Source organism: Dermacentor albipictus, unplaced genomic scaffold, assembly GCF_038994185.2.
Source record: "Dermacentor albipictus isolate Rhodes 1998 colony unplaced genomic scaffold, USDA_Dalb.pri_finalv2 scaffold_14, whole genome shotgun sequence".
Lineage (NCBI taxonomy): Eukaryota > Metazoa > Arthropoda > Arachnida > Ixodida > Ixodidae > Dermacentor > Dermacentor albipictus.
In genome coordinates, this window is record NW_027225568.1 from 5,773,595 (window position 1) to 5,917,773 (window position 144,179).

General features: G+C 46.1%; 1 protein-coding gene and 1 pseudogene across 3 annotated transcripts; both read right to left on the bottom strand.

The window, feature by feature from the left end:
• Positions 1-17,564: 17,564 nt before the first annotated feature.
• LOC135917711 (uncharacterized) lies at positions 17,565-19,320 on the bottom strand (annotated as a pseudogene).
• Positions 19,321-36,380: 17,060 nt separating this feature from the next.
• LOC139051736 (phosphatidylinositol-3,5-bisphosphate 3-phosphatase MTMR14-like) lies at positions 36,381-115,924 on the bottom strand. Of its 3 annotated transcripts, XM_070528721.1 has the most exons (21): positions 115,767-115,924; positions 82,185-82,250; positions 79,027-79,106; positions 76,117-76,225; positions 75,789-75,861; positions 75,502-75,549; positions 74,355-74,423; positions 63,170-63,269; positions 62,575-62,691; positions 62,204-62,277; positions 54,687-54,757; positions 53,644-53,721; positions 43,673-43,736; positions 42,013-42,175; positions 41,889-41,925; positions 41,281-41,345; positions 40,790-40,836; positions 40,475-40,655; positions 38,394-38,546; positions 37,709-37,813; positions 36,381-36,861 (listed from the first exon to the last, which is right to left on the bottom strand). In XM_070528721.1, the coding sequence occupies exons 1-21, from the start codon at positions 115,881-115,883 to the stop codon at positions 36,645-36,647; spliced, it is 2,034 nt and encodes a 677-aa protein (XP_070384822.1). In that variant the 5' UTR covers positions 115,884-115,924; the 3' UTR covers positions 36,381-36,644. The 3 variants fall into 3 exon arrangements, with proteins under 3 accessions (XP_070384822.1, XP_070384823.1, XP_070384824.1); XM_070528722.1 differs by lacking the exon at positions 82,185-82,250; XM_070528723.1 differs by lacking the exon at positions 38,394-38,546.
• Positions 115,925-144,179: the final 28,255 nt, after the last annotated feature.

The window sequence follows — 144,179 nt, forward strand, 5'->3', positions numbered from 1 at the left end:
AAACAGTCTCAAACGAAAATTCAGACGTGTGAAAGTTACATCAACGCTACGAATAAATTACTTTCGCGCGTGACCGAGAAAGCAAATGAAGATAGGGGACGTCCAAACAACGTTGCTATGTTTGGGCTAGAGGTAGAGGGAAGCGAAACTACCACTCAGCTTGGATAAAAAGTCGCCAACGATATTTTCAAGGGTATGGTCGGTGTCTAGGTAAAAACAGTTGAGCGTATTCACCGCGATCGCCGAAAAAATAACAACCGGGTGCGTGCCTTCATATTGCGCTGCTTTTATTTCGCAGAAAAAAATTCGTAGTACTTTGCAGCTGCCACAAAGATAAGGATAAAAGTCTCTGTTTCAAAAGATTTCTCGACGATTGTTAGGGACACACGGTGCAAACTGTGGCATTCATCTAAGTTTGACCGTGAAAATGGAAAAAAAAGGTTAGTCGCGTTTATGATAAACCTAAAATAAATAATGACGCGTAGTTGTGACATTCTGCTGGAAGGAGGAGGGTGGTTTCAAAGCAAAGCAGAAGCCCGGTTACCTAACTGGCGGAGGGATCTTCGTCATAGTATGTTGGGGCAGCAAAGACAACCGTCGACAATGCTTAGTTGTGTGAAAAGTTACGCAAATGAAATTGATAATGTAGAGGAACTGATTTTGCTCTACCCTTCCTCCTGATATTCTGGTGATCAGAGAAACGTGGCTCTATACATTGATGCATGATTTTGACATGTTTCCCATTTTTTTACTCAGTCTTTCGTTCGCATCGTCATAGTCGGGGTGGCGGTGTCGCTGTCGAGCAGAGGTTATATTCTGGCGCTCAAAGACAACCTGGGGCCCCTTAGCAATATTTATTACACCTGGATGACTACCTTAATGTCAATGTAAACGAGCACACTAAATTATTAAAGGGAAAGCCTTAGGGGTCCACGTTGGCGGTGCCCTTGGCGAAACTGCACTGTGACGAAAAGGCCGACGCCGCAAGGAGTTAAAACACGCCGGAAAATGTTCGGCCTGACTTCAAATTTCTCAGCGAGGTTCCTGTAAACAAAGTAAATTAGTGGCCTCGAAAAAAAAGATCGGTACGTATCGGTCTGAGTGGGAAACGAATTTTAAGTTTAGTACAGCTTTCGCGCCAGGTGTTGCTGCGCAGAAAAGCGGGTGAGCGCGCTCTGCGCATTGACGCCAGAGTCGGAGCGGCGGTTGTCGGCGTAGAACGATGGAGGAGCGTGGCCGCTCTTGCGGCTCGCGAGGACGCCCGCGCAAGTACACTCGCCCACAAAATATTGCGGGGTGCGCGAGTGCGTGCGTGGCGAAGCGACCCTCTTCTGGCGGTGAACCCCTGGGGTCGAGACCGACGCCTGCACGCATGCGCGTCCCTCCGAGACTGCAAGCGTGCATGTTTCCGCGCTTCCTCCTTGCGCGCCGGCGATATCTGAATGTTGTCGCGATGTGCCCCTCTTGCGATATGCGCCATGGGCGTTTTGCGCTGGAGTTTGAGGAATAGTAGCGGCGCCTGGTGGCGGCGCGGGAAACGACATCTGGGTCGTACCGGCTTGGGTCGTATTGAACTCTGGCTGTGGCGAAGCACGTTTCTAGGCCGAGTTTTGCGTCGATTCGCACTTTTTTCTGCCCTGTGCGAGTGCGAAAAGGCTCGTCACTTCTCACAGACCACGCCTACCACGCTGCGAGCTCGCCGCAGCCTATAGTTTAACGAAAACGGACTCTCCATGAGACGACGTAATGCTGGAAGCAGAAGGAATCGGTGACGGCGATCCGGAGAGACCTAGCCCAGCCTCGAAAAGGCGTCACCGTCATTACTTCTGCGTCGTGGGCTGCCATAAACAAGAAGGCCTGAATCCCAACATCAGATTCTACCGTTTTCCTTCAAGGCCTCACGAAGTGGAGCGTCGGGCGCACTGCATAACTGCAGTTCGTCGCGCTGAGTAAGCGAACCTTCGCGCCATGCTGACTGCTTCGCCTGTCTTGAAGCTTGCTTGATTATCTGCGTTCTAAAGTTCGGTCTTTTTGCACCTACAGTCCCGACAGGCAGACCGACATATCAGCAGGCATGGCTGGTAATTCACGATTCGAGACCCGGCCACAGCGACAATTAACAATTCGACCGATGCGAAGTGGTGAAGTGACCAGGTGTGTGCAAATGAGCACAAATGGTCGGGCTTATTCGATGACCATTCACTACTCCACTACGAGCAGCACATGTTAAGAGAGTTAAATGCGCTCATCCTTGATCTCAAGCCAGCACGTTGAGGTAGCACAGCAAGGCAGTATTGATTGCAGCACATCGATGTTCGAGCGCTGTCATCAAAACCTACATCAAGCGAGCAGCGCACGAGCTCGCGCTGCAGCTCGATTCGCACGTACGTGGGAGCTCATATGCATTGCATCAGTTATTACCAGTTACTAAAAGGGACAGATGGCCGCTACTACAACGCAGGCATAACTACTTGTTTAGCGGCATGCAGTCAACAAAGATTGCAGGAGGCCCGCCATTTCGCGGCATGTCGAAAGACCGCTGCCATCGCGGCGCGTACGATCGTGCGCTCGAGCAGTTCGTACATCGCGGCGCGTACCGTCGTGTGCCCGAGCGATTCCGTACACATGATGCCTGCTTATTGCTGCTGTGGATTCATTTATAGCAAGCATTTCCTCGCGTTTGTGCGCCGGAATCTAGCAGCTAGCGTGCAAACCTTACCTGAAGTTCCACTTCGTACGCGACTCGCTTCACTTGCGATTGACACGGTGTTAAAACTTCGCCGCCTAATTCTTGAACGGCGTACACGTATTCGGCACTGCATAATGCCTTTACGCAGCGTGCCACCCCTGAAAAAATCTTCGGCACCAGATATTCGTTGCAGGCCGTGAAACAACACAACTGAAAGTGGCGGGTCCATATTGTAAACGTGCTTTCCGAAGCAGACGACCGAACTTTGTACGACCCATTTTCGCACAGAGGGCGCTTTTTAGCACCTTTTTCACAGCGCCCCCTGGGCAATGCAAGAGCCCCATGGCGGCTTCGACGGGCAGAACTTCGTTTATACAACGGAAATTAATTGCTCATTTTCGTCTTGCCTGTCTCCCACAGAATGCGTTATATGCCACGCTCTTCTGCGGGAGAACGCCCCGTTCGTAAGAAGAAAGACAAAACGATGATTGGCCACGATAAGGTGCAGCCCAGAAAAAAAAAATGACTCGTTACGTTCGCCACCGGGCCGGCCCTATGCGCCAGCGCTCGTTACTCGGAAAACAGCGGCCGCAGTGGCCCGCCCCACAACTCTAAACACGCTTCAGACAGTTTCGCCCGTCGAAGCCGCCACAGGGCCACAGCATGGCCACAGCGCATATCTCAAGAGGGCTACCTCGCCGCTACATTCGAATATTGCCGGCGCGCACGGAGGAACTCAGGAGAGGCCCTGACGTCACTCTATGTGAAGCGACAGTGAAGCCGGAAGTTGGCGTTGCTCATGGCGTAGCTTCGCCTATCGGGCCAGCTCTCCTCTCTTGTTTACATTTCTCACGAAACCACGCCGCGCTGCGCGCAACTGTGCTGCTCGGACCCGCGCGCTCCACAGCAAAACAATCGTTAGCACGTTAGCATGATTCCGCCAAAGAGGGCAAAATTTCCCGCGGATATTCCTTCGTCCGTTACCACTGCCGTGGCGCGGTACATTGCGTACAGCGTTGCATGCGCGTTCATTTCACGAACTTTAGTTCCTCCTGTCCCATCTGGCCACAGCAAGATCCGGCAGAGCACGGTCCAGATAACGCAGCGCAACAAAACACGGAGACCAACGCAAACCTGCCCGCACGGCGCATTTGCCACGGTACGAAACCTACGGAGCAACACGTGTGAGCGCACAGAACAATAACAAAGCCGCCAATAACAAAGCCGCCACTACAGCAAAGAAATAAAACAAAGCCAAACAAAGGAGAACCTACTACGTAATTTCCTCCACACTTTTCTCCTAGCGCGCGGAGGGGGTAGGGCCTCTCCTCAGTTTCCTTCCTCCATGCCGGCGCGCGAGGACGACGCGCGGAAGCATGCACGCTTGCAGTCTCCGAGGGACGCGCATGCGTGCAGGCATCGGTTTCGACACCGGGAGTTCACCGCCAGAAGGGGAAGAGGGTCGCTTCGCCAGTGAGGGGAAACTCCCCGGTTTCGATGGCAGAGGTAATTGGCGCCACCTCTGTATTGGGCGAACCCGAAAATCCGTTTTCCTTGCATGGCCTCGTAGATCGTCGCGCGCATGCGCGCCGATCCAGGTGGCCGAGCCCTTCCCCGTCCCCAACTCCTCTCCAATCGCCCTGCCTCGTTACTACCCTCGCAACTTCCTCACCTTCGACTGTCTCCGCGCGCACGCCATGCGGCCCCGCCGGCCAGCCAGCTCAGCCCGCTGCATGACGCAGGCACGTACCCAGGATTTTTTTTTCGGGGGGGGGGCCCACCACCTCCATCATCATCATCATCATCATCATAATCATCATCATCATGTTTTCTGTCCACTGAAGGACGAAGGCCTCTCCCTGCGATCTCCAATTACCCCTGTCCTGCCGCCAACCGATTCCAACTAGCACCCGCGAATTTCCTAATTTCATCGCACCATCTATAGTTTTCTGCCGTCTTCTACTGCGCTTCCCTTCTCTTGGTACCCATTCTGTAACCCTAATCGCCAAACGGTTATCTTACCGGCGCATTACATGACCTGCCCAGCTACATTTCTTTCTCTTGATGTCAATTAGAATATCGTCTATACCCGTTCGCTCTCTGATCCAAACCGCTCTCTTTCTCTCTCTTAACGTTATGCCTAGCAATCTTCGTTCGATCGCTCTTTGCGCTGTTCTTAACTTGATCTCAAGTCTCTGCCCCATATGTCAGCACTGGCAAAATGCGCTGAGTGCACACCTTACTTTTCAATAATAATGGTAAGCTTCCAGTCAGGAGCTGGCAATGTCTGCCGTATGCGATCCAACCTATTTTTATTCTTATGTGAATTTCCTTCTCATGATCAGGGTTCCCTGTGATTAATTGACCTAGGTAAACGAACTCCTTCACAGTCTCTAGTGGGCAACTGGCGATCCTGATGCCTTGTTCCTTTGCCCGACTATTTATCATTATCTTCGCCTTCTGCATATTAATATTCAACCCCACTCTTACACTCTCTCAGTTAAGGTCTCCAATCATTGGTTGTAACTCGTCTGCATTTTTGTTGAATAGAACAATGTCATCGGCAAACCGAAGGTTGCTGAGATATTTGCCGTCGATCTTTACTCCTAAGCCTTCCCAGTTTAATAGCTTAAATACTTCTAAGCACGCGTTGAATAGCATTGACTCCCTGTCTGACCCCTTTCTCTATAGGTATCTCCTTGCTTTTCTTGTGTAGAATTAAGGTAGCTGTAGAACCTCTGTAGATATTCTTACGCGAAGAACGAGTCAGTAAGACGAGAAACTATTTACAGAATATATTTAGAACAGCGGTTGCAGCGATGACCGGTTAGATTCACAGCGCGAGCCCAGTTCGTTCTTCCTCCTCTTTTTTGGAGTGATGGCGCCTACGCGCCTCGTTAAAACAAATACCACACGCATGTAGCAATATTTTCAAAGCTTTTTACGTGAGCGTTCTGTACTCCTTGATTACGTAGTGCCTCTATGACTGCTGGTATCTCTACTGAATCAAATGCCTTTTTGTAATCTATATAAGCCACGTAGAGAGGCTTATTGTACTCTCTGGATTTCGCAATAACTTGAGTTATGACATGAATGTGATCCATTGTAGAGTATCTCTTCCTGAAGCTAGCCTGTTCCCTTGGTTGACAAATTCAGTGTTGCCCTATTCTATTGGAGATTATTTTGGTAAATATTTTATATAATACTGGGAGCAAGCTAATGGTCCTATAATTTTTCAATTCGTTAACGACTCTTTTCTTGTGGATTAGTATGATATCTGCATTCTTCCAGTTTTCTGGGACCCTTGCAGTCGATAGACACTTCGTATAAAGAGCCGCCAGTTTTCCAAGCATGATGTCTCCTCCATCTTTGATTAAATCGACTGTTATTCCACCTTCTCGTCCTGCTCTTCATCGCTTCATTTCTTGCAGGGCCCTTCTGACGTCATCGCTAGTTATAGGAGAGTTTCTGTATGCTGTTCATTACAGTTTCTAAGTGAGGTATCGTGTCTCCTCTGAGTACTGTATACAGGTCAGCTTAGAATTTTTCCGCTGTTTTTACTATATCTTCGAGATTGCTGATGATATTATATTTTAGTGTATACATCATGGTTTGTCCCAAGCCAGGTTTCTTTTTTACTGATTTCAGGCTGCGTTTATTTTTTACAACTTCTTCAGCCTTTCTCGTGTTATAGTTTCGAATATCAGTTATTTTCGCCTTGTTGATCAGTTTTGACAGTTCCGCGAATTACGTAACGCTGTGCGGCCGCCAGTCGCACACAACCGCGTAGAGCACAGGACTCTGCGATTCTAGATGTACTGCGCTCACCGCGAAAGGTTAGATGAACACCCACATAAGCACAGCAGAGAAGTGGCTACGTGAGGGGGTTCGACTGATAACTGTAGAAGCATCATTCAAAGCAAGTAATTATTCTCCACTTCCGGCAGCGTTTTCTCTACTTCCTCTTTAAATAAAAAGATGTTGATCCATAAATATTCTCATAAATAACGGTTAACGTTTTTATTATTCGATTTTCCTTGCAGTTTGGTTGTCGCCCTGGCTCTCTCCCTTAGTAGATCGCTTAATTTCTCAACTCCTTGCGATTTTTCTTTCCAGTTGCCAGTTTTGCACGAAAAGTGCTATACAATTAAGGAAAAAACAGACGAGGTAACGGGCGACAGTCATCTTGCTTAAGGGTTTAAGGGTTATTGCAGGGTTTCATGATGGACGCACTTTCACATTATTTTATTTCCCATCTTATCTAACCCATATCACGTGTATATGGTTGCGGGCATCTGCCAGCCTCGCGGCGAGCCGTAACTCAAGGAAATAATGAAGCAAAGGGAAACGTTAAACGCAATTGGCGTTTACTCCGGCCGGAACTCGTTCCACGAGAGTACAGACCAGCTCAGTAACAGCCGCATCCCTTTCCTGGTCCCAGGATCAGCCTAAACAAAGAAGGTTGAACTAACAAAAGCAACAGCTATGCGCGTGACGGTTGAATAGATGGTGACAACTGAACGCATATCGAGTTAATCGCACGGGTGCGGAATCTATGAGAAAACTGTCCTTCACATAACAAGAGATGCCGAGAACTACCGCCATCTAAAAGGAGTGAAAAAGGCAGCATAATGCTGACCGATTAGTAGCTGCCGAGTCTCAACAGTGATCTGGCGGCGCTGTAGGAATGTGTGAGGAATGGTGGCGTGGGTGGGGAGGGGGGGGGGGTATGCCACTTGATTTCGGGGGGGGGGGGCCGGGCCCTCCCGGGCCCCCCCCTGGGTACGTGCCTGACGCAAGTGCAATACCGTCATTTCTTTAAAGGTGGCTGTTTACCATATCTGTTCCCAATTTGCGTTACCTTATGTGTGTTCTTTTTTTTTCTCCATGCATTCACCAAAACATTAACTGCAGTCAAAACTACAGACAGTCTTCGTTATGTGTGGTTGAGGCTAGTATGCCTGGCTTAAAACATGTTAGAAACAGCTATAGTCACAGTATATTACGAAGCATTGTGTGTCATCACAAACTCTTGAGTTCATCATTTAAAGTTCCAAAGTCGTTCATTACATTGTGCATATGAACAGCTCCTACAAATGACCAACAAATACTGTGCATAGAAAGACTTGATTCATGGTGTTTGAGGTTCCTAAGCGACAAATGTTTGACGTAGTAGTTCTGCGGAAACGCGCAAGGTGCAGAGAAGTAATTAATAAAGGGAAAATCAGACATCCACCCATTCGTAGCAATTGCTGCAAAGAAAACCCATACGGGTACGTTCCTCGAACGAAAAACCTGAAAGCTGAAGAAAAATTCGTCCTGGTCCGGGACTCGAACCCGGGACCACCGCCTTTCCGGGACAGCTGCTCTACCATCTGAGCTAAGCAGGCGGCTAGCAGATGTCAGGGCGAAGTTGAATTTGTCGACAACACAAAGCAACGGCAAGTGTTTGACGTAGTAGTTCTGCGGAAACCCACAAGTTGGAGAGAAGTAATTAATCAAGGAAAAATCTTTTTAGCAATTGCTACGAAAGGGTGGATGTCTGATTTTCCTTTTATTAATTAATTATCTCCGCCTTGCGGGTTTCCGCAGAGCTACTACTTCAAACACTTGCCTTTGTTTCGTGTTGTCGACAAATTCGACTTCGCCCTGCCATCTGCTAGCTACCTGGTTAGCTCCGATGGCAGAGCGGCTGCCCCCGAAAGGCGATGGTGCCGGGTTCGAGTAACGGGCCAGGACGAATTTTTCTTCAACTTTGAGGCTTTTCCTTCGAGGAACCCGTACGGGTTTCCTTTGTAGCAATTGCTACGAACGGGTGGATATCTGATTTTCCCTTTATTAATTTTCTCTTTATTCCTAAGTGACAAGTATTGACCGTTTTTTCGTAGGCGCCGCCATATTGTGAACGCAGTGGCGCCGCCTATGAGCAGCGCCATACTGGCTTGGGTGAAAGCGGTCTTTTGCATGGCAGGTATACGCTCGGCGGTAGGTTCTGGCGTTTGTTTTCGCGGTCGTGCGGTCTGTTTAGTATGACGTGCGTCTTCTACGTGGTAAACGGTTCTGTGAGACTTGCTGAGGTGGTTTAAGGCGTCATGGCTGGAATTACTGCTGGCGTTGAGGTGGACGGAACACGCAGCGCGATGTGTGCGCGCATGTTTGAGCCTACAATCAGCCTCGGAGATCAATCGTGTATTTCTGAATGTTCCAGTCACTAATATCACCTTATTGCAGTATTATCCTCTGTTTCTAAGCTGCGGTTTAGGAGCCATGAAACATACGCGACGATCGTAACAGCGTGGGTACCGTTCTGCTACGATAGGAGCTGTGCTGTTATACTTTGACAAGCGTTTAAACTGTTCGCTGCATGTTACATTGCGTGACTACTTAGTTCGATTGATGAGGTTTCCGCCCCTGAATAAATATTTTTGGCAAGTAATAGCCGCATGCCTTACAATATGAATTAAGCTTGCCCAGCAAAGGGACTGTTTACGAACTGTGCGAGCGTCCTAAGCAGTGGTAGGTGCTGGATTACATATATATTTGTTCTATATACCGCGTGATCCAAGCATACGGCATCAGTGGTTATATATTTATAAACCTTGTGCGGCGTGACTATGCGAGGTCCTATTGCGGCGTTAGCCCGTTTCCTCTTGCTTTTTCGAGAAAGCGGATGATAACCGAAATTTTTTTCGGTTATGTTCGTTCCGTTCTCTACGACGCACTCACACGAATTACGGAAATTTTTCCTGAAAAATAGGCATCGCATCCTTTTTATGCTATCCCTCTCATATATTATGGCTATATGCAGGCCAAAAAAGCAATGCCGAAGCGCACAGCTTACATATGTATCGTGCTGGTTCACCAACCGCAGTGATCGCTGTGTTGAGCAGCGCCATCGGCCTCATGCAAAAAGGCTACCGTTGGCATATGGTAATTTGAAGCCTACTAGACTTGATATGCGCAAGAACGATGCCGGTGCATCACAAATATTTGATAGCACCTGCCGCTTAGATGTTTCGTGGTTGCCTTAGGTTGGCCGTGCACGAGCGTTCGCTCTTATGATTTGTTTCACTCCATACGCCAAGCTATCAGATAGTGAGCAGATTTACCATTTCATGCTGCTAATACAGAGACACCGGTTTTCTTTGTTGAATTAAAACCGATATAAGCAAAATAGTTCCCAACACATACACACACCACGACTGATAATGTGCGTACACCGCGGCTGATAAAGCGCGTATCATTCTTGCGCCCCCAAAAGATATTTCCGCCTACTGTAATTACCGATGCACCGAAAGGCTTCCCTGACGACCTTATATGAACGGATACGGCGTACATTTCACAAAGTACCATCTAAAACAACTCGAAATCGTTCCGCAGCACGCGACAGCAATACTTTCAAGCAGCGCCGTGCCGGATCGCCCAAGCCAGAGAGGAGGAAAGGCTCTCGGCTCGCCCTATCCTCCTCGCCCGATGAAACGGTCTATACAGCTGTAGAAGATGTAATGAAAGAACTCGGGTCCCTTTTGGCCACCTGGGAGTCCACAACATGCAGCCAAAGCACATTGTACACAAGCATTATTTTGCATTTTACCGACATTCATTGTACTGTGTTCACAACTGGTAGGATCGAGCCAAACCCTCAGCCTTACCAGCGAAGTAGCATAGTCACAAACACCACGTCTGGTGAATAGAGAATATAAGTGCTTAAAGGGTTGTTCACACTGGAAGGCAATGTATACACTTCCATGGCAGCTCTTAAGCCTTTTTGTTCAATGTTGCCCCATCTGACACATACATCTCCAAAAATATAAACCCTCAAAGCACTTTTCTCATGTCTATCCTTACTTTCGTGCTGTTTTTTATCACTCTGAAATCCTGTCATATATGCACCTAGGCACCATAATTGTCCTATTATGTGAATTGATGTTTATTGAAAAAGTTTGTTGTTTCTGCTTTTTGTGTTCGTCTTTAGCACTCCTAATGGAATAAAATTTGCATAACTAATTACAGCTGGAAAGTTGGCACGCCAACATAATGAAATAGCACTAACTTTTCTAATAAACTTCATTTGATAATCATGTGCACTTTCTGTTTCTCCTTTTGTGTTCTTCTACAGTGCTACTTCATTGCATTCCCACACCAATTCCTCAGGTGTCCTTACCTATGCATACATTCTAAGCTGTTTACAGCATAGAAGTTATTATGTGCGAGAATACTGCTACCATGAACTTGCATGAAAGAAGTGCAGTTGGTGCTTGCAAGTAACATACACTTTGTGGTAGCAAGTAAAAACATTTAAATGTATAGTTTTGAACTGATTGCAGTATTTTGGAACCGGAAAGTAGCAATGCACAAGCCTGGTTAGTTGACAACACTTCATGGCCATGCACGCTGCTAGTGGCACTTATTAACGCAGACATGTAGTTAGAAGATACAAGGACAGATGAAATCAGTTCCAAACTCACATCTGCTCATTTTTCCATACCGTTTCCTTTTCTGTCAAAACAATGAAGATGTCATTTTTATTCGTACACATGTGCAGTCTCTCTCTTTGGCACATGATATACTTATTTCTTCAGTAGAGCGGCCAATAGTACGCTTTTACATTTATCATTTCAATGCATTCTAGTTGCGTCACTGAGCTTTGATATGTAGGTACACATCACACAATGTATGGTCAGCTTCCCTTGGGTGTGTTGTCAGTTTTTTTGCGTGTACAATGTTCTTCTTTGAGCCTTTCAGTGACGTGCATTAAAGTTTAGCCTGCCTACGTATAGCATCAGAAAAGTGTAATGATGGAGTGAATGTTCTTGCATTTAAGAAACTTGTTTACGTACTCCAGGTTGCACGAGTTCTCTAGAAACTAAGCGCTGCTGGCGCTGTCGCAAGGAGATTTCACGTTTGGAACATTTGTGAGAACTACACGAACATGCGGTTTTCAATTATTTCATATGGGTGACATGTGACGTTTACATTGTTTAAAAAATGAGCATTTCCAGGTGTCCTTAGGCCTTTCTTTCCGTGCTTAAGTTATTGATGCAATGAGGCTTTCTCCAGGTAACACACTAAATCTGATGATGAGAAACTTTCTTTTAGCAAATACATATTCCAAACAGTGATTTTCCAGGAAAGCTCAAACTGGCAGGGTGCATACGTATGGGGAAAAAAGAACATGGAGACAGTTACCACAGCCCCATAGGCACGTGCCATACTACATGATGAAGTGGTTGTCCAGTGCAAGTTCCAAGTCATAATCCTGTCAGACAATAAAATATTAGCTTACAAATTTTACGCTGCTATAAACAAGTAATGCTTCATTAAAAAAAGGGCAGTGTTGCTAGAAACAGCTCCAGCCATTTCAAGAGCTGGAGGCAGAATTTTCTGTATGGACAAGGCTATATAGGAGAAACACGAAGTTGCATTGATGTAACATTGCTTCATATTTGATTCAGTCGAAACCTCAGCAGTCATGGAGGCATTACGGAATCAAGATGTAGATGAGTCGTATGTAAAGGTACTGAAAGATATCAATAGCGGCTCCACAGCCACCGTAGTCTTCCATAAAGAAAGCAACAAAATCCCAATAAAGAAAGGTGTCAAGCAGGGAGATACGATCTCTGCGAAGATATTCACAGCGTGTTTTCAGGGGGTATTCAGAGACCTGGATTGGGAAGAATTGGGGATAAGAGTTAATGGAGAATACCTTAGTAACTAGCGATTCGCTGATTATATTGTCTTGCTTAGTAACTCAGGGGACCAACTACAATGCATGCTCACTGACCTGGAGAGGCAAAGCAGAAGGGTGGGTCTAAAAATTAATCTGCAGAAAACTAAATAATGTTGAACAGTCTCCGAAGAGAACGGCAGTTTACGATAGGTAGCGAAGTACTGGAAGTAATAAGGGAATATATCTACTTAGGACAGGTAGTCATCGCGGATCCGGATCATGAGACTGAAATAAACAGACGAATAAGAATGGGCGGGGGTGCGTTTGGCAGGCATCCTCAGATCGTGAACAGCAGGTTGCCATTATCTCTCAACAGAAAAGTGTATAACAGCTGTATCTTACCAGTACTCACGGTACGGGGCAGAAACCGGGAGGCTTACGAAACGGTTTCTACTTAACTTTAGGACGACGCAACAGCTATGGAAAGAAGAATGATAGGTGGAACGTTAAGGGATAGAAAAATAGCACATTGGGTGGGGGAACAAATGCTAGTTAATGACAACTTAGTTCAAATCAAGAAAAAGAAATGGGCATGGGCAGGACATATAATGAGGAGGGAAGATAACCAATGGTCATTAAGGGTCACGGACTGGATTCCAAGAGAAGGGAAGCGTAGCAGGGGGCGGCAGAAAATTAGGTGGGCGGATGAGATTAAGAAGGTTGCTGAGACACCATGGCCACAATTAGTACATGACCAGTAGTTGTAGAAGTATGGGAGAGGCCTTTGCCCTGCAGTGGGCGCAGTTAGGCTGATGATGAACATTGCAGGAGCATAAAAGCCAGCAAACAACCACATTGTGGTCAGTTATCAACAGTGCAGCCGCATACTTGTTTCAAGAATAATCTATCACAGCAATACGCAGCTTGACCATGCAGAATATTGCACAAATGTACAACACCAGAATCTATGGAACACAGCATTTATCCTTCCATTTCCCTGAATTATAAAGACGTTCTTTAGTACATAGATAGTCGTACTTTTTATTTTCAAGTTAGTAGTATGTTATGTTTTAGTTTTGTTATATATCTCGCTGCACACAGCATCTATAAATCCTCAGTTGCGAGTCGGTACTTCCCCTTGCTTCTATGTCAGTCTCCTTTGTTTGCATGCTGTTTCCTCAATACTAAACAAATACTTGCATGTCTCTAATCTGTCCCTCTATATAGGGCATATAAAATGGTGCTAAGCTTCAAGAAGTCACATGTACACAAAATTTGTATGTTGTTTATTGTTTCTACATGCTCCTACAAGGAAGCCTGTCTTAATGCACTGCTGCTAACATAGTATACCATAGATTATATAACACGACCTGAGAAGCAGAGTATGTTTAGCATGACACAATTCTAGCCTGAGTGGCTAGTGCTTTCACTCAAACCAAATTGTCATTATGTCCCATGGCATTCCGCAAACAAAAATTCTCACGGTGCGTGTATCTGTTTTCATAACAGCGCGGTCACCTCAAGTTAGGCACAATTGTAACAGCAATGTTACATTTTACGTTAAAAATGTGCTAGACAGGGTTGCCAATTTATGCTGTATTAGTAAATTATGCACTGCAATAGCAAAAGGGCCACTGTTAGGAGGCAGCTTAGAAGTCAGACACAAGTGAAAGATGAGTGGTGGTGCTGCAGTAAAGTTCCGGCACCAGCTCAATGCGACGTTTTGAATTTTGACAAGATCTAAATGGGTATGCTGGTTTACCTGGTAAAAATGACTTCATTCTAAAGGAGCCAAAGAATAACCTTAGAAACCTTTTTGTACTTCCCCTCTCTTAACAGATCTCGAATATGAGAGAACACTGATATCTTTCATACATATCGATGTGCCAGTACAACATTAAAAAAAAGAAGAAAAAAACATTTGGTCTTTACATTTTGAAGTAAAACTCAATCTGTTCCTGGCAAATGAATGAAAAAAGTACGAAAGGATAGTTTATGAGTGTAAGATTATTTATTCTTGCTTTTTAGTGTACCTTTGATGTGGTGGGAGGCAGTGGTTAAACTTATAAGCTTTATTCGTAATTGGCATCATGTCGAAAATAACACGTGCATGACAAATATAAGAACATGTCACAAGGAATCATGGATACAGTAATGGTGCCGTGTCTCGGCTTCCACGGCACAGCTGAAGATAATGTAAAATTGAGTGTGGAATAAAGTCTTGCTTCCATTATGCTAGCAGCACACCAAAAGGCTGCCGCAGTGATGATGTGCATGCTGCATGCATAGATGCAGATGTATATACTGTGTTGGTGCTATCTTTTTGCATGTGTGGAAGCAGCTAGAACCGCTGAAGTCAAAGTGGAAGGATTAGATAGGTGAGGTGCTGAAAATCACTAACCTGCTCTGTTGCTTGCGCTAAGCACTTATAGGGGCTGCACATCTTGCAATCTAGGCAAGCTTTAGTAAACTCAGTTGCTGCGCCTTGTTGCAGTTCACTTTTGTAGTGTTTGGCATGTTGATAGTGATTAACGCTTGTAAAGAGTGCTGCAATCTTTCAAATGAATTGAGCGGTCAGTAAGAAATTTGTTGCCTGGAAGCTGATGAGCATCAGTGGGGCAACTGCTGTGGTGTCACAGGGAACGTAAAAGAAATGAGATAGGCAGCAATATACCTAACAAGGTGATCATGAAAGAGCGGAGACTAAACAGCAAATTATCTCATGTTTGCGCATTTTCACATAAGAAAGTAGAAAAGGGGCGTAATGTGAATCTGCTGTTTTCTGCACACAGCATGCTTGATGGCTTCTGTAGCCATTCGGTAACCAATTCAAGGGTGTCTGCATGTGAAAATATGCCACAGAGTTTACATGCCACAAAAATCATTTGCAGGACCCTTCGACATATGGCAGGGTTCAGATCCTCTAGATTGGTAAGCGTATCAATGATAGAATGCGTGAACATTGCTCTTTGCTGCCGATGGGCACACAGGTGACCACTTACCTCTATTCTTTATTTATTGTTAATGTGGCTCTACCTCAAGTTGTAAGTGTGTATATGATATAGCAAAAGCATGCACAACTCTTGAAATTGAGCTTTGGGAAACATACTTCAGAAACACCACTCTAGATGTGCAAGCATTCCATCACTTATGCTCACTGAGAAAGACTGCAGACATTTAGAATAACGTTTGAATCATGAGTAGGTGAGTGCAGCTACATCCTATTTACAACTTAGTAATTATTATTGGTTATATGAGCTACCCACAATGCAACCTTAGGTTCGACGTGTCGAAGACACCAGAGTGAATTTCACAAAATTTCCCACCCTTAAATTGGCATTTTCAGGTACCAAACTCGGCGTATGAAAAATTATATGCTGGGCATTGTGAAGATAAACTAACACTTGTAAGTCCAGCTTCTGTTCTGTCACTTACTTTGCTTGTGTCTTCCTGAATTTTATGGTGGTTTCTTTTCTAAAAGAAGGCGGCTGTATTTAAGACATGCTGGTTGCAGAAATTCATCCCAGAGTTTTGAGAGTATAAGCTCGCAAGAACAGGGCGCCTAGCACTATAAAGCTAAACCTGACTGCGGCAGCATTTAAAAAACACTCAACACTTGCACAGAGAAGTCTGGAATGGCGTTACATTGCCATTTTGCTCTATTCCTGTTATGGTCACATAAATCTGGAAACCTTTGGTTTCTTGTTCACTTAACGTTGCCTAGTTATGTTTTTTTTATTTCCTATCATTCCATAGCAGCATTACCTGTGATTACTAAAGAGATAGTTTGTTTATTCTCTCGCTCTTTCCTTCTTTTTATTCAAGAAAAGAAACACTGTTCTATATATTTTTGAAGCACTTCTCAAGATTCCAAATGATATTCTATTCGCACACACACATAGATAGCTACATGCTAATTTTCTAGAGGGTAAGTGAGAGAAGAGTAGGAGCTGCCACGTCCCCACCACTCATATAGTTTGGGGGGCCCTGAAAATGGCCGTTTAGTGTTCCGTGCTGCAGCTTGTTCCAAATGAAATGCACTTCAACACCTAGAAACTGGAGGTATCAAAGGCACAAGTACAGTTTCAGCAAGTTAGGTGCAGGCTCAGCTGTATCCTGTGTTGCAAAACTGGGTGGCTCAGATGCTCTGCTTTGTCAATGAAAACCTTAGTCGTGGAGGTTGTGATGGTCCCGAGTGAGAGCGGTGACTGCTCAAGAGACATGGCAGTATGAGCCTGATGTGATGAAAACATATCAGAAGCAAAAATGAAAGCTGGGGTTGAACCTTGGAGGACTGAAATGCAATTTGTCCGGGTAGTACAGTTATCAGCTTGCTTAAGTGCTTGAACGGCATGCTTAAGCCTGCTTGGGCGACATCTACTGATAACACGTGGCTCTAGATACCTTACGTCTGAGAACACGCTGCTGCACTGATCTGATAGCTTTTCTGATCGTCTGCTGCTTCCCGGCTTCAGAGGCAAAAGTGGTGCTATGCAAGTGCAGTCCTCAAAAGGGGAGCTTGCAGCTCTGTCATTGGACAGGGACTTGGACTGCTTTACTGATCACTGCTGCCTTAATCTTTTTCAGTTTACTCGCCACTGTGGCTTCGGTAACTGTAGTATGTGAAGGTGCCATGGAACAAAAGTCAAGATAACACATCCTGGCATGGGCTCATGAAAGATTTGCAATGCGTTATCTCGACTTTTGCTCTGTAGCAATGCAGTGCCTTCAGGAAATCGCAGCTGCGGAAGACGCGAAGGCCTGTGAGGAGAAAGATTTGGGAAGTACCATCAGTACAGCAGTTCATACACAGATGTAAGCTACCCCAAATCCGGTGTTACCACCAAATGCAACCTGTGCAGGCCAAAGGATGACATTCAAGCACTCTGGGCAATAGTGGTAATGACTGTATTAGTGACAAGATGCTTGAAATAGATAGCTTGAACATGGCTTGAATAGGTGATTTGGGACAATGAGAATACAATAGACAAGGACATGTTCCAGCGCATAAAAAAAATGAAAAGAGGTACAGAGACAAAAGGATAATTTTTCTTTGAAAATGTTTTTGCATTTGAATTCCAACTAGCCCAACTGTCGGCCTCACATAGAACAGACATTGTGGCCATTGGATGCATAGCAATATGGCAGTCAGATGACTGACTATGGCAGTTTGGGTTAATATATGTCTATCGACTACTGACAGCTTCAGTGAAAGCGCAAAAGAGGAACAACAACATGTCCTTGCTTGTAGCTAAGCCTCAGGCACTGAGCAGTATTCCGGAGGTCATCAAGAGGCCAGACCTTACTTCTATTACTTAAGGTGTCGCAGCGCCAAATACTCAACTGAGACGACTTGAGTGGAAGTCTGAAGCAAAGTCCCTCGCATTTGGTAAAATGTAACCCTCGAAGTGGTCTCCCATTATTTCCAGAAAAACTGCAGGAGCACTGTCAATCAGGAAGCAGTCTCCAGGCTTCACATGTTGCAGTTTCTGCTCCACTTGGTTCTTGGACGAGTGCCTCCGTTCGGAGAATCTCCTACTTAGCTGTGAAAGTGGCTTGTTGGAGGATCGCAGCAACTTCTCCATTTGTCCAAGGTAGCTTTCAAAAGGGAATGCACGAAACTGATCCAATGGGCCATGGTCCCGGCACTGGTCAGCAAGATGAATAAGTGAGTGCGCATTGTACACAAGCTGGGTTTTTCCGTATAGCTCGCTAAACTCTTGAACAAAGTACCTCAGCACATCTTTGGCAAAGTCATTGTATTCACAGTAGTGTTGAGGTGATGCTAAAATTCTGATAGCTACGTAAAATATTACAAATTGCTTGTTGTGTGATGGAGGCAGAAGAGGCTTTAGGACAACAGTCCCCAAATAAAGGAGGAATGTCCCAAACTCGGTTGCCTTCCAATGATCATGTTCCTCTGTACCCATTGGCTTTCGCTGGAAATATGTTGGAAATGCTTTGGATGCCTCTCGCAGGCTTTCATTTAGTTGGCACCGATACACTCTGCTCAATCTATTATTGTGGCCTTGGCATACCCAATTCTTTAACAGTCGTCGCATGACTCCCAGGCAAACGAGGTGCATGTATTCTGATGGGAAAAAATACAATCACTTTGACGTCAAGCGATAGGAATGGTGAAAAACCAGAATGGTGGCGCTTGTTTTCTTGAGATCGAAATGATACATTCGTTCGTGTTGGTGCGTAAAGTTTGGGAAATGTCACCCTGTTTTCAATGTGCCGTCCTTTTTGGTTGCATCGCTCACACGAATGATAGCCAGTGTGACCAACAATACATTTCACGTAGCTCCTTGCCGGAGCATCGCACACCATGGCTTCAACGCTCACCTGAACTTGAACATCTGCCATGCTTAACCCCTCAGACGTAAGCTCCGAGACCTCTCGCACAAATGGCTCTAGATAATCCTGCAGACATTGTGGCTTCCCTCCACTACAATACACACTTACAACAAATGGTGGTGATGCCTCTACATTTGTAATGCGGCACAAAATAGGCCAAAAGGCCAGCTGGCTATTTCTGTAAGTAGGGACTCCATCGATGTTGCCCGTTAGCTTCAGTTCACTTGGAACTACTTGCCCCGGCCGCAACACTTGACAAATTCCTGCTGCAAGGCGAAAGTGCACAAAGAACCCATTTTGCTCCACCTGAGCTTTGCGCTCAGTTCTCAAAACTGTCCTAGCATCCTTTGGAAGGTTATAGATGCCTCTTCGACGGCACAAATCGAGGACATCATTAATGCATGCATGAGTCATATTATGTTTGGAAGTGATGACAGCAAACTCTTGCTGACATTTGTTCAGGAGATATATGAAATAGCGCTGCGCTACAAGTGGGCGCTATTCCCTCATCTGGCCCCGTAAAGCTGTCCGAAGCAAAAGTCATTAGACTCATCGCAGGATTTGCTACGTTGAAGGATACCTTTGTCACTTGAGCTAGCATCAGAGTCGCTGTGCTCACGGGAAGACAAATTCGCAATTTCTGAATGGACTTTTTCAACGAAGTGTGCACCTTGTCCGCAGAGGCTGTTGACTAAGGCTTCGCTTCCCGATTGCTCGTTCAACAGTTTCAGTGGAGGCTCACCCCCGTCGTCCGTCGAAATTGAATTTTCCAATTTCCTGCTGCTTCCCAGCTTCAGGGGCGAAAGTGGCACTGCGCGAGCGCTGTCCGCAAAGGTGGTGCTTCCAGCTCTGTCCTTGGACAGGGAAACCGATGAAGGCCCATCAACAAGCCGCGCTTGTCTTAGTTCATTAAATATATTGTCGTATTCCTTTCTAACGACTCTACGTTTTGTCCACTTGGAAGAAATGGTGTGTGAAAGAGATGAGTCAGAAGCCCAAGCCGCAACGCTGCTACCCGTGCCGAAAAACGCAAAACTACAGCGAGGAGAAGGCGTGGACAGCAGTAGCGCAGTGGGGCACTCAGTCAGTCACAGCAAGGAGCAGCCGAGCAGCGTGGACATGAGCTGAACAGAATCGAACGGACCTTCGTCGTTCGTGCTAAAGGTCCATTTTATTCGCCCGCACCACTGTGAACTAGTTTGCATCGATTCACGAGAAGTTTGGAGCTCCATTTCAGTGGTGCTGGCACAGCGCGACATTCGAAACGAATGACAAGGTGCCGACGTGGTGCAAGCGTTCCTTCCGACTAATGCGCATGGAGAGCGTGAGTTTGAAAGGTACTGAGCTTCTGGTATGACCAGCTTCTGAGATGTTCATGCACCCGCGCTTGTATAGACGCGGCAGAGGCCCGTGAGTTGGCTGTTAACAGCGCTTACGCATATGCGCTATGTCGCCTGCTGCGCCGCTGCTTCGCACCTGTACGTCAGCGCGAAGCCAGCGCCTACAATACAGAGCGTAGAGAGGGCGCAACATAATTGCGAATCAACTCTGCGCCTTTTCTGCACATTTTGTAATGAATGGCGAGGTGCAGCACTTCGAGAACTGGTGCAGTTGAATCGAACGTACCTTAGGTGAGTTCGATACACTTACACCACCTACGAACTGTAGCGAAGCCGCAACGGAAAGCTGGATTGTGGATCGGATTAACACAACTATTATTACACTTCTTTGTTTTTGTCATTCTCTGATTCTGGTGCGACCCGCGCGACTAGAACGCACTTCCCGGTGCGCTTGTTTTCATAGCGTATGACGAGCCGTAATTCATCAAGTAATAATGTACTTTTGCACTGGTGATTCGAAAGGTGGCGCATAGTGAAGCCAAGAAATTTCGGGGCTATAAAAGAACGTCTGTTCCTCAGTATCCTCTCTTATCGTCTATCGTCCCGGACATCGTCGCACCATTGCCATTGACAGCTTTCGCAAGCCTTGCCTTGTGCCCAACGAGCACTTGAGTACGCATTTCTTTTTTTTCTTTTTTTCATACGAGGTTTTTCTTGTCGGGATTGCACCTTATATTCATTCTCATCTATGGGTCACCGTCGCATGCGAGTATTTGCGTAGTTAATGGCATGTGCCCAATATGCAGCGAGTGCACGTGTCGCCAGGTGATCGGTCGCGTAATACGTGATATCGAGATGAGCTCGATCATGCGCACATGTCCTATACTCCGCAATGGCATTGAGTAGAGCGCTCTTGTGAAGCGCAGAAAGACTCTAAGAGTATAATTCATGTACAACTTGCGCAAAATAGCTACATCAGATCTTGAATGAGGTCTGTCAGGGATCTGCGAGTGTCACCCGGCCACATGGCATCTCTGGCATCGTTTAGGGCAGCAGAATCCACACGCGAGCGTGCCGGTAAGGAAATAAATGAGTCGTATTACGAGGGATTCCAACGCTGCTCTTGCGGTGGTGGTAAACAAAGGTACGTGAATTCTATGCGATGTGCAATGCATATGAAAAATAATCTAAAACTTCTTTAGTGGTCCCTGTTCGTCCCGTACGAGTGGATCAGTTTAGTGCCACAAAATGGGGTCACAATGTGCCATTTCGCTTCAGACACATGTTTCAGCCACGCCTTGTTCAAAACTTGGAGCAAACATGTTCAGCAGCTTCCGCTAGCTTTATTCTTCATGGGAGACGAGAATATACATCGTGCAAAAGGATACGTGCCTTATAAAACGGCCGATTTTGCATCCTTGCACTGAAAGCTCTAGCCTTATACCGTGGATCGATGATATTAATCAAACGGTGCTTGAAAATAACGGACGGCTTGCGGAATCCAATGGACCCGTTATCAAAAACTCAAAGCCAGATTCTCTGCATAGAAAAAAAAAACTTCTCAATTGATGCGTGCCCTGCACTCAACACGGAGACTAGGCGTAGATTGGCTCCTTGTTTGCGAACACTGGCACGCTAGACGAGGTGCTGATGTCTTGCCAGCATCCTTAGCGAGAAATTGTGAGATAATTTGCAGCAGTGCCGACCCGCTTCGCGGCAAGTTTATAAGGCGGCTTACATCAGAAGTAGTTTTGTACTTAACATGCACACCAATTTCTTCTTCGTGACAGTCGCGCTTCCACCCAGGCGATTTGGTCCTTTGCAAATCCTACATTTCTTTTCATTGCATTCACTGTTGCATTTCACTGCAAGTACGGGACATACAATGAAAATTCATTTGAAAGACCAGTTTGCGGAATGTGGATAGTACACCGTGAACACTTTGCAAAACTGGCAACTTGGCTTTCCTGCACAACAAACATTTTCACCACCAAAAGCTCATTTGCAAAACATATTTCTGCATCAAATGTTTGGGGTGTTCAAATTAGGTGCTGGCCAATGTTCTGTAATTACAGCCTGACTTCCGGATTTATTTTACTTTTTCCCCAAAGTCTAATTCAGAAATTCGATTCTGTTCCAGACCTATAGCTTGGCTGTACTTGTCTGTCAGAGCGACAATGATTATCTGTCGTACAATAACAAAGCATTTAAGATCTTGAATAAGTCACAATTCAATAGAGGGATCTGCTTATGGACAGAATGGTTAACAAGTTAACAAAGTTAACAAGTTAACAAAAGTTAACAAGTTAATTTTGTTCTGAGAACAGCATTTTAGTGTAGCTGCCTTCCGATTCAAATTGCCTATTGTGTTCAGGATAAGGTGTTGCACGATCTTCTAGCCAGAGGCAAGCCTGGTTTGCATTCTATAGTTGCCCAGTAGTTTTCTGCTGCTGTGATGGTGCTTATTATAAACTTCAATGTATATGAACTTGGGAGTGTGTTATGCCTGCTTTAAGGACTCGCTCGGGGTAAGGGGTCTGCAGTACAGGGAATTTTTCTAGGGATTCGTGGGTTGATATATAGGGATACCAATTCACTATTTCTCCAGCAACGTATTACGAAGCTCCTCTTTTACAAATATTGCTCCCATGACTGATAACTACGTGGTCTGTTTTCTCGCAGAACATAATGAAGCCAGCCGACAAATGGCTGTGGTTTTAATTTAGATGAATAAGTATAATGAGAAATTAATGTTGAAAAAAAGGCAACTCGCTGCTGATGGGAGCAGAAACCACATCTTCTGTATTACCAGGTGCCTGCTCCTAAGTTTATTTTACTAAATGGCTCCTGTGGTTAAAATAGCATATGCTTCGCCTGCTTCCATGACCTGAAATGGTGCTGGCCAAAACTTTCCAGTGCCAGATTTCCTACACAAGAACAAATACCAAAATAAGTGGATCGGAGGATAATTGCCACAGCACAAATGTTACAGCAGTGTATGTGGGAGCTGGTGGGTTTGTTTTCAACATTGGCAAGTTGCCTTCTTGTCCACACTTATTTCTCTTTTCCTCATAATTTCTACATTTTAATTAAAATTCACAATTTCTTTTATGCTTTCTTCCTTTTTTTCCCTTTTTCGCTTTATTGCCTGTTGGCTTCACATATTTTAACAAAAGATTGGTCCCCTCAGTTCCCCATCTCATTATATGAAGATATTGAACTCTTGCTGAAAATTGCTAGCCCGATAGTTATTACAGCACGATTGTCAGCCTGTATTTTGACTCGCACAGTGCTTTATGAGTGAACGAAATCGGTACAACCTTCTGGCCACCTGCTCATCGGCCTTGTCTATGCAGGATGCCGAAACCATTTAGGGTTGTAAGTTTCCCCAAGAAAACGACTGTTTAGCAGTTGTACCAACATCTTGGCTGAGGGAAGGTGAAGAGCTTTGCTTCTGGTCCCTATATGCTAGTATGCAAGGGGTTCAGAAGTAATGAGCATGGTAAACAACCAAGTTCCTCCAGAAAAAAATTGGGGAAGGTGTCCCGTTGTGGTGGCGAGGTGCAGTAAGTGACTACATTGACAACATAATCTGCCTTTTGCTTGCTTTAGTGTTTTCTGTTATTGCTTTGGACACGCGAGATTAATTATAAGATTGAAATGATATTGTAATAGGTGACACAGTTCTAAATTTTTGATATACTGGAATTACACATTATTAAGTGTAAATTTGTGTTTGTCTAGATCTACTAACACAATGCCTGGTTACCTTCTAAATAACATATTATGGGAACATGCATCTTCGTATAAACATCTTGGCGCACGCATCACCGCTAACCTAACTTGGAATGTGCACATAGCATACCTTATAAATGACAAACCATTTGCTTGGATATATTCGTTGCAGTTTTTCCATGTCATTGTTCATTGAAGCATCTCTTATGTAACTAATTAATTTGATCAAAGATTGAATGTGCTGCACCAGTATGAGGTTCATTTCAGGAAATTTCATGGCATGCAATTAAAATGGCATAGAACAATACTGTTTGTGCTCTACCGTCTCTTGCTGGTCATGGCAAAATATATCACTTGGTCCTTTTTTATCATTTACATTGCAATTCACACCTGTTTCACAAGTTAACTCTTCCTCCCCACTTAGTTTCCAACCAACTGAACTACATTCATAAAGTTGGTAAGCTCTCGTGCAGAACTTGTACCTTCCTGGTATTCGTATATACAACATATACTGAAAAAGGGAAATTGTCTTCCCTTCCAAACGCCTCAAATTCGAGATTAGGAGTTGTCTATGACTGCAATAACTGCAATATCGTAAACCCTCGTGTGCTAACTGTATCAATTACTGTATCACATTTTCCTTTTGTTTTTACCTAATATTGTGTATTGTATTAAAGAGAAGCTGAAAGCTTTTCCAGAAAAAATGAGTGAAGAGCCATACGTCATGGTTTTCAACACTCTGAATTCGAATATCGCATCGAAATTGAGCGAAAGAAAGCGCAAACAGCTATTATTTAGACGAAAAGTGCAGCAGCAGACTCGGGGCAGCTCGCGCGCTTCGCTTCCGCCTGTGATTGGTCGGGCGCCTCGTGACGTTAACAATGGTGTTCGTCCGGACCGACTGCTGCCGCTACACATGAAGCACGCTGCAAGGTTGTTTGGTGCTGTTTTGCTGAGATGGTCATGGAAAATTTCGAGGGCTTGCGTTCTTTTGAGGAGTTCGGCGTTAAGTTCAAACCTCACGAGATGTTTGAAGTCTACCCTATTCATACGCCGACGCTTGCAACATAGTTAAGATATTCGCCCACCCTTAGCGGAAATGTGCCATATTAGGATAGCAGTGAAGACAAATACAGCAGTTTCTGCAGCATGCCCGCCATGTGTTTCAATGTCCATGGCAGCTACGCGTGCCCATCTCTGTTTCTGTCTCCTCAAAGTGGACACGGCTACGTTACTGTCGCAAACTTGCAGATATTACCGATGTTATTCATTACTGATACGGAAGAAACTGTTTCAATGCGCGTAATATACTCACAAGAAGAACAAAAATCGCATTCGGTGCGTTTGGCTTGTTCCGCCGGGCACCATGTATAGTTTGGTGTCCCGCACTGTTACAGCGGCAGCCGCCTGCTTGTTGACCTGTCATCATCCTGCAGCAAACACGGCATGAAAAGTAAATTATTTTCGCAAGAAATTTAACCCGCCTAATGATCGCACCTCTGAATATGCGTCAATTTTTTTGACAAGAAAGTGCAATATATATTCGAGTAAATGCGGTAGTTGGCTTGGCAAGTCTATCAACAAAATAACGACAAACGGATGCCAGGCAGCCATGACGTAGGTGTAACGTCTGGCAATGTGAACTTACTGTACCAGCTTTTTATTTTGCAAAGTGGTTGACAAGGTCAAAATGTAGATGATTAATCACAGCAGCGCTCACTCCTGTGAAAGTAGAATGAGGGGCTGCTTTCATAATTTGCGAATTGAGCTATCTGTATTGCTCTCACTTCTCCGTGTTGCTAGAGGGGAGACTCATTTTTTAGGTGCTGCTGAAATAGAAATATTCTTTACAAAATATCTACACGCTTTTTACAAAATATCCACAGTAACATTGCTGAGGTGAGCTTTTCGTTACAGTTTAAAGGAAGTAAGTCCTTAAAAATAGATTGTCAGTCCATTTAACAAACAATGTAAAAATCCGAAAATATCATGTTGGTATGTCAGTAGCTGTTTTGTGCCACAAATGTGTGTGTCTTTGTCTTTCCTGCACACTGTGATATTGCATCTCCTAATTATGCATTGCAAATTTGCGTGTGAATAGAATTGGTTCGCTTATAGTCATTTTAATGATGGTGAAAGCTTGGCGAGGTAGTTACTATGAAACATGGTTGCAGTACTAAGGATGATCAAACACAAACATGAAATGTACAGAACAGACAGACCTGATACACTTCGTGTTTGTCTTCCAGTAACACAGGTGTTGTGGAGCACATTTACAAGTAAAGAGCACTGCCTCGCAAACCACTTGTAGCACAAATGTATTGCTTTGCACTCTGCTAAAAGTTATATTCTAGCAGTATTGGGCAGATTTTTCAGCATGTGTACACTGCCGCATAAGTGCTCATTTCCACATTTCTGCCCATTTTTTTCCAGCGCAAGCACTTCCTACAGGTAGGAGGGAAGTCGCTGCGCGAGGTGGCGTCTAACGCCATGAAGGCAGTAATGGCACATCCGGTGCAAGTACTTTACAGCCTTCATGTGAAAAAGGGAAAACAAGCCTTCATTAATTTGAAGCTGTGCCGTATAGTCATAGGTAAGGTTTCCTTCGTCATCTTGTTGCATTGTTGAAGTCTTGTATATGCAGCCGAACTTTACAATGAATGCCTCTGCAGCGAAATGACTTGCATAGCAAAAGATCATATCCTGGCCAAAATGATATGTTTCATATGAATTTGTGAACCTCTACAATGAACGAATTTAGGCGTCCCTGTCAGCTGGTTTCATCATTTACTATGAAATCCACATAGCGCACCCACCACTGCCATCGCAGATGTCAACAAGATGTGCTTTGGCGTTAGCGCCAATGGCAGCGTAGGTAAATTGCTTGACAAGCATGCCGATTGATTGCAAAACTAGTACGCTCTCTGTTGAGATACATCGACGAGCGAGATGGTTGATGAACATGTCTCAGTTGACAAAAACATGGTGTAATCATCACTGATGACAACAGTGCTATTTGGGGCGGAAAAGCAAGAATGTCAACGAAGGCAACAGGGTTGAATATACCGTAAATGGATCAAGAATTTCGACGGCCGGTGAGGAAGGCGCTAGCAGCATTTGATGGTCCGCAGCTTTACTTTGCATAGCTCCTGGATTCTGCCGCAGAACATGCTGTAAACCTCGATTCAATAAGGTTGGCTGAAGTTGCTCATCTTCTCAGATGCAGTGTGCTCTAAAGACTTAACAACGTATCACTATGTCCCTTGAGTTCATGGTAAAGGTTTTAGTTTGTTGAATACGCCTGCCCTGCCCCATTCTGGGTGATCATTATGGTGCATGATATCTGCAATGAAGTTACCTAGGATGAAGGACTTTGGACGTCCCAAGCACAGTGTATGTTGTATGTATTTTTTGTGGTCTTTATGTTTGTGTGCAGATGTCTGTGAGAAGGGCCATGTTGACATCACGGAAGCCCAGAGCTTCATAAAGAAGTGGTTGCCGAGGTCTGTGGACAGGGGTGGGGGCAGAAAGAGGCGTTTCGCCGAAACATTCGCAGCAGAGGAGCCCAATGACCCCTGCCCTCAGGACAGGAATCATTGTTTGCCCACTGCTGCCCTCTCCCTACCTCACCCATGCCCTGAGAGCCCTGGCAAGTCCACCATCAACCTCTTCTGTCCAGCTGCCTCTCCTGCCCCTGCAGGTGTAAAGAATTGTATATGGCCTGCCAGCTAGTTGCAGCTATCTGGGATTTATAAATAAATAAGTTATTTTCGTTTACGATTTGCGTGTATCTGCAGGACTTTCTTACTGAACTCATTTCAATCATGTTTTAGCTAATAGTATAGGCAGCAAGCCAGCATAGAAGCAAAAAATTGGCTAAGCACTGGCTATGATTGGCACACATTGGATACAAAATGGCTAACCACCGGCTATGCTGAAAACACATTGGCTACAAAATGGCGGAGCACCGGCTATGCTGGAAATGCGTTGGATAAATAGTGGCTGGGCACTGGCTCTATGCTTGAAACACAGCAGATACTACAATGGCAAAATGTGGGGCCAATGTTGGCTTGAACACTGGGTGGACCTTGAATCGGGTTGCACTTTGTAAAAATGCCAGGATTGGGCCAACATTGACACCAATTTTTGCCAGCATTGGGCCATGCTCGGTCCAATGCTGTTGTGCTGCCTGGGGTGATATCCATTGAAATGGAGCACCATATTTTCCTTCCTACTGAGCATCATGTTTGCAGATATGATTCTCAAGTTAGGGTTGAGCAGTGGCACAACCAGAGATGGTGCGGGGGGCACACTGGGAACGTGCTTAGGATGTATAACAAGTGGTGTTTGCGACACACCCGACTAATGACAGCCTTATGGCATCTGACAATGACCAATATTCTATCTATTAGTAGGAGTATTGTAACATTGGTGCTAAACGAGGATGAACTGTCGGTTATTCGTTTTTTTCTTTAAATCTAGAAATTCAAGTTAGTTTAGCAGCTGACTGTGGAGTCATTATGTTTCGCATGCATTCCAGTAGGAAAACTAAAAGCTAAGACTTTTTTTTTAGTGCCGGGATCATGCTTCTTTACTGTCTTGATGTCGTTTTACACCATGTCTTCGTGTTGACTTTTGAACACAGTATTTTTCAGGCACCCGCTTTATATAACGTAATGCAGCTGCAAGGACACAAGGATGTCCAACAGCCAGCCCGGCGCGGCTCTGCATAGTGCAGAGGAGCACAATGCAGTTTCGGTGAGAAAATTAGAATGTGAGTATATTGGATGTACCATTTGACTAAATGTCAACAAAACCTAAAAAAAACAGTTTGTCACACCCAGATGAAAATTCTCACGTGCTCTAGGCAGTCATCTTAACATAGTACATTTATGTAATGTCTATGGTGGAGGAAATCAAGATCAAGTATGCTCTCGGGAGACAAACACATAAGAGCAAATCTCATTTAAAGATTAGAAATATGTTCAAAAAAGCTCAATAGTTTCGTAAGAAGTGACTGCAATTTGTTTTGTCTCTCAACAGATATATCCATGTGATAAAAATAATGCTACAATGAAATTGCATATTAGTGTAGTGACATAATACATACCTGCAATGAACACGGGGCCTCTGGTCACTATAAAAAGCAACAGCTCATTCTTGGTTAGGTGCTTACATAATTTAACAGCACGTGAATGCAAGGGTGCAAATACAAACCACCGTCATTCTGTATTTTCCCTTTCATTCTGTTTTCCCTTTCAGCAATTTTTACACCGAATTTTAGAAGTATGGCTTCCTCTTAGGTTCCAAAAAGGCGAAGTATTCTATGTTCAAGAAGACATTATCGTTTACGTGCATACTCACGAAACCAGTGCATTAGAACCGCTTGTGCCCCCTGAAGCGAAAGCAAGGAGCAATTGAGGCCTTCAACTGTTAACACCGTTGTGCGCATCTCACGTCTTAGAAGTCACAGAGTCACTTGCAATTGAAAATTATTTTAAAAATGTAAAATTGTGGTTTCTCCTTCTGTGAAATAGTCATGTGATAGTTTCTGGCAGGTATTTGATATTTTGATTAGGGTGACTCAATCTACTTGCCATCAAAATATGCTAGTGGAGGCAGAGATGTGTTCAATACAAAGAACTGAGAGCAATTGAGTGGAACACTTGTACATCGATTGGCAGATATGAACATATAGTGTTAATCAAGCAAAAGCCCCTTAGCTTGATGGTTTCTGCAAACATAATTTTTATATGGCGAAATAAAATTAAAGCATTTTTGCACATGGTAAATTTCTGGACTTAAGATAGAGTGCACAGTGAGGCAACGTATTATTCTTCCAAGGCATATATGTAGTTGTTTTGAGACGAAGATTCTGTGAAGCGCAATAATTTTTCTTAATTTAGGGCTCCTTAACTACTTCAGTAGGAAAAAAGCTTTGGATTCAGGTAGTTCTTTCATAGTGCAAGTATATGCATAGCCGCTCGTAAAATGCACGTGCATGGAAGGGCTGTGTGAAACAGAATGGTGCCTGTCCGAATTTATTAGTTGCTTATTTATTTGTCCTTTCCGTGCACTTCCCTGCTTGTACTTATGCTTATGTCACCTTTGATGCATAATATTCATCACATCTGATTTTAGGTTCACATATGAAACCATGCCATATTTTAGTTAGATTGCATATTCAAATATTGACAATAATTTTTCATGTAATTATGCAAGCTGCTTCTCAGACGTATAGTATTTTTGCCGTAATGGGAATGAAAAACTACCATATATGAAAAAAAAATTTGGTGCGCAATATTTTAATGCCAATGCTCCTTGCAGTTATACACTCATTTGGTACACGCTAGCTAATACTGTAAATTTTATTTTGTTTATTTGTGAGAAAGTGTAACGGATAAATCCCAACAGCGCCAGGAAACTACTTTCGTTAGGAGGCCAACCGAATTGGTAAGATTATACGCCTGTGTACTGCTTTGAGAACGGGCAGGACATTGCTGCGGAACCACGACAAGACACGCTTAGAAACCATTGGGTGCAGCCCATGCATGAAGAACTTCATGTGAAATATATGCGAAGCTAACTAGACCTGCGGCCTCGCATGAAAATATACAACACATTTCTAAATACACTGCACTCTCAGTCAAGAACATCCATACACTGTACAGGACGTTATCAGATGAGCTGCTGTCTTAAAATATCGCACACAAAAGAAAGTTTGTTGCACAATTTATCTACGTTACCAGTCCCATGCTGAGCAGCTCATCTGGTAACCTCTGCCAAATAAATGCCTGCGTCTTGTGCCAGAAATGCGCTTGCTGTCCAGTAATGTGGAACATATTTCTCTTCGATCGTAGTGTCAATACTTTGCGAGTTTGCACACGTTTGTTCTGTTTACTTTCCATTGTATAGTTTATTTTTGAGAAGGTAGAGCCAACTAAAAATAAAGGATATTTCTATACGGTAATACTCATTAAACTTTTGAGAATATGCTTACGTTCTATTGCAAAATGTGTTGCAAAGTTCACGAGAGTCAATGAAATCTGATTTTATGTGTTTGTCATTATGTTTCTCAAATTATTCAGTTTGTCTCGTGACCGATCAATAAAGACTGACGTTTAAGAGAAAAAATATTTCATTTGAGTAACTCGGTGACCACAGATTACATTCAATTGACCAAGCATATTTGCAGGAGCTGCTTATGAAGGAATCAAATACTCCCCGCATGTAAGTATTGTGAGTCCCTTCTAAGGTGACCGGGGCGCTACATCGTGCTTTCACACTATTGGGAAGAATACTAGCACTCAGTTCTGAAGGGGTACAAGCACTCTGTTTGGGGGAGTAGAAACTGCCGCCATGGTGGAGCAGAAGTACGCGGTTTGGAGGAGTAGAAGCACTTGATCTGGGGGAGTACTATTACCCTTGTGGGGAGAGTATTAGAACTCTGCGGAAGAGTACTAGCACTCCCTTGCGGTTTAGTAATAAAACTCTGTCAGGAGGAGTTATTCTACTCTCAAAGAGGGTCTGTCTACTCTCGAAAAGAGAGTGAAATATGGGGCAAGCAGATACAGCCTCGAAGAGAGTGCCCGGAACTCTCTGGTTTTAGAGTGTATATTTCCAGCAATTAAGCAAAGGTAATTAGGAAAGGTTCAAAGGAGAATAACGTAAGAGTAATCGAACACGTTAGAGCGATTCAACAATTACATTCATGGGGCCGTATATAGTCAATCGAATCAGTAACAGGTCGAATGAAAGAATTTTAATCGATACCTTTTTCGTATAACGTTTAGAAAGAAGTCTGGTGACAGCTGCCGGTACGTACTTGGAGTGACATTGACAACGTGTTTTGTAGAGAGGGCGAGATCTGTCAGACCGTCACCAGTTCATTTGAGGTTTCCGTGGCAGCTAGGGCATGCTGTCCAAGGAGAAATAGGATATACGATTGCTCGGGTGCGACCGCAGCGTTCCGGAGCTGGCTTCGTTCTCTCCGCGCGTCTCCCTAGCTCCCCGAGCTAGGGGCCGTGGTACTGCCACAGTTCTTTACACCTCCAGATTGATAACAATAAACACCAAAGTCATCTTGCATGCTGCACCGAATGGTCCCGTGCGGATTTCCCGATTCACACATCATGCCACATGAAGTTGCCACTGCACTTCGAAAAATGTAGTCTAAACTACATGTAACGCGAGCGACGCTACAGAAAACCTCGAGACATCGTTCTTACGATGGGTTAGAATAATCAGTAGGAGAATTGGTAAAGCGAAATAAATTAGAAGGTATTAACTGCAAGAACCCTGATTTGATTAGAAGGTATGCCGTAGAAGGGGAAGTTATTGCATTTCGCCTTCATGGAAATATGGCTTCCGTGGCCTGGATGTGATCCCGCGATAAAGTGCTTAACACCGTAATGCCATAAGCATTATTCCACCATGGTCAGGTGCACGAAAAATTGTTTAATTGCGATGAACGTTGAAGCATACGTCAAGTAATCGACCGATTACAAACGTACACAAAACTTAACGAATTACACGTAACCAAGGACATGTAAATTCTTACGCACAGCCTCCGTCACGCATCTCCGAAGCACTGTGCAACCTAGTGCTGCAGAAAAAAAACCAATGTTAGCATTCTGTGTTTTCAAGGTGCGGTACTAGGACCGCGTGATTTTGCTTGAACTCGGACTCTAGCACTGTTTCACCTTACTGTGCCGTCAATAAGAATCTGTTGCGAAGGAGCTTGGACTGGTGGCGCCATCACCCGGCGGCACCGCAAACGTAATGACATGTGACTGCCGGGCCGGGAGGCACAGCAGAAACCAGCTACGTTTTCTATGTCCCGCGGCTTCTGTTTTCTTGCGATAGCATTTTATTTATTTATTTATTTATTTCCTGAAAGGTCTTTTGTTGATACATTACATGAGGGAGGGGGGGGGCGTTAATGACAAAAAGGGATACTACAAATTACAAAGAGATATTTTTGACGAGCCGCTTGAATGCAAGTGGGTGATGATAGTTGCAACTTGGGTGGTGGGCAGGCCATTCCAGTCTCGTATTATGCGCAGAAAAAATCGTTGCTGAAAAGTCACGGTATGAACTTTTGGGGGACTACTGCGCTAGAGTGACTGGTGCGGGCAATGAGATGTACCCTTTTTGTGCACAGTTCTCAAAAGGCAAAGAAGAGGAAATTTCCCGGAAAAGGTTAAGACATCCTATTCTACGGCGTGAGCCTAGAGAGGATAAGTTTATTTGAGCCTTTAGTGCTGACATGCTCGAATTGCACGAATAAGTTGACAAAATAAATCAGTTCGAGCGGTTCTGCACCGACTTGAGGGCGTTAATAAGGTTATTGTGGTCGGGGTCAAAAATAGTATCGGCATATTCCAGCTTGGACCGCACAAAAGTTAGAAAAACAAGTTGTTTAATAAAGAAGGAGTGAGAAAAAGGCTACGGTGTTTATTACGGTTCATAAAGGTTACGGCGTTAAGGCGTTTATTGCTATTCTAAGGAATAGCAATAAACAGGACACTCCAGGCGCATTTCTTTCATCGTCGTCGCTGTGATGTTCCGTATAAAATCCAAGCGCGATAGCATCGTCGACGCGCGCCGTTTGCCGTACGACTCCAAGGATGTGCTGCAATTATTACTGCACGGATTGCCCTTTCACAAATGGATTCAGCGTGCATTTACAAGCTGTTAAAGAATTACAGAACATGGGACTTAGCATCGTGTTCACGTGGATACCATCCTGTACCGACGAAGCGGGCAAAGAGGCCACTGACACTAGCGCACAAGGCTATGTAGTTCAAGGCAACGAAGACTGCTCCGCAGGTGGCAAAAAATAGAGACATGACGGCAGTCTTATGCTGCTACCGTCTGTTGTGGCCTCCACCGCATCAGCCTTGTGTGATTAGGGACTTAAGTAAACTCATGCCACTCTCCTATATTGCATTGATACAGAGTCAGAAAAACTGGAGCTTGTCGGTGCGAGACAGGACTCGTCCCGTCATTGTGTGTGCGTTGTCAGGCTCTTGGCGACACTGAACATTACATACTAAAGTGCCCAGAATTTCAAGTAGAACGTAAGACATAATAGATGGACTGAAGCGCAAGACGGCACCACACTCAAATGCAAAACATCTTGTTTCAGCGACGACATTGGATATCTAGAGATACTGCGGCTCCTCTTCAAGTTTCTCTGTGATACAAGGTTGGAAAGTAAATAGTGAGCCGTGTGGGTCGTTATGGTTTGAAAAAAGTCGCAGTGTCGCCCCCAAAGACGAAGTGTCGATAGCGATAGTGAATTAAGAGATTGCTCTTCTACAAAGTAAGGCTATTAGTTTTATTGGCCATGTAAGCTTCCAAACATTCGCTTGCTAACTAAATTAACAAGCGCGGTGTTACGTGCGCACAAAAAAACATTAACACGTCTCGCTGTCAAAACGCTCGCTGTCAGAAACTCGCTGTCAAAACGCTGAAGTCAGAGAACGCGGCAGCAGAGGCGAGCGAATTCAACTTCACGCTGTCTCTTACTTCAACGTGAACTAAATGTCGAAAGCACAGCGCATAGGATGCTACCGGCACTCGGCGGGGCATACTTTGTCCGCATCGCATATCTTTGAAGATAAGGCTCACGCGGGTGCGCACTTTGTCCACGCCGCAGATCGCTTACACGATACGGTGCCCGCTTGACCGCGCCGCATGCAACAGCGGGTGCCGGAAAAGAGCACTCGCCTCTCCCCCCATACCTCGCATGCCACAGAAAACTGCGTATTCGCGCCCTCCCTCTCTACCTACCTCCCCCCCCTGCGCGAGATTGAGCCACGGTCGCAGGCTGACCCTCGCGAGCTTTCACTCGCACATACAGCGTACGGCAATGATGTTACAGTCTTTGGACTTTACACGGAACATCACGGCGACGGTGTCAACGACGGCAGAAAGAAAAAAAAAGGAGGCATAGAAAGGCAGGGACATTAACCAGCGGTAGTTCCAGTTGGCTTCCTTTAACAGGGGAAGGAGTAGGGGGCCGAAAGATAAAACTTGTTGGAGGGGAGGTAAAGATAGAAAGACAAGCACAAACAAACCACGTACACTATAAAGTGGTAGGGGCAGCGTTTTCAAAGTATATCGTGAAGGCCCATAGACAGCAGGCACCTCAGTAACGAGGCTAAGGCCTTCAGCAGGGATGTTCTTTGGAAGCACTGACCTAAAGCTTGGAAATAATGCGCTTGGACTATCCATTTAATTGCTATCGCAATAAAATGCGCAACGTATTGGACTTCGCCTCAAATTGTGCGATGCCTGGTGTTGTTAGCTGGACTGAAGCTTTTCAGACAGTCTCGCGTTTGGTAAGTGGCGTTGAGGACGAGCGATTGCGGGAAACTTTGGCAACGCAAAACAGGCGGAAAAGGCTTGCTAAATACCCCCTAAAACTAAACCCAAACGTTCTTGAATTTTTAGGTGTGCGGACAGTTGTAGAAACTTCACTGAGGCTGCTGAAAAGATTCAGTTTCATTAGTTTTCATCATGGCCTCATCAGATGAAACCACGGAAAACAGCAGATATGAGCAGTCTATAGGCAACGGTGTGTACACTTCTGACGATGCCCTGCTTTGGCTAATAAACGAAAGCCGTTCATTCCCAATAGCTTTATGTTGCAATTAAATTGTGTGCATTCGTCTCGAAAGATGAGACAGCTTCGGCCGGAGCTCGCATGGGCATTGGAGACGAACACCTGCATTAGTCATATTGATGTGCTCTTAGTGGCTCAGTTTCTTTTATCTGGTATATTATAGTGAAGCTGTATACCTCTACCAACCAAGAAAATTTTCGTGCCATTGTTGGAGTGGTAAGCAAGAAACTCCCCATGCGTGGACCGATCCCGGAGATGGTACAATACCGGCCCAATCCACCGCGGAGGTGAAGCAGGTGTTAAACGCTCCCCATATGTAGGCCGATCCCGAAGACAGTGCAATGCCGGGCCGACTCGCGGCGGAGGTGCAGTTCGCCATTGAGGGGTCCACATACACAGCTTCGCTAGTCATCCTTCTTCACAGGGTGGAAGGGCACAGAGTTTTTTTTTTCTTCCCTCGCGTTCCCAACCATGGCTGTGGCTGCGACACGGTGCAGTGCATGCGATTGTGTGCACTGTATTGACGGCGAACGCCACCTAACAGAGTTTCGCGTTTACATTCACCGTCAACGCCAGGCAGTGGTTCCCATCATGCCAAGCTGTGTCAGACCTTAAGACTGGGCAATTTTCAAAGCTCTTTTTTGGGGGGGAGGGGGGGGGGTGAAAGCCACGATTGATTTACCAACCACGCCATAGTTAGGGACTCCGGATTTATCTTGACAACCTACGATTCCTTTACATGGATCTAAATTTAAGTACGCGAGCGTTCTTGCAACTTTGCCGACGGAATCGGCTAGGATAGAATGACAGATTAAAGATGTTTGGTTTACTGGACCGGACTTCTCTTCCTTATACCCACTCAAACATAACCTCTACATGTTCATTGTTGTATCCTACACCATCTTCAAACCTAAAATAAGAACATCTAGGTATGGAGCGAATTCCGCGGGCACATGAAAAGTATGCATGCATTTATTGAAGCAGTGGGAAATACACAAAAGGCACAACGAAGCCAGGAAATGGCAAATCTGACAGAAGTATATCTACATTGTGAACGATTTGTCTGTCGTAGCTGTAGCGCTGTCCGCTTTAAATGCTGAAAGGAATTTAAGCACAATATTAGAGGGTCACGAGCCTTCAAGCGGTAAAAGTAAGAGCTACAAACAATCTTGCCAAAAACTTCGATAGTTCACTCCATGTACACGTGTCGGACTGCAGCTATGACCGGGCATGTTCAAGTGCAGGAAATAGACACTGTTCTAGTGATGGTGAACATGGCGGGCTCAGAAGCAGATGTGGTAGGCGGAGTTTGCCTCGTGCTTTATTATAGAGCTTTGTCACGATACGGCGGATCTCCCTTAGTCGCTCGGCGCGACGTTGCAGCACGAACTCCATGTTCCGTTTCTCGTTGTTCAAGCCACTGTCGGCGGCTTCACTGAAAAAAGTGATGTGGTTATGAAGAGTTGTACACAGTGCTGCGAAGCTTGGCATATGCATATACGAGGAACCCAAAAGGTTTTACGAGCACTAGATGCTGGCAAGGGTACAGTTTTCAGTGATCGGCGGGTTCATTGGTCGTGCATTCGCATTAAACCAAAGTTGCTAGTCTGCGCTCGCGTCGTGTTTCTCGTTGCTTGTGAATCAGACTATGAATTTCTCGCATCAAGAGGACTACACTGGGGGGAATCGGGGTTAAAAATGTAAACACTGCCGAAACATGTCCGACTGCGAAGTTAAGGTATGTCGACGAAATCGTCCTAAACAAATTAATGAACTTGACGAGACGGTATACCGAAATAATGACCACCGTTACGCAGTCGAAGACTGCACACATTTAATGAAAAGATGGGCTATATTAGTGTGACGAGTGGCAACGTGTGTAGAATGAGAATATTAAACGTTTGCTTAGTACAGCTATGAAGGAAAGTGCACTGCACAGCCTTCTGCAAGGCTGTGTTGTAGCTTTTGAAGAAGGTCTGGCATAAAGACCACAGCTGAAGGGTTCATGGTTGAAAATGTGAAGTTTAACTGAAAGCATGAATTTGGTAAGTTAAGGTGTCTGCGAGAGAGAGCACTTGACGTTTCGAGTTCCTCGCGGTAAACGAAACAGGCCAGGACGAAAAATTCAGCTGCTCACCGATACTCCTCGACACATGTAAATGCAAATTGTGTCGGTGAGGAAACAGATTATTAGCATTCGCAAAGAAATAGAGCAGCACAAATAATGCACGACTAAATTGCGCAGTAATGCACAATCTGCGAATGGCACAGAATAAGCTTACATGCTTGAGCAGCTTTGGCTAGATAAAGAACGCTGGTGAGTTGCGCTTTCAGGAGATGAAGCAGAATCTGTGGATTGAACACACTCGACCACGGCACAGGATCGGCTGAAATAAGTAGAGCAGCAGGTGAGAATACTGAATGAAGGTTCTCTTCAACGCAGTGCTCCACTGGCTACTAATCTGAAAAGACCACACTGTTGGCCAATGGCCCGGTATGGTGCGCCAATCTAGACCATCTAAACTGGAGCTACAGCACTTCGATACACCACTTATTCCATGGAGTAGGAGAAACAGCTGACGTCAGTGCTCACATACTTCACGAAAATATAGAGAAGGCTGCACATTAGGAAACGAGGAAGAAGCCGCGGCCAAATTTCATCCACAGCAAGTAAAAACCATTGTGAGCGCATGGCTGAATATTCTAACACAGACACAAAAAGGTCAGCTGCACTGGAATTTCAATTGTACATTGTACCTTAAAAATAGGTTCCTGTCTCACCCACTCCCCACCCTCTACCATCCCTTCATCCTTCAGTTTTAAAACTTAGAAACTTTGTCAAGCAAACGCTTGAGAAATCCTAAGGGAGGCATCGAAAGGCTCTGGACTGTGTGGCAGTTGAGGATATAATTTCCATCCCTCTCTTTAGGCCGAGTGGCGAACGTTAAACGCCATGCAGCAGCTCACTCTGAGTGATCGCTTGGAGATCCGTTTGGAGGGGATAGCGAGGCCTGCGTAGAGGCCGGACTTCCTACTGTCAGATGTGCGTCATTAGAAATTTCCAGATGGGATGGGCTGTTAGCGCCGATGGGGGAAGAGGCTCTGATGACGGGCTGCTTCCTGCGCAAAAGGTCATTAAAATTAAATTATGGGGTTTGAAGAGTCAAAGCTACGATCTAATTAGGAGGCACTGTGTAGTGAGTGACTCCGCAATAATTTAGACCACCTGGGCTTTCTTAACGTGCACCTAGATGAGAGTACACGAGTGTATTCGCATTTCGCCCCCATTTAAGTGCGGCCGCCGTGATCGGGATTTTACCCTGCGGCCTCGAGCTGGGCAGCCCAATACCATAGCCACTAAGCAACCACAACGGCCGAGAAAAGTAATGCGAAAGAAGCTACAGTGATGTTCAGCAGCGGAGACCTAAATTACTCTATTACCGAAAGCTGAGAAGAGTACTAGATGCAAACGATGGTGTTTGGCGAGACGTGGCTATGAAGGCTCGAAGCGATATTACAGCAGCAGTTGGTAAAAACAGTAAGGACAGGAACCGTGACCCGATGATCCTAAAAAGTTTTACCGATTTGCTTCCGGTATGAGAATGATGTGAAAAGGCGACATTTTGCCGATAGCACATTAGGTAATATTAAGATGCAATATCGTCGTAAATTGCTGGCGCGAACGTGGTGTTGAAGGCGAATGCATGAAACAGAGGCAACCCTTCTGCGCTAAATTGAGTCACCGCACGTGTAACCTGTGCTAGGCTAACACTAGCAAATTACGTGGTACCAGTGCTTGACAGCATGAAATAAAGTAACGCGAACGCCACGACAAAGCAGGCACATCTCATCAAGAGCAGTAGGAACTGGTGACATGTGGAGCCTGCAGGAGGACCTGTAATAGCTAAGCTTTAGGTTATGAGCACTGAACAGTGAACGACCGGTTGCTATAGTGGAGGATAGCGGCACAATCCAGCGCTCTTCATCCAGTTACTTGTTTCCCGAATGGCACAGCACAGAGGGAGCATTTATTTTGTCGATTCTAAGAGCAAATCACGCCTTCTCATTAAACGGGGCAGTTTGTTCCCTATCACGGGCCAAGTCAAAGTGCCACAGCGTCTGCGTTTGTACTCGGTGCGTTACCAGGAATCGAAAAGTCTGCAGTGATGGTGTAGCATCAAATTTCTCAAGTACGGAAGAGTGAATGCGCGCATATAGTTCCGCGGAACCCTGGGGGTGTGCCACGCGAGGCACAGTTACGCTGCGCCAGCTAGGAGACTATGTCCCCGCTCCGTTGCGAACGTGATGCTAAGCAGCAGCAGCAGCAGGGAAAAGTGTACGCTCTACAGCTTAGTGCCATGGCGCAGCCAGCATGACCCGCGGGTTCGGCAGGCGCTGACCTGGCACGGGAAGGGAACATGTCAGAATAGTCTACAGTGCGTCGCATGCACGCGCGCTAGTAAAACGGTCGGCAGCATGCTGACCAGTTTGGGTGCACTGAAGAGATTGCGCCGACTTCAACAAATAAGTGCAAGCTCGCCACACACTTGTGCGCATGCGCTGCGGCATCAGCTGATCGACGCGATGCAGCCGGACACATTCAATGCACCTAACTCTATATGGCGGTGAACGTTATGTGATCTTGGCGTCGCCTGCTTGACGTGTCAGACTTTGCCGGCTGATGCCTAGCAAGTTTGGCCTAGATCCGCAGCTGATACGGCGTAAGACGGCAGCTGATTTCGCAAACAACCATTAGAGGTGTTATACACATTTAGTAAGGACAATATAATTTCTTTTGAGAACACGCACATGGTAGAAAATGGAAAGCGGGGAGCAGGCTGGCAACTGCCTACACAACTTCTGCCTACTATTTAGAAAGGAGGGGGCATACAAACAGTGTTCGAAAATAAAGCAGACAGCCAATTGGAGGCTAAGAGTGACAGAGGTCAAATTTAACACTATGCGAAAAGCAGTGGCTCGCGCAGGCAGCAAAGCCAGCCGAAATGCGTCGTCTCACAAGCGTATCACGAGGGAAGGAAGCAACTCACCTGGCAACTTGCCTGGTACATGGAACCTCGTATTCAGAGAAGCCGAGCTGAATTAAATTGCTTGAGGCGCTGCTGCCACTGGTGTCTATTTCTGTCGCTTCCGCTTCAGGAGGGCATGAGGTAAATACAGGAATAGGGAGTCCTGCACAACTGCTGGCACTGGTTTCGACAGTATCCACCCCTGAAATTCCAAAGTTGACAAATCCTGCAAATCGCGCTCAAACAAATCACAGAATTCAACAGAAGTGCCCGGCGTAATTTTCTTCTATTGGAGTTCGCACGACGTGCCGCACGCGGCGCTATTCTTTTACTGACCTCGAAATCGTATTTCGGTGCTTTGCATGTTCACTTTTGGCTTCTTGCTGAAAAAATAAGGTGGGGTATAACAGCCTTCAGGAGTTTGGCTTACTATACTCGTGGACAACATTATGTGGCAATGAAGGGAAAGCTGCGGGCGCGTGGCTGCTGTACATGTGTTACGGCGCCATGTAGCCCGCCAACGATTGACAGTGCTTTTGGTTGCGTGGAACAGACGCCGAATCAACGCAGCTTCACGTGCGACAGTTTCGCGTTTGCCCAGCTGCAGAAGGGAAAAGCCGCAAAATAAGTAAGCTTTTACATTTAGTGGTGTGTTTTATCTTATTTATACTGTTGCTAATAACATGTTTGTTTTCTTTTTTCCAGCTTAAACTAGTGTGGATGAAAACATGGGAGTCTTTTCAGAAGCGCTCCCACTTGTGCGCGCTCTGCCTCCGTAGCTTTCCCTAATTGCCACAGAAAGTTGTCCGCTAGTGTAGATGACTTACAGTGTTGCCACTGAAAACGCCTTGTTGCCTATGTGCTTGAGTATATCGAAGCAGAAGTAGAATATCTGCATGAGAAAAAAAAAGGCAGTGAACATAGTTGATGTGACAATGCAGTTGAATTTCCTGTGCCAGCACTGAGTGAAGTATCAGCCGACTTCAATGATCCCTCTAGCTACGGACTTTAAACAGTGCGTTCTAGTGGTAATAGGACTTGTGGCCTCCATTACAGACAGACTTCAGTGTCACCTGTTTATGCGGTGTAACACCTAGCACAAATCACTCGGCACGTATGTTGAGGCATAGCGCTGTGCTTGGGGCGTACCTCGACTAAGTGCACATTACCAGAAGCATATATGGAATATATGGGTGGAAAAGTTGTGCCCGAAGAGAGCAAGTGCTCATTTGGCTTCCTTCTGCACGATACCGCAGCACGTGTGTAGCAATTACGAAGGACACGCACAATGGCATAAGCAGAAACAACGGCCAGACAGGAAACATAGCTTCAATGTTTTAGACAACTGTAGCAATGGCGTAGCACTGTCTCACTGCAACATGCACGCTTTTAACTTGATGAAACTAACTTTGTGTGAGAGGAAAAGAGAACTCGCCTCTTCGTTCTTCTGTATCCGAATAGGTAAATTGTGACTGGAAAGGAAAAGAAGGCAATGAAGGGCAATAAATACACATTTCTGAGGGAAAGCATTGTATTCCTGTCAAATAAGATGAACTTGCCTGAAGAGAAACCAGTCATAAGCGATTGTAAGGTAGGCCATCTCCAACGGTGATAGGCTCTGGTGAATTTCATTGTCGGCCCACAGGGATAGACGAAGCAGCGATATGAACAGTGGTGTGCGGTCCCAGCCAGAGATGCAGTGGACCAGTAGGCCGGAATTACCTAACTTACACCAAATAAATACGTACGGATCAGTTTCCCATGCAATACATCATATGAAGCGTAACGTGAACCTCTCCGTACGTTGCTGATATTCGGAGGTGCAAAAGCGCGCTTATTATTCGGCAAGAAAAGTTTTAAAATGACGTGTCAGATGGCACATAGGAAGCGTTATTAAGGAAGAGCAGCGGTGGAACTATGTGATCCATAGTTTACATGGTAAGGAAGTATGCATTAAATGCGTCGGTCTCGCTTTTATCTGCGCTTCTTTGCCGTGTTAAGAGATCAGTAGAGGTCCAGTAAGAGAATAGGTATTTCGACAAGTCCTTTTGTCGATAACTTCACTGAGGCCTTGTTCAACCAATCACTGTTGATATCTTTGTATATCTTGCGTACTGGCGTCTTTATTTTGGTACGTGAACGACTATCGCACTACACCCGGCATGTCTGCATTGACCTACGACCACAAATTACGGAGGAAGGATACACACCTCTAAAGACAAAGAAATATATGTGGAAAATAAAGCGATTAGGATGGATGCAGAGAATAGCTAACGAGAAGTATCGGCCGAACCTATCTTTCGAGGACTGCCAACGTTAATGCGATTACGATTGAAGCGACACACCCTATTGCTGAAGACCTATATTTAGAATTTGTAGTCATTCGGTTCTGTGCGAAATACACTAAGGTATTGGTCCACATTCATATAGCAGTCACTCGCCAGGGTACCAACCATGATGGTGCGACGACAACTGTATGGCGCTGACACCATGACAACGAATGTATGACGGCGACGCAACGACGACAGCATGGTCACGATATCATTACTAAGAATTAACGACGTCGACGGAACGAGGAAAACAGTAAAACAGTTTGATGGCATTTCTGAAATGATGGTACGCCGACACCATGGGGGCAATGTGATGTCGGCGACTGTATGACGAGACTCAGACGACGAAACTGAAACGACCATGAAGGCATCACGACGATGGTGAGGCAACGAATGCATGACAGGGGCATGATCTCGATGGAAGGATGGCAGTTGATCACGTTTGAATGACTGAAGTATGACGTCGATGCAACGACGAATGACAACGGCATTTTGATGACTGTACGAGGACTGTGAACGATGGCGTGACCTTACGATGAAGTTGTAATGACTACTACGGTATCAGGAAGACATAGTGGCCTGAGCTAGCAGACAACTTAGGTCACTGGGTCCGTGTAAGAGGCTAGATGAACTCGAAATTTGCAATTTAAAGGCAATGATGGTTATTGGTGACTACGATGGCATATACACGTGCAGCGCAGCCAATTACGTGCGATGTCAAATCGTTGGGTTTTCTTCACATTACACGTTTTGAACTTTCATTTGCAATCGCGTCGCAATTTGTTGCCTAAGTAAGAAATCATAGCTCGGAAAACGTGAAATTAGGACATGCATAAGCCACATGCAATGAGCTGCGAGTGGCATTTGACAGCGTAATAGTTGATCTTACCGTTTGCGACCACCGTCAGTAACAACTTCACGTAGTTTCCGGTCAGAGTTTGCAGGTCCCATTCCTGGAAGAGGTAGGTGGTACTTTTGCATGTACGTGCATGTTATTTGAGAAATACTGTTAGCCTTGCATAGGCAGTTACAGGAAGTGGGTTACGAAGTGCACACAGACGCACATATGGTACACATTTGCATAACAATAACAAACAGGCACAAAAAACGGATCATTAAATCGTGTTAACAGAAAAATGCACGCCAGATGGCGACAGAGTAGTTTTCCGTTATGCTGAACAAGCACACAAATAAAAGATATTAGTTGCTACTGTGTGAGGGATTAAGATTTCACTTTTGCCACAAAATTTTCTATAGAGTGTTTCTACCACTTCCCGCGGCAACGCGCCGCAGATCTATAAATCTCGGAAAAAAAAAATTTCAAGGTCCGGCATCGTGTAACGTATTACCTCAGGTGCTTATGGAAATTTCCACTGGAGTAACGAGGGAGTGGTGTCAAGTGCGCGCGTTGATCTATATTGACTCATTTGTTTTAAAGCATGAAAAGGATTTTCATTGCTGCCACTCGTCGCCGACAAGCCCGCGTAAGTATTCCTGCTACATTTCGAAGAGCACTCATGCTATCGTGGCCAGAATACTTGGAATGAAGCAATCGTAGTGCCTTACATTGTGGATGCTTTCATACCTATCTACCAAGTGTACTTGATGAGGGTGCCAAGCTATTCTATCGTACTCGAGGATTGGTCGCAATAATGTTTCGTAGGCTGTTAGCTTGGCTGGAACAGGTGCTGCAACCAACTTCCTTCGTAGAGTTCCGAACGCTTTATCGCGTATATTCTAAATGGGAACATCCCACTTAAGCGTGCGTGTAATAGTTAAACCTGAATATGTTATAGCATCTGTTCGTTTGATATCAAAGCCGATCAACTTTTCATCAAATGCATTCAACAAATTCGTATGGCGCGTACTCGTTCACTTTGTTATATCAGGGATAATTTCCATACACCACGTATTGCACCATCGAGCAATTTTATCTAGTGGCGAGTTCAGTTGCTTCTGGCCATCTGTACCGCACACACAGGTGCACACCACGAGATTGTCAGCAAATATTCACACTTTTCCGCTGTTTTCCACCCAAATGACAATATCATTACCATAAGAAGCAATAATGGTTCTAACAGTTCCCCTGCGGTACACCGGAATACAACTCAAGTAAATCTGATGTAATATTATTTGTGACAAATTGCGTTGGATTCGACGGGTAGGTAGTAATCCATGCTAATAATTATGAGCCTATGTAAATGGGCCTAAGCTTCTCCGTTTTGAATGTACAACGCCATCGTGCGCCTTCTGTAAATCAGTGAATAGATGATCAGTTTGAAATTGGCAATTACTGAAGCGAAGTCGTCTTCTCTAAAAGCTGGGCTACTGTCGATAGTCATGTTCTGAGGCCGTCTTGCATTAGATAGAACAAAAGCTTTTTGCTCTACATACGTCACGATTGCTGTGGTAATGGTGTACTCCATCAGTTTGCAACAGTAACTTGTTTTTGATATGGGGGCCGGCATGTATTGTAGAAGCGTTTTCTTTACGGATAGGGGAAACTTTTGCGTATAGCAAATCGCCTCGAAGCGTAGCTGTTCCGATGCAATGCGCTGATTTGGGCTTGTTGGTATCACATCGTGAGGCTTATAGCGCGTGAAAAGAGAAGGACGAAAGGAAGTCCAGACACACACAGGCCGCTAGCTTGAAACAACCTGTATTTCAAGCAAAGGACCCACACATATCTACAACTTTTTGCGGATACATCATCATACATGCGCTGCTTGCAAAAAAAAATCCCTTAAACACAATTACGCAGGTAAACTAACTCTTTGAGGGAAAGGACAATAGATGGTTTTGAAACGCAGTTATCCCCTAGCCTGCGAATCATTTCTGCTTCGATAATTTCGCGAGTTAATCTTCCTTGTACTCTTCCCACGATGGAGCAGTCTGTATCCTGGAGCACACGGCGACTTGTCACCATCATTCAGGTCTGCTCTGCAGTGTTTAGTGTTCTATTGACACCTTTGGAAACGTTGCCTTCACGAACACCACCGGGATGTCGAATGACGGTTTCTTAGAACTTAGTTTTTATCTTCGGTCTACCTTCATTCTGTGGGAAGGGTTCTTGTATACAGAAGGAGGGAATTTGCATTGGATCGTGTATAGCTACCATTGTTAGAAATATATTCTTAGCAGAACTTGACAAGAACATGAGTGGTTGGTTTCCAGATTTTAAGATTCTCAGTTTTTATAAACTAGCTTTTATTGGGCGAACCTGTGCCCACAAAACAGGCTACACTTAAAGCACAACGAGAGCGGCGAACACAGTCGGCGATCGTCGTAAATCTGATCAGTGGGTCAAGCGCGTCGGCTTTTATAGAGCAGTCGTCGAATGTTCCAAACTGCACCCGCGTGCCTTCCACAAAGTTCTACACCATTCGTGTTACGCGATGAAATCAGATAACACAAGGTTCGGCGACAACAGACAGCCGTGTAGAAGCATCGATAAATTTCCAGAAACGTCGGATACATGCAGGCGCGTCCCTCGCTGTGCGATTACAGTTCTTAAGCGGCGAAACGTGGTCGCCCGATAAAGATAAGTACACGTGTCAATATACATCGATGACTTTTTAGTTCTACTTGACAGCAGCTCTAACCGTTTTGTTTTTTTACCCACTAATGCACTTTGTTTTATACGCGAGGGTTTATCTCCTCTAAAATTAACGCATGAACTGGATTGATGGAAGTATTTGATTCTTTGACATTAAGTTTATTTTGCAATGACTATGTACACCCGTGAGCATAAGTATACGGACCACGGGAGCGCGTGCCAAACTGCATCGACGCGCCGTCTACCGACGCGGTGCCTGCTGTCGAAAGGGCCGCTAGAGCAGCGATGCGCATGCGCGTCCCATCATATCTGCTGGCCTGACATGTGGCTTTGCCTGACGTCGCTGGGGTGCTCGTAGACTAAACGTCCACTGGGCGTCGTTTTCGCTGCTGTGTCGCATCTGGGCCATTGTTTTACGCAGCGGCTGCGGCTGGGCTGGCACGCGCGTCCGCCGCGCTTCGCTTTCATTCTTTCTTTGGGGGAATTATCGCACGCCGCACTGCCTTCTCTGACGCCTTTAGATGACTCGCACAAGGTGGCCTTCTGCGGCTTTGTGTTATCTCGAACTGTTCCAATGCTTGCTGCCGCCGGTAGAAGCAAGGTTTTGCAATCGGTGTCCGCCGTCGCGTTAAGAAGTAGAACTGAGCTGCAGGGGCTACTATGCTCCGCAAGCAGCAGGATGCTAAAAGGAGAAATTAGCGGCATCGTACTGCCTTTATTTTTTCAGACCCTTCAACAAGACTTGAACAAGAAATGCACGTGAGGGTGCCACTACAGACAGCAGCGACAACGCTGACACATGCACGAGAATATAAAACCAGGTGCAGCTGCCGTGAAGTTCCAATTACGGTTGCCTCCTTGCGAATTGGGTCGGGGTGACCGGCCTGAATCACTGGTCGGGATCTCCTCATGACATCGCGTTACGAGCGGATACCACGGCACCTTCGAGGCCTCATCGCCGCCTATGGAAAATTGACAGCGTAGTGAAATCATGGATACAGTTGTGAAAATTATAATCTACGAAAACAACAGCAACACGTTGGCTCGTCCTAAGTGCCCTCAAGACAGCAGTCTGTCGATGGTCACCCCGACCAGTAATTCAGGCCGGTGACCCCGACCCGATTCGCAAGGAGGCAACCGTAATTGGAACTTCACGGCAGCGTGCACCGCACAGCTGCACCTGATTTTATATTCTCGCGCATGTGGCAGCGTTGTCGCTGCTGTCTGTAGTGGCACCCTCGCGTGCATTTCTTGTTCAAGCCTTGTTGAAGGGTTTGAAGAAATAAAGGCAGTACGGTGCCGCTAATTTCTCCTTTTAGCATCCTGCTGCTTGCGGAGCATAGTAGCCCCTGCAGCTCAGTTCTATTTCTTAACGCGACGGTGGACACCGATTGCAAAACCTTGCTTCTACCGGCGGCAGCAAGCATTGGAACAGTTCGAGATAACACAAAGCCGCAGAAGGCCACCTTTTGCGAGTCATCTAAAGGCGTCAGAGAAGGCAGTGCGACATGCGATAATTCTCCCAATGAAAGCGAAGCACGGCGGACGCGCGTGCCAGCCCAGCCGCAACCGCTGCGTAAAACAATGGCCCAGATGCGACGCAGCAGCGAAAACGACGCCCAGTGGACGTTTAGTCTACGAGCACCACAGCGACGTCAGACAAAGCTACATGTCAGGCCAGCAGGCATGATGGGGCGCGCGTGCGCACCGCTGCTCTAGCGGCCCTTTCGACAGCAGGCGCCGCGCCGGTAGACGGCGCGTCGATGCAGTTTGACACGCGCTCCCGTGGTCCGTATACTTATGCTCACGGGTGTACGCTGGAAGTACAAGCCTCGCGCAAACAAGCCACTGCTCCTTATCAGTTGGTTGAGAGGGTAATCGCAAAGACATGTTTGTCAAACGCATTATGTAAGCCATGGCCTGAGCTGATGACCGAAAGCTTCAACGATCAGATCCTCCATCTTCGTTTGGCAGGTTACCCTACTCATGTACACTCGCCCACAAAATTGCGGGGTGCGCGAGCTCGTGGCGAAACGACCCTCCTCCCCTTCTAGCGGGAAACCCCCGGTGTCGAGACCGACTCCTGCACGCATGCGCGTCCCTCCAAGACTGCAAGCGCGCATGTTTCCGCGCTTCCTCCTTGCGCGCCGGCGATATCCGAATGCAGCCGCGAGGTGCCCCTCTTGCGATATGCGCTGTGGCGGCTTCGACGGGCACAACTATGTGAAGTATGTTTAGAAGCATGAGCTTACGCGCGCCGCTGCGGCCGCTTTTTGTCGAGTCACGAGCGCTGATGCATAAGGCCCGGTGGCGAACGCAACAAGTCATTTTATTTCTTCTGCGCTGCACCTTCTCGTGGCCAATCTTCGTTTCTTTTTACGAATGGGGCGTTCTCCCGCAGAAGAGCGTGGCAGAAAAGGCGCTCTATAGAAGGAGACAGGCAAGAGGAAAATGAACTCTTTATTTCCGTTGTATAAACGAAGTTTTGCCTGTCGAAGCCGCCACAGCGCCAAACGCAAGAGGGGCACCTCGTGGCTGCATGCGGATATCGCCGGCGCGCAAGGAGGAAGCGCGGAAACATGCACGCTTGCAGTCTCGGAGGGACGCGCATGCGTGCAGGCGTCGGTCTCGACACCGGGGGTTCATTGCTAGCAGGGGAGGAGGGTCGTTTCGCCACTCGCTCGTGCACCCCGCAATATTGTGTGGCGAGTGTACTTATTAGCGTTGCTGAGGGTCTGCTCGAGTCGAAGTTGTCAAAGAATTCCGCCAGCATGCCTTGTGTAGATAAGAGGAGCGTAGCTGTCGTTCCGTATATCCACGGCTTATCGCACCGTTTAAAGAAATTGGGTCAGCGCGCGAATGTTACGGTTGTGTTTTGAGGTTCTACAAAATTGCAATGTCTGTGCAGACTAACCAGGCCAGGCCTGTCTGACAAGCGCATGTGCAAAAAGAAACACAAGGAACCCTTCATTGAATGTACGGGAGTAGCTGTTTACAACATTTTTTTGAAGTGTGGGAAAAACTAAGTGGGGCAAAGCGGAAGGGGCCTCAACGAGCGTTTAAAGGAACAACAGTATAATGTAGCAGAAAAGCGGGGTGGGTTCCTTGACGCTCACTGCAGGCATTCCACGGCGCTGTTGCCGGGATGGATGATGGTGACCACTCGACGTGTGCTCCAGCATACAGAGACTGCTCCATTGTGGGAAGAGCCCGAGGAAGATTAACTCGCGAAATTCTCGAAGCAGAAATGATTGATAGGCTCGGGGATAACTGTGTAAAAACCATCAATTGCCCTTTCCCGCAAAGAGTTAGCTTACCTGCGTAATCGTGTGTAAGGGATTTTTGTTTGCAAACAGCGCATGTATGATGATGTATGCCAAAAAAGTTGTATATATGTGTGGGTCCTTTGCTAGAAATAAATATTGTTCCAAGTAAGCGCCTCTGTTTGTCACGTCTCCCTTTCGTACTTGTCTTTTCACGCGCTGTAAGCCTCACGATAGCTGTTCTGCATAGCTCAGTAATAGTAACGTACAAGGAAGTTAACCGTTGAGCATATCGTCTCAAACTCATTGACTATCTGATCAGGACCTGTTGCATTTTGGTATCGATTTGCGAACGTTCACCGCACACACACACACACCTGTCTTTGTAACAATGGCTGGCATAAAGGCGCAAGGCCCAGCCTAAGGCATACTTATAGGCGATGAACGTGCGAACACTGAAATTGATTATTGAAGTTATTTCCTATAATGCACTCATTCCTGAATACTGACCCGGCAATTTCTAATTTTAACGTGTCCTCTAGTTTATACAAGTATCTCCAAAACTTTTGCAATTGGTTCATAAAGCTGGTTCACGAATTTCTCGCAATATCATTTCAGACTGGATTTCACGACAGCACCGCTCTAACTTCGCGGTTGGTGTTCCTCTTTCTTTGCAGCTGCTGTTTAAGGTGACTTACACAGCGCGTCATCCAAGGGGAACTTCGCCTATCTCTCTTGAGATTTGAGTGTATAAAACTTTCCCAATGTGGAATTGATTGTTTTAATTTCAAGCATAGTTAACAATGTCGCAAGTATCAAGTGAAAGATGGTCTAACACTCCTTGTAATACCCGGCTGTGTTTTATTCAGCAGCTTGGTTATAGTCAAATTCGGATACGCGAACATTTATGGTGACGATTGATGCTCTAAGTTACAAATTGTCAGCACTAAAAGTTTAAGGTACGAGATACCTACTATGCTAATATCCACTGATAACGATCCTGACACGAGAGCCGGATGCAGCATTGAAGAGGGTGTTCCCTGTACGCGTGTAAGCTCTGAGAACTTGGGATAATCACAAAATAAACATATCCAGCAGTCGCTCACAGCTGGTCTTGAGTAGCAAAGTGGACCTTTTCCCAGTTTAGGTCAGATAAATTAAAGCCACCTGTTAATAGTACTTTAGTACCAGAATTCCTTTTATTGTGCAACTAATCATGCAAGTGTGACGGAGAATCCTCAGTTTAGCGAAGCAGAAATAACAGTCCTGCACAAACTCAACACCAAGTCGGCACCGGGCGCAGACGCCGTTACAAACAAGACACTCAGAAACCTGGACGACCCATCCATTGGCAAACTAACAGGCTATATCAACGAGTGCTGGAAATAAGGAAAGATACCGCAGAAGTGGAAGACGGTACAAGTAATCCTAATACCAAAGCCTGGCAAACTACTACGACTCGGGAATCCAATACCCATATCTTTAACTTCCTGCGTAGGCAACCTAATGGAGCATGCCTTCCTCGCGAGGCTCACCAACTACATAGAAGACAATGACTTACTCCCAAACACGATGATAGCATTCCGAAGAAACCTGTCTACACAAGACGCCATGCTGCAACTGAAGCACCAAGTAATAGAGGAGCCTGGGCGATCGACTCGAGCCATCCTCGGGCTAGAGCTCAAGAAGGCATTCGACAATGTGGCACACCAAACCATACTGCGCCAAATCAGCAACCTTGGCTTGGGCGAGTGGACGTACAACTATATACTAAGCTTCTAAACGGATAGAGAGGCAAAAATCACGGTAGGGGATCTGAGGTGTGAGAAAGTGCTTATTGGCAGTGCAGGCACAGCGCGGGGATCGGTTATATCGCCTATGCTCTTTAACCTCGCTCTGATTGGTCTTCGTAGCAAATTATAAAGAATCGAAGGACTTAAGCACACAATACATGCAGATGACATCACGCTATAGATAAATGATGGCAGTGATGGATCGATTGAACAGAGACTACAAGGAGCTGTTGAAACAGTCGGGAAATACCTAGAAGGCACCGGTCTTACATGCTCGGCCGAAAAATCTGAGTTGCTGTACAGACCAAAGCTAAAGAGAGGACCTCCCAAGAACTACAACACACAAACCTACAAAGACATACAACTCATGACGCACGATGGACAAGCCATACCAAAAGTCGAGAAGATAAGGGTGTTGGGAATTATCATAGAAGGCAAGGGCGCCAACGGAGAAACTATTCGCAAAATCAAGGCCAAGGTTTCTCGGATGATGCGATAGATCAAGAAAATCACCAGCAGGAACGAAGGAATAAAAGAAGCAAGCGTCATGAGAATCATCCAGGCGTTCGTCTTAAGTCAAATCACTTATGTGGCCGCATACTGCAGATAGGGCGCCGCAGAAGAGAAGAAGCTAGACAGCCTGATTAGCAAGATATATGAACAAGCGTTTGGACACATGCTAAGCACGAGCACGGCGAAACTCCTAGAGCTGGGACTGCACAACATGTGCAGTCCAGTGGAGCTAATAGAAACGCAACGTATACCGCAATACGAACGCATCTCCAAGACGACGGCGGGCAGGCACATCCTAGGTAAATTAAGGATCCGCTATCACATACAACACGGAGACAAACGGCACGTACCCAAGGAAATAAGGGCCTAACTCACTGTACCCACCTTACCGAAGGATATGCATCCTGTGCACCCCGAGGGCAGGAGAAAAAGTAGGGCAAAGAACATGGCGAAGAACTACGGAAGGAATATGGACGCGGTTTTTGTAGACGCCAGACGTTACAAACACAAGCGCAGCTTGGCCGCAGCAGCAATTAACCACAACAGACAATGCTACACAAGCTTGACTATAAACACGACACGCAGCAAAACAGCGGAGGAAGCGGCTATAGCTTTTGCCATAGCCAGGCACGTACGCAGGATGTTTTTTCAGGGGGGGGGGGGCAATCCAAGGTAACTTTTCTATGCAAATGAGGGGGACGGTACTTTTGCTAGTACAAATGTGCATAATGCCCACCATTCGCTATAAAGACGCGTAAACTCGCAAAAGAGAATTGAGATAATGTGTATCTCACAGCTACGCCTGTGAGATATACATTGATACACATACTGATGTATAAAAGCCGACGCTCTTGACCCGCTGATCAGATTTTCGACGATCGCCGACTGTGTTCAGCGCTATCGCGTTCTTTACGTGTAGCCTGTTTTTGTGGGCACAGGTTCGCCAAATAAAAGTTAGTTTTGTCTTTCACGGTATCACTACTGTGTTTTTTAACGTTACTACACCGTGACAATATATACGATGTTACTTTCAACTTGAAAGCATTGCGCGAAACTGACAATGTTTCTGTAAGATCACAAAAGCATAAGGTAACTGAACGCACTGATTTTCTTTAGGATCAATTTAGCGCACACGCTGATGATAACCTACTTCAATGCCCAGAACGCCTTTATTGAGGTCACGTACAACTATTCGCTGAAGTGACAGGCTAATTTCACAAGCAGTTTAATTCAAACCGTAGATGATGATGTTCGTGCGACCGCGGTTCGCTAAATTAGTATTTTTTTGTTAATTAGGTGTTCACATGCGTACGCAGTGCACTGGCTTGCTGCGCACCTGCTAACTTTTTCATCATACGGCCTTTATTTAGACAGTGCTGTGTCCCCTTGCGATAACCTACGCTGCAACTCTGCAGACAGTTTCGTAAAGAAGTCTGAAATCTTAATTGCAGTGATCACTTGAGGAATGTGCATAGCTTACCATGACCGTGATTCTCCTCGACATCACCGCTGAGTTGCAATAGTGCGTGGGCGACACCAAAGAACTCGCAAGAAGGCAACATCACACAGTCGACAGATTTGAAAAAAATGTGTGCCCAGTTACGAGGAATTCAAATGTGCAGTGGTGAGTTGGAGCACTGAACTTACGGCGCCAACAGACACGACAGAGACTTTAGTTCCGTTGTAACACTGCAGGCTAGCATTTACTGTGAATGTAGTGAAGGGTTACACTTACCTTGTAGTTTGCCCAATTTATGTTGAGCTCCGAAAAACAACCGGTTTCAGGAACTTGCAGCTCGACGTCAACGAATTGCTGCGGATCGAACAAGCACAAATCCATCTTAATATAACGACAAGACATGTGAAACACTCTCCAATCTTGCAAATCTGTATGTTCCAATTCTGTTGCGAAGGCAAGGGAAAGAAGCCAGTAGTGGCATTATATTGGCATCAGCACCTAAAAGCGTTCCCTGTTAAAATTCCCAACGCTCCCTGTAATGTTAATTCGAAAGCTAAAACTTCAAAATGGCGAGCACTGAACTACAGCTATCCCGAAATTCTAATGAAGCATGCCTGAAGGCGCGCACATTGTTCTTAACAAAATATTCTGACGCACGAAACTTGAGGCCGCTGTAAACAGGGCACACGCAAATCTGCGAACCTCAGAATGATAATGTGTGCTACTGAAACCGATGTAGCGATTGTTGTAGTGGACGTAGCGGGTACGGATAATTTAAGGAAAATTTGGCTTTATGCCTCGTATAATCGAGAGGCGACAACGACTAATGCCACAAATGCCTGACAAAAGTTCCTGCCGATGTTCAGTTCTACGTTGGTAAAGAGCGGGTTGAAAGGAATTATAAAAAAAAACATTTCAACTTCTGTTGGAAGCGTTTTACAAGATACACTACAAAATGAACGTACAAGATCGCACATTCATTTTTCACGCGAAAATACCTTCATTACAGAATACATAGATAGTAATTGTTTCCTTCATTTCCCTTTTAGACGCACATTTTCAGCAATTCAATTGGATGAAGCTTTTCGTTTTATTAAGAATGATTGCAGACTCGGAAAAGTGTATTTGCCGTAATTAATTTTTATTTTTGGTGTGCATCTGGTGATATGCGCCAGGCTGTATTGAGTTGTTTCCGCATTAGGAGATTTCGCCTTTACCTTGCTGCATATAGCAGAGTGCCTCCATGTAGTAGATTTGATCAGCTCTGAGCATAGTAATGAGAGAACGGAACTGAGCGCAAGTTTGGAAGAATATCGCACCTGTGACCAGTCGAAGCGCAGGCATCTTGCTTGGAAACCAAACCTTGCGTATTGCTCGAAGAACTCGCAACCTGAAAAGGTCGGGAATAGGACATAGTGAGCATTGTGTACAGGAAGACGAATGGACAAAATATTGCCTCGGGGAAAAGCGGAAGAGCTTCCTTAAGCGCAAATGATTGAAGGGCACAACTGAGAAGAGAAAAACATTGGCAGATTGAAGTACACTTGAAGTGTTGTAGAAAATGCTTGTATGACCGATGTAAATTCTGTATCAAACGGAGAAATAGATATATGCTGTAGAGTTTATAACGATAGACAAGAGAATGTTACGATGAGTTAGAGTGAAAGCTAACTAAAACGAAGTGGCCACAGGGATCCATACTCAGTCACTCCTGTGCCACGTAATTAAAAACTGCACTATCATAGGGATCGGCACAATTATAGTAACTCATACCGGAGGCCCGCAAAATAAAAAGTGCCGAGAACAATGAGTCGATTTAACAACGGCCTTAGTTGGACTGCTGCGGGTGCGATCGTGAACTGTGGAACAGCGGTAAGCATTCAGTCGTTCTAGAATGCATACAAATTGAACGTCGTGGATACGCCTGCAACAATTGGTTGACACTACCAACACCAGAATTTGAATTAAAATTTTTGATAGCGCCCCGTGAAGTGAAGGCTGGCATCAGCGAGAGTATGAAGCATGTCGGTGACGACATCAGCAACACAGTAACAAATATCCGATGTTCTTTCAAGATATTCCAGCAGAACGTTTTGTTGGGCTAGTTGGTGCATGTTACTTAAGTACGAAAGCGCCAAACAGACGACACAAGAAGAGACACGGACGAGCCCTCATTAACAATTGATGCTTTATTGACGGAAACACACAATATATATTGACACGTGTACTTTTCTTTATCGGTGGACACGTTTCGCCGCCTAACAAATGTTAACGCACAGCGCGGAAGGTGCCTGCATGTATCCGAAGTTTCTGGAAAGTTATCGATGCTTCTCTCCGCTGTCTGTTGTCGCCGAACCTTATGTTATCCGATTTCATCGCGTGACGCGAATGGCGTAGAACTTCGTGGAAGACACGCGGGTCCAAGCGATTAGTCTGGAACGTTCGACGACCGCTGTATAAAAGCCGACGCGCTCGACCCGCTGATCAAATTTTCGACGATCGCCGACCATGTTCGCCGCTATCGTTGTGCTATAATGTAGCGAGTTTTTTGGGCACAGGTTCACCCAATAAAAGTTAGTCTTGTCTTCCAGAGTATTGCTACTGTGTTCTACAACGTCGCGACCACGTGACAATATATACGCAAATCTGGCGGCGCAACTCACACGTTGTCGAAAATCACGTGTTAACAGGCAAAAGGCGATAAAGCGATTGTAAAGGTGACGTTCGTGACAATGATGTGTATAGGGCCAAATGCTCATAAATGATAATGGTTACGCGATACAGAAAACGCCTCTGTAAGGGAGTACCCCATTAAAAACTAAGAGATTAAGATTTTTCACCGAGCGCACGCAGCGCAGCAACATGCTCGGTTCTAACTAAGGGCTTCTAAAAAGGACATTTCACTTTTATACAGAATTTTTTATGGTTCGCTGATGCATTCAAGGCCCTTCCTGTAAATGTGGAAGGCTTCCTTCAGCTCACGGGCAACGCTGTCTCGACTTCTGTCCAGAACAGTGGTATCTCTTAGGCGAGGCCTGCACCTGCACTCTTTGCAATGAATGGTCATATTGGAACCAGTTCCTATTTCCTGTGAGCGTTCGTATTTCTTTAGCCTTTCATTTCAACACCGCCCCGTTTGTGCAATGTAAACCTTTTTCCATGAGAGTGGATTCTGATAAACTACCCCTTCCTTGCAACTGACAAGTGGATTGGTATGCTGGGTCCCGCAGGTCGCGCGTTCTGTTTTTGGTTGTTAACGCGGGCGCACAATGTAGCAAGTTTTGAAGGGGCTGAGAAAACAACCGGGACTTTGAATTTACTGGCGACCTTTTTCAGGTTGTGAGCTACGTGGTGAGAGTACGGTACGACTACGGGTCTTAATCTCCTGGTTTGTTATTGCGTGTTCTTTCTTGCTTTTAACTTTTATCTTCTGGAGCAGGCACTCTACTACAGAACATAGAACTTTCTGTGGGAACCACGCCTCCTTTAGCCTTTCAATCTGCAGTTGGAAGCAGACTCATAAGAGCCGCCAGTGATTGACAATAATGCTTGGGAAGGGTGCAACAGAGCTAAGTCGGAAAGAAAGGGAGGGGAAGTCTGAATGCTCATCCATCAGGGAGCCAAATGAAAAAAAAGAGTAAATTCAACATGTCAAGAGCATCTTTGATTATCAGGTACAATTAGTGGGAAAAAAACTAGGCTGGACGTTACGTATTTGTTGACTGGAAATAATTGCACAGAGAAGAATAAAGAGTTAGTGAAATGCACAAGTGCTGATAATAAGGGTTACGGTAATGATGCCGAAATTATCCTATTAGCTGACATGAATGCCCACATACAGGATTTAGATGGCTACACCGACCACAACAGGAAGTCAATGCTAGACCTTTGTGAGCAACATAACCTTGTTATCGTGAATACAGGTCCTAAATGTGAAGGTCAAATCCCGTGATAAGTAGGAAAATTGCCATCGACCATTGATTACTGTCTGATGACAGAATGAATTCTTGATAAGTTGAGAGAAATAGTCATTGGCGAGGAAGGGTATAGCAACAAAGGCAGTGACCACTAAGGCATCATATTGAGAATGCGATATGTAGTTGAGAAAGGGAGCAAGGAGTGCAAAAGGGAAAGTCCAAATTTGAACGCTGAAAAAAAATGTCCTAAATAGAGTCGAGGAAGAACTTGGCAAATGGCCAAGTAAAGAGTGGGAATGTAGTGAGCTTTAAAGTGTAATAACCACAGTAATACGGAAAGAGAAACAACACGTTCGATGGCAAGGAAACAAAGAAACCGACAAGCTGGTGGAACAAGGAGATACGACAAGCGATCGCCGAAGGACAGATAGCATCCCGAGAGCACAGGCAGGCAAAGAAGGCGCTGTTACCGCAGGATGAAGTAGCCAGTAAGTATGAAATATACCAGGGGAAAACACCTATGGTTCAAATACTGGCGCAAGCAAAAATAAAAGCTGAAAGTGAACGTTGGTTGTCAGAAATACGCTAGAAAAAGGCCGCACCTAGAACATTTTGGAACCACATAAAATTAGGCAGGAAGTCAACAACAATACAACAAGATATCCTAGACGAAGATGGAAACAATCTGCTTGAGGAAGCGGAATTATATTATGTCTGAAAAATAACAGCCGAAGCTTTCCAAGGCAATGACGAGATTGTATTTGAAAAAGAAAAACAGCATGATAGAGAACCAGATGGAAAAGGAGCTGGTGCTGACAAATTTCAACTGGAAGAAAGCGGACGAGAAAATTCCTGAGCGCACAGCCACAGGGCTAGACGAGGTTCCCGTTACGCTGATTAAGGAACTAGGACCAAAAAGGAAGAACGCTCTCGTGAAAGCAGTGGAAAAAGGTAGGTAATAATAATGAGAAATGAAAAAGGTAATAAAAGGAAAATGTAGACCGCAAGATTTTGTGGGATATTCTAGACGCGGAAGGCTTAAGTGACGACTGTCTACAGGTTTTGAGAGAGATTTACCAAGAAAATACTATTTGCGTTGAATGGGGAGGGATGAGAAGCGAGGAGATCATTGATATCAACAAGGAACTGAGGCATGGGTGCCTTTGATCTCTACTGCTATCTGTAATGTATATTATGAGGATGGAGAGGGCGCTGGAACGAAGTAATACCGGGTTTAATCCCATACAAACAGGTGGTGCAGTAGTATAGTAGCAGCTTACAGGTTTATCTTAAGCGGACGATATTGTGTTGCTAGCTAACAAGCAAAGTAATTTGTAACGTCTGGGTAATATCTGTGGACAGGAAGGTCGGAATTTAGGTTTTAAATTTAGTGTTAGAAAATCAGGTATTATTGTGTTCAATGAAAACAGTGAACAGACAATGGTAGTACAGGGCCAAGAAATATCTCGGGTAAAAGAATACAAATACTTTAATATATAAATAAACGAGGGCAATAGACATATGGACACACAGTAAAAAACAATAATAGTAAAGGGGAAGATAAATGCAGTCATAATGAAGCACACAGCGCTATGGGGATACAATAGGTACGAGGTGCTCCGAGGTATGTGTAAAGGTGTAATGGTTCAGGGACTTACTTTTGGAAATTCGGTTTGCTTGAAATCAGGGGTATAAGCAAGGCTCTGTGGGAACCAAAGGTCAGTAAGACAGCTCACATTGGGCGCTCACGGGAAGACTACAAATAAAGCTGCGCAGGGTGATATGGGCTGGACTAGTTTTTAAGTGAAGCAGCTCACACTAAAATTGATTATGAAGAACGACTGAGGAATATGGAAGAAATTAAATGGGCTGGCACGGTGTTGAGGTATCTGTACAGGAAAAACATTGATTCACAGGGGAGGAAAAGAACTGGGAAGCTCACCAGCAAGTATGCAGCCTGTAGGGTGGACAACACAGCGACAAAGAACGTCCAGCAGAAAGTCAGAGGCTGAAATAATCTCATGGATGGCGGCAATGGAAAAGAAACCTGCCATGAGTAACTACTTAAAGGGAAGCTGAAAGGTTTTCCAGAAAAAATGAGTGAACATCTGTACATAATGGTTTTCAACCCTCCGAATTCGAATATCGTATCGAAATTGAGCGAAAGAAAGCGCAAATATATTTTATTTCGACGAAAAGTGCAGCAGCGAACACGCCCAGCTCGCGCGTCTCGTTTCCGCCTGTGATTGGTCGGTGCGCCTCGTGACGTCAACTCTGCCGCTGCCGACCGCTGCCGCTGCACATGAAGCGCGGTGCCAGGTAGTTTGGTGCTGTTTTTCTGAGACGGTAATAGAAAATTTAGAGAGACTGCGTTTATCTGAGGACTTCGGCGTTACTCCCTACATGTACGAGCCGATTACGAAGAGCCGGCCTCTCGAAGAAGCAAACGATGCTGGTGCGAGCAGTGCTTTCGACGCGAACGAAAACAGCCTTGGGATCTCCTCGTGTTGGAAATGCTCTTTGGTGAGTATGTTTTTTGCAAAGCGATCTAGTGATCTCGCCGATATTTCGCCGATCTAGTGAGCTCGTTTCCGGTCAAACAACTGTAGTGTTGTGTTCCTGCATGCCTCCTCGTGGAACGTAAGCGGGGATGCGATCGTCGGCATTTGTGCGCTGTTCAAAGCTGTCAGCAATCTATAAAGACTGTTTAAACGCGTGAAAAGCTTCCCGGTTCATGCAGTATACGTGTAGTGACCTTCATCTGTTGACTACCACTCACGTTGACTACCACTCACGGTGATTACCACTCACGTTGACTACCACGCACGTTGACTACCACGCACGTTGACTACCACGCTACATACACGCAGACGCACCAACAAAGGAATGCAGGGTCGATCGAAGCAGATTACGATGGCACGCACACAGAAACAAGCGCGGTCAGGCAGGGTCGCGGACGCTGCGAAGGAACGAAGCAGAGTTGACGTCACAAAACCGCGGTTTCCGGTCTCCGCTCCGCTCGCTCACTCAAAGGTGGGCGGAGCTACAGCGCAATTTCAACCGACGATTACGTCGTTCCTAATTGAAAAAAAAACCCACAAATTTTACCTACATGGTTTATAAGGTTCCTGCATCCGTATATGAGCGTCTTATTGAATTCGAGAGACTCTTCACCTTCCCTTTAAGAGGAAAAAACGAAATCAGGAAAAAAACAATTTATGATAACTCGAAGGGAAGCTCATTACTTTTCGAAGCGAGATCAGGACGCCTTAGACGCGCACATATAAAGCGAGATATAAGAAGGAAGAAGCATGTGCTTGCTGCGGTAAACCTAGGGGAACGATATAGAATATTTTATTAGAATGATTAGATACTTGCGCAGCGGTCAATTTAGGCACCGATGGCCTCTTTGAGGCCATTGGGTTCAGCGAGAGTAGGGTGAAAAGTGAACATGTCCGCAATCGGGATTGGTAAGAGGCGATAGAAGATTGGTGGAAGGAAAGTATGTAAACGGCGAAAAACGGAGGCGTACAAAGGCAAAGTTCACGATAGGGGATCAGGAAATTGGTTGGTGGGAGTTCATGGTGCTTTCTTTTCTTTCTTTTTTTAACCAAGGTAGGACATTGCGCGGTATAATGGCAAGGGCTTGGTGGCGCAACCCACCACCTCGTTCCAAAGGGAACGCTCATAGCTTCCATCCATGCACGGGACACGGGCGTTTGTGCATTTAACTCCCATAGAAAGTCCGCCGTTACGGCCGGGATTTGATCTTACGACCTCCTGCTTAGCAGAGCAACACCACAGACGCTAAGCCACCGCTGCGCGTAAATAATGAGAATGACTTTTGAAATGACGTCGAAACCTCAAAGATATGCTTTGAAGAGACGATACTCTGAAACCTATAAATGCCATTGGAACTGTCAAGTAAGATACGATAAACAGTATTTCAAGCCTCTAAAAGCTCTCATGTTGTTCAGAAACGTGGTGACGGACTAATTGGTGGAAGGCCGTATTGGTAATGCGCCAAAGGAACAAAGCACGAGAAGAGTAGCAAAACACTGTAGTGCCTTGTCGTCCTCGCGTTATAGAAGACAACCGAGAAAGAAATCAAGATAACATTCCACGTTTCTATTGTTAGATCGAAAAGGGGAACCATACTTATGCAACAACTGGGAATTTCAGCTAGTTCGGCTTAGGATGCACATTCTGAAGATAAAACTGCAGCTTTACAAGAATTGGGGTAGAATAGTTTTTTTTTTCGCATCTTTAAACCGCGTATGCGCTTGAAACGTCATAAACTTCATTCTTTTTGTTGCGTGTAGCGAGTGTTTGGTCATCTCCATGGAAATGCGTGAATTGAAACATCACAATCATTGCACAGATCATCTGTGATAATTCATTGAAATAGCTAATTGCATTGACTGGAAACCTGTTGATTTATGTCATCAATGTGTACGGATTGTTATTATGGGGTTTTACGTGCCAAAACCACTTTCCGATTATGAGGCACGCCGTAGTGGAGGACTCCGGGAATTTTGGCCACCTGGGGTTCTTTAACGTGAACCTAAATCTAAGTACAGGGGTGTTTTCGCATTTCGCCCCCATCGAAATGCGGCCGTTGTGGCCGGGATTCAATCCCGCGACCTCGTGGTCAGCAGCCTAACACCATAGCCAATAAACAACCACGGCGGATGAAAGCAACAATGCGTACTGATTAGCGCTCGCTTCAGTTAAGTGGAATTTGGTGAAGGCAGAATACCAGGCATGACGTTACTTGTCTTACATTTTTGATGCTGCGAAATGAAGGATTTCTTGAAGCGACAAGCATAGTAATTCCGCCTTCTTTGTAAGACCTACTGCCAGTGAAGTGCGAAACGCATACGGAGGGTACAACAGTGCAAATTGAAGAGAGCACTTGCCTGGGTAAGGAAGCTTCAGAATGGTGAAGTCGCGGTACCGGTTGTACTTGTCAGCCTTCTCGGAGGAAGTCACCCTGTGGTAAAGTAAGGTTCCCAAAATGTTTTTAAAAATCTGACGACACAGGACAAAAAAAAAAGAGGATGGGTCACACACGGCGCTGTTAAGGTTATTCTTGAAGTGAGGTTGCTAAGACTGGCAGGTTGGATGAGAGAGTCTAAGTGAAATTTATCATTTCCATCTTTACCCTGGTCCCTCAAAAACTGATACAGCAAGAAAGCGGACGGCGTACCCCGGAAACATGCGGGAAGGTTGCATTAAAGGACCATTGAGTAGTTTTGTGCAGGGAAAAAATACCAGAATGGGTACTCACTTCACATAGCATTTTTCCTTTTTGCCTTCAACCATCAAGTCGCAGATGTTGTGAACGGACAGCGCTTTCAGGAGCTCGATGTCAACCTTTCGCAGTTCACCATGCAGCGATGCATCTCTGCGGAAAAGGGAGGAGCTGTGCTCGGTCGCATAGGGAATTACGTTGTGATGTGTCGTCCAGGCTATGATAGGCAATTGAACGCTGAGGCAGTGCTCACAATTGTCGCCTTTACACGCATGGTGTCAGCCCAAGTGGCGATTCAGCAAAAACTGCTATCAAGTGCAGTGAGTAGCCTTGACAGGAGAACCCAACGTTGAACTACGCGTTATGCTTAATACAACAGCAACAGGGTTACTGTGCCAGGAATTGACACATTTACGAGTATTAAAGGAAGTCGAAACTCACAGGTGCAGCAGCATTAACGTAGAAGTGCGACCAGACTGAACCGCACTAAATTATTTTATAACAGCGGAAGGTGCACATATTTTGAGTGGGAGGTCAATAGGCTTGCCAATATTTCGCTGTTGTAATAAGGTTATGAAGCTTGCATTGAAACAAAGCGGCGAAGCTTCAAGTTGTATTGCCAGTTGCTCACTCTTCTGATGGCAGCGGAGTGATCACAGATGGTTGACTCGCATCTTCCTGGTGACCGGAATTGGCGGTAGCATCCGAACTTTCGGACTTGTCTGTGGAGACTGAAGAATTGAAACGAAGCAGTATGGTCAAACAAGGGAGACTTTTTAGAGGTTCACGTGTTAGGGAGTAAACAGTAGTTTGTAGGCGAATGCTTGAAGTGACAGAGTCCGCGGAAGAAACTGCACCATAGACGCGAAATTAGACTGCCCAAATAATGTTTTGCATTAATGTGCGACTACAATGATTTCTAAATTCTGTTCCTTTATAATGGTCCTGAATTAGGTTGGTAGGACAAAAGTTGATGCTTGGATGGTGTCATATGTATATAAAAGTAAGGAGACATCGCATTCGAGTATATAGTTGATACGTTCGCTATGTGTCCACACACCCCTTATGAAAATGGATTTAGAGTTCCTTTAGAACTCCTAATGAGTTCCTATGGAGTCAAAAGGGACTCTATAGGAACTCGCGATCTATAGAGTCGTCTGCATAGAATCTCTATAAGAAGTCTATAGAAACCTTTCTATAGAAACAAGTCATTTCACACACAATAGATGTTCTATAGAGGGTGTATTGACGTCCTATGTACTGAATTATATAAAGTAATTTTTATAGAATGCCTTTAAAACTTCTAACGCGACCTGTCTATAGAATGGCTCTCCATTCGTTCTCTATAAATGTTCTATAGAGATTGTATTGATATCATATGTACTAAATTCTATAAAATAATGTCTATAGAAAGTTTTTAACACTTCTAATGCGGCTTGTCTATAGACTGACTCTCCATTCACGCTCTATAAGCAGTCTATAGAGGGTTTATTGTCATCATATGTACAATATTCTATAAAATAATGTCTATAGAAAGTTTTTAACACTTCTAATGCGACTTGTCTATAGACTGACTCTCCATTCACCCTCCATAAATGTTCTATAGAGGTCGTATTGACATTTTATGTACCAAATTCTATAGAAAATATTTTATAGAACGTTTTCGGAAACGTTCTATAGAGGTCGTATTAACATCTTATGTGCCAAATCCTACAGAAAAATGTTAATAGAACCTTTTCAGAACTTCTAATGCGGTCTGTCTATAGAATGGCTCTACATCCTCCATAAAAGTTCTATAGAGGTCGTGTTGACATCTTATGTACCAAATTCTATAGAAAAATTTATAGAACGTTTTCAGAACTTCTAATGCGGCCTGTCTCTAGACTGGCTCTCCATTCCCGTTCTAAAAGTGCGCCATCATATGGCATACGTACTGAGTTCTGTAAAGGAAGGTTTATAGGAAATTAAACAAGCTAAAGTGCGGCCTGTCTAAGAACGGCTCTATATTTTCACTCTATAAACAGTACCCAGTGCATCGCCGGATTATGGGTCCAGTGCCGCGCGCTGGATGCATGGGGCGCTGGGCAAGCGCGGCGTACTGGGAGGCGCTGGTTACTGGTGCGAAAAACAGCTCTAGCGCGTTAAATACGCGGTGCCTGGACACCGTATGTCTTTTTTTTTAATACAGAAAGCAACAGATAGCGTTTTAGTACAATATAAATCGAAAAAATGAACATGTAAAAACAGAAGTGCTCTGACCAGGATTCGATCGTCGTACCTGCAGATCCGCAGCCCGGCTCATTACCGCTACGCCACGTCAGCATAGGGACATGGGTGGATAATTTAGCTCATCAAAATCGAGAAGCAGTTTTAGTTTCACAGAGAGGAGTCTTGCACAGACGTGGTAGATGCGCTATCGGCCAGCAACTAAAACTCACGCCTGTACCACAAAGAAAAATTTGCTCTCCGTATTCAATAGTGTGCTCGGAAGTGCCATAACATCGACTGCGATTGGTATTTTAGCTTCGAAAAAAGTCCTAAATGAACCACCGACCCGGGACGCTGCATGAATGAGCTGTTACTGCCGATTTCGATAGCCGTTTCTTGTTCTTCACGCGAGGGGTATGCAATGTTTTCTTAGTTCAGTGATGCCTTTCAGTCTACACGTCTGTCTAGCCATATATATTCGTCAGAGAAACGCAGGCTAGTGCTGGGAGCCTTCGGCGACAGCACATATACCATAGACATATACCTGCGTTTATGATGCGTCACATCGGCGCTCCTCACTTCTTGTGCTGGCACTGTAGACATGAAAAAATTGTTTATTTAAAAGCACCGATGCGAAATCTGAAATATAAAGTAATTTATCCTTTTTAGACTTCTTGATTCTTGAGGTTAGACGCGCCGATAGCGTGCAGACAGACTCGGCGGACACGCTATGCCTAAGCTTCGATGGGGCTGATCTCGGCGCGGGTAGCTGGCGAAAGCTAAAATGTGTGTATTTGAGCCTCAGAACTCTTTTTAGTACAATAGGGAAAGTGGAAGCGCACGAATCGCCTCAGCCTTGTTATCGGTGCGATAATATCAAGCAGCGGTAGGCTTCGAACTCGGGGTCCGTTCGAGCGCGTCTGAACGACTTCTGGATTTCATGTCCACTTCACAACACTGCGACAATGGCGATAACTCCCAGTCATATGTTACGTGCGAACTACTAAAAAAGCGGCGTCCTCTGCGTTTGCGTGGTTTCGTTGAAGAATTTAGCTGTCCGCCCTGTCAAAAAGCAAAATGCAAAAAACGAAAGTGATTTTCAGTGTCACATGTGCAGGAATAAACAAGGCAGCTCACGCACCTTTATTCCATGCTGCGACACGAAATAGTTCTATGACCCTAAGATATAGCGTTATTTAGGACAAGATACTAGTATCAAGCCATGAAATCGTATAAAGCATTTAATATTCAGCAGCGCTCGTCCTTGCGTGCTGGAGCCAGCGCGGCACAAACACAACCAGCGCCGTTTCCAATGCGAGCGTCTCTTCCAGTGTGACCCAGCTCTTATCCAGCGTTCTCACTGGTCTCGAGTGAGTCCCAGCGAGCGCCAGCGTACCCAGTGCGATCCAGTGCTTAAAAAAAAAAGAAAAAGAAAAAAGAAAAACGCGCTGGTTTCACACTGGAAGGCACTGGAAGACGCTGGTTCTTGCAATCGGCATTTCAGAGGTTTTTCACTATCAAGTAAGAGCATCGTTAAAAAGACACTCATTGACCAAGGCAAACATCACACTAATCGAAATTAGGAAAACCAAAGAAATATAACGGAAGCGCGCATTGTGGTTTATATCGCATATGCAGGTAAATCACAAAGATGTATACCAAGAAACACTAAGCAAAACTGCGCCTTAGCAATCGCGTCATATCTATTTGCTGGCATGCAGTGACTGCAGCACTTGGGGCGGAAACAGATCGAACGCCGCCGCACATTTCTGGCACATACCACTCAAATGCGACAAATGCACGCTGCAGAAACGATTTTTTTTTTCAAGGAATCTTGAAAAGTCACAGACCACATGAGCGCGATCCGCGCATGATAAGCGCATCGCCACGAAAGCAAGATAGGGAACACATAAGCGTAACCTGTGCCTCACGGGTAAAATTAAACATCATCGTAAATACGTTGCTGTGCGACGGACACAAGCGCACGGAAACATCACACACTGCACACGTGTACCTCCGAGGTTGTGTCGACAATTTCTGGGCTACATTTAAACGACAGCAGGAAGTTACTTCAATGAGAAACAAAGTGAGGGCGCCAGGCACTGCAGGTAACGGCTGCGCATAAAGTCAGTTAGGGTTTTAAGGCCAGTGACCGAGGTTGAAATCGTTAAAATCACACCGCAGCGATAGCTTACACAGGGTAAATTGTCGAGATCTTGAAGGCCATGCTTTTTGCTGACTACATGTGGCATAAGCGATTCAAAAGCAAGAATACTGCATGTAATTTATTTCTACCCTAAACTATAGCACACAATATGAGTATGTCAATGTTTCTTCTTGTCTAGCAACATATGTATGTAGTTCGGCTCAAAGGCCGGCTCAAAACAGCACAAAACCTGCTGTAGTGGGTATTATTGTAGGAATCACGGAGGCCACAGCAGCCGCACTATTATACAGACGGCTCTGGCGGCTCCGGTATTTTCGTATTCAACGCGACAGGTAGAATACGAAGATACGGCGTGTTGTTATTGCTCCGTCTTCAACGGTTGTCGTGCGAGCTGCGTCGATGTGTTTGTTTGATCGTGTGTTATTAGGTTTGCTGTAATGAAATGAGACGTAGTTCGCGAGCACGAAAGTGCCAGAAGATGGCTTGAGTCTCGCTGTAAGCACGCCGTATGCGTGGCGCGCCGGCTAAATGTGGACCAACGATTTTCATGCCATGGAGTGCCTTCCCTTTGTCTCCGCTTGTGTTCGTGGAAAGTTTGGTGGACGGCGCAAAGAAGTAATGCGTATTATTAGCGCGCCTCAGCTCGTCCACTACCCAGTGGCTTGTTTGCTGCAAGTAACATCGCAGACGCATCACTGGAAACTTGGAGAGTGCCTTTCGACCTCGTCGTACTCTTGAAACGGTAAGCAATCGTGCTCGCCAACTACACGTGCGTTCATCCGTGTTGTGTGTGCTTCCCGTGTGTGTATAGAGTGCCTTGCGAACGTAGTAAGTGGAACACCCACGACAAAAGTGAACCCTGTGCTGATACTTGCTACGCGCTGGTTGTAAGAATTGTGTACGCAACTCTATTGCCACAGTGCGGAATTGATAATCCTGATAAGCGTTTGCTTCCCCAGAGAAAATTTTCGGGAATCGTGTTCGCCTTGTGCAGTTGTGCGTGAGCTCCCGCTTGTCTGCTAAAGTTGCATAGTAACGACCCGTCTACCTCTTCATCGATTCTTTCTTCAATGACGTTTCCTCACTTATAAATGCTTCGACGTTGTGCACAATATCTGCTTACGATGTTTTTGGCTAACGAACAGTTCTAAGAAAAAAATGTAAGCCAATCACAGCATGCTACTAGTACAGCTTTATTTCCAAGGCAAGATGTGTTGACATAACTGACTTAACTAAGCATTACAGGGGAACGTTGCCTATACTAAGTAATGGAAAACAAAAACATTAAGTTTAGATTGTAATCTGCTGCTGCGGTGCGTCCAAAACTTTATTCGATGTAGAGGTTCGCATTGTCATGACATTCGATGATTTCAAGCATTTGCTCTCTTTCCACATTAGTGCAGACATTGTTTTCGTGACTCAAAATTTTAAGTGCTGATTGCATGTTTTCACGATATCACAGCTTTATTGTGACACTGCTATAAGCTAACATAGAATTGATTTTGTAGTGGCGAGGCCGTGACCCACAACATAAACTACAAGATCGAGGAGCCCCAAGAAATGCAGACCCTGTGGATATATGGCTGCAGCAGCATGGCGTGTGATCTGGATGGTCATGACAGGTGTGTATGAAATGTACGTGTTCCAAAAAGGGTGCTTGGTGTCATTCATGGTGAAGTTTGTCAACACATTACTTAATGCAGCATACTAAAGAGACTAAATATTTATGCAACCTTATTGAACTTGCTACCTATTAGTGTGCATAGCCATTATGCCCACATGATTGTGTTGTGTATAAAACTATACCCAACCATTCCTGATGTTTAGTATTTCTTTTGCGTAAGTTGCTTACCTGCAAGTTACATATATTTTTTGCTTTGTACATAGTGTATTTATGACTTTTTATTGGGGTTTTATTCTTTGAAAACTATTTCCTATGCTGTACCCCTATTTGCATAATTTTTTTCTGTGTGTGCTACAATCTCGTGCAGTTTTCTGTGCATGTAGGAATTCGAAGGGTAGTGGACTAAATATGTCACAGGTCTAAGCACGTAGTGTGCACATCTTTGTTTATCATTGATATCTTTACAGTTACTTCTCTGTTCCCATAGTAACAGCCACTGCAAAATACACATTTGGTGAGCTTTAATTTCTTGAAAATTAATATGAAGGTCAGTATTTACTAAGCTGCATTTACTTCTGTAGTACATAGGCACAGACTGATATGGATACCTTGTGACCTACACAGGATGCCTTTTTTGTTTGTTGCATTAAATATGGGGGCTCACCCACATCTCTTACTATATATGTGGTATGCCTCATCGATTTCACTTGTCAGTTTTTACAGTGGATGAAAACAGATGAACGATTGTAATCCAACATGAAGCCCCGTTGTGGAAATGTACGGCCAAGTTGGATGACCATACTGGTCTTTTAAATGAAATATAGTGATCTCTTATACACATAAGATACCGGCCAGTTTGCCCTATGTACGCTTGACCACATGTGAAAGGGATACAGTGCACTCACTGCCTGTGACACACGACAAATTTGGTGGTATCTTTCACCGAGCAAGCCTCCCTTGCCTGCTTGCCTTTCTCAATTCTCTTGCACACTTCTGTGCATATGGCACCCTGACAAGAAAGGCTTGCTTAGATACCACTAAATTTGTCTTGTCTGTCAGGGGTAGTGTAGTCTATTCTTGTGATCATGTGTATATTTGGTCAAATGTACATGCAACAGATTGGCCGGTGCCAGCACCATAATTCACTCCCCGGATCAGTATGTTCATCCCACTTGACCATGCACCGATGGGACTGGGGCTGCGCGCCAGATTTAGACTGTTCATCTGTTTTGTTCAGCTGCGGCAACCAATTGACCAACAACATCGCTGAGGAATGCCACATAAAAAGACTGGGTCACAATCTGTTTACTGAATTGTCCGCAACCTTCGTAGTAACAAATTTGTTGCAACTAGTTTTAGGCGCGTTATTTCTTGTTAAATTTTCTGCTTAACCTATAGAGCAGTTATGCAATCAATTTTCAAAGTTACTTGATTAGTATAATTTTTGTTTTCTGTTTTTCACATGCCAGGTTGCAAGAAGGACCCTTTTTAATTAAAACTGAATTAACTTTTCAATTGCAATTGGGCAGTCTTATCATTGCGTTTAGGATACATATCAGTGTACATACCCGTACTAGATTAGAAACTAATTGTTTCAATAACTCAAAAAGCACGAATATACTGTGTCCATTGTATCTGACAGTGACACCGCGACTGTGTTCCAAATACCACAAATTGACAGTTATCCATCATAGTTTGCGAAAACAACTTAAAACATTATTGTTCCCCATACAATGCATACTTAGATGCATCGTCATGATTGCCCAGGCTCCATGTGAGAAATTTATGATTCGCATATTAAGCATAGTACATACCAACTATGGCTAATAGCGGATGGAATATTAATTTTGTCTACCGCTCAGCAATAGAAGCCAGTAGGTCATTCCCTTCTTTTAAAAAAAAAAATTTTCTATGCATAGTGTGACATCTGTATAGGACTTAGCTCATGGGTGTTCCTGCTTGCTTATGTTATAAATGGGAATGTGTTGTCATTGCAAGATGAGATTAATGTGTGACTAGGCTGTTGTCGTTCGGAGATGCTTTTTGTCATCAGCAATGATATTCTACTGCCAGGCACATTGGCCCAGTGCTGATGTCACTGAATCTTGGGAAAGTAAAAATATTCTCAAAAGTGATTCTCAAAAGAACTGCCACTGTTTGGCAGAGTGGTGGGGAGGTGGGGCATTCTGCCACCTTTCTGTTATAATTTTTTTCTGAAATACTGAAATGAAACTTAGCATAATGCTACAACTATATAGATATTTGTGGCATGTTTGTGCCTGCTAATACATTATGACTGCATGTTCATTACACCTTTTGAAAATTAATTTCAATTTTATTTTCCAGGCTCCACCGTCGCCGTTACTAGACGGACCAAATGAGGCCAAAAACTAGCCTTTCCTCGCTCCATTCCTGGGAAGTGAAATAGCAGGTGGTCATGTAAGAATGAACTTGTAACCATGTGGGCAGTAGCCAAAGCTCCCTACAGTTCATGCTGGTGGTGGAATGCTAAGACAAACCGCAATATTTGTTTGTTTACTTATTCACTTAATATTTATTTATTCATATCTCATGAATACTGTGCAGTTTTTTTAGCAAGGAGTCAGGTAAAATAAAGAAATATTGTTGCATCAAAGTAAACATTATTTGAAAAAGCATAATTCAGGTAGCACGAATTCATGGAAACTGTAAATTTTGAAGAAACAGAGCAGTAAGGTTAACAAATCTTATATAACAAAAAATGAGATCACATTTCTGTTGGACCTAATACCATAATTTAATCTGTCAAATTAGAGATACCATATGCTGCTCTAATATACAATCACTAATTTATGAGTAGATGCGCGAAACTCTCAAACGTTGCAACAATTTCATGTAAGCTGTAAATTCATATATACAGTTTGTTGACTTTAGACATAGCAGATGGAGTCTGCAGAACTATGATATCTCTTTCTGGCACAGAGACGGGGATTAGTAAGCTTCGTGGTGTTATTTTTCTTAAACCTGCCAAATAGTTCTTCCTGCAACAGGTAGAATTCTCAAATGCCGCAAACTTAATTCAAATTAGTGCTGTGGTTGTCTCAAAAGTATTTCTGTATTTTGGATGTATTTGAGTAGGAAAATTTACAGGATTAACGAATTTGTGCTAGCTCTTTTTTTTTATTTACAGTTGCAAACTAAGTCCTTTTCCTTCAAGTTTTGCTACTTTCAGAAAATTTTAATAAAAATTGATGGTGTTAATGTAAAAACTATTATTTAAACATTTTTAAATGTATCAAACCTCATCAAATTTGGTTGCATAGTTGCCGAGAAAAACGATTTTACTGTTCATGTGCATTACATAGGAGCTCCTGAGCTAAATCTCTTTTTTAGTCATTGCGTGTGTCGGTCTGGTTTGTATTTCTCACCCTAATTAGAATATTGGCTCTGATCTCAAAATTGTTTCCCTTACAACGAAATACAAGCTTTTAAACTTTTTACGATATATGCTGTACTGCTCTATGATAACCCCTGTTTGCCACATTTTTGCAGGGCCTACCAGTGCTAATTTTACACATAAACATAGACTAAAATGCCGTGTGGTTTCGGTATATGGTGTACTTATCTGTGAAAGCCATTATTTGCCACATTTTTGCAGCGACTTCCAGTGTTATTTTTGCTCAGACTAAAATGCTGTGTCGTTTCGTCAGGCTGACACAACATTGGAGTGCACATTCATATCAGTCTATTTTCAGGCTTTAGTATCCAAACATTTAATGTGCACTGCTGGAACAGGCACTCCTTTTGCAGTTTTAATGGTATGGTTTCTTGTCCTAGTCAAGCCTGTTATTGCGAGGTGGCAACTGTAATCAAGTCTGCCACTGATTCTTTTACCTCATGTTTCGTGTGTTTACACCACCAGCTTGACCTGAGAAGCATGTTGGCAGCTACAGTTTGTGTGTTGCAAGTTCTAGTCTGAAGTGTGTATGTCACATATATGAAGCATGTATCTAGTCTGAAGTGCAATAAACATTTCAAACTGAATACTTTGTGGTTGTAGCACCAATTATTTTGCCACTGCATTTACTGTAGTCCTTATTGCCTACAGTAGAACTTTGGTAAATTGCAAGTACTTTACACACATCGGCCTAGCTTTTATAGGCATTTGCTTGTAGGGACTCGAAAGCAACTGCATAGAAATATTCTATAGAATTTTTGTCTTTAGCATCTCTAAAGCAATGCGATAGAAATATTCTATAGAAATTTGCCTTTAGCATCTCTAAAGCAACTCGATAGAAATATTCTATAGAAATTTGCCTTTAGCATCTCTAAAGAAACTCGATAGAAATATTCTATAGAAATTTGTCTTTAGCATCTCTAAAGGAACTCGATAGAAATATTCTATAGAAATTTGTCTTTAGCATCTCTAAAGCAACTCGATAGAAATATTCTATAGAAATTTGCCTTTAGCATCTCTAAAGAAACTCGATAGAAATATTCTATAGAAATTTGTCTTTAGCATCTCTAAAGGAACTCGATAGAAATATTCTATAGAAATTTGTCTTTAGCATCTCTAAAGCAACTCGATAGAAATATTCTATAGAAATTTGTCTTTAGCATCTCTAAAGCAACTCGATAGAAATGTTCTATAGAAATGTGTCTTTAGAGTTCCTATAAGAATGCGGTGGCCAAATAACTTTTGAAACTCTATAGGAAAATTCTATAGGCAATCAAAATAAACACAATAGAGTTCTATAGAGAAAGTTCAAAAGACTTTCTAAAAAAACACATTAAAAATTTTTGTAAGGGACGTTGCGTGGGTCGCGAAGCGGCAAATATTTATATATAGCCATACGGCAGGAAAACTGAAAAGCCTGAGGTTGCAGATATATTATGGCCACTGTCGACCGCACAGAACCAGGAGACTAGATACCTGGGCAGAAATATTAGCTAGAAACCCCGCAACATCAAACACAGATACACGCATTACAGAAACCGCTATGAACTGAACGGGCTGCAAGGGTTCGCATAGCAGTTAAACAAAGAACAAATCAGGTGCGTATGACGTTCCTGCAGATTTCTGTACGTATGGTGGATGGCCTTGCTGGAAGTTGCGTTCCAAGTTCAGCTGTACGGGGAATCGGTGCAGTTATACAATTGCATGGCCATATTACAATACGAGAATATGCTGGAGTCAGGCAGTGGCGAGTAAGGTGTGCTGGATGTTACGACATGCATGACTGTCAAAACTAAGCACACTATGGTAAACCATAAAAAAAATATGGGACTGCAGTGGAAGACAGCTATTATGGTTCAAGAGATGAGTAAGCTAGTAAAGATCGAATTTCCTGTACCGGACTAAATGCGCTGTCCTGAATCAAAAGTGCATTGCGATCGATGTTTTATTCAACGTATCAGTTTCCTGCAGCGCTTCGACTCGGCCACAGTGCAAATGAGGACGTACAATACCTGTGCCTAGTATGCGATATCAGAGCCACTAAAAATCACGGGGTTGTCGATTGTATTCAGTGGCGCAAAAGGTTGCCACAATGGCACGACGGACAAGCTGAAAATACCTCGCAGGCATCGTAAATCACTGGTTTGCCTAATACAAGATCAAAAATTATACTGTGAACATTTTTTGAAGCATGCTGCCGTACAGTGGCAATTGTTCCCGAACTGCTCCGGTAGCAGGAGGAGCCCGGAAACGAGACCACGACGTAATTAAAGCACGGGAAAAACTTTTGAGTTGAGTTTTCAGAGCGTCAAATGTACTTGTAGTTTAAGCAACTACACACGCCTGAAACACGTTCTCTGGAGCAAGAGGCTTATACTTGCCTGAGCACTCTTGTGAAGGCTCTTGGCTTGACGTTGCCGTGCTTTCACCGCTGTCTGAGGAAAACGCAACTGAAAGTAGAAAGTTAAGCTCCGGAAGTAGCATGTATAAAGTGCATATCCTGAAGTATCGGTTATGTGGCCGGGAAAGATGAAGCCCGCGAAGCGCAGCTACTTCTGAAAGTTGTACGTAAAATTGCTGCGGAGCAATTTTTATCGGCACACATTCACCTTTTGAGATTTCGGATAGCAGAACGGATATGGTACAGCGCCCAAAAACACTACTTGATAAGAGTAGGAAAATCCTGTGGATCTGTTAACGCGGATCCAGTGAAAGTCTGAACTAAATGTCGCGCTGCATGTAGCAGGGAATTTGCAATGTCATGCGTCAAACTAGGTGAAAAATCGCTCGCGCTCCTTCGCAGTGTCGTCATGCTGCGTCATCACAAGCAGCGAAGCCCACGACAGCTATTTACCAATTGCGGGGTCGCGACGGCATTCTTAGTAATACAATTATAGCTCGTTTGAGTTAAGTAAGTGAAAACATATTTGCGATCTCAAATCACCAGAAAAGTCATTTCATCTTTGCACTGCCGCTCTCCACACGACAATTAAGCAGTGCTGCGTATGCTGTGCATGAGCACCGATATTATTACCGCAGAGTAGATGCCGTAGCGTAGATGTACCACGAGACGTCTAGCCACCAAGGCGTTAAACCTTTGGGCCAGGTCAGCAGATCATTGCTCCCTTGCGACACCTGCACTTGCCTTGTTTAGATTCCAGTGCGCTAGTGAAACTGAAAGGAGAGACGTAGCTATCCTACTTTTCTTGTGCTTTAATGATTCGAAAAAAAAATTGTAGAAGGAGATTTGTGAGTTGACCGAACTTAATAGTAATGTCGTTCTATATTGTGTTTCAGGAAGCGGTAAACCAGGGATGCGCAGTCGGCTGTACGATGCTAAGTGCGACCGCCGCGATCTCCGGTGCCAAAGTAGAACAATGGCGTTCATGTTTGTTCGCGAAAGATACGCTCTGAGTACAGTTGTAAATACAGCATGTTTCACGTGCATTTATTTGTTAGTCCAGGATGGATAACATGTAGAAGTGCACCTATTACGGAAAGTGAACATCGTATTGTGGGACCACTTACTCTTTCGCATAGAATCCCAGATTTGTGTGCACAGCCTGGCTGAAGTCCCTGCATTTATGGAGGTCGTTGTAGAATCGAAATGAAAAAAAGAAACGAAACGTAGCAACGTTCAGGTGTGCTGCAAGTGTTCGGCATGTATCGCCCGCGGTAAACATTAGTGCTAGTGGCGCTTCTCTGCCGCACCATCTCCAAACAATTCATTTTACGACCTTAACGCTGCAAGATCAGCTCAACAAAGGTTTGGTCAAAGAAATACAAAAAAGCGCAACAAACAACTGAATTCATACCGCAGACGAACTCTGTCAGAGTTCGACCGAAGATCTCTATTCCTCCAGAAAGCGTTGCTGACCGGCATATGTGCTAGGGAGAAGCAGACAGACAGACATGAAGATTTAATAAAGAGCTCATATTTGACGGCATGCACATGACCACTCATACACGTACGCTGCTAAGCGTAAGTAGGAGGATCGGGGATGAAAGAGTAAGAGGAATAATGAAATATTCCTCAGAAAACAAAGCATTGTTCTCAGAACAGAAACTTACTGCACAAATCCTGATGAAGCGTCTATGTGTAGCATGAATAATGTATACACGCACGACAAGAAATCTACACACCTTGCCGTCGTACATGATAACAGGAACAACGAAACGCGTCCGTGCTCTGGCAACTCGAGCTTTCTCCATGTGTTGCCGTAGTTGTTTGGCGTGTCTGTCGGGACTCGATCTGCACAGAAGGACTCCTTACATCGACAAAGGAAAATAGGGCTATGTTGGGTGCAAGAAACGGTTAGCAGAGATGCTTGGGCTGGAACTTGCAAAGGCACAAAATTTAGAGACGTGTTCCTTCGAATACATGAACAGCAGCCAGTTCGTAACTGTCATATTCAAAGAGGAATGGGCTGCCGCTGTTCCTCCACTCTTTAATAATCTGGAGTTTAACGATGGAGAAGGGCCCAGGACTACTCGCCGGTGCTCTGGGCATCTTTCTATGCGGTTGCTTAGGTTTTTTTTGCCATTTTCGTTAAAGTACTTTTATCAAGGACGAGTTAAAAGCTAAAGGCTAACACGATCACTCGAACAAGGTCAGTCGTCTGCTTTATCGCTCATTTTTTTGATGATGGGCCTTTGGAAGTGCGGACAAGCTCAATTCCTGGAAGAGCTCAACGCTGGAAGTCATGGACTCGGACGGTGAGTGCACCGTAGCCATTGGCCACTGAATGAATAAAAAGATGCGGCGGATCTCTACATAGCAGTTTTCATTGAATCGTAGTGAGCAGGAATCTCATGGTTTCTTCCATTCCTTTCTCGATGTCACAACATGAACGCCCTAAGTAGGCAATTTCTAACAGAATGTTTTGAAACTGTGGCCCCTGGACAAATCAACTAAATCGTGATCAAAGCTTGAAATATCCTGGTTATAGATGCTAACCAATTTTGCAAGGAATTGAGCCGTCAAACATCATTCAAAGAAAAAGCGCAATTCCCATTCGCTCCTTTATTACTTGCGGGAAGGAGACGAACGGAGCGATGACCGATGTGATCCTTGAAATAAAGTATGTGGCAGGAATAGCGAAAAGCATCTGCGCAGTAAATGCTAGTTGTAAGCAGAGCGCTGACTGGATTGTCTGGTTGGGCTGTGTTTTCAGTGCCGGTGCGGCATGAATGAAGGGTAGTGACAGTCGAAAAAAAATACCAACGCTATCAGGCCAGAGCTCGACCAGTGGATAGTGCCGGGGCCCTTTTTCTTAGCCAAGCACGACGACAGCTATATCTAGAAAATAGGTATGTTAAAGTTGGGTACAAGGCTAGCAAAGTCAATATTCAGTTGACATGTACTAAATTACAATTCTACCTGCAGTTTTTCTTGGCTTACCACAACTTGCGCTAGAGTCGGCAACGAAGGCTTACGTCATAACAAGCTTGGACGACGCTATTGCCAGCTGACAATACCAGGCTAGAACTTTGCGATACACAAAAGCTCCATAGCTTTTTTGTTCGGGTGCATCACCACAGCGATCAATATCGCGAATCCTTCTTTGCGCCCCTTCCCGGACATTCTCGGTCATGGCTGCCGCTGTTGTTGTGCTGAAAACCTCGTACTTGAGAAAAAAAATGAAATATGAGCCATATCCAAGGGTCGGGCTTGGCACTGAAGCGCAGCAACCCAATGCTCAACCGATTACACCACAATCGCGCATACCCTTCTATCGTGACAACGCCAACTAGCTCCGAGATCAGTGGGGCGTGTTGGTTATAATGATGATGATTTAAATAGTAAGGCACATAGCAACGACGGGGGACTGGCCTTTAAGCCAAAGGTGCATTTTTTTTTACTTATTTTGATTTAAACATACTACAGCGCAATCAGCGCTATAGCAGGAGTGGATTAACAGGCAAATATAAGCAGCAAAATACTACACAGCGATAAGGATTATGTGCTAAGACCATACATCTTGGATGGCGGATGCAACACTTTGGGATGGCAATGAGCGAATAGACCCAGGTAAGGAATTAGGGTAAGGAAGTAGGAAAGGTAGGGAAGGACTTAGGTAAGGAAAAAGTAGGGCATCATAGTTAAGTTATGTATCGTCTGACTCTGGCTCGAGGTTAGTATGGTCGTTTTTTGTTTTTAAGTCTGAAGAGTTCCCGATGCTGTGCAAGAAATCTAATGTTACCATGCGGAGACGAGAATAGAGCGAAGCTAAATTCGTGTAACCAAGTGCAGAAGAGGGTGAAAAGTCATTATTATAGTTGGGGCAAATCTGAGCGTTTTCGTGAACTTCCTCTAGCCTGTTGATCTCGCACTGTTTATAAGGGTTCTGAAAGAGATTTCAGAACCCTTATTTCAGATTTCAGATTCTGCGGGGGAGTTTGATAGCGTATGGCATTTTGACATTTTTAGTGCTTTTGCACATTTGAAATCACGGTGCTTAGACCATGACATGGTAAGCGTAAAAAATGACACCCACATACATATACTCCGATGCCCTACCCACAGCACGGTTACTGAAGGAGTAATAAAGTGAAGAAGATTTGTTACAGAAGGAGATAAGGACAGATTTATTGAAACTAACACTCATTTCCCAGGTGTTGCACCAATTGCAAAACCTAGCAAATGACTCCTGGACGCGATAATGACCATCAGCACAGTTAATCACTTCATAAAACTGTTATCGGCGAAAACACGAATATTGAGTGATTTTCAACGCCGGAGAGAGTAAATAAACACAAATCAATAGAATAAATGTGACACTGCGTACCACAGGTAGGACAGAGCAACTTTTTTTTGTACGCCAATGATAATGATATAAGCGAACTTGTAGAGTCATTAGCCTCTACACAAAAGCTTCGCTTGACTGGTTTTAAAATGTACGTTGGACCTGCGGAACTTTTTTTTCGCCACTAATGATATTCCAGCTAGGCTTAGTCATCTTCCAGCAAAATGACGCCAAGACGGCAGGAGAAATCATCGAATACAAAAGGACAACGGACAACGAAAATAAAGCCGAACAGATATAAGCTTGCCCGCTATCAGCCAGACGTGCCAGGGATACTATTTTACTGGGATAAGTGGCACTCAGTGAACCGCCTTCGTTGTCAATGACCTGCGGAAGAGAAAAGGTAGAACATTTGTAAAGTATGCATTTACAGCAAGAATGCTTTTATTTAGTTCAGACTTTAAATACAGTCTTCAGTAGCAAGTCAGCACCCTTTTTTCGTATCTGGTAAAGTTCTAGCCTTTCTCGGGGGTTCGTGCCGAAGACAGCATCATCTAAAAAACTCAGTGCCCTTCGACTCCGAAGGGCGACCAGTGAAGCTGTGTATGTGGCCCCCTTAATGGTGAACTGCCCCTCCGCCGCGGGTCGGCCCGGCATCGCACTATCTTCGGGATCGGCCCACGTATGGGAAGTTTTTGCTTGCCACGCCAACAACGGCACGACAATTTCCTTGGGCGGTAGAGCTATACAGCTTCGCTGTAAAATGTGGGCTGATACATGTGGGTGGTTGGATAACTATGGGAGAGGCCTTTGCCCTAGTGGGTGTAGCCAGGCTGATGATGATGACTAGCAGCTGTGATGTCCCGGATGCGACTTTACAATTGCTAGTAAGTTGAGCGGGGCTATCGCAGGAGACGAAAGATACCCTACAGCTAGAATAGAACTGGCAGTACTTTCCAAGTTGATCATCAAGCGCAACACAGCTGACATAAGGAAGTATAATATCGATAGAATTGAACATGCTCACAGGAACGAAGGAAGCCTAACAGCAGTGAAGAAGAAACTAGGAATAGGCAAGAATCAGATGTATGCGTTAAGAGACAAAGCCGGCAATATGATTACTAATATGGATGAGATAGTTCAAATGGCTGAGGAGTTCTATAGAGATTTATACAGTACCAGGGGCACCCACGACGATACTGGAAGAGAGAATAGTCTAGAGGAATTCGAAATCCCACAAGTAACGTCGGAAGAAGTAAAGAAAGTCTTGGAAGATATGCAAAGGCGGAAGGCAGCTGGGGAGGATCAGGTAACAGCAGATTGGTGGACAGATTGATCTAGAAAAACTGGCCACCCTGTATATGCAATGCCTCATGACCTCGAGCGTACCGGAATTTTGAAGGAACGCTAACAGAATTGTAATCCATAAAAAAGGGGATGCCAAAGACTTGAAATATTATAGACCGATCAGCTTACTGTACGTTGCCCGCAAACTATTTACTAAGGTAATCGTAAATAGAATCAACAACACCTTAGACTTCTGCCAAGCAAATTACCAGGCAGGATTCCGTAAAGGCTACTCAACAATAGACCATATTCACACTATCAATCAGGTGATAGAGAAATGTGCGGAATATAACCAACCTTTGTAGATAGCTTTCATTCATTAGGAAGAAGTCTTTCATTCAGTAGAAACATCAGCAGTCATGGAGGCATTATGGAATCTGGGTGTAGACGAGCCGTATGTAACAACACTGAACGATATCTACAGCGGCTCCACAGCCACCGTAGCCTTCCATAAAGAAAGCAACAAAATCCCAATAAAGGAAGGCGTCAGGCAGGGAGATACGATTTCTCCAATGCTATTCCCAGCGTGTTTACAGGATGTATTGAGAGACCTGGAATGGGAAGAATTGGAGATAGAAGTTAATGGAGAATACCTTAGTAACTTGCGATTCGCTGATGATATTGCCTTGCTTAGTAACTTCGGGGGCCAATTGCAATGCATGCTCACTGACCTGAAGAGGCAAAGCAGAAGAGTGGGTCTAAAAATTAACCTGCAGACAAGCCGTAATGTTTTACAGTCTCGGAAGAAAACAGCAGTTTACGATAGGTATAGAGGCACTGGACGTGGCAAGGGAATATATCTACTTAGGGCAGGTACTGACCACGGATCCAGATCATGAGACTGAAATAATCAGAAGAATAAGGATGGGCTGGGGTGCGTTCGGCAGGCATTCTCAAATCATGAACAGCAGGCTGCCATTATCCCTCAAGAGAAAAGTGTATAATAGCTGTATCTTCCCAATACTCACCTACGGGGCAGAAACGTGGAGGCTTACGAAAAGGTTTCTACTTAAATTGAGGACGACGCAACAAGCTATGTAAAGAAGAATGATGGGTGTAACGTTAAGGGATAACAAAAAGAGCAGATTGGATGAGGGAACAAACGCGAGGTTTGGACATCCTAGTTGAAATCAAGAAAAAGAAATGGGCATGAGCAGGACATGTAATGAGGCAGGAAGATAAGCGATGGTCAATAAGAGTTACGGACTGGATTCCAAGGGAAGGGAAGCGGAGCAGGGGGCAGCAGAAAGTTAGGTGGGCGGACGAGATTAAGAAGTTTGCACGGACGACATGGCCACAATTAGTACATGACCGGGGTAGTTGGAGAAGTATGGGAGAGGCCTTTGCCCTGCAGTGGGCGTAACCAGACTGATGATTATGATAATTACAGTTGGGAATAGCACTTCCGGAGGTGCCGGAAGTTTGTGCGCATGCGCGAGAGAAATTGTGAGGGCTTTTGCTCCTTGAATATATGACTCCGCCTAGGCACTGCGGAGGATTTTTTTAGCGCATGTTGTAGCCGTTTTTCCCTAGGCGTGCCGGCATTGCGGAGTGGGGTCGAGTTTGCTTATGCTTGGACGCTGGCCGCTGGCGCGATGAGGCAGTGAGCACGTTAAAATCGAACGCCAGTAGCACACATCAGTCCAGATTTTTAGACTGCGCACTCTCCGCGATCGCCTCACGAAAGAGGCTGGAAACCTACCCGGTACGCTCAAAGCGGCGATAATTTGCGAAGAATTACCGCTTGAGAAACCACATTGCTATGCTTCTACTACCCTCACGTGAGGGGTGATGCGATCGAGTGCCGCGCGCAGCGACTCCGCTCCACTCTCTCCCAACTCGTTCAGCAAGACGGTTGGCTCGATCGACTAACTGAAGGTTCACGCGCCTTTGAACATTATTAGTGGGCGCAACAGCTTCCACACCAAAGCTCAAATGAAGCGAGTTAGTCCAGCCGTAGTGTTTTGGAAGCGCAAGCGCGTCAACGCAAAGGCCTCGCAATATGCCGCCAATGAGAATTTTTCAGAAGTAACCGTCAATTGGGCGCTACAACTCTTGGTGGCAGCTGCCAGTGGCTTCAAGAAATGCATGTGTATATAAAGAAGATATTTTGCCTACCTTGACTGTATAGTCTTTATCAAACAGGTCCACGCATATCTGCTGAATTCCATCAAACGTGGAAACCTGGAAAGCAAAGAGACAGCGCCCGGAGAGTTTATTAAGAGGCATGCTGTGTGCACAGCAAAGGTGCCCTGCGGCCGACTGTGGTCCTAGTCGCACCAGCGTTCAACGCCTGCTTCCGCCCGGCTGGTGTACTCATTTAGTGCGTCCGCGAGCGAGCCGTCTTGTGCACTAGAGTGCGCAGTTGAGACTGTTGCACGATGGAGGTTAAAATACAAATCATGCGGCAACTCTGGAAATTACAATTACCAGCATAGCTCAAATTCGACACTGCTGCTAGAAATTCGAGTGGCTCGAGTGCAGCAATGAACAGGAGGGTAATATTTGAGGAGGAAAGCTTGAACTGTCTTGCTATTTTAGTGCACTCGTAGATGGTTAGTAGTGATTGAGATGGTATATTGAGAAATTTGGCGTATCAACGCAAGGCGTAAGCAGAACATCCAGGTATTATTCTTTCAAAGGGACCTGGGAAGGTGGTTGCTAGAATCAAGCGGCTAAAATAAATGCGCACCGTCAATTCCCAGTGAAAGCTTCTATACTCGCAAGGAGACAATTAGAAAAAATGGGAGTAAGGTTTGAAGTTACGCGGAGTTGTGGAGTACCGGAAACCAAAATACAGTGATGGCATCTGAAGAACATGGAAGTCAAGCGTAAAAAACGGACCTGTTAAATGTTACTGTCGGCAAGGCTATTTTGCTTTATTGAGTAAGCGTTTTCAACAATTCGCTGAAAGTCAGGCGAAATAGCGTAGGCTTTTAATGGCATCGAAAACAGCGCGGAATTATTGGGAGTAGTACGCAATCGTGGATGCACAATCAAACTTCTACCAGGTACGAGGGAGCCGTTAGAGCAGCCAATATTCAGGGAACAGCGAGAACCTGCTAAGAAGCCAAGCGCTGTACGGGATGATCTTTAAGTGGTCCGGAATTGTTTTGATAAGGGCCTGCGTCAGATAGCACAATTATAAGACATTCATATTACTGCCGCCAGAAAGTGAAACACGTTCAACGAATTACCAAAAATCCCCTGATTAACCTAATTCACCGCACTTAGTGCAATTTACGAATTGTAGCCGGTCAGCTTGCAAGACGCATTAAGTTGTTCTCCAGGATGAGACCAGTTTCAAGATACTTCCCAAGGTGTGGGACGAAACACATGGGCGTTGTAGTTACTTTCGTCTTTAAATTAATGCGTAAAAGCATGCAAAATGTAAAAAATGGGTTTTCGAAGCTAAAATCTTGATCTGATTATGAGACACGCCATAGGAGGGGGGAGGGGGCGCCTTCGGAACAATGTGGACCGCCTGATGTTCATTAACGTGCATCTAAATCTAAGCACATGGAGGTTTTCGCATTTCGTCCTTCAACGAAATGCGGCTGGCGTGGCCGAGATTCCATGCAGATACCTTTTACATGATCCGAAGCCATAAAATGACGGCGGGTCAAGAAGGGGTTGTGAAAAATTAAGTAGAACAGTGCATTTTTACGGCGAGTTTGATGGCGCATATTTCCAAACTGGGGTTATTCTGTAAAATTATTCCAAACGGGTACGCCTTGCAAGCTCAGCAGCTACAATTCTTAAATTGCAGTGCGTGCCGTAAAGTAATTAGCGAGTTTTTGTAATTACTCGATTATATCTTCCGATTTCTCGTGCAAGTAATATCCGCCTCTCTGAATATTCCAGCTCAATGATTGGAATTATGTTATTCTCAACAGGCGAATTTTCGATAAATTCGCGGAAATCTTGCTCATTCTGTATCTTATGACAACTGCGGACAAACGTCATCTGAAGCGCTAAAGGACGGAACACAAAGCGTTGCGCGTACTTTTTTTTAGATGTCATCTCAGCGATGTGACCTTGATCGAGGAGTCTGTTATCAACGCGCGCCTTCACTCGGCGTTATAAATCCGGAGGTACACCAGTGAGAAATCATGCACGAGATCCTGATAAGCCTAAGCGACAGGGGAACAGTTGCGGGTGTAAGATACTGCGCAAGGCTGTGTGCGCAACACAAGTCAACAAGCAGCAAAGAAAGTCAGTAAGTTTCAACCACGCAGCAGCTCAGATCAAGTATGGTCGAAAGAAGCATGTTCATTATGAGGAGAAATAATGGGTGAAGTGAACGCTTTGAACTAACATGTACAGCAGAAAATTGCTCATGACGCTGAAATCTGCAGAGTTTAAACAAACTAACGTGAAAAATGCCTTTGAGGGGCCGTAAACCACTTTTTATTGAGGCCGAGAATGCATTTGATCTTACAATAGACGATTTCAGAAATCACTTTGCCGCAAGAAGTACTTGAATGCATTCAGCAAAAGCAGAGTTATTAGCAATCAAACGTTACCTACGCGGTGCTTCCGCTCCTTCAATACTTGCACTGCGAAGGCTTCGGCGGAGTGGGGCGTCCCCACAGCACTCCACCTACGGAACGTCACCATGCAGTTCAAATCTGATTTTAGATGTTGGCAAACACGTCACTATTTCCGAGTTCGGCGCTTACGACGTGCCAAACGTAAAAGCCCTCTATTATGGAAAGCAGCGGCGCTCTTCCTTGCGCGCATTTGCTTCAAATAACGTCGGATTTCGCTCTCCCACACGCCGGCGCGTAGCGCACGGTACGCTTTTCGGGCCAGCGGCCGCCGGGGAAGAATCAGTGCGCACGCTTGTTTCAGTTGTATGAAGAGTTATTGCGGAGTCCATTGCCTAGTAGCAAGGGTACGACTATGATAAACTTCTATAGGTGGTCCTGACGAATGTTCTCGAAGATAGACTCCAACATTAATGAGCGGAAGACTAAAAAATGGCTATCGTTCAGCGGCTTGCTCTCCATGACCTCGCCACTTAGGCCATGCATGGTGCAGTGGATACAGCATACGAAAAATTTAAGCAGTGTAGACGATTGCTGTGTTAATTTCATGTGACTCGCTTTAAAAACGTACGAAAATAAGCAAGGATAATCATTGATTTTTTTTTACAGTATATACAACTTATCGAGGAGGCCGAAAGCACTTGAGCCAATGCCCCTACGCGATACGCATTCTGGGCTTGCGTGAGAAGTCACTAAATGAAACAACGTACGCGCTTGAACTTAGCTCACGCCGCTTCGCAATAAACGAAGAGCATGCAACATGTACAGTCGCGTGCAATGTCAGCTGCAACGCGGTGCACGTGCTGAAAAGGGCTCCAGGATTGAGCGGCGGTGCCTACATGCGAAAATGTGATTTATTATATACCAGTTTTGTAAAGGTGTTTATTCCTCCAGTTATTCGTATTTCAGCGCCGCCGTAGTCTTCATACCCGTTTGAACTAGGGCACCATTTTGCAGCTCATATTGCACGCGACTGTACATATCACCAGAACTGAGATGACAAAGGCAATGCGCATAGCACATATTCCATGACAAGCTGCGAATAAAGCCCGTCAGTGACGCGATTTTATTTCGTGCTGCTGGATGCGTTGTACACAGCGGGTGTCGACAAACTTTAGCAGAGGTTAAGTGACTTTTTATTCAGAACGTCACAAACGGAAGGTAGGGTGCCTATAGCATGCATTTGAAAAATTGAGGCCACATTCTGCAATTCGTCCACAAGAACATGACATTATTTGGTTTGACAGGATACCATTTCTTACGCGCAATTTTTTCTTTAAGGCATTAGCCGCTGGTGTTCCAGAATTTCCGCGACTCAACTCTACGGAGCAGGAGTTTCTAGGAATGGAACTATTAATCAATGAATGAAAAAATTGTTGAGATTCGTAGGCGTGATTAAGCGAATAGAAATATAGAGAAGACGAAATTTAACTTGCACGAAACATGTGCGTCATGTACTGCGCCCAGCGAACCAACACCATGCATGCAAGCTCACTGCTCTATTTAACAGACGAGCAACAAATTTGTGAATTTGCGTGGATATGATGATGATGTTTGATGTTTTATGGCGCAAGGGCCAGTATGGCCAAAGAGCGCCATGTCCGTGGTAATGAGTTCGCAGTATAATTATGAGTTCTATGAAGATGGTGTGACGTGGCTGTAAAGGAGCCTTAAAAATGCTCGCTCTAAAGTGCGTAAAATGTGTATAATAAGATTATGGCGATGAAGTTTGACGTGTACTATGAACATTAAGATGCATTTAAAAAGAATGATACGACAGGTAAAAATATATCAGGTTATAAGATATGCTAGAGCACTACTGCCTCCTTAGAGCCCTTGAAACACAAGAGCCTGGAGGCATGTGCTATGCAAAACAATTATCGCAGTGGTATCCTCTGGAGCGAGGATGCTCTGCGAATTTAATGGGCTTATAACGTGCAGAACGACATCATTTAAGAAGTTGAGGACTGCCTTGGTGTTAAAGAGCGGTTCCTTACCGAGAAACATAGCCGGGTGTAGAGGGATGTATTTACGATATGCAAGTGGAAAATGTTTCTTTTAGATTCGGCTTTCCGACACTCCAAGAGGACGTGGAGGACGGTCAGCCTCTCGCCACATCGACCACAGGTTGGCGGTTCATTTCCAGTAAACAGAAAATTGTGGGTACCAAATGTGTGCCCTATTCTGAGGCGACAGAATAAGACATCTGTTCGCCGAGATTTTGTTGAAGATGGCCAAAAACCTAACTGTGGCTTTATAACGTGCAGTTTATTATTTGTTTCTGCATTCCTCATGCACTGCCAGTGTTGTCGCAGTTTCCTTCTTAACAAAGTCTTCAGATCTGTGACAGGGACAGCAGCCGTAGGAAAAGTGGTTAGTGATGCGAGCGATGTGGCCACTTTGTCAGCTAACACATTACCCGCGATGCCCCTATGGCCAGGCACCCAGCATATTACTACGTGTCTATGTGATAGATATATATTGCATAAGAGTGAGTAAAGTTCAATGAAAACAGGATTTGTAAAAGCGCGAAACTCTTTACAAAAGCATACAAGGCTTAACGAGTCTAAATACTATTGCCCTGTCGAGTTTTAATTTATTTATATGTTTTACTGCAGACAGTACGGCATAGTTTTCTGCAGTGAAGATAGTCGTTAAGGTGTTCAATACATCAGATTTAGAAAAAGAGGGACCAACAGCAGCATAGGATACACCAGAATGCGATTTTGATGCATCTGTGTCGAATTCGGAACAGCAGTAGTTCGATTGAAGCTCACGGAAATGCATAGCGATTTCGAGGTCAGGAGCATGCTTTGCGACATTCACAAAGAATATATCACAGTTTATCACCTGCAACTCCCAGGGTGGTACTAGCTTAGCTGGAGGCATTAGGTGATATTCGAGAACTGGAACATCCATTTCCATACTAAGTTCGCTTGCACGCAGTGAGAAAGGAAGTCTCATAGAGGGTCTATTATGAAAAAGTGTTTCACACGTCAAGTCGCTAACGGTTGTGAAACACGGATGTTCATTATTAGAGCGAACCTTGAGAAAATACGTTAACTGATGTCTGTTCTCTGATGATGGAGTGGCCACTCATCCGACTCTACATATAGACTTTCAACTGGGCTTGTCCTAAATGCGCCAGTGGCCAGACGGATACCAAGATGGTGAACTGGGTCTAACATCTTAAGTGCGCTCGGTGCGGCAGAGTGATATACTACGGCACCATAATCTAACAGTGATAGAACTAGGCTCTTGTGAATATTCAATAAACACTGTCTGTCGCTACCCCACGTTGTGTTGGATAGGATTTTAAGTAAGTTCATTGTTCTAAGACATTTTTCTTTAAGATGTTTTATGTGAGCAATGAAAGTAAGCCTGGAGTCAAGTATAACACCAAGAAATTTGTTATCTTTGTTTACAGGAATTTTTCGTCCACCCAGTTCTACGCAAGGATCTGGGACCAGGCCTCTCTTTCTCGTGAAGAGAACACAAGAACTTTTGTGGGGGTTGACTTTAAATCCATTTTGGTCTCCCCATTTGGACACCTTGTTTAAGCACTGCTGAACCTGTCTTTCGCATACTGTGATGTGGCAGGACTTGAAGCCTATTTGTATATCGTCTACGTATAAGGAATAAAAAATGGTAGGTGGTAGTGAAGCACCTAGTGTGTTCATCTTAACCATAAAGCGAGTGCAGCTGAGCACGCTTCCCTGGGGTACATCAGTTTCCTGCGTGAAAGGACGGGATAGTGCATTGCCGACTTTTACACGGAAGGTACGATTGGACAAATAGCTTTGAATTATTTTCAACATATTTCCACAGATGCCCATTCCCGACAAGTCTCGCAAGATCCCGTAACGCCATGTTGTATCATATGCCTTCTCCATATCGAGGAATATCGAGAGGAAATACTGTGTGTACAAAGGCATCGCAAATGTATCCTTCAATGAGCACAAGATGCTCGGTTGCTGACCGCCCTTGTCTGAAGCCACACTGATAGGGATCGGGTATATTGTTGAGCTTAAGGAAGCGTATGAGTCTGAATAATCATTTTTTCAAAAAGCTTACACAGACAATTTGTAAGAGCTATCGGACGATAACTTGCTGCCAAGGAGGGGTCTTTTCCCTGCTTCAGGACAGGAACCAGAATCGCCTCTTTCCATGTAGATGGGAGGTGTCCCACCGCCCACAGAGTGTTGAAAAGTGCAAGTAGTGTAACTTGTGTGTCAGTATGCAAGTTTCTGATCATGTCATACATGACTCAGTAAGGTCCTGGTGCAGTGCTTTTGCATGTGTTCAAGGCAGCTCTCAACTCGGCAATACTAAAAGGCTGGTTATAGGGTTCATTCTGTCTGGATTTTCTAATTAGTGGCTTACATTCTTCTGTTTCTTTATATTAGAGAAAGGACTAAGAATAATGGGTTGAGCTCGACACGCTCTCAAAGTGCTCCCCAAGCGAGTCTGCCTGATCTTGCAGGGTATCGCCTTGTGTGTTTACCAAAGGGAGTGAATGTGCTTGTCGCCCTCTTATCCTAATAACCCTGTTCCAGACTTTGGCCTCATCTGTGTACGAGTTGATGCCCGATAAAAACTTCTGCCAGCTTTCTCTTCTGACCTGTCGGCGGGTTCGCCTGCCTTCGGACTTTACTTCTTTAAAGTTGATAACATTCTCTGCAGTGGGAGAAGCGCGTAGCAACCCCCACGCTTTGTTCTGTTTTCTACGGGTGATCTTACATTCGTCGTTCCACCACGGGACACGTCGTCTACATGCCAAGCCACTTACTTCAGATATGCATTTATATGCGGCATCTATAATGAAGGCTGTAAAATGCTGCACAGCAGCATCAATTCCTAATGAAGACATTTCATCCCTTGAGATACTCGTGAGATTTCGAAATTTCTCCCAGTCTTCTGTATCAACCTTGCACCTAGGAGCCTGTGGTGGGTATTCATTTTCTTTTGAAGTTCTTAGCAATATGGGGAAGTGGCCGTTCCCGTAAGGATTGCTGGTAACTTCCCATTCAAGTTCAGGCAGTATAGACGGCGAAACTATGCTGAGGTCAATTGAATACAACGTTCTGTTTGCAAGACAGTAATATGTGGGTTCTTTCTTATTGAGAAGGCACGCTCCAGAAGAAAAAAGGAACGGTTCAACGAGACGACCCCGCGCATCGATACGAGAGTCTCCCCACAAGCTGCTGTGTGCATTGAAATTGCCAAGAACAACATAAGGTTCTGGCAATTCATCTATGAACGACTGAAATGCTGGTTTGTTTAATTTGTAATATGAGGTTATGTAAAGCGAACCTATAGTGGTGAGTTTCTTTAGCAGTACAACTTGAACCGCCACTGCTTCGAGGGCAGTTCGTAGCTGTAAACGTTGACACGCTATGCTTTATTGAATTACAATGGCGACACCGCCCGATGATGCGATCATCGCGATCTTTGCGAAAAGTAACGTGCTGTCTAAGAAAATTTGTGTGTTTTGGTTTTAAGTGTGTTTCCTGTAAACACAGCACTTTTGGATTGTGTTCGTGGATAAGTTCTTGTACATCAAGGTTTCTAAGGAGACCTCTGGCATTCCGTTGAATAATTTGTGTATGCATATTGGAAGTAAAAAGGGGCTTTGTGTGCGGAAACCGAAGCGATGCATTACATTACAGGGCTCTTTCGAGGGAGCCTCGCTGCTCCTTAGGCACTTGGTGCGCCGTGAGGATAGGTGTTGTGTCCATTGCCTCATGTGAGGCGCCGGACACGCGCTCTTGCGAGCGAGTTTTCGAGAGAGTCTCACCTCGGAAAGCAAGGCGCCAGCGCCCACCAGCCCGGAGGTCGATGGGGCTCCCTGTATGATTTGGCTGCGCCGGCTGTTGCCAGCGCTGGAAGGGGCCGGGCAGGTTGACGCAGCCTCGGCTGCGCCCACCTTCGGGACCGCTATCGCTCCTGCAGGATTGCTGCGTGTAGCGCAGGTTGCTGCAAATAACTCTTGTGGGGCCGGCAACCCAAAGGTAGCCTGGCTTGTTTGCTGGTTGGATGGAGTAGGCTTACCTACTTCCACCCTGGGGGCAGGAGCCAAAGGTACCTGCTCGCTGCACGCGGGCAGGGTACTTGGCAATGGCCGCTGCGACGCAGCCCCCCGACGCGCCGCATCAGCATAAGGTGTGCTGTGGAAAGGTGGGCACCTCTTACGGGCTTCCTTATACGAAATGTTTTCTTTGACTTTGAGGGTGATTATTTCTTTTTCTTTCTTCCAGTTCGGACAGGAGCGTGAGTAGGCTGGATGGTCACCACTGCAGTTCACACAGTGAGGTGTGCCACTGCAGTTGTCGGAGGGGTGGCCCAGGACTCCACACTTTGCACAAGTTGTTTCACCACGGCAGCTCTGCTAGCCAATGCCGAACCTCTGACATCTGAAACGCCGCCTAGGGTTGGGGATAGACGGTCGCACATTTAACCTGATGTATCCTGTTTCGATCGTTTCTGGCAGTACGCTGGATGCCAATGTTTGGGCAAGATGTTTAGTGGGGATTTCCTTGTTGTCTCGTCTAAGTATAATACGTTTTACATCAGTGACATTTTGTTCTTTTCACCCTTCCAGGAGTTCAGTTTCTCCCAAGTCTAGGAGGTCTGCCTCTGACACGGCTCCCCGTGAGCTATTCATTGTTCGGTGTTGTGTAACATAAATTGGCATGTTACCAAATGTCACAAGACTGCCAAACTTCTCGTACTGATGTTTCTGAGGGATCTCAAGGAGAAGGTCCGCGCTAGCCATTTTCGTTACTTTATAACCTGACTCTATGGCTTCGGTTAAAGATTTTGCAACTATGAAAGGGGAAATAAATCTGGCCTGTTTTTCGGAGTTCTCGCTGTGCACAACGTGGTATTTCGGATATGTCTCTCTTGTTCTGTTGAAGCATGTGGTTAGGTCATCGGTGCGTCCCCTGCTTTGAGGGTGACGATCAAGAATGCGGGGAAATGCGGGTGTTTCCATAGTACTTTTTCTTTTCGGCGGCAATGGCGGCCACCCATCACGGAGCCCAGCCAGGGGATGGTGCGGCACTTAACGGGTAAGGCTGCAGGGGCCAACCATACATTGCCACTATAACCTAATATATTATACCCAAGGGAGGGCACATACACAAGGTTAACCCTAGCCGCCTAGGAAAATTAGGAAGTGACGGAAGAAAAGAGATGAAAGGACAGTAAAAGAAAGAAGATAAGAAAGAAAAAGGTTGAAGAGGTCGACAGCAAAAGGCGACTGCCGATTTCCCCCGGGTGGGTCAGTCCGGGGGTGCCGTCTACGTGAAGAAGAGGCCAAAGAGGTGTGTTGCGTCCGCCGGAGGGCCTTAAAGGTGCGAATACCCGGCATCGGCTCAACCCCCGGGATCACCCTTTCCCCGGACACGGCTAAGGCGCGCACGGGTACACGCGGGAGGGTCCAACCCTCGTGTGCTCGGGTACGTGGTGTCGCAACGCACCAAACGCCTGCTGACGCAGACGCCCCTGTGGGGTTGCGTGGATATATTTTTATGAAAATTCTAGCAGTAACTGAAAATACTTGTTGGAAACATTTTTACACATGAAATATATCTTTTATGTAGGACTATTAGGAGAACTACAACACTTGCCTCGCCAATAACGGCGCGTTACGAAGGTGCGAAAACATTTATTCCGATCTTGATGATGATGATGATGTGTGTTGTTTTGTGGCGCAAGGGCCAGGTTTGGCCAAAGAGCGCGATGACTGGTGGTAGTGTTAAGGATGTATTATGGAAGATGTGACTTGGCTGTAAAGTCGACTAAAATAGTCGCTGTAAAGTGCGTAAAATCCACGTGCTATAAAATTATGGCGATGACTGGTGACGAATAGTATGAACTTTAAAATCCATCGTAAAAGAATGATGCAATGTTTAAAATATGCGAGGCGTTAAATTGCTTACAGCACTACAGCCTCACCAGAGCCCTTGAACCACAAGGGCCTAGAGGCATGTGCTTATTCAAAATAATTATCGCAGCGACATCCTCAGAAGAGAGGAAGCGCTACGAACGCGTGGGGCTAATAACATGCAACACAACATCTTTCAAAAAACCTAAGACGGCGTTGGTGTCAAAGAGTGGTTCTGGACCAAGTAACATAAAAGGATGAAGCGGGATGTGGTGCCTGTATGCTAAGAGAAAATGTTTTTTTCTTTCGGGTTCGGCTTCCCGACACTCCAGTAGGACGTGGAGGACGGTCAGCCTCTCCCCGCATCTACCACAGGTTATGAGTAAAAGTTAGTAAAAAGTTATGTGTGCCAAAAGTGTGTCCTATTCTTAGGCGGCAGAATAGCACATGTGTCCGGCGGCATTTTCTTACAAGAGGCCAGAAACCTAATTGTGGCTTTATTACATGTAGTTTATTATTGATTTCTTCGTCCCACATGCGTTGCCAGTGGCTTCGTAGTTTCCTTCTTAAGAAAGGCTTCAGGTCTGTGACAGGGACCGAAGCAGTAGGATTAACTGCATGCAATAAGATTGATGTGGCCATCTGGTCGGCTAGAACGTTTCCCTCGATGCCCCTATGTCCAGGCACCCAGCCAGTGGCGTAGCCAGAAATTTTGTTCGGGGGGGGGGCTACGCCACTGGCCCCATGTATATATATATATATATATATATATATGGGGCCAGTGGCGTAGCCAGAACTTTTGTTCGAGGAAGCTTTAGCTCCGGTGCTCCTATTTATATACATGTAGAAGGGGAATTAGTTTTTCCCTGCAACCACTTCTCCAAATTTGAGCAAGTTTGTTGCATTTAAAAGAAAAAGTTTAATTCTAGTAACTACTGGTTTCGAATTTTTCATTTAGGTGGTCAATTATTTATTAAAAATTGGCCAAATCGAAAATTTTCAGGAAACGAAACTATCAAGTTTAAAACTCCATGACTCAACAATGAAAAATGATATCACAATTCTGTGAATCGCATCTAATAGTACATCTACAGCGGACCAAATGGATATGTTACACATGAATCTCAAAAAAATTTAGTATTGTGGAAATACGGCTTGTGCAGAACCCATGTGCACAACGTAACCAATTCACGTAAGATACACATTGACATAGCAAACTTGTCCGCTTTGACTGTTATAGTAGATGCCGTTTACAGAACCACAATGTCTGTTCTTCATGCATAGCTATTAGTTTGTAAACGTCGTACTTCTATTTTTTCAAACTTTCGAATTTTTCAAGATATTTTAAATAAAATTCAGGCCCTAAATCGAAGTTGTGTTTCCAACAGAACTAGGATTTAACTTTCTCTCTCAAATGCAACAAATTTCAATAAGAGCGATTAGCAGGATTATCTAAGAAAAGCGTTTCTGCGTTTTACAAGTATTTGAATAGGCCGCGTCGGATTGGGCCCGAGCTAAAGCTTCCTCTTAAACAATTTGTCAAGGGATCAAATCCATGAATATTAACTGCATTTTCATTGCCAAAGATGCTGCAAACGAATTCTTGAACGCTACGCACAGTCAAAACAATAAAATATGTATTTTTTCATAAAAGAATATACTCGTACGTGTCGAAAATTTTGTCCAAAATAACTGATATCAATGCTTCCATATTTTTGTCTATTTAAGTAAACAAAATATCACACGAACTTTAGAACTATATCAGGTCGAAACCAGGAAAGCAGTGCATGCCACTGATATGAAAAATTAAAAGGCAATGAACTGAACAAGTTGAGGACAAATATGTTAATGATCGAAGCTTTGTCATTCAAGAACCGTGCCTACATTCTTGTATATATGCAATGGCCAGTGAAAAATCTCAATGACGCAGTAATTTGTTTTAATGTATTAAGCAGAAGCAGCTGTCACTGGTCGTGTGTCGTGAGTAATTGCACCGAAATCATAGTCGCAACAGAGCGCACGTATAAAAAGCAGGAATTCTGCAAGATATACGAGGGCAAGTAAAATGAATGTGAGCCAACAACGGGGTACTTTATTTAAAAGTAGTCTTCATGAGAATTTAGACGTTTGTCCCATTGACTAACGAGTCGCGTGATTCCCGTCTTATGAAACTCCTTGGGTTGCTGCTTCAAAAAAGTATGCATATGGTTCCCTTGAGCTGTTTTTTCGATTGCCCCAAAATGTAGAAGTCGCAAGGTGACAGGTCTGAGCTGTGTGGCGGATGCTGCACCGTTTCCCACTTGAACTTTGCCAGTTTTGTATTAACCACATAAGCGACGTGGGGACAGGCATTGTCGTGGAACAAGATGACCCCATCCGTCAATTTTCCGAGTTGTTCGTTTTTGATTGCGACACACTGCCGGTCTGACGTTTCACAATATCGGAAACAATTGATAGCCTCTCAAGATTTAGCAAATTCTATCAGTAATGAACCCTGACGACCGAAAGAAAAGTCAACAACACCTTTCCAGCGGAAATGATGGCCTTTGCGTTCTTTGGGCGTGGTAAATTCGAATGTTTCCACTGTAAGCTTTGCCGTCGTGTTTCAGACTCGTAGTAGTGGCACCAAGGCTCGTCCCCGATCACAATTGCAAACAAGAAGTCGTCATCCTCATTGTGATACCTGATCAGATGAGTCAAGGCAGCGCGAAACTTCTCCGTCTTCTCGCGATAGATCAAAATCTTGGGGATCCATTGCGCACCAAAGAGCCGATAACCGAGAAGCTCATGAATTATGGCGTGAACCGAACCGTGACTGATGTTCAGACGGTCTGCCAGTTCATCGATGCTTATCCTCCCTTCTTGTTTCATCAGCTCATGAAGCTTTGAAATTGTGTGGGAGGTGATTGCACGATGGTTTTGGCCCGGTCTTGGAATGTCTTTACAACGTCCTTTAAACCGTTTGCTCCAACGCTTCTTAGTGGTCAATGAAATGCCGTGTTCAACGTAAACGGCAGCCATACGGCGATTAATTTATGTTTTTGAGACACCTTTAGCTGTCAAAAACTTCGCGACACCGAGCAGTTCAACTTTTGAAGTATCGATTATGTGACGCAACCATATTCAACCCAGTGTATGAGAGCATTAAAGAATATTTATCTTCACACCTGCGTGTCACTTTTGTAAATGAAACATGCCGTTCTCCTACGCGCATGCCTCGCAGATAATGAACCGAACCATTATTGCGTGGTTAGGGTAGGCGCAGTTTCATTTGACTCGCCCTCGTACATTAGAAATGGAAAGATACAATAAGATATACAAATGCAAAAATACGGCTTGATAAAGGACAAGAAAGTGTGACTGGAAACAAAGTTCACTGCACGTATACACAAAACCTCGCAACAAGATATTTAAGTATGCATATAAGTCTCCAATGAGTCTATGTATGTGAGAAGAAGTAATTGTATGTAATGCGTCAAACAAGGCAAATAAACATGCTGCACAATCATAGATTCACAGAATCCTAGATTCCGCCCCCATTCCATCCACTCCCCCCGATGTATTGCGCGCGACGGAAGGCGGCGCGCTTGCTCCCCGCTTTTCTCCTTTGCGCACACAAGACTGAGCCACCATCGTCGGCTCTCCCATTCCACCTCCTCTCCTACGCTTTCACTCGCACATGCAGCATGCAGCGCGTGGTCACGATCTTATCACCCTTGGACTTTATACGAAACATGAGGGCGACGGCGATGGCAGGAATGCGCCTGGAGTGTCCATATAATTGCTTTCGCAATAATACAATAAATGTATCCGCAAACTAAAGCGTCCCGTCACCCATAACTTTCCGCAAAAGAAGTATCAAAATCGAACTTTCACCATGCGACAATTCGCTGCGCCGCAACAATGTATTTTTTTTCTGTGGGGTGGAGGCACCGAAATGAAAAAAAAAAACGCATAGGAAAGTATGTTGGCCAGAATCGAATGCCTACATCGGGCACCTAATGGGGCTATGGAATTAATACCGAAGGAAACATGAGACGATTGGCCCACTGAGAACCATACGCAAACTGCTCAGTATCCTACACCGGCGAAACAAGACTTTCCGGAAAGGTTCCACTCAAGGAACGCGGTGCAATCCTTCGAGTACCCACATTGATGGCGGCGAGCGACCATTGTTTTTTTTTCTCGTCTGCTAGCCAGAAAGCTTCCAAAACTCTGTAAGGTGAAAATCCACTCTGCCAGAGCAAACCGAACGCCCACCGAAGTGCACCGCGCGGTGGTCGGGGCCATACGAGAAAAACATATGCGCTCTGGCAGCCCGCGGGTAGGGTAGCGAGAACAAAAAAAAATTGAAGAGGCTCAATGTGTCCTCGGCGAATAAAAGTCAAAGTGGAAAAAATAAATAAGAACGTAGTTACTTTGGCTGGCTTTAGTGTCTTGACATGGATGTTCTGGCGTAGGTTAAAAAAGTGTAGATATTTTTTTATGTGACATGACGGCACAAATGAACCACCCCAACACATCGTCTCATTGGACCTCGCTGCGTGCTTTGTCAACTCGTCTGCTAGTGTGCTGATTTGGCTTGTCTCGTTGTGTGTTCCGATGTAAGACTTTAGAAAAGTCAATGGACCTTTGGCGTCAAATGTTTATAACAACATTAAACCCACAAAGTTCCGCAATTGAAAATTTAAATCACAACTTTGGAAATGTCAATGCACGTTTCACATTAAGAGCTTATGAGATTTATACCCATAAAGTTTCGCACTTGATATCCATGCTCTCCATAGATTCCGTGGCCTCAGTGAGATGCCGCGGCGAGCCCGCTCACCATCAAAGCGCCCTTGAAACTTTGTGCTCGGATGGGACTGCTTGGCGTTATGTGACTGCCGGTGTATGGGCGTTGCCACGAAATCCAGCCCGAGTTCGCAATCTTCGCGGTTAAATGTCTTTTCGAGCGTCAAAAAGACATTCTAGACAAAATCCAGAGTGATTTCCGGCGCCGGGGTCGCTTTGGTCGGCGGTGCATGGACAGCAGGAAAAAATTTCGGGGGGGGCTGAAGCCCCATAAGCCCCCCCCTGGCTACGCCCCTGCACCCAGCATATGATCACATGTTGGTTAGATACATATGCTTTGCACAGTGCGGAGTAGAGCTCAATAAATACTGGATTTTTGTGATTACAGAAAGACATCAAGGCCTTCACAACACTGAGGGAGTCCGTATATATAATTGATTTCTGGAGTTGTGATTTATTTATATGCTTTACGGCGGACAGCAGTCCGTAGGCCTCAGCCGTAAAGATACTAGTTTCCGGGTGCAGTACGTCGGATTCCGAGAAGGATGGACCACGGCTGCATAGGATACCCCGTCGCGTGACTTTGATGCGTCTGTGTAGAACTCCGTGCAGGAGTATTTGTGCTGGAGTTCCCGGAAATGCATCTTGATTTCAATCTCTGGAACATTCTTTGTGACTTCCACGAACGATATATCACATTGTATGAGCATTGTATCCACTCCCAAGGAGGTAGCAGCTTGGCTGGATGCATTAGGCGAAGCTCGAGGAGTGGAACGTGCATTTCTTCGCTAAGCTCCCTCACACGGAGCGAGAAAGGCTGTCTTACGGACGGACGATTGCGAAAGAGTGTAGCACATGTCATGTCATTAATGGTATTATAACAGGGATGTTGGGGGTTTGAGTGGACTTTCAGAAAATATGTATGGCTGATGTATGTTCTCTGCAGATGAAGTGACCACTCATTTGATTCTACATATAAACTTTGTATGGGACTCGTTCTGAAAGCGCCAGTGGCCAGTCGGATTCCTAGAAGGTGGACTGGGTCTAGCATCCTTAGTGCGCTTGGGGCGGCAGAGTGGTAAATCACGGCGCCATAGTCTAGTCGTGATCGAATGAGGCTTTTATAGAGATTCATTAAGCACTTCCTGTCACTACCCCACGTAGTCTGGGATAGAAGTTTGATTATGTTCATTGTTTTTAGACACTTTTCTTTGAGATGTTTAATGTGGGGGACGAAGGTGAGTCTGTAGTCAAGTATGACACCTAGAAATTTGTGTTCTTTGTTTACAGGTATCTGTTGTCCACGCAGTTCTATGCAAGGATCTGGGATAAGTCCTCTCTTTCTTGTAAAAAGAACACAAGAGCTTTTGTTAGGATTGATCTTAAACCCATTCTTGTCTGCCCACATTGACACTTTGTTCAGGCCATGCTGTACCTGTCTCTCGCAGACTGCGAGGTTACAAGATTTGAAAGCTATTTGAATGTCGTCCACGTAGACAGAGTAAAAGATGGCGGGTGGTAGTGAAGCACGAAACGTATTCATCTTCACGATAAATAGCCTGCAGCTGAGCACGCCTCCTTGGGGTACACCCGTTTCTTGCGTAAAAGGACGTGAGAGTGCATTGCCGACTTTTACCCGGAAGGTACGATTTGACAGATAGCTTTTTATTATATTAAACATATTACCGTGGATGCCCATTTCTGACAAGTCTCTTAAGATTCCGTAACGCCACGTCGTATCGTACGCCTTCTCCATATCGAGGAATATGGATAAGAAGAATTGTTTGGGTACAAATGCGTCCCGGATATTTGCTTCTACACGTACAAGGTGGTCAGTTGTGGAGCGTCCTTCTCGGAAGCCGCACTGATAAGGATCAAGAATTTTGCTCTGTTCAAGGAAAAAGATGAGTCGCCGATTTATCATTTTTTCGAACACCTTACAAAGGCAACTTGTGAGGGCTATCGGGCGGTAACATGCCACTGAGGAAGGGTCTTTGCCTTGTTTCAGAACAGGGACTACAATGGCTTCCTTCCACGCGGTTGGAAGGTACCCTGCATCCCAGATGGTGTTGAAAAGTGTGAGTAGTGTAAGTTGGGTGTCTTTATGTAAGTTGTTGATCATTTCATACATGATTCTGTCAGATCCCGGGGCAGAGCTCTTGCATGCGCTCAAGGCAGCTCTCAACTCGGCAATGCTAAAAGGACAATTGTATGGTTCATTCTTTTGACATTTTCTCATGAGTGGCTTACATTCTTCTATTTGTTTATATTTCAGAAAGGATTGCGAGTAATGGTTGGCACTTGACACGCTCTCAAAGTGCTCCCCAAGTGAGTCCGCCTGATCTTGTAGGGTATCGCCTTCTGTGTTTACCAAAGGGAGTGCATGTGCTTGTCGCCCTCTTATCCTATTGACCCTGTTCAAGGCTTTCGCCTCATCTCTGAACGAGTTAATACTTGATAGGAACTTCTGCCAACTTTCTCGTCTGGCCTGTCGGCGGGTTCGCCTGCCTTCGGATTTTACTTTTTAAAGTTGACTAGATTTTCTGCAGTGGGAGAAGCGCGTAGCAACCCCTACGCCCTGTTCTGTTGTTTACGAGCGATCCTACAATCGTCGTTCCACCATGGGACACGCCGTTTGCAGGCCAAGCCTTTTACTTCTGATATGCATTTATATCCGACATCTATTATGAATGCTGTAAAAAACTCGACTGCAGCGTCAATTTCTAATGAAGACAGGTCAGCCCATGAGATACTAGTTCGAGATCGAAATTTCTCACAATCAGCTGTCTCAATCTTCCACCTAGGAGCGTATGGTGGATATTCGTTTTCTTTATATGATCTTAGCAGTATAGGGAAGTGGTCGCTACCGTAAGGGTTGTCGGTAACTTCCCATTCAAGTTCAGCCAGTACAGACGGGGAGACTATACTGAGATCTATTGACGAAAAGGATCGGTTTGGAAGAGAGTAATATGTGGGCTCTTTTTTATTGAGAAGGCACGCTCCAGAAGAGAAAAGGAACTGTTCAACAAGGCGACCTCGCGCATCTATACGAGAGTCGCCCTACAGGGAGCTGTGCGCATTGAAATCGCCAAGAACAGCATAAGGTTCTGGCAATTGGTCGATCAAGGAGTGAAATTCATGCTTGTTCAGTTGGTAATGCGGGGGTGTGTAAAGGGAGCAAATGGTGATGAGTTTGTTTAGTAGGACAACTCGAACCGCCACTTCTTCAAGGGGCGTTTGTAGCTGTAAAGGTTGACATGCAATACTTCTATGAGTAAGAATCGCAACACCACCCGATGATGCGACGGCATCATCGCGATCTTTGCGAAACGTAAGATACGTACGGAGAAAGTTTGTGTGTTTAGATTTTAAGTGAGTTTCCTGTAAACACAGCACTTTTGGATTATGTTTGTGGATGAGTTCTTGCAAATCATCAAGGTTTCTAAGGAGACCTCTGATGTTCCATAAGGTGATTTGTGTATCCATGTTTAAGGTGAATTGGTACTGTGTTTACGGAGACGGAGTGGATGCCTTATATTACAGAGCCCTTTCGAGGCCCTGTAATAGGTGTTTTGTTCTTTCTGAAATGTTCGAGTGATTCTCGACGCTTCTTAGGCATTTGGTGCGCCTTGGGGTCAGGTGTAGTGTCCATTGCCTCATGTGAGGCGCCGGACAAGCGCTCTTGCGAGCGAGAGGTTTTCAGAGGGAGTCCCGCCTTGGAGGGCAAGACCCCTGCACCCACCAGCCCGGAGGTCGATGGGGTTCTCTGAGGGATTTGGCTGCGCTGGACGTTGCCAGCGCTGGAAGGGGCCTCGGAGGTTGGGGCAGCCTCGGCTGCACCCACTTTTGGGGTGGATGGTCCCTTCTCCTCGGTTGACGGAGCAGCGCTAGCTGCAACCGCCGCGGGGGCAGATGGCGTAACTGCCGACTCACTGCCTGTGGGTCTGACAGCCGCCGGAGGCCGTTGCGACGCTGCCCCCTTACGCGCCACATCGGCAAAGCTGCTCTTAGACAGGTATGACACCCGCCTACGTGCCTCCTTGAAAGATATATTTTCTTTGACTTTGATTGTCACAATCTCTTTTTCTCTTTTCCAGGACGGGCAGGCGCGCGAGTATGCGGCGTGCTCGCCATCACAGTTGACACAATGTGGAGTCTTCTGACATGTTTCGGAGGAATGTTCAGTGTCACTACACTTGGCACATGTCAGCCGGCCTCGACAGTTCTGTGAACTGTGGCCGAACCTTTGGCACTTAAAGCATCTGAGAGGATTTGGCACGTATGGCCTAACACGAAGTTTGATATAACCGGCCTCGATGGACTCGGGGAGGACACTTGAACCGAACGTGAGTATCAGGTGTTTCGTGTTGATCTCTTTACAGTCTCGCCTGATCTTAATTCGCTTAACATTTATTACATTCTGTTCACTGAAGCCCTCCAAGAGTTCAGCTTCAGTGAGCTCTAGCATGTCATCGCCCGAGACAACGCCGCGGGTGGTGTTCATGGTACGGTGCGGAGTTACTGTTATTTGGGTTTCGCCAAATGAGACGAGTTTCGGCAGTTTCTCGTACTGCTTCTTATCGTGGAGCTCCAAGAGAAGATCACCACTTGTCATTCTCGACGCCTTATATCCTGTTCCAAAAACTTCAGTTAAACACTTCGAAACAAGGAACGGTGAGATGTTACGCACTAGTTTGTCTGGGTTTTCTGAGTGGATCACATGATATCTAGGAAAGTTCTGGACTTGTCGTCCGAAAAACTGAAAGAGATCTTCGGTGCGCCCTCGTTTGTGAGGGCGATCAGGGAGTTTAGGAAAAGCGTTTTCCATGAGTACAGTAGGGTTTTCGGCCGCGATGCCGACCACCCACCATGGAGCCCAACAGGGGGACGTGACAGGAGTTCCTGCTAGAGAAACCCTGCCAACGCCAGCCGTACATCGCTGCTATAACCAAATACAGCATAACCAAGGCTGGCTAGCTACACAAGGTTAACCCTTGCCGCCGGGAAACTAGGAAGTGAGGAGAAGTAATGAGAAGACAGGAAAGATGAAAAAGACGAGAGAGAAAGACGAAGATTGGAGAGGAGGACAGGAAAAGGCGACTGCCGATTTCCCCCGGGTGGGTCAGTCTGGGGGTGCCGTCTACGTGAAGCCGAGGCCAAAGGGGTGTGTTGCCGCCGCCGAGGGGCCGTAAAGGTCCAAACACCCGGCATTGGCTCAACCCCCAGGATCCCCTTTTCCCCGGACACGGCTAAGCCGCGCACGGCTACACGCGGGAGGGTCCAACCCTCGTGTGCTCGGGTCCGTGGTGTCGCAACTTCCGATCTTGTACAGCCATTGTTTCCGCCGCGCTACGTGCCGTTTTGCTCCGGTGGTTGCAAACAATGCCAGTTCTTTTTCTCGCCTGTTGCCGCATTGAAAAGTGCAGCAGTGAGGCATTCATCCGGCAAATGAAGCTCACCCAACGTGGAAAACGAACGAGGTCCGGGGAAGCGCGATCCACATGTGGGCCTCGAATAGCGCACGGTAAACGTAAAAAAAAATTGCTAAAACAAGTTTCGTGACGTCTCTGACGTGTTAGTAAACTGATAAGGCTGTTCTCGCATCGCGGCCAATCAGCGCCCGAGAAGCGTAGGCGTGGCGACAGCGAGCAGGAAAGCGTACATCCGCGCGGGCGAGGGTGCGTCGGCAAAGATCTAAGAGTCGCTACTTTTCAGAATAAAGGGGTCTTGAGCCCAATTCGGTTGTCCTCAGCGAGCCGTAGTGCGCTCAGCCAGCGCACTCGTCGTGCCACTACGCGACGGCTGCGGTCTCTATGCTGCCTATAGACCGCAGCTACATTCAACTGTAGTTCGTAACTTCAATCGTAAACGCAACCTTCGGTTTGTTCAAAAAATTGCTTGAGTGGGCGCGCACCCTCATACGCTCCAGTCTGGCCGTGCTGCGTGGTGCTGCCGGCTTTGTCCTGGATCAGCTTGACCGGTGGTTAGTAGCCAAATCCAACAAGAGTTTTTTTTTTACTTCTTGTGCTACTATCGCTGAACTTCTCGTGTGTCTTAAGTTGCGTTTTTGTATGCAACAATTGTATAACTGTTGTACACGAAATGGATGCACAATGTCGAGTTGTCTGCTGCACCTTAACTAGCACTTCCTGCGTGGGCCCATGTCTAGCCGAGAAGGCGAAGGTGAATAACCTTTACCTTTTTTCTACCATTGGTGTGAGTAAGCCGATTTGATTTGAAACTACAGCGCGCACAAGCGCGACACAAAGCAAAGGTAACACACAAGCGCCAACTCGCAACTCGAAAGGAAGTTAGGCACACACATGCACATAAACCCGCGCTATGCAAAAGCATCTACAATGAAAAAATAAAGGCTTCTTGCCATTAACTTGTGGCCATATGTACATCAGCCAAACCGCCCGCTGTGTCAATAGCAGCCTAAAGGAGCATTGACAGTTGATCAATATAATCACTAACACTTTGCCAACTACTGCATAAGCTGTCCTTGTAAACATGTCTTTTGTAATACAACGATTTTGTTTCCTCATAAAAATACTCTTACATGCGAAATAACCGAGGGCTTCCATATCAAAAAAATGTGCCCGTATGTGCGTAAGGGAGCCATTTATATTGTTACGGTGAAGGGAAAGAAGGTGTTGAATTGGATCTAGAGGAAGACGAAGTCTGGCAGTTGCCTGAACGCCATATACACCAGTTGTAAATATACATTATTTTAAACTCGTGGGACTGCTTTCTTCCTTCAACATTTTGGTGGAGGTGCGGTGTACAACCACGGAACTTCGCAGCGGACGTCATCTACCTGACGCCACATTGGCAAATCAGCCGACAAGAGCGACAACACCTCAGCAGCCGGTGCCAACGGTCATCCTCGCCCATCGGCGGGACCCGGGGACATTTCGTGGCACGGACAACGCCCACGTCGAGGATTGGCTTACGATGTACGAGCAAGTGTGCGACAACTGGTGACATCCAACAATGATGCTAGCAAACGTGATATTTTATCTGAGAGGTACTGTGAAGCAATGGTACGATACACATGAAGCTGACCTAACGAGCTGGGATGTCTGCAAAAACAAAATGCGAAAGCTGTTTGGCAGACCTCTCGGTCTTCAGCTAGCACAAAAAAAAGAACTTGCGCGCCATGCTCAGACGTCCACAGAATCCTATGTCATGTACATACAGGATGTGCTGGCCCTCTGTTGCAAGGCTTATAACATGACCGAGGCAGACTGGTCACATACTAAAAGTTATTGCATACGATGCCTTAAATCTCCTGATCTGTAAGGATTGTGCTACTGTGGATGCAATTATAAAGGAGAGCCGGCGCTTCGAACAAGCGAAGGGCCACCGCGTCGCTGAAACTTTCGGCAGATTGCCCAATACCGCCGCGACATCTTGTGAAGACCCGCCGCGGTTCGTTCAGCCGACAGGAGCGGAAGATTTAACGCGCATCGTTCCCCGTGAGCTTGAGGCCATGGCTTCGGCTCATTCGGACTGTCGGGAAAGCGTGCCCGCTACCTCTTATACAAGCGGTCGTTCGGGAGGAAATAGCAAGTTTGCGCATTCCATCTCTTTGGTCGGTCTGCCATCCAAACACCTACTAGGTTACTCCGGCTGCTCGCTTACAGACGCAAAGCTTTCCACCACTCCATCGCAACCCAACTGACTGGCGCACACCGGATGATAAACTCATCTGCTTTAATTGTTCCGGTATTAGACACATCGCCCCTCATTGCCGCACCCACTGGTGGTCGCCTCCTCGGTGGTCGTCTCCGAGTTACTACCGCCAAGTACCAGACAATCATACTGTCTCGCCCTATACGCCGACTAGGAGCATCAACGCCCATAGTGCTCCACCAAGATCCAGCCACTCCCCGTCTCCACAAGATCGTACGTCCCGTTCGCCTTTCGTTCACGGCTCTTCGTCTCCTTCTGCAACCGGTCGCTTCACTTCGGGAAACTAGGTGGTGCAGCTCCCGGAGTGAAGCTGCAACTCCGACCCGGCCCACAAATCCTCTGTTGACCCCGCCTACACGTGGAAATCTACTGTACATTGAAGTTGATGGCGTTGCTGTTGCATCTATCGTTGACATAGGGGCGCAGCTTTCAGTAATGAGCGCTGCTCTCCGCCGAAGGCTCAAAAAGGTTGTGACGCCCGCCGTACCGTGCAGCGTGGGAGTCACCGATGGGACTACTTCACCTGTTCTTGGAATGTGCACAGCACGTGTGGCTATTGGGGGCCATTCTACCGTTTTTTTACTTATCGTCCTTGAGCACTGTCCACACGACATAATCTTCAGCCTCGATTTCCTTTTGAAGCACTGCCCAAATTGACTGCTCTGCAGGTGTTGTATAGTTGGATCTGCCGCTTCCTCCCGACGCAACAACTTGTGCTTCACATCGCTTATGTTCTGCCAAGTTTGCAAGGCTGTCTCCACAGGCTTCTACAACTGTCCCCCGGTACCCTGTCCTTGTCCTCCCATACCTTCTGGCGAGTACGTCGTGCCGCCGCCTACTGACCTGCTTTTGTCGCGCAATATTGCCCTAGCGAGCACCTTAATCCGGATCCGCGAAAACTGCGCTCTTGCGCCAATCCTCAATTTTGGATTTTCGTCGCATGTGCTGCCACACGATATCGCTATAGCGCATATCACTCCTTTGGAAGAATTTGAGATTTCTTCTTTGACCTCTGAATCCTTCTTCAGTACCAAAGGACCATTGTCACTACTGCTTCGTACTCGACGCCTGCGGACGATGTTCCTAAGATGATCGCCCCTGGCCTTCCTTCCGAGCGAACAGCTCTTCGTCACCTCCTGTCTTCAAATGGTGCCGTCCAGTCTTACAAATTGTGTATTAAAACACACGTCTCGGAATCTATTTTCCTAACTCCCACGAATGAATCGGAAGTAGCCTCGCTGATACAGAATTTAAGTAAGAAATGTGCTGTCGGCTTTGACAATATAAAAGCGGAACCTCTAAAAGCAGTTTCAGAACACATAAGCGCACCATTTTCACATATTTGCAACCTTATTTTGAGCACTGGAACGTTCCCGGAGAAATTGAAAATTGCTAGAGTATCCGTTGTTCACAAAGGGGGTAATGAAAATGACATTAATAACTACAGGCCCATTTCCGTTTTGCCCATTTTTTCAAAAATTATAGAACGTGTGATAGATGTACGAATTGCAAACTTTTGTAGCTTAAAAAAAATTATAACCGAATATTCATACGGATTTCAGAAGAACAAATGTACTGAAAAGGCCTTATTATCTGTTAAAGATCAAATTATTGAACATTTTGAGCAAAAACACACAATTAGAATATTTCTCGACGTTAAGAAAGCTTTTGATTCGATCAAGCATGAAATTCTTTTGCAAAAGCTGAATGAATATGGAATAAGAGGTACGCCCCTTGATTTAATAAGAAGTTGCCTAACTAATCGGTATCAGTATACAGATATGCAGCACTCGAAGTCACAAATGGGCAAGATCAAGTACGGCGTCCCGGAGGGTTCTATACTTGGGCCACTTTTATTCTTATTTTATATAAATGACATCGTAAACGTACCTCTAACACAAGATATTATATTATATGCCGATGACACTAACGTCTTTTTTTCGGGTCAGGATATGTCTACTTTAGTACAAGAAGTGAACCTTTGGCTTAGCAATTTGTCGCTATGGCTGAGAACAAATAAGCTGGAATTAAACATTAAGAAAACAAAGTACATCATTTTTAAACCTCGGAACCATTGTATTCTCCACAATACGCAGCTCACATTCCAAGGAGCTTTGATTGAGCGCGTCCAGACTCAAAAATTTCTAGGCGTTATCTTTCACGAAACATTGAGTTGGTCCGATCATAGATAATCTTCGCACCCACATATCGCGATCCATTGGCATAATTGGCAAAATCAGATGTTTACTACCCCTCTGGATGACAAAGCAGCTTTGCTACACTTTAGTTTACTAGCGCATACATTACTGCCTATTAATCTGGGGGAATTAATCTGCAGAAAACTAAAGTAATGTTTAACAGTCTCGGAAGAGAACAGCAGTTTACGATAGGTAGCGAAGCACTGGAGGTGGTAAGGGAATACATATACTTAGGGCAGGTAGTGACGGCGGATCCGGATCATGAGACGGAAATAATCAGAAGAATAAGAATGGGCTGGGGTGCGTTTGGCAGGCATTCTCAGATCATGAACAGCAGGTTGCCATTATCCCTCAAGAGAAAAGTCTATAATAGCTGTGTCTTACCAGTACTCACCTACGGGGCAGAAACCTGGAGGCTTACGAAAAGGCTTCTACTCAAATTGAGGACGACGCAACGAGCTATGGAAAGAAGAATGATAGGTGTAACGTTAAGGGATAAGAAAAGAGCCGATTGGGTGAGGGAATAAACGCGAGTTAATGACATCTTAGTTGAAATCAAGAAAAAGAAATGGGCATGGGCAGGACATGTAATGACGAGGGAAGATAACCGATGGTCATTAAGGGTTACGGACTGGATTCCAAGAGAAGGGAAGCGTAGCAGGGTGCGGCAGAAAGTTTGGTGGGCGGATGAGATTAAGAAGTTTGCAGGGACGGCATGGTCACAATTAGTATATGACCGGGGTTGTTGGAGAAATATCGGAGAGGCCTTTGCCCTGCAGTGGGCGTAACCAGGCTGATGATGATGAATCTGGGGCACAGCAACGAAAACAAATAAAGATAGCATTCACAGGCTCCAAAAAAGGATCTTGCGTATAATCAAAAATGTGCCGTGCCGAACGCCTTCTGCTACACTTTTCCATAAACACAGCATATTAATATTCGAAAACATATTCCATAAAAAACTAGCGACAGTCATCTACAATCAAATAAATCGGACGCAGGTATATTTCAGGATACCTACTCGCGGAAGACGCACGTATAATCTTAGGAAAACCACCTACTACAGTGAAAGGATTCGAACCAACTACGGCAAGGAAAAACTAACGCTCCTTATACCTTCCTTTCTTAACTCTAACATGACGGCCATGAGCATAGTGAATGAAAGCCGATCAGTAGCCATTTTCAAAAAAAAAAGATACATGCTTATCTAATGGCGCTTCAAACATGACATTTTTTTTCTCTTTCTCTTCCGTGTAAGACTTCCTTATATTGTATAAGCTTTCTTCCAGAACTGCATTGTGCCTCAAAATTCAGCCATGAAAATTTCTTGTCAATAAGCTGTACATATCAATTATGTTCTAGTTCCGTTAATAAAACAACGGCTTAGTTCTTTTTTTTCTCTTCTGAATTTATGTATTACATGATGTATTAGTGTTACATTATGTGTCATTATGTAGTGTTATATTTATGTGTTATGTATTACAGGCTGAGTGTACTGCAATAATTGTTTTTCTTTTCTTTTTTTTTTCCTTTATTAGTACGTTGATGTATTATCTAGTGACACGCTGAGTGTTGTGCAATGTCGTGGTCTGGGCGGGGATTGGCGCATTGTCATGAATTCAGTTGCCTTTTCGCCACCCCTTCCCGCTGTACCACTGGATATGTATGCTTAACTGATGATGAAATATACCATTCATTTCATTATCGGGACATCTTTTATTTGGACGGCCGTCCACTTGGCCAGACATCTGTTGTCACGCATCGCATCAACACCCGTGACGCCAGCCCCATCCACAGGCGGCCATATTGTGTCTCCGCAAAAGAAAGGGCAATCATACAGAAAGAGGTAGACAGGATGGACGAGAACATCGTTGAACCTTCCAGTAGCCCGTGGACATCACCAGTTGTCTAAGTAAAGAAAAAAAGACAACTCATGGTGCTTCTGCGTTGACTACCGGCACCTCGACACGATAACAAAGAAGCATGCTTATCCCCTGGCTCGCATTGATTACGCTCTTGACTGCCTTCACGGATCCCAATATTTTTCATCAATTGACCTCCGCTCCGCCTATTGGCCGATTAGCGTCGATGGGATGTTTCTCGAGAAAACCGCCTTCGTCACACCGAACGGTCTGTACCAATTCAGAGTAATGCCCTTTGGATTATGCAATGCGCCAGCTACATTCCAGCGCATGATAGACTCTCTTGCGCGGCCTGAAGTCGTCTACATGCCTATTACCTCGACGATGTGATTGTGTTTTCGCCGAACTTTGAGAGCCACCTGTGGCGCCTCACAACCATACTCTCGGTTTTTCGCAGGGCTGGCCTTCAGCTAAACTCCTGTAAGTGCCATTTTGGTCACCGTGAAATTAACATGCTCGGCCATCTCGTAAACGGCGCCGGAATCCAACCCGATCCACAGAAGGTTCACTTCGTGCGAAATTTTCCTGGGCCTTGTTCAACAAACGATGTCCGTAGTTGTCTGGGATTATGCTCGTATATCCGGCGATTTGTGAATACGTTTGTCGACATCGCTCACCCTCTCACTGACCTTCTTAAGAAAGATGTCTCTTTCTCTTGGGGACCACTGCAGGAGAAAGCCTTCTCTACCCTGATTGAGCAGCTTACAACTTCCAAGATTCTGTCACACTTTGACCCTTCTGCGCCCACTAAAGCACTAACTGACGCGAATGGTCATGGCATCAGCGCTGTCCTCGCTCAGTGTCAACAGGGCCAAGGCTGTGTCATCGCTTGCGCCAACGGCTTTCTTTCCACGCCCGAGCGAAATTACGCGATTACTGAGAGAGAATATCTCGCGCTCGTATGGGCGGTCGCGAAATTTTGACCGTACCTCTTCGGTCGGAGCTTCTGCGTCGTGACCGATCATCACGCCCTCTGCTGGCTCTCCTTTTTGAAGGACCCAACTGGACTACTTGCATGTTGGGCATTGCGTCTACAAGAATATACATATTCTATTATGTATAAGTCAGGGCGCCTACATAAGGACGCTGACTGCCTGTCCCGCAATCCCCGGTATCAACCGGACGATACCAATGCGGACTCGGACATCAGTTTTCTATCCCTCTCCTGCTTCCTCCATATTGGCGACGAGCAACGCAAAGATTCGGTACTTTGAACACTTATGAAACGCCCAAGCTCCTCGCCCAATGCCTCATCCCTCCGAATATTCACCTTGCGCGATGTGACCTTGCACCTTGCGCGTCGTAGCGTTCGTCCTGACGGCCCGGAGCTCCTCCTAGTCGTTCCCTAGCACCTTCGACTGGCCGTGATCAAGCAAGTTCACGACGCTCCTACTGCTGCACATCTGGGCATCACCCGTACTTACTACCGCCTGCGGCGCCGCCTCTTCTGGCCTGGCATTTATCGCTCTGAGCGCCGTTATGTCGCTTCTTGCGACCTGTGTCAGCGCCAAAAGGCGCCTGCTTGCCTCCCGCTGGTTTGCTTCAACCAACTGATATCCCTACAGAGCCTTTCTTCCGTGTGGGCCTAGCCCTCCTTGGCTCCTTTCCAATTTCCGTCAAAGGAAGCAAATGGGTTGCTGCAGCAACCGATTATGCCACGGGCTATGCCATCGCCTGAGCGCTGCCAACCAACTGCGCTACAGTTGTCGCCGACTTGTTACTATACGACGTCATCCTGCACCATGGCGCCCCTCGCCAGTTGTTCACGCATCGCGACCGCTACTTTCTGTCGAAGGTCGTCGATCTGATGTGCTCCGCTCCTGTTGAACTGCACAACAGCTTGCTACCGCGTACCACCCTCAAACGAACGGCCTCACCGAGCGACTCAACCCCACACTAACTGATATGCTGGCCATGTACGTTTCCGACGATCACAACGACTGGGACGTCGTTTTACCATACATCACTTTCGCATACAGCTCGTCCCGTGACGACACTACCGGATTTTCACCATTTTACCTTTTGTATGGCCGCGAATCCACTTTGCCCTTCGACACGTTGCTACCTTCCGCAGTACAATCATCCAACACTGGTTACACTCGCGATGCTATTGACTTAGCCGCCCAGGCACGGGATGTCGCTCGTCATCACCTCAGTCTCGCAAGCTTCTCAAAAGCAACGCTACGACCTTCGGCACCGAGACCACCATTTTTCACCTGGTTCCCTTGTCCTTCTCTGGACGCCTTCACGTCGCGTCGGCTTGTCAGAAAAACTACTTTCCCGTTATTCTGGTCCGCACCAGGTCTTACGCCAACTGTCCGACGTGACATACGAGATCGCCGCAGTCGGTCAGCCTTCAGTGCCTCCCAACGTCACCAGCGATGCTGTTCACGTCGCCATGCTCAAGCCCTATGTCCCCTCCCATTAAGTGAGGCTCTATAACTTGCACCGGGACGGAGCTAACCCCGCCAGGAGGGTGATGTTACGGTGACGGGAAAGAAGAAGTTGAATTGGACTCGCGGAAGACGAAGTCTGGCAGTTGCCTGAACATCATATACAACAATTGTAAATATGCATTTTATACACGTGGGCCTGCTTTCTTCTTGCAACAATATTACTGAGTGACAAGGAATATCGTTTTGAACGCCACGCGATTTTTTAGATTGTTTTCAAGGTCTGTTTTTGTACAATTTTATATACCTTTTTATTTTTGCTTATTCTAAAAGGTCTTGGACATGCTCACTTTAGTTAGCCTGTGTGTGTGAGTGTGTACGCGCACACAAGTTTAATTGCTACACGGGCAGCCATGGCCTATCTTGAACGGACGATAGTCAGATTTCTTCCCTAAGTACGCAATTATTAAAATTTGCATGGAGATTTTCGCTTACATCAGCCTGTTTATGAAACTGCGTCAATAAATACACACAGTCACAGCAGGAAGAAGCACACTGATCCAAACACCCTTCTTGAGGGATGCCAGCTATTCACCAATAGTAGCCGCGCATGGGAATCTGCTATATTCCGAAATAAAGCGTCCAGAAAAAAGTGAGGAATAGGCTGCTCTGGAAAAGAACGTTTAGAAGTAGGCGACTTCGCGATCCGCTTCCTCACTCCACGAGTCGCACACAACTGCAAAATTTGGATGAGATTTTCCTAGCAGCGCATGCTATCCACCCACTGTATTTTTTTTTCCCCGAAGCCGGAAGAGTGGTTGCGGACCCCCCCTTGAGCATGTGAAATTGAGCGTGTCCAATGTGTTGCAGTTGTGTTTTCGAATAACTAAAATATAACCGACCGTGAAATGCTAACGTAGTGCTTTATGAGTTTATAACGGCACACCTAAACTCGAAAGCAGCATCCAAGCGCATGAGGATTACGAAACTTGGAACTGATGTCAACGACCTACACATAGAGGTCAAACGTATGCAAGAAACTACACTAACGTTTCATTATGACACAATAAATGCGCGCCTGCATGATACCCCCCCCCCCCCCCAAATATAAGGCTTAGCCTTATGTTAATTAAACGTGGACGCAAGCGCCATATATAAGCAAACTCAGTGGCATAGTATAAACAAAAGAGATGACTGCAGATACCACTCACTGCCGACAATAACGTAAGGGCAAGAAACTAAGGGTGGTCAAAGCCGTCAGGAACAGGAAGAAAAAATTGGCTGAAGGCTTAGCTTGGTTAAGCCTGGAAGATTGCGAAAGCAATACCCTTGGCTGCGCCTTGGTTCGGCTGATGGTGTGGACATGGTTGCCCTTTGTTAAACTTATGGCTATACATCATCCGACATAGCGCAAGGCAGCGCGCCGACCATTTCGACGAGCCAAGCTGTAGCCCCATTTATCCTCCTAGCGTGACGTCACACCAGCGAGCGCCCTCTCTCGGTAGCGCCGCAGCAGCGGCGCGCAAGGCTTCGCCTCCACCATCGATGCCGTGAGCGGGGGCCCCGTCTCTCGGTCTGGCGTGACGTTACACGGCCACGTGACGCGCAGCTGTGTAAGGAGGCGCGACGATTACCGATGGGCCGAAAGTGCGAGCAGTATTGCTTTTGCAATAAAATAGGTGAAAGGCAGAGAGTTTAACCAGATTACACTTCACCCGATTAAGTGTCCGGTAGGCTACTCTACACAGGGTGCGGTATAAGGAAACAAAAGATAAAACAAAAAACCTTAATGAAAAGGGGAACTTGTCAGTTCACGCATTTCCTTTTTCAATGTGTCCCGCAGTCAGGGTTTGCTATGGCATCGTATTGGAATAAATGAGAGCCGCAGTTTCTTCGCATGCCAACGATACCGCCGTGTTCTTGACGAGCACAAGCAAGACCCACAAATGTTCAGCGGGCATAATAAGGTTTGCGGGAATGCCGTAAAAACGACCGCTTGAGATTCAGTATAGTCACATTAGGCTTAAATACAGACAAGAAGCCGTTTCACACTTCAGTACAACTCTAGACAATGGTATTCGATCTACCAGGACAAGTATCAGTCGCAGTGGGTCACAGTGCCGCCCAAGATGCGAAAACTAGTGCTGAACAACGCAATGCAAGCATAGTGTATTGCATTTCTCTGATCGCAGACTACACCAATTGAGTGTAAAGTACCGAAGTTGGGATGAAGCGCAAGTATACATACGAATTGCGCCAATGTGACACAAGTCTAGTGCCCAGGAATAAGGAGGCAGCCTCCGAATGCTTTATGGCATGCTGCAACAACGCGTCTGAAATAAATGGGCATTGACGAAATCGCAACGTCTGAGGCGTAGGCAGTGCTGGCCCACAGGGAGCGGAACGTGACGCAGTATGCAGCGAAGGGCGAACGCTTTACAGCCATTTCGCCCCAGCCGGCACCGCGGCTGCGCTCTCAGCTGCGTAGCGTACACGTGACGCGGTGTGCGATGAGCCGAAAGAATCGCGGTGAAGTGTACACGGTTGCTTTCGCTACCAGTCCGTAAGGGCTGAGTGATTCGAGGGATGAGCAGGGAAACAATCTACGCACCAGAACGTGCGGGAGTCTAGGAGAAAGCACAATGCATTGACCGCGTGTTCCGTTTGTAGGAGTAACTGCGGAAAATCACGCGCATAGAGAGAAGTCATCAGTTCTTAGGCTGAGTAAGTTAGCCCTTCGGGGGTAACCGCCATACAAATACAGCTGCGGAGCCAAATCCTAAATTGTCACGCCTGAAAAGAAAAAAAGGGAAGAAACGCAATTTTAAACGAAGCGACGCTCCGGAGGCGCTGCAAGCTTCAGATATTTGTACCACTTCGTTTCGCTTTATGCTGGCGGTCAGCGTAGTATAGCTCCCGATGGTTCCCGCTCCCCCCGTAGTCTATATATACTGCCGCATATGCTCACACCCGGACTAGCGCACTTAGGATCGCCATTCCCGCTAACTGCGATTCGTGGCTCGGCAAAGCTGCTCCTGTCTTATGACGCAAAGCGTTAGCGCGACATGCTCGCCCACAAGGCCTGTCTTGTACACGTGCAATTGCTTCGTTCACAGATGGCCGCTGACAAAGCAGCGATACTGCTACGCGTGCATTTTTTTTTTTTTGCGAAACGCGCGACAACAGATTGAATCTAGCCTATGGAAACCTAATATTTCGCGAGTGCAATTTTCCCACTCGCATCGGTTCTTTTTTTTCCGATAGGCCTGCGCCGCTGAGTTGGCTTGCGGACGCCCACGTGGTATGCCTCACGCCAAGGGCGTGCGTCCGCGGGGCCGCATTGTCTAACGATTGACTTCGTTTGCCGTTGTTCGGGCCCTTTGTCAGTGGCAGGAACTACGCGCACCACCATGTTTGCGGCGGGCGTACCCTTTCCGCTACGTGCAAGTAAAAAAAAATGAAGAGTTGCGTTGGAAAATGCGGGCCCTGTGTCACACCAAGTTAACAAATTATGAATTTTAGTATATTTCTGAAGCGTTCTATTTTTTCCATGCACGCAACAGTAAATCATCTATAGAAGAGCATATAAAAATATGTGTCACTTTGACACCTAAACAATTCGCTTGTTTTTTTCTCGAAATACGTGTAAGGAATAAATCTAATAAAAATGTGACCAGTGGGGAAATTTGTTTTTTTGTTACTCTGACCGGACATCCCAACCACTTGAGGTGTGGCTAGTGGCATCGCGTACTACTAACGCTAACCACAATACTCATCTGACGCTCATGCACGACACCATGGCCCTAAAGTAATATTCGAATTAGAAAGGCTGTGCCGTTATATGCTACGTGTGGAAGTAGCATGAGCAGCACGGGCAACGGTAAATACTGGCCATACGTCTTATTTAATTACTATGTGGGCAGTAGCTCTGACAACGTATCAGGGGAAGAATGTACAAGCTCTTGGCGTTGCAGTGAAATAAGGTCTCCCATGTCGCGAGGTAACAACCGTGAAAATAAAGTACGAACTTCACATCAAAAATCGCCAGCATAGTAAATAAATATCCCGTGGAACACGCTATTACAGTTGATCGAGAAAAATTCTGGCGGTGCACATGAGACGACATAGTTATGCGCGTCCAGTCATTGCTTCATCTATGCTTACGCACTACGTCCCTACGCGAAACGACTGCCGTCGGCCCAGTCCTGTAGTCAAGCATTAGCTATGTCTAATCTGCGAATGTACAATCTGGCTTACCATTACGGGGTTGGTGGTATTGGAAGAGAAGACATTATTAAAGCAGGTTTCCATGAGGCTGTCAAGGTCAGACTCGGTAACCAGTGTCATGGGCTTCGACTTGCTGGGCGAGCCCATGTTAGTGGTTGGTGGATGCAAAAGCGTTGGCGAAGAGCGCAGCATTGCAGCATTTATATGTTTATAAGGGCTGTCACGTGATGCTTCAGATTACGTAGACAGCGTGGGAGCACCCCGTGTCCCGAGATACCACACTACAATTTGCACCCCCCCCCCCCCAAGAGTGAATACAGATAAATCAGCTTATCGGACACAATGCGGCACGCGTATATATGACTGAATATAATATGACGTCGAATCCACCAAATACTTGAAACAGATTCTTTTTAAATACTGAGAGTGTCGTCACCACTTTGACAACGTGTAGATAAAGAATAAAAAATACAACACTGTTGGCTGGTGCTTTATCTAAACGCGCGGGTAAAAGCTTCGCGGAAAGAGTGAATATCTGCCGAGTTATACATCACTTCACACTGCAATAACACTCCGCAAGCCATGCGAACGCATGGCTTAACGTTTTCTTCGTTTCCTTTAGACAAGCTCCTGTTCCCCGATTCAGAGAGAACTCAACAACCGCCTCACCTGGTCGCATTGTGAAGAATATGTTGGGCTACAGACGAGCAGAAGGCGTCTGTGGCATAGAATTTCTGCACTGCCACAATACCGCTGTATTTGTGATGCTCGCGCTTCGCTGTGCACCCTGTACCCTGTGCTCTATTTAGTCACCCGTTCTCGCAAAGGCGCCCATAGGCTGTTAACCGTCACGATAGTCCAAATCATGCTCCGTCATGGTATATTCAGCATACGAACTTATAAAACCGACGATAGTGCTCTACAAGGGCATGCCTAAACAATAATATAGGACGGAATGCCACGAAACCTGCCAGATGCCTTTTTACAGCCAAGCTGTATATGGTTAGCCGATTTGTCCGTCCATCAATCTGTTACCTGTACGCCGAAAACACCTCCTGCTAGACCCCATGCGCATGAACGAAAAAAAAAGAGAAAGAAAGGCGCACGATTGGCTGCGCCAGTAGTGACGTCGTTGCTCTCCGTCGCAGCGGAGGGCACGCGCAGCAGTTTCTCTCCGGCTCCGAAATACGTTGGCCATGCATCATGCGTATACTCCCAAGGAGCACCCAGATTTCGGTCACTAACCCCCTTTCTTCTCGTTTATTACATAACGAGGGTCTCGAATCCGGTGACATTGATGCCTTCAGGTAGCATATGGGGGTTTATTGACCACTTGCCTTCACCCAATAAAGATCACGTTCTCGTGACGCCTGCGGCAAAAACGACGTTCCACGTCCGCCGCCTAGGTCCGTGAGTGGTGGCGCTCGCTAACACTCCCAGGGTTCTACTAGTATACATAAATACCCAAGAAAGTGGATGGGGAGACGCCGCCGCGGTAGCTCAATTGGTAGAGCATCGCACGCGAAATGCGAAGGTTGTGGGTTCGGCTCCCACCTGCGGCAAATAGTTTTTTCATCCACCTTAATTTCCACTAATTTATCGTTTCTTTATTTCATTTATTAAGCACAAGTAATTCCCCCTATGTTGTCATTGGTGTCAGTGTTTCTTGGCTTCTTATGATATGACTAATAAAATTCGGGCCCCTCAATTAACCTCCTTTCTCCTCGTTTGTATATATATATATATATATATATATATATATATATATATATATATATATATATATATATATATATATATATATATATATATATATATATATGTATATATATATATATATATATATGTATATGCATGTTGAATTCGCGTGAGCACAATGGGAACCTGTATTTGAAAAAGAAAAAAAAAGAATAGCGAGCCCGTAAACTTGACATTGTTAACAGACGGTACATACTTATGCATCATGCTTGGCACCAGATATGCTTTATGTGTTCCATACTACACCCAGGGAAGTCCGAACCATGAGTATAAATCTTAATAATAGACAGTTTTAGTTTGCCGTTAGCGTAATAGCTGGGTTAAGGGAAATAGCGTTACCATTCCGCAAACGAACTCTCTAGGAAGCGAGTTTCATTATAGCATATGATAGCCCACATTTCGTGTCGGGACGCTTTTCATCTATGCTTTAAATATATCAAACAAGGTTGTGGGCTTCTCACCCGTGCTCTTCGGACAAAGGAACGACAGCACAGTAGTGCGAACAAACACACGGGCATTTATTGCACCTTTCATAGATAATGCCTGCTAGCCACAAAACATGCCGACGGGTGCGCGACAAATTGCCGAAGACCGACTAACCGCGACCGAATAGCGAGTGAATATGTTCGCCACATGCTGGACACCAATGCCTGGTCGTTCGCGCGTACGGTCATGCGAACGGCGGCGCGTTCGAACGATCGTGTTCGTCCATTCCGGGGTAGGCCTCGCGAGCTGGTCTCGCAGAAGCATGGATCGGTGCATGCGCAGAACGTCCGCGCCGCTCGCCGAACCCGAGCCAAAGAGGAAGAGCCTTCTCCTTTTAGCGCCCAAGTAACCCCGCCATTAGGAGGTGTTAGCAGAGCAACACTCAGGCCATCTCTCGTATTACCCTGCAAGCATAGCGACCATGGCAGTAAAGCCACGCGGCGAAGCCGGATTACAGGAGACGGGAGTTATGTGAGAAAACAACAGATCAGGTGGTGTGTGAGAGTCACGCATCCCACATCCCCTTAACCTTAAATCACTACATATTCCGACGGAACATGTCACACGGTCTAACATCATCGCGTGCTTCGCGAACAAGGTAGTACATGCAAGAGTGGCCACGCCGAAGAAATGTCCACAGGCTGTCCATAACATGCTAGCCGACATTGTCCTTGGGTACACCGCTGGTGTCCGCTGGTCACAGCAGCAGCTCTGCACACTCGACGGCAGGATTCCAGGCCAGGACTCCGAAAACGGCTACGCAGTAGTCCGTACGAGCAAGCGTTGCTCGCGCCGACGCGCCCTGCTGACGAGGGCCGCCGTAGCTGTTGGTGACCGCCGGCTCTTTTCTCTGCCGCCGAGGGTTGCGAGCCGGATACAGGCGGCCGCCGAAGTCGCTGCGCTGAACTGGCCACAGCATCACCATCGCCCGGGGGTGGCTCGATCGTAATCCGGGGCCGCTGCGCAGACGATGTGCAGGTGACAGCAAACTAGGGGTGACTCTACTCACGCTGCGTACACTCAACGCACTCGGCAAACGCTAAAGTAGGGCAAGGGAGAGGAATTCTGCATGCGCATCGCCCACGTGGTACAATGTTCAACTCGGCTAGCAAAAGATCGGGTGGCTACTCAGATGCTAAGTACACGTGAACGAAGCTCGCTTCCTTAAGTGGAACGAGTAATTTCAATTCATGCGAGGCTAATAAGAATGAGGGAAGCAAAGTACAACACCTCAACGCCACGGTCCATCAGGTTGTGTCCCTCCACGTGCGAAAGGCAGCTTGGTAAAGCCCTAGGCCTAAAGCGTCGCTACCCTGACAACAACCGGCATCCAAAATATACCACCCAAAATCGACGCAAAACAGGCAGCCGCGAGGAGACATCAGCACTGTAAGGTGGTCCTACCCCGCTTGGTGCACACAGCATCCGAGTCGACGGCGCCCACCGTCCCAGACGGTGTTGGTGGCGGGCGGCAATGCCAGTCAGCCCGTAGTGGCACCCGTCGGCCGCGGCCGCACGGCTCCCAGAGCCGCGACTTCATCAGAGTCAAAGAGATAGAAGAAGCTATTTACATAAAAAATGCGGACCACCCACGCGGCTTCGGTACGCACTCGCTTCAGGCTTGCCAATGCTCCGCTGGCGCTAAGCCTCGCTCTCCCAGGATGTAGACGTGGCTCTCGTACCAACCAATGTAAAAAAAAGAACTTGCGAAAAAGGGTTAGCACGTTGAAGAGTTCAAACACACTACAGCCACTGTCGCTTCGCTCAAGAAAGCACGCCTCCGACAGTAGCGATCAAAATCCACGCTGGCCCTACGCTTTAGTTCAAACAAAGGTGTCGAACGAAGCAAAACTATCATCTGATGCCCCAAGAGGCCCCACGTTGGGCGCCAGAGTTGGGGTTCTCACCCGTGCTCTTGGGACAAAAGAACAATAACACAGTAGTGCAAACATTCACAAGAAGCCAACAAACACTGACACCAAGGACAACATAGGGGAAATTACTTGGGCTTGATCAATGAAATTAAGAAACTATAAATTAATGGAAATTAAAGTGGATGAAAAAACAACTTGCCGCAGGTGGGAACCGAACCCACAACCTTCGCATCTCGCGTGCGATGCTCTACCAATTCCACCTCCTCCCATCTGCGGCAAGTTGTTTTTTCATCCACTTTATGTTCCATTAATTTATAGTTTCTTAATTTCATTGATCAAGCCCAAGTAATTTCCCCTATGTTGTCCTTCGTGTCAGTGTTTGTTGGCTTCTTATCATATGACTAATAAATATCGGGCCCCTCGGTTAACCATCTTTCTTCTCGTTCATTACACAACGAGGGTCTCGCATCCGGCTACATTGATGCCTTCAGGTAGCATATGTGGGTTTATTGACCAGTTGCCTTCAGCCAAAAAGATCACGTTCTCGTGACGCCTGAGGCAAAAGAGACGTTCCACGTCCGCCGCCAAGGTCTGTGAGTGGCGGCGCTGGCTAACACTCCCAGGGTTGTACTAGGGCACATAAATACCCTACAAAGTGGATGGGGAAACAGCGCCGCGGTAGCTCAATTGGTAGAGCATCGCACGCGAAATGCGAAGGTTGTGGGTTCGGTTCCCACCTGCGGCAAGTAGTTTTTTCATCCACTTTAATTTCCATTAATTTATAGTTTCTTAATTTCATTGATCAAGCCGACGTAATTTCCGCTATGTTGTCCTTGGTGTCAGTGTTTGTTGGCTTCTTATCATATAACTAACAAATATCGAGCCCCTCGGTTAACCCCCTTTCTTCTCGTTCAAACAATCACAAGGGCATTTATTGCACCTTTCATAGATCAATGCCTGCTAGCCACAACTCACGCCGACGGGCGCGTGACAAATTGCGGAAGACCCTACTAATCACGACCGAATAGCGATCGAATATGTTCGCCCCATGCTGGACACCAACGCCTGGTCACGCGAACGGCGGCGCGTTCGAACGATCGTGTTCGTCCATTCCGGGGTAGGCCTCGCGAGACGGCATCGCAGAAGCATGGATCGGCGCATGCGCAGAACTTCCGCGCCGCCCCCGTACCCGAGCCAAAGAGCAAAAGCCTCCTCCTTTTTGAGCCCAAGTAACCCGTTGGTAGGTGGCGTTAGCAGAGCAGCACTGGCGCCAGCTCTCATACTACCCTGCAAACATACCGACCGCCGCAGTAAAGCCACGCGGTGAAGCCGGTTTACAGGAGACTGGAGCTATGCGAGAAAACAACTTCTCAGGGGATGCGTGAGAGTCGGGCATCCCCACAAGGTTCACAAGTGGTTTCATCTATTCGCCAAGCCTTGCGTGTGCGTCGAAATAGTGCAAGAGGGCGCACAATGACAGCTGGGGGCGCGCTGTATTGGCCATTTACATGTCTGTCGATCTGCGCCGAAATCAGTAAAGGTCTTTCATCCATGGCCTCCGATATCTCCCGATCTCAGGGGATTTCTGCGGTCGCACCTATCTCTCGACTCTGCCGATGCAGACATCCCAGAAGTTTAACTCGTTAGGCCTCGACGCGTTGGAAACAATAAGCGATTTTGAAAAATCCGCAATGTTATCCATAATACTCTGTCGCCGAGGGACCCAAGATTAAGCGAAATCCGTTTATAGTCTTTCGCAACGAGCGAAGTGAAAAACAGCGTGGAAATCAGGCATGGCAGGGATGTACACTATTTTATTTGTAACTTTTTGCAATAAGTTATTATTATTATTATTATTATTATTATTATTATTATTATTATTATTATTATTATTATTATTATTATTATTATCATCATTATTATTATTATTATTATTATTATTATTATTATTATTATTATTATTACGAAGCAGCGCAAAATTCTTTTAGCAAGAAGCAGCTAGTTGGCGGAGGCTGCAAACGGGAACCTTCTCTAACTTACATATGCTAAGCAAGATGTATCCTACACAATTTAGGAACACTTGCCCGTGCTGCGGGGCAACCCTCACGCTTTACCATATAACCTGGGAGTGTAAACGTAACTACATATTCCACCAACACAAAACCCCGAGTGCGGAGCAGTGGGAGAGCCGGCTCCCCAGCTGCGAGCTCGCCGCCCAAAGGGCAATTGTGCAGCACGCAAGCGAAGCCGCGCGGCTCAGTGGAGCCCTGGACTAGGGGCCCGACCCTGCTAAGCAGGCCAAGCGTCTGCAGCGATGAAGACGAAGACCGAACGCTAAACCCTTAATGGACCGAATAGTTTTTTTTTCTCTCTCTCTCTCTCTAAGAGGGCAGCCGGAACCACCGCCATGTTTTTACACAGACTACGTAAGCCACGCAAAGACAGCAACGTTAAATCTGAGCACTAGCATGCGTACACTTAACGCTATGGGTCGTTTAGCGGACTGCGCATGCGCATTTCTATCCCGCTATACCGCTAAGCCCACTATTACGCTAAACACGCTAAACTAAAACTGTCTAATACCAGCCTTCGTTTAGACAACATGAGGTCTTATCACATCAAGTAAATAATTTACAACACATGTGCACGCAGAAACCGCAGAGGGAATAGCTATCGCGTTAGCCATAGCACAAACACAAGCGGGCATAATCTTCAGTGATTCGCAGACGGCCATACGATACTTGGCCAACGGTCGAACCTCCCCAGAGTCACTACGACTCCTATGATTAGCTAATAACCACGACAAAAGTGTCGATCTCATCTGCACACCCGCTCACACACTACCAGATGGTAGCAATGAGGCGGCGCACCGCCTGGCTCGAGAGCTTACGGACCGAGGCTCGGTTAGCCCTGCCTCACCGACTACCGACGAGTGGGAGTGGGAAGATCGAATGACCAGATTTCACGAAATTACACAACACCATAGATTTCAGCGGCACACATTCCCGCCACCGCACCCAAAATTAAGCAAAAATTTGTCTGTCGAATGGTGGCAGTTACGGACCAGATCCTATCCGAGTCCAGCTATCATGCATCTAATACACCCAGATTTATACACGACTGACAAGTGCAGACATTGCGACTCTAGAGCCACCGTGGAGCATATCCTATGGGAATGTACGGCTGTGATACAGGATAACGGTGACGCAGCCTCAAATAGCGACAGCCTCCGCGCGCGCTGGGAGTCTGCGTTGCTCAGCTCGGACCTGCAGCACCAAATCAGGGCCGTCCAGCGAACCAAGGAAACCGCAAGGGCCAACACCCCTTGGCCGAATCTTAGGCGGGATCCCGGCCCACCCCACGAAATCGCAGGGCACTCAATAAAGTTATTTGAATGAATATGTGAAGCATTCAGTCACGCCGTCAATTTAACACACCGAGACTTTTGGAGCACCGAGACACGAGACTTTTGGAGCACGAAAGGTCACTGGGGGGAAACATTCATTCCCACATTAAGGGGCACTGCTCACAACATGGGTGCTGGCCGCTTTACAATGATACCACAGTTTTATCACACCATAAGGATCAGCTATCCAGGGAAATAATCGAAGCCTTTCATATTCACAAGAGGGGAGGGGGTTGTATCAGTCAGCCATCTGTACATCTAAGCAATGGTGAGGTTGCCTTTTTGGAAGTACACTAAAAAGAAGAAAAAAAAATTGTTTAATAAAAATGGTTGTTAGGGTTGCAACAAATTAGGATAGGATTGCACACCATGATAAATAGGTGCCATATTTTTGACGCCCGAGTATGCGCGGGCAAATGATTTTTTAAAAATGCCTTTAATCTTGCCTTGGTTTTCTTTGACGCCTGAGGGTGCGCAGGTATATAAATATGAAGTATGTGTTCTGAAATAAAATAGTTGCGAGTGCAGCGAGTGTCGTCTTTTCCTGCTTGTCTTCACTGTGTCCGTGCCAGTGCGCTGCTTCACCAGCAAGGTATGATGATCACTCACCAACTATCCCAACTTTCCACTTTACTGGAAGTACAAATTATGTCTTCTATCAGTAGTGCCCTCGTTTTCTTATTCTGGAGTTTCATAAAGCACGTAACGCTACAGCGCCAACCTAACAAACTTAACAAACCAAGGTCCAACCGGTTAAATCATGTTCTTTCAACGTTTACGATGCCGTCGCTTTCTCGTCAGGGCTTCGACACCACACCACGACACAAACATCGTCCCAGCCGCTGGCCCAGCGCGATATCGCCACTTCGAGCAACAGAACAAAGGCACAGAGCTTTGCGTTGCACTGTCCCACCACAGGTTATAGCAATTGCGCTTGGAGCGAAACCAAAACTGCTAAAAAAATACTTGTAGACCAGTTTACCATTCAACAGAATGCCAATCCGTAGCCTGTACTTCCCATCATTCCCATGATGGTTGAACGATCCCAGCGCCAGATTTCCCTCTAGTTATACTACTATGAAACTCTGTGCTCATAAGTGAAGGGAAGGCGCGGCGCTGGCAATGTTTTTACAAATCACTCATGCGAGCGCTGTAATCGCGGCGCATTCGGACGCACAGAGCGCGCTGTGACGTGGTATTTTTTTAACTCTGCGGGGTTTCGTTTTTCCCGAATAAAAACGGCCACGCTGTCTATCTCGTTGGAAGTACCTGGGTTGGGTAATATTCCTATACAAACACTGGTAATCAATGACCCATCTCCCGACCGGTGTCTGCCTGCTCCCTTAACTACGACGAAGTTTATGGAGGTCGGATAACCACAGTGTGAAAAAAAAACAAAGTGTTTCATAAGGTACGATCACAGGATGAGGGTTTGTATAACCTTTCCGACTGTCCGCTGGTCCTCAAGTGCGTCTCCATTACGCTGAAGCCGGGCGTTTGTTTCGTGAGCTTTATCTCCGTTGTTGGCGCATTTCCACCAGACGTCCCCCGTCTGCCGCAGTGTGGCGCACGTCGTCCCACACACCTAGAGTTACTGTATGTGCTACCGCAGGTAGCACCAACGTTTATAGATACTTTTTTTAGTTCCGGAACTGCGCCTTCCCAGGCGGGCGTGATTTCTTCCTAGGCGCTGAGAGGGCGCTGCGGTCGCGGGATGCGCGGTGCCGGCGGCAGCATTGACGGCGTGTGCCGGTCGGCTGAACTAATGTTGCGGCACAGTTGCGTGTTTTCTGTGCATGATTCTTTTAGCCTGCGTTTGTCTTCACCCCTGTGCGAGAACCTTGACCTTGCAGTGCGCTCGGTTTGTGGGGCTATCAAAGTGCGGCCGCGGATGGAAGCATTTCGTAACTCTGTCGATACGCTGTGTTTTCTCTGATGTGCTGGGCTTAGCGCAATGCCGACCTGCTACGCACCTGGCTGTACGAGCGGGTACAAAAGCAACACTCAGAAGCGTCACTTTTTTGCACCGCCTTCGGATCCGGAACTTCTCAGCAAATGGAAAATAGCTATTCCCCGCGCGGACAAAGAGCTGAACAAAACGTGCAAGGTTTGTGACCTTCATTTTGACGAAGCGGACATTTCGAAGACGTTTAAGCATATTATCAACGGTGAAGTCGTCGAGATCGACCGGGCGTACTGGGCATTGAAGGAAGGTGCAGTCCCCGTTAACTTTCCCAACCTTCCCAGTTACTTGTCGAGAAAGCAGACTCGGCGGCGATCTCCGAAAAACCGAGCTGCAGCATCTACGCACGATGTGACCACAAACGAAGCACACTTGCCCACGGAGCGAAAAGAGGAGCTGACTAACCAAGAGGCGCCTGCTCCCCTGCAGTGCACCGATTTTGCTCAGATTGTCGAGAATAGTGCGACAGTTCGGCTCCCAGCCAACTGGACAACAGCAGTACTCGAAGAAGAACCAGGGCAGCGTCGGCAGATTGTTTTTTACGTGGCCGGAATGAAAGCGGGCGCGTACACAATCCTGAAGAGCGTCGTTGTGCGGGACGATATCACCTATGTTGTCCACGCAAACGGGAGGCTGCTCCGACAGTCGTCTTTTGATGTAGAGATTCGTTCTCTGCAAGATCTAGAAGCCCTGCTGCAGATTGTGCACAACAAACAATTTTGCCTAGGCTGCTCTTGCAGTGATGTTGCCACCAGCAGAGCAGGGGTGAAAGTTGGAAGCACATTGTTCCACAAGGACTGCTCAGTTTTGATGGACGCAGACAAAGGTGTCTGCAATATGTGCGTCACTTTGATTAAGAGCCTGAAGAAGAAGATATCTACGCCAACAAGGAGGAAGGTCCCTGTCGCAGCTTGTGTGCTGAGGAAGCGATTGATTCGCGCCACTGCAGCACGTGAGCACAAAAAGCGGGAGGTGAAGCGGCTCAGCGAGAAGCTGTGGGACACGTTCACAACATCCCTTGACGAGCTTGTGCAAGACCTACCTGAAGTACAGAAGGTCGCCATTCGCACAGCAGTCATGCAACAGGCAGCAAAATCAGCCCGCGGCCATAGGAACACGCCTGACTGGATCATGGTGTGCTTGCTTTTGCGGCTAAGTCCAAAGTGCTACAGAACACTATCAGACATGAAGGTCCTTCCCCTCCCTAGTTCAAGTCGCCTTGTGCAGCTACTGAAGGGGCTGATGTGTGAGTATGGCTTAAACAAATTTGCCCTTGAAAGCATCAAGTTACATATGACTGGGAAGCCAGATCATCATACGTACGGAACCATAATAATTGACGAGGTCAAGCTCAGGGAAACAAAGGAATTCAACAGAGTCTCCTGCAAGTTTGATGGTTTCGTCAACTATGGTGACATCGCCACAGCAGACATCAACAAATTAGCAGACCATGCTCTGGTCATCATGTTTAACCCCATGTTTGAGTCATGGGTTCAGCCTATTGCAAGTTATGCAACAAAAGGCGCTGCACCAGGATAGGTGTTGGCGAAAATGGTTTTGAACACGGTGCTGGAGTTAAATGAGCATGGTGCGAAAGTGGTAGCAGTGATCAGTGATGGTGCAGGAAACAATAAGTCAATGTGGACACATCTTGGCATCAGTGGCAAACTCGCTGGTGCCCAGTGCAAAATTGCACACCCATGGCATTGATGGTGCATTTCTTCATTTTATGTGTGATGTACCGCCCATTATCAAGTGTGTCAGAAATCACATGATGAAGCACAAGTACGGGCAGGTAAGTGTACCCATGCTCTAATCAAACCATTTGGTTAATGCTTGGAATACCTGAACTTGCTTACAAGCCTTCCAGTTATCGCATTAATGTGGGCCGTCTGCATTGCAGATTGGGGAGCACCAAGCATATGAGCGGCTGTTTGAAGTAGAGAAGAAGGCACACATTAAAGTCGTGCCCAAACTGACGGAGTACCATGTGAAGCCACAGAGGCTTCAAACCATGAATGTGCGCCTGGCCACTCAGGTAGGATAGTTGTGACGCCATTTTGCCACTATAACCTCTTCTAGAGGCCTTCACCTCTCTTAGGGACTGGTGTCGGCATTTTGATGTTACGAATTGCATGTGCACTGCTGTACAAAATAAATACTTCACATCAGCACATTGCATGTGCATTCATTCGCATGGGACAGGCTACGACTCATTGTGCAGGACTGTGTGTATTTGCAGTTGTTTGAAGTGCTAAAAAATGCTAAAATTCTATTTCAGCTTTTCAGCCGGAGCGTTGCTATAGGACTTAGGGTTTACCGGCAGCTAAAAGTACCTGGCTTCGCAGACAGCACTGGAATGGAGGAGTTTACAATGCTCATAAATGACCTTTTTGACATACTAAATGCGAAGGTTCCTCCGGCTGGGATAAGGAAAGGATCCCCCAAGATTCAGGTAAGCATACTAAAGTATATATACAAAACGCAGGAAATAAATATGCGAGCCTTGCAGCGGTAAAGCGGAGACCGGTGTTTTGAAGTGCGACTTAGGCTTTGCAGTCTCATTAATTGTTTGTTATTGCCGCTTCTTGTATTGCAGTTTTTGGAGGATTTTCTGGAGATGATGAATCGGACAGAATCAAAGAAGAATGTAAGGATCTTTGCATCTGCTCAAACTGTCGAGTCCATCCGTGTCACACTGATGTCCGTCCTGTCGCTAATTGAATTTCTGCACAGCAAGGGCGTCAACTATATTCTTACGGTGAGCTTGAATAAGGACCCACTTGAGGTAACTAAGTTGAAGTGCTGCTGCATTTGATATTGTTAAGATATGTATCTTTATTTCTTTTTAGAGATTCTTTGGTCTTTTGAGATCCTTTGGAGGCGATGAAGACCATCCGACGGTGACGAAGTTCAGCCAAATGTTTCGGATACTTTCACTATACACACCTGTGAAAATGGCTGTCAAAGGGAATTGTGAGAGAAATAGTGACGGTAGTGACCGCGTCCTCTTAAGTGCAATTGAGAGCCTTAGTGCAAAACGTCAAGACGCACTCCGCCAGAAAAGTGTGCACAAAGAGCATGTGTGGAAGAAACTCATGTCCATTCCATTCACGCAACTGTGCTGTGCTGCTGATGACCATGGCTACAATGCTCCTGCACCAGAAACGACAGCACTATATTACTTGGCTGACTATCTTGCTTCTAAATTAAGAAAAGCCACACGTTGTGAAAACTGTGCGAAAGAAGCCCTGGGGTCACAGGATTCCCTTCCTCCTGAAGCCGTGCTCGTAATTGAGCGTGCTTTCGCCACGGGAAACCTTGTATTCCCCTCAAACAAGCTGTTCATCTGTATATGCTCTGTGGAGCACACGTTCAGGCAAGTGTGCAAGGGGGACACATTTGGGGACCTTTTCTGGGACGTTTTGGATGCCCTCATTAAGAAAGGTACAAGTATTGTTGGCTGCCCAGAGCATGCTGAGAAGTTCACAGCTGCGCTAATACATTTTTATTTGGTGACCCGCATGCACTTTTTTGCACGACTGAAGTGCCAAGAAAATGACAGTGCGGTTAGTGCACAAAGGGAACGAAAGAAAGCAAAACTTGTCTAGATAGAACCGTGACCCCAAAGTTTCACCAAGGCAATGTAGCTTGTGAACGCCATTGTTAATGAAGTTCCTCTTTTTCCCATTGTGAAAACAGTAACTGCATGGATCACGCTCATATAATCGCTGTGTACTGCGTGTGCATCGCGATACACATGTATTGAGCAAGCCAATGTCGAATATTTCTTTAAAGTAGAATGAGCGTGGAGAATTTTGGATGGAAGAATACAAGTTAGCACTCGATGGTTGCGAGTTGCGCAGTCGCTGAAACGGGCAGCCAGCTCTTGAGGCGCATAAATTCAGCTACGTGGATCTCTGCGCGTATCATAAAGAAAAGAGTTGTTCCGCACGGCTGTGAGGAAATATCATACGTGCTGCAATAGATTCGCGCGATTGGCATGGGTAGCGAATTCGTGTGCACGCTTGACAGCCACTGATGCGCGAACGTTCATTTAAAACGCTGTTATTCTTGATATTTCCACCACCGCTCAAAATACCTGGGCGTACACATACAATACGGCCCGTTTCAAATAAATCGCGAACTGGAATAGCCGCAAAAAAAAAAAAAATGGGAGGACGCTTAAGCTTCGCCTTCAAGAGTGGGACGCGACAGCGTTCCCGTCGACCCGCCAAGGGGTATAAGACAATGCGCTACGGCACAGCGATCACTTACGATGCGCCCCGCATCGGACTTAGCGCCCACCTATCACGCGGTGAGCGTCAAGCAACGCAGCGTTCGGCGCGGCAACGAAACGTGCGCCTGAGCGAACGGAACGAACCAAAGAACTCGGTGTCTCGGAGGGGAAACGATCTACGCCAGCCAAACGTCGTGATCAGCGCGGGCAGAGAGATAGATAGTAATCTAAAGAAAGGAACGGCGCTTGATTCTGCAACCGGGAGCACGGCGAAGCGTCGTCAGGGGAGAGGGAGTCGCCTCTGTCGCCGAGGGAATCACCGAGGGAGAGGGAGTCGCCGCGACGCGCCTGGCAGCGGTCCCAATGCGCGCGCGGCGCGCCTCCTGTCGGGGCAGCGCCGTACATCGAGAGGAGGGGGTCTTCTGTGTTTGCCGCAAGATGGCTCTGCGTGTGCGGAAAGTGCAGAAGAAATGCAGCGGAAACGCACTTCGCAACTCGTGTAATTGCGACTTCTGTACGTTACATGTTCATAATTACCGATATACACCGCAGTATAACTTTCCACGGCTCGTTTCGAAGGCAACACCGCATTCACTAGAGGCGCGTTTGTACCGCTTGGAAGCATCGAACTCGTGGCTGAGTGGTAGCGTCTCCGTCTCACACTCCGGAGACCCTGGTTCGATTCCGACCGAGCCAATCTTGGAAGTTGCTTTTTATTTATGAAGCGCCTGCCGTGATTTATCGCTCACGGTCAACGCCGCGGACGCCGACACCGCCGCCGACGACACCGGCTTTTCTGCGACACGAGCTCCTTAACGCTATCGCGTTAAAATGCCGAGCAACTTCCCGAGAACAGTTATTTCGTCTGCAGTAGACGGCCAGAATTGGTGAGAACCTGAGATGCCGCAGCGGAACGCTGCCTGCTAGCAGACGACGCTCACTCTCCTAGCGCAACCCGTAACCGCAGCGCCATGGTGGCGAGAATCGCGACAGGCCGCTTTTTCTCTATGGGCGAGGCGGAGAGATACGGAACTAAAAAAGTATCTATAAACGTTGGGTAGCACATACAGTAACTCTACACACACCGTGCCATTACGACCATACATCAGGTTGTGTTGTGCCAAGGGCACGAATGTATCTCAGTTTCATTCGTTGCGCCGGTGTTTCGCAACCGTAGGGGCTTCTTTGCCGCGCAAAATTGCACACCGTCACCGCAGACGGGCTCCCGCACGAGACCGGGGCGCCACGCACGCTGGCTCCACCGCCACCTCTCGGTGATGCGCACCACCACCACTTGTGGGTGTGTCCGATTTCCCACGTGCGCGCGCTCGAAGGCACTCCGGTCGTGCGAACGACGGTGCTCTCCCTCTTTCAAAGGTAAACCGGGTTCTTGAGCACGCAAGCGGGAGTCGCAGACACTTGCACATCTTTGTCCAGGGCCGACAATAATCCTACGCGGATGAGCCGCGTGGAGTTTAATAGTGGATTACTTTTTTTATTTAAATGAAAATAAAAGACAGAGACGTAGTCACCTTATAATGGAGACGGCTACTTCTTTTCGCATAGCGGAAACAACAATATAACAATATATGTAAGAAGAAAGAAAAAGAAGCAGTTTAATGATTGGAAAATGGAGAGAAGTCGGCCGGGAAGTGGAGCATCTGGCCTGCTACTCTACCTAAGGGAAGGGGAAGAGGGGAAAAACGGGTGACAATGGGGGATGATAATGGGAGGAACGAGGTGAAGGACACATTGCATAAATGTTGCATAAATGTCGTCTAAGACACGGGAAAGAGTGCGCATTGTCTCTATCGTCTGCCAACTCTGTAGCCATGCGCCTAGCAACACGTCCTCCGACAGTGGTCTATAAATGTCTCAAGGTAGCTGCCATTGTCAGTCTTACGCGCGCATAGCATATTCAGGGCACACGACGTGCACATGGTCTCTAAAACGCCACACACTGAACAGTCCGGGGGGTCTGTCCATCCAATGATGTCTGTCCACAGACTGCGATTAGGCCACGCCTAATCACAGTCTGTGTATCAGGCATGTATGAGGGCGTGTATTTGCGCGCAGAACAGGAAATTGCATCATCATAAGCAGCCTGGTAACGCCCACTGCAGGGCAAAGGCCTCTCCCATACTACTCCAACTACCCCGGTCATGTACTAATTGTGGCCATGTTGTCCCTGCAAACTTCTTAATCTCATCCGTCCACCTAACTTTCTGCCGCCCCCTGCTACGCTTCCCTTCCCTTGGAGTTCAGTCCGTTACCCTTAATGACCATCAGTTACCTTCCCTCCTCATTACATGTCCTGCCCATTCTAATTTCTTTTTCTTGGTTTCAACTAAGATGTAATTACCTCGCGTTTGTTCCTTCACCCAATCTGCTCTTTTCTTATCCCTTAACGTTGCACCTATCATTCTTCTTTCCATAGCTCGTTGCTTCGTCCTCAATTTGAGTAGAACCCTTTTCGTAAGACTCCAGGTTTCTGCCCCGTACGTGAGTACTAGTAAGGCACAGCTGTTTCCCTTTTTCTCTTGAGGGATAATGGCAACATGCTGTTCATGATCTGAGAATGCCTGCCAAACGCACCCTAGACCACTATTGTTGTTGTGATTATTTCAGTCTCATGCTCCGGATCCGCAGTCACTACCTGTCCTAAGTAGATGTATTCACCTACCACTTTCAGTGCTTCGCCACCTATCGTAAACTGCTGTTCTCTTCCGAGACTGTTAACCATTACTGTAGTTTTCTGCAGATTAATTTTTAGACCCACCCTTCTGCTTTGCCTCCGTAGGTCAGTGAGCATGCATTGCAATTGGTCCCCTGAGTTACTTTGCAACGCAATATCATCAGCGAATCGCAAGTTACAAAGGTATTCTCCATTAACTCTTATCCCCAGTTCTTCCCAATGCAGGTCTCTGAATACCTCCTGTAAACACGCTGTAAATAGCATTGGAGAGATCGTATCTCCCTGCCTGACGCCTTTCTTTATTGGGACTTTGTTACTTTCTTTATGGAGGACTACGGTGGCTGTGGAGCCGCTATAGATATCGTTCAGTATTTTTACATACGGCTCGTCAACACCCTCATTCCGTAATGCCTCCATGACTGCTGAGGTTTCGACTGAATCAAACGCTTTCTCGTAATCAATGAAAGCTATATATAAGGATTGGTTATATTCCGCACATTCCGCTATCACCTGATTGATAGTGTGAATATGGTCTATGGTTGAGTAGCCTTTACGGAATCCTGCCTGGTCCTTTGGTTGACGGAAGTCTAAGGTGTTCCGGATTCTATATTCAATTACCTTAGTAAATACTTTGTAGGCAACGGACAGTAAACCGATCGGTCTATAATTTTTGAAGTCCTTGGTGTCCCCTTTCTTATGGATTAGGATTATTTTAGCATTCTTCCAAGGTTCCGGTTCGCTCGAAGTCATGAGGCATTGCGTATACAGGGCGGCCACTTTTTCTAGAACAATCTGCTCACCATCCTTCAACAATTGAAGGAAATAGGAAATTGCACATCGGTATCGAACCTTTTAAGCCGGACGGGACGAGCGTCTGGCTGGGCCCAGTATCCTCTCGTCGCAATCATTAATTCCGACATGAGGCATGTGATGTCCGGTCTGGAGAATGGCACTACAGTTCGCAGGCCATTGCTGAGGGCGCGCCTTGCTGCAGCATCGGCCATCTCATTACCATTGAGCCCACAGTGTCCCGGCATCCATTGGAACACTGCGGTGGTGTTTTTATTGAGAGCATGAAAGTAGCTCGGTGATCTGCAGTGCCAGAACCTGATACGCGGTGTGGGGCCGGAAGCATCCCAAAATTTGCAGCGCGGGTTTTGTAGTCCGCTAAAATGCACCACTCTTGAGGTCTTTGCCCGCAGATGTGGTGAATTTCTTCCCGAATAGCCACAAGCTCTGCAACGGTTGATGTAGAATTATGATCTAGAATGAAACCGCGAGTTATCTGTTGGGCGCTGGTATCACCACAGCTGCTGTTGATGCCTTTGGTGACCCGGATTCGTCTGTGTAAACATGAACATATGTCTGGTATTCTGACCAGATGTGTGCCAGAATAAGTAGTTGTAGTCCGCTAACGGGAACCAATGCCGGGGGCATTCACGCAGTATGCCGGGGACATGCACGCATACGAAAGGTTGAACCATCACTCACGGTGGTTTGACGGGGTGATATGGAAGGGCATAGCCTGATGTTATGTTGGGTAGATGACAGCGGAGTGCACTTGTGAAACTGCTGTCCGGCTGCTCATGTAGAATCAACGTCAATGGATGGCAATGGTGTCGTGTCAGTAAGCGTAAATATACACGAAGTGATTCGTGGGACAGGTATACCGATAATGGGCATACGCGGGCTTCCTCAATTGTGCTTTTGTTGGAGGCACGCCGTGGCAAGACGAGGCATATTTTGAGTGCCTGTGCTTGAACGCTTCTAATGTCCGTAAGCAGAAAATGCTCAAGTTTGAGAGTATCGGGAGGCTGTATGGAATGTAGCCTACGAATAGAGGCTCATAAAGTCGTAGTAATGAGCCTTCCGTAGGGCCCCATTTTATGCCTGCCGCGAAGCGAAGAACATGGCAAAACAGATTAAGTTTTGCTTCAACATATTAGCATGCTTCGACCATGACAAACCGTGGTCAATGATAATGCCCAAGAATCGGGGGTGGGAGACATAAGATATTATAACACCGTTAATGGAGATCGGGTAGCGGCAGACGGATTTGCGCGTGAATGCAACCACAGCACATTTTCCAGCAGCTAAGAGCAAACCCTGACGCCGTATGTATTGTGAAGTAGATGACACAGCACATTGTAATCTCGCAGGTTGTTGCGGGCGTGTTGTACGAGAAGCCCAGATGCAGATTTCATCTGCATATGCACTGATGTGGATGTGAGCTGGAAGTTCGCTCACCAGGCCAATCAGTGCCACATTAAATAATGTTGGGCTGAGAACTCCTCCCTGAGGAACTCCACGGCGTACCTGATGACGATTAGTCTCTCCGTCAGGCGTGGACATGTAAAAGAAACGGCCGCTGAGGTAGCTCACAATCCACAGGTAGAGCCGTCCGCCAATATCCAAATCATCTAGGGCATCGAGAATGGCTTCATGAAGCATGTTGTCATAGGCCCCTTTGATATCTAAGAAAACAGCGGCGACGAGTCGGCGTCGACGTTTTTCATGTTCCACTGTCGTAACGAGGTCAATGACGCTGTCAATCGAAGAACGACCCCGCTGAAAACCAGTCATCATGTTCGGATAACGATCATTTCTCTCCAGAAACCATTCGAGCCTCGCCACGACCTTTCGTTCCATAACTTTTCCAACACAGCTGCCTAATGTAACTGGCCGGTGTGAGTTAAGCTCATAAGGAGTCTTTCGAGGTTTCAAGAGAGCTGCCAGGCGGCTGATCTTCCACTGCTCCGGAAAAATACCGGATACCCATGTGTCATTCTAATAATTGAGCAGCGCAGTGCGACCAGCCCTGCCAAGGTGAGAGAGGGACGAGTACGAGATCCCGTCAGGGCCAGGGGCAGATGAATGCCGACACGACGCGACAGCAGCTTCTAACTCAGTCATCGTAAAGAGCAAGTCGTAATGGTCACTTGGGGAACGTGGCGCAAAAAAACTTCAAATTGGATTGAGGCTGGCTGAGTTGGGCCCACAATCATCTTGCAGAAGTCGTCCGAAATAAAACCACGTCATGAGGTCGGAAATCCAAAGCACAGAGTCCCATACACCCATGAACATATCAATATAAAAGTGAAATACAAGTTGCACCACAATGAGTTTGTAAATAAAGTCAAAACACACACAAGCGGCCGTGATGTAGACTGCGATTAGCATATAAACAGATGAGGAATCACACAGAGTTAAAGTAATGCACGTGCAGAATACAAAAATAAAGTATAACACGTAATATACAAGCACTAACAGTTACAAACAATAGAATCAAGTTATAGTGCCATCGTGTGACTATTCACTAAGATATCTAGTTCTTGTTAAGGATGCCTGTCGCATACACGTCAAAGTGACGCGTACGCGTTAAAGATGCTTTAATATGCCGAACAAAACTGAATGTTCTCCTGAATAGCCGTGGGCTGCCCCGTTCCGAAAGGAATAAAAGATGACTGCCGCCGATCGCTCCAGCACTGGCTACTCGCTCCTGACTGAGAGCATTTGCGTGTAAAAAGCTTTTTGCGTGGCCGTGTAACGTTTTCCATAAATTTCGGCCCTGTTTACGACCTCGTTCTGCCAACTCTTCTTTGCTGAGGATCCGTTTTAGCGCCATTCTTAAGCTTCCGTTGCATGCCGCCGCGGTAGTCGACGAGCCACCGCAAGCTAAGTAAGAGAAAGTGGACCAAACGCAGGCTCCAGCACCACCCTCTTCATCTGTGTATCGGTATTCAGTGCAGTGGCTCGGACCCATCGAAGCCCTCTCCACTTGAGCATGCTGCTCGCCTCTTGTGAGCCAATTAGATAAAACGAGCCGCTCAGTGCAGGCAATGTTATTCGTTTTTCAAGCAAACAAAGGTGACCTCCTATGAACAAGGGGAGCATTTGATTGGTCTGTTCAGGCAGCGCTGCGGGTGACCGCCCGATGCTTGCGTTGGCGCTTACGCAAATTTGACGTCAGGAGATCGGAATAAAAACATATTGGTATAGTTTTACGTTATACGGCCCCAGGAGAGAAACAATTCATGGTAACTCAAAGGACAACTCATTAGTTTTAGAATCGAGATCAGTGTGCCTTACAACACGCACCTCTAAAGCTAGATATAAGAAGGAAGAAGATGCATGTGCTTGCTTGCTGCGGTAAAGCTGGGGAAACGATGGAGCATGTTTTATTAGAATGTAAAGAATGTAAAATCCAGCGGTCCATTTAGGCACCACTGGCCTCCTTGAAGCCCTTGGGTTCAGCGAAGGCAGGGGAAAAGTAAACATATCCGCATTAGTAAGAGGCGATTAGAAGATTGGTGGAAGAAAATAGGAAAACGACAAAAAACGAAGATGTACAAAAACAAACTTCACAGTAGGGAGTCAGAAAATTTGGTTAGGGTAATTCATCGTGGGGTTTTTTTTTCGTTTTCTTCATTTTTTACCCTGGGTAGAACATTAAGCAGTATAATAGCAATAGCTTGGTGGCGCAACCCACCACCCTGTTCCAAAGGGGAGGCTGATTAAATCCATCCATCCACCTCTTCTCTGTAGACGCCTCGCCTCCTTCCGGTAAGAATGGATGGACAGGGTTCACCGCACGTGTTTTAGAGGTAGCACGAACGTTCACCCATGCACACATTCGCTGCTGCCGCGTTCTACCAAGTATAGAGGACATGGGTCTTTATTTTTATGTGACTTCCTCAATTGATTGCTGGTTACGTTGTTAAACATTTTTCAGGGTGCTTCGTGTTAAATTGTTGCACGTGGACTGATCGGCAACCAAATGGTGCACTGCTGCGTTCCCTTTTGCCGCTCACGCTCTGGGAAATGCCCAGGACTGACATTTAATCACTTTCCAAGCGACGGACAGTTGTGCGCCAAATAGCAAAAAAAAAGAGCATTGCAAGGAAGGATTTAACTATCAACGATAAGTCGCCGTCTACTGTCATGTGTAGGCAGCACTTTCCTTCGACCGACTACGCTGCACAGTGCCACATCAAAGAACTTTCACCTGGCACTGTCCCCACCGTTTTCGAAGGCTATCCAATCTACCTGGCCCCTCCCGCGAAAAAGCCTCGCAAAGGACCCTCTGCTCGGGCTGTTCTTGCTCCAAAACAAGCCAAGCGGTAAGCTGAGCCGCTTGAATCGCTGCCTGTGGAATGCAATTTGTCAGACTGCCTCGATGAACACACCAAAAGCGTCGGCACGCAAACCATAAACGATGGCCAGCGAGCAAGCCGGCACCTCTCTGTGATCCCAAAGCTTCGCTCTCAAGTTTCACCTCACCGTTCCAAGAGCCAGAAGTTTCTGGAAAAACTCGCGATGGAAGAACAACGCACTGTATTCTATCGCAAAAGCAAACATCATGCTTCGGTCGGGAGAATTGTGGTGGACTCACAGAATGGAGACAAAAACACCGTATTTCTGCTCCACCAAATACACTCTTAAACAAATGTGCACCCTTTGGGATGTATATTTGCCAAAAAAAAACAATAATCGTCATCTGTCTTGCTTGCGTTGCCTCTCTTGAAAACGCTGCACTCACTACTTTCCTGTCTAGAATGCTCTGTCATGCTGATAACGCGCATGCCGTTCGTGACTTGGAAATACCGGTCTCGCAGCGTTAAAGAAAAAAATGCAGACAAGACAGATTACAATTATTGTTGCATGGCAAGATGCGACCCCAAGGGCGTAATTTTATTTAGGAGTGTAGAGCGATACGATAAAGCAACATCACACGTATCCTGAAGAGGTTAATCTAGAATGCGTCATATGGCGATTTCTCTCACCGAAGGATCATGCTTGAACGCCAAGGCACCTGTAATTGCCAGCAAAATGCATCCTCCAGAAATACATGAGCCCAAGCCCAACCACGTCCGGAATGAGTGCTGCAATGCGAGCAAAAATGGTTCACGAGGCCAAGCCATTAAGCCCTCAGGAAGCCGAGACGTCCGGTATTGATGCTGAACAAGTGGTTGCCACACTGTCTGAAAAGTTTCTCGATGAGCAGGAGGACCTAAAGGAATGTCAAGCCGCTACACCAAGGTAGGGGACTTACTCGGGCTTGTCGTATGTTGGTGGCTACATTGCTACGTTAATAACATATTTTGTTTGCGAGTCCTGTGAAATGCTTGTAACAACAACGTGCAACAAAAATAATCCTCTGTACTCCGGAGCCCATCGCTCCAGACACAACTAGAGGCAATCCAGAGGGCCCGAGAAAGGGCGGAACATCACGGCGTTCCTGCCCCGACTTGGCCGTGGCCAGCGGCTTCCGCGGGTCCCCGATAGGGGCCTCCGCTGAAGCTCCTCAGGATCAAATAAAGTTCATTGTCTGTCTGTCTGTCTGTCTGTACGCTCTGTTGCAATTGGCCAAGACAGGAGCGGGCTATGCTACCCAAAGCCAGATTTTCTTGCTCTTTTGAACAATGTAGGTAATTTTTTTTTGAGCGCGCTGCAAAGGCCTTGCCAAGAACGAATAAGCTCAAAGTTCAACTACTCTTCGAGGGTCGGCACGAACGCGCGCCAGTAAGCTGTCCAGAGTGTGTTGACGACAAACACGCAAAGCGATCAGCGGCGTTAATTGCCGAAAAATTCTTGCGAATACTTCTGATCAACCACACAAACAAAATCACTGACGCACAAGGTAAGCCCTCCAAATATGTGAACAGTCCGTCCAGGAAATTAATCAGACTATGACCTTCACACATATCAACTCAGAATTTTTGACGAGGAAGAAAATATCCCACTACAAATTGCCTGTTTACGCAGCATTGAATGCCTCTTCTGAGTGATTATTTTTAATCGGAGTTTGTAACAAACTTAGCTCAAGTAAACGCTTGAAAAGCAGCAAGTACTATTCAGTAGAAAGTATACCGAGGAGTAATTCGCATCATATTCGTGATATCTTTTGCGTTAAGTGTTTCTTTCAAATTTTGATGATTGGAAGCTTCTCAAAGATAATTTAAGGCTGTTCGGCCCTATAAGCCAGTAATTCCAGGAAAAAAAAAGGGGGGAAGGGAATCACCCATTTTCAGGACGCCCATGATAAAGGGAATGTAAATCAGCGTAAAGGGGTATCATCTGTTGGCGGGCGTCCGGTTCAACCAGCTGAACTGGCCAGGGTTGAGTAACAGCGCGACGAACTGGCGGTGGTGAAAGGCGGGAACTAGTCCCGAAGCGCAGGCCGCAACAAAGCGCGCGCGTCGCCCCTCTACCCCAGTTGCGGTTGAGCTTGCATTATACTTTTTTCAGATTGGAACAACTGCAGTGACAAAAGGGCGTTTTTGCTTTTATAAACTCTTAGGCAAAGTTACACCTTTTGCGGTGTATATCTGCCACAACGATAATCGTCGTCTGCCATACACTCTAAAGACAGTTTGCACCCTTTGGGGTGTATATTTGTTCCACAACAATAATCGTCATGTGCCTTGCTAGCGTTTCCTTTTTTGAAAACGCCGCACCCGCTACTTCCCTGTCGGGAATGCATGTCATGCCGATAACGCGCATGCCGTTCGTTACTGGGAAGTACCGGGCTCGCCGCGTTAAAGAAAGGAAATGCGGACAAGACCGATGACGTCTATCGTTGAGTAGCAACACACGGCCCAAAGGGTGTAAACTTTTCTTACACTCTTAATACGGTTGCACCCTTTGGGGTGTATACTTGTCCCACAACGATAATCGTCATCTGGCTGGCTTGCGTTTCCTTTCCCGAAAACGCGGCGCCCGCTACTTTCCTGTCGAGAATGATGCCTCACGCTGATAACGCGCATGCAGTTCGTGACTGGGAAGTACCGGACTCGCAGCGTTAAAGGAAGGAAACTCGGGCAAGACAGATGACGATTATTGTTGTGGGACAAGATAAACCCCAAAGGTTGTACATTTTTCTCAGAGTGTAGAGTGTGGGACATCAGCTCAAGCTGCGCGACAATCCGATCGGACAAAAAAGTTGGACGAGGCATGGGATGCACAGAGTGGGAAGAGGGGGGGGGGGTCGCTTTTTTGACATTCCGCACCCGCATTCTCGACGCGCAACCGAGCCTCTCGTACGCCTATTTGTTGTGGCCAAACTGCTGATTCACAGTCGACCCACCGGCCGCTCGCCTTATACGAGTGGCGGTTATCGGATCTGTGATTCCCGATTCTAGACCGGCGGTGTCGTGTTCGTACTTTTTTATGTGTATTCTATTTTTACTCAGTGCACTGCGTGCGTCATCACGCGAATATTGAAACTTGAAGCAGCACGCCACGTATGGTAAAAGAGGCGAAGTAGAAACGCTGTCCGGAATTTGTGAAGTTTCGTGCATACTTTCTCTGCCGATTTATTTCTTTAGTATTTGTAAATCTTCGTGGACTTTTTTTTTCTCCATCCTTTGCATCCAATTTACTATATCTGTTTCTCTCACTGTCTTTTTGATGACTCCTGGTTGTCTACTTTTCTTCATTTCACGTACTTGTGTCAGGATGAAACTTGCTCTGTACTTTGTTGCCAATTTTCTTGGCCTCTTTCCCCATTCCGTGTCTACGCTTTGAGGTGCAGATATGTGTGCACTTTACCTGTTTAATAATATTCGTTCATATTCTTAAGAGTTGCTTCAAAAATAATTTTTTCTCCTTGTTTTTCTCCGGGGCTTCAAAAAAAGACCCGACCCATATCTCCCAGCACTGCTTTACTTGTGGTTTTTCCTTGGGCCCCCATTCGCATTGACCCACCGACATTTGGTTAACTTAGAACCCCGTAAAGATTACTGTAGCCTCAAAGTGTTCCGTGTTTCTTTTTTTATTATTGCTGCATTCAGCTTCCCTTTCATCCTGACATTCTTCTGGCTCAACCCATAGACCCGCCTACCCGCAGTGGTTGCTCAGTGGTTATGGTGTTGGGCTGCTGAGCACGAGGTCGCGGGATCGAATCCCGGCCACGGCGGCTGCATTTCGATGGGGGCGAAATGCGAAAACACCCTTGTACTTAGATTTAGGTGCACGTTAAAGAAACCCAGGTGGTCGAACTTTCCGGAGTCCTCCACTACGGCGTGCCTCATAATCAGAAAGTGGTTTTGGCACGTAAAACCCCATAATTAAATCATATAGACTTGCATGTGGCACCCGACCCCATGTCCGCCGGGCATAATTATCCAAAAGAAGGGGAGCTGTCAATGCGCCGATCCTACTTCTGAGCGCATGTTCAGGAGCGCCTTTGCGCGTTCAAGCTTCCAGGAGGGTGCCTCTGTTGCATTAAGGGCCGCACATTAGCATCGCTCCCGCGCTCTAGACAGCCGTGACGGGGCTGTGCATACATTTGGAAAAGGCGTTCCATTTCATGTTTACTGTGTTTTTGTTTACCATGCTACTTTCTTCTTCATTAGGTGTCCCTGTTATCTCTCTTCCGAATTACTTTCTCTCTGAATCTTTGAGTGAGCCTTCTCCATCTTTGTCTTTAAAGTCCATTTACGTCAATTTAATAATGGATGACTTGGTGTCCTCTTGGTACTATTTTTACGTTTTTCTTCGTCTTCGTTTGATGTCTACAATTATTATTATTATTATCATCATTATTCCGTTTTCTAAAACCACCCCAATCTTGGCTCATCACACATTATGGTTACATGCCATATCTAACTCTCATAATGATCATAATCATCATGATCATACCAGAATTCAGGCGTTAGGAGCTGCGGAGAACGTAGGGTTCGCCGCACACGTTGGGTCTAACACGAGCGCCCAAAGAAGAGACTGCGGAGGAAGGCAGAAGCGAAGTGAACGATGCGGGCCCAAAAGCAAACCGCCGTCCCTGCGAAGACATCCAATGCTTCGAATGACAAAGATGAAAGGTACGTCCACGACGGCCCGTCCGAGAAAAGCAAGGGAAGTGCTGTCGGACACGAGCCAGATGTAGAGGAGGAACCACGTCGGAAGGCAACGCCCGCGCCTTCCGCACACCAACCCGAGCCATCGGGAAAGCCCGAAGCGTCCCGCGAACGAGTCAAGAGGCGTGGCCGCCACGCCCGCCTCACTACCGGCGACAAAGTATCCTCACCGGACGATGCAGAACCCGGGTCTGCAATCAAGCGCCCCGCGGAGCAACCCGATTTACTGCCGCGGAAGAAACAAACCTCGGATAACGACGAGCGGCGGTCCGAAGGCCGAGGCAGGCGCCACTCCGAGATGTCCCGTAGAACCAAGTCCCGTGGCAAGCGAACTGTGCCCGGCTTCCACCCTTCTGACCGAGGGGCTGCCCGCGACGCGCCTGGCGCAGTCGCAACGCCACTGAGGCACAGGCGATCGCTCGCCCCTCAGCTGCAGGATCGGGAGGGACAAACTGCCGAAATGGAGCTGCTCAGCTCAGCGACGGAGAAAGATAATTATTCCGAGCAGGGGTGCTATGCAGGATGCGCCGAGTTTCTCGTTCACCCGAGTTTTGCCCGAGTTTGCTCGACGGCAGTCAGTGAACGGAGATAGCGCGGAACGCGCCGAAGGTGCAGGCAAAAAAAATATGTAGACAAAAAGCCGCGTATGACAACATGAGCGCACCCTGCGCGGCACGCTGCTTCCATGTTTCAAGCGCAGAAGGCTGCACAACGAAACGCGCCAGCGCCGCGTATTGTTATCAACGGATTATCGCAACTTAGCGATACCGTGACTGCCCCGCTGTCTGTCAGCACACTTGCCGTGAGCCGCTTGCCACGCCTTTCCCGGGCGCGTCAAGGGCGTGCCTCATCTTTCGGGCGCTATCTATCTATCCTCCATCGAATGCGAACGGGGTATACGCGGCGCATTCTTGCACCTACACTTTCACTCAAACGAATACGTTAAAATACAACAAATAAAATAACAAACATTTTTATTTCTTTAGGTATCTGTTTTTCGTTTTCAATGCTAGAAATTTGTGATGACAAACGGAGATCGAGCAAATTATTAAATTTTGCACTTGCCGTGAGTGGCGACAGGGAGGCGAAAGCTTAGAAGCGGTACATTGAAGCGGGTCGCACGCATGAGGGCGTTCATACGGTGATAAGTCGCCTAGGGGCGCTGCAGTGCTATTCTCAATAGAGTCAGTCATGATCCATGGACGGTCATGGCCACTCTTTCTCTATTAGGGGAATAGAAACGCAGCGCCGCGGTACGGCTGTTCATCGCAGGCGCTTCACTAGGCTATTAAGGCCCCCGCTTCACCAACTAAAAACGACACAACAGCTGTCGCTGCACAACGGCGGTATGTTATTTTAGAGTGCGTAGTGACGCAGTTCAGTGAAAATGTACCAGTTTATCTCTGTGCGCGAAGCCTCTGCGATACATTGCGAAACGTGCGTGCTTCCCCAGCGACAGAATTCATCGCTTGTCATCGCTTGCCCAGTGAAGGCGCCTCTGAGCGCATGTACGCAGTATATGAGTGTGTTGTGCAGTCGGCGAAGGTGCTTGCGGATTACCTCTGCTGGAGCCAGCAGCGATCGCAGATGGATATCGTAACGACAGCGCAGCACTCGCATTTTGGCAGGTGAGGGCTCTTGTGTGCAGTTATGAAATCAAATTTCGAACGGAGAGAGGTGTTGGAACTGTTGAGTGCGCAGTGCTTGTGATGAAGAAATGCCATTGCACTGGGCCTAGAAGAGCGAGCGATTCTCGGACGCTGATCATGTTTACGATGTTGTGGCTCCGTTTCATCACCGATGACAGAGCAGCCATCTGAAACGACTGCTGTAATACGTACTCCTCAGCATCGTCGTCCCCCTCGACGCCTTGCAAGCACCTACAGTGACGTGCCGATAATTATTTACTGTGCGCTACGCGCCACAATGCAGGCAATGAAACCGTGTTGTGCGGCCATCTCAGCCCGAGAAGATGTATGCCAGCGACAGACAACGCTTTGTTTTTGATAGTGGTGCTCAGTACATCACCGATGACAGTGCGTTGTGCGTGTTTTATGTCGGCGGGCAAGATTGTTGATGCCTCTCAGCTCGACACCGCGTCGCTGTTGCCGGAAGATAACTTGGGCGTGGCCCAACTGTAGTGGGTGCGCGCGCAATAGTTACA

Excerpts from the sequence above, each read along its gene's own strand:
- LOC139051736 (XM_070528721.1), bottom strand. The coding sequence starts at position 115,883 with ATGGGCTCGCCCAGCAAGTCGAAGCCCATGACACTGGTTACCGAGTCT. Across the intron at positions 40,656-40,789 it reads CACCGAAATACGATTTCGAG|GGGTGGATACTGTCGAAACC; the intron begins GTCAGTAAAAGA and ends TTGGAATTTCAG. Across the intron at positions 37,814-38,393 it reads TCTCCAAGCGATCACTCAGA|CCGATCCTGTGCCGTGGTCG; the intron begins GTGAGCTGCTGC and ends TACTTATTTCAG.